Source organism: Trichosurus vulpecula, chromosome 3 (assembly GCF_011100635.1).
Source record: "Trichosurus vulpecula isolate mTriVul1 chromosome 3, mTriVul1.pri, whole genome shotgun sequence".
Lineage (NCBI taxonomy): Eukaryota > Metazoa > Chordata > Mammalia > Diprotodontia > Phalangeridae > Trichosurus > Trichosurus vulpecula.
Genome location: NC_050575.1, coordinates 376,866,181 through 376,988,076, shown reverse-complemented (window position 1 = coordinate 376,988,076; position 121,896 = coordinate 376,866,181). Strand labels below are relative to the sequence as shown.

General features: G+C 41.3%; 1 protein-coding gene across 3 annotated transcripts; it reads right to left on the bottom strand.

The window, feature by feature from the left end:
- Nucleotides 1–388: 388 nt before the first annotated feature.
- Nucleotides 389–80,570, bottom strand: CMTM3 (CKLF like MARVEL transmembrane domain containing 3). 3 transcript variants are annotated; one of them, XM_036751880.1, is made up of 8 exons: nt 80,505–80,570; nt 77,422–77,583; nt 71,749–71,853; nt 36,680–36,888; nt 12,735–12,890; nt 7,386–7,481; nt 4,097–4,217; nt 389–2,426 (listed from the first exon to the last, which is right to left on the bottom strand). In XM_036751880.1, the coding sequence occupies exons 4-8, from the start codon at nt 36,806–36,808 to the stop codon at nt 2,398–2,400; spliced, it is 531 nt and encodes a 176-aa protein (XP_036607775.1). In that variant the 5' UTR covers nt 36,809–36,888; nt 71,749–71,853; nt 77,422–77,583; nt 80,505–80,570; the 3' UTR covers nt 389–2,397. The 3 variants fall into 3 exon arrangements, with proteins under 3 accessions (XP_036607775.1, XP_036607773.1, XP_036607774.1); XM_036751878.1 differs by lacking the exon at nt 36,680–36,888 and having other exon boundaries at nt 80,505–80,564; XM_036751879.1 differs by lacking the exons at nt 36,680–36,888; nt 80,505–80,570 and adding an exon at nt 78,850–78,947.
- Nucleotides 80,571–121,896: the final 41,326 nt, after the last annotated feature.

The following is a 121,896-nucleotide window of genomic DNA, read 5'->3' as shown; positions in this document are numbered from 1 at the left end:
GAGCCATTGGCACTAGCCCAAGGGACCGAGGCAGGAAGCTATATATCACACAGAATAGAGCTTATGCTTCCTAGAACAGGACTGACCTGGATGACATTGTATGAAACATATTCTTCAGAAAGTATGAATTATGGACATTTTGTATGTAACTGGCTAAAATGTGTGTTGTCCAGAAACTCATAAAAGCTAAAAAACAAATTTGTTGTTACTCCAGAATCCACTACCAGTTTTTGTAGGATTTGCTCCCTGGGGAGCAAAGAGAATACACTTGATTTTTAGAGAAGGGCAGGGAACACACATATATCTACATATATGTAAACACAAACATATGTATACATTATGTGTGTGTGTGTGTATTTATGTGTGTACACACACAGGCACAACCAAGTAGTCACTATGGTTTAATCCATCTTGACTTTTCATGGATAGTCGATTGACATGCAGTATATTGACAAGTGAAAAACTTTACAAATCAAAGGCACTTAAACATTCATATTAGTTCTCAAGTCATAGCAAATGCCATTTACTTAGGTGACTGCTTTTGAATATTGAAAGCTTTTAGGCTTAAATTTTATATAAAAATGTTTTGAAAGATGATAACGTCTTGTTTGAGAGAGAGAAATACAGACAATATCACAGTTTCCTGAAATGATTAAAAATGGTCTTTCTCATCCCTGGAGAAAGTCATTGGCTATGTTGTCATTTCCACAGTACTTTGGTCTTCTATGCCCCCTGAGTGCCCCTAGCCTGCTAGCAGGCACCCATTCGGAACAAGGGTTTGGCTATCAACAGCCATCTCGTGATTCTGCTGCCGATTTTCTTTCCCCTGAGTTTGTTTCTTTACCTGTCAAATGGGGATAATATATACTTGTACCACCTCATTCACTGGGCTGTTGTGAAGAAGGCCTTAGAGTCCTGAAGTAATGCAAACTGCTGATATATCTATTCATCACCTCGTTTCTGAGGTCCCTCCCAGCTCTAATAAGTCTTTCATATTTGTACTGTCTCTTTTGAATAGGGCTGGGATGGTGTCCTTTCCTATTGAAGGATGACAGCTTACTTCCTTAGGCTAGTCTATTAGAACTATATTCCAGCAACCTTCACATCTGGAATTAGATGTGTTTGTACAGGTCCCGATGTAGTGATGAGCATCCGCTGTCTGAAGTGAAAGATTTCAGAATTGTCCCCGTGTAGCCAGAACATGGAGAAAAGAACTGTCTAATAATAGATTCTTAGACCACTATTACTCAAAATGTCAAATGCCTCAAGTGGGTACTGCCTCATGGCTGTGTGTGTGTGTGTGTGTGTGTGTGTGTGTATGCTTGTGTGTGTGCTCATGGAGAGAGAAAAAGAGACAGAGAAGGAGAAGAGGTCTATGTACATAGCACAGTCTGTGGTACATTGTAGGTGCTTCATAAATGGTTATTGATTGCTATGTCAGGATGAAGAACAAACCTGTGACTTAATTAGTATAGGCCCCTCACTCTGTGGAAACTGTCTACTGATGCAGGTCAACCGCACATCAGCAGCATGCAGGCTTAGAGTTGCTGGGAGGCATGGGAAGGCTAATAGTTTTGTTCATTGTCATTGACCAGGTATGTCTTAAAGGCGGGTGGCCACCTAAGACACAACAATAAACTTTTAAGAAATGTGACTCCCTGTGTGATCTGGGTCTCAGTTTTCCTCCTCTGTCTCATAAGGGGACAGTAGGAGGTAGAGTTTTTTAATGGAAGAAAATGGAACTCTCCTTGGCAGATATTAATCTTTTGATAAGCCTGGTTGCGTGTGTTGCAGTGAAAATTCCTGGGGACAGTCAATCCCCAAGGGGTACAAAGATTCCCCAACAGATACTCACTATCACATGTAATATAAAATGCTTGGTAAAAATCGAGGTAGGAAGACTTTACATGGCACTGTGGGACCTGAATGCAGGTATACACTAAGGCCCTCATTGATTGCATCATATTCATCTCTGACACAGAAGTCTAAATGGCTCAATGGTTGGGGAGAGACATTTGTGTTAAGTGAGTTCTCCATTATTTTAAGTCTAAAACTCAAGTTTTTGTAGAGTTAGCTCTGCTCAACAAAGACTGGTGAGGAAACCCAATACTGAAAAGACACTTCAACATGAGAAAGGCGTGCAGAGCACAGATGGCAACAACTTATCACAATCTGTGTGGAGGATAGAGTGGGGAGGGGGGAGAGTTGAGAGTTGCATTGTTCTCCACAGCCACAGGCCCTCAGGAAACTGACATAGGAGGGATGAGAGGCAATGTCCAATGCAGGAAGGAAAAGCCTCATTCCCAGCTGGCGCACACTTGGAGGCTGAAAAATGAGAGCGCCCACTAAGATTCCCTTGGTGGCTTGAACAGTAGTGCCGTCTAAGCTGGCCGGTTGTCAGTCGGAATCAGAGTTGGAGTCTTCCTCTGAAATGGAAGAGAAGAACTTTTCAAAAACAGACTTTTCTTTACATATTGACAGGGTTAGCAGCTTCGAAGCCCAGCAAGGCTGGGGAGGGCTCCTTAGAATAACCACAAACACCCTCCCCTGGTAGTTCTTCTGGAGTTGCTGGTGTCTGACCTGGTGCAACACTGACCATTTTTAGCCTCGAGTCTTTTCTAGCTCTGTTCATCCCATCAAATTCTCTGTACTTGCTGTTGGTAGACAGGATAAGAACTAAAGGTCTGCCTAGGGAGGGACAGTGTGTGATGTGGTTCCAGAAAGGCCTCTGAGCTGGATGTCAGAAGACATGGTTTCTAATACTAGCCCATCCCCACCCAGATGGCATTAGGAAGAAGAGGCATAATATAATAGCCAGCATTTACATAGCACTTTAAAGTTTCCAAAGTGCTTATGAATATGATCTCATTTTCTCCTAACTGAAACCTTGGAAGGTAGGTGCTATAATTATCTCCATCTTGCAAACATGTTAAGTGACTTGCCCAGGGTCACACAGCTAGTAAGGCCAGATTTGAACTCAGGTCTTCCAGACTCCAGGTCCGGTGTTCTATCCATTGTGCCACCTCTCTGATGGGTAAAAGTTTCATTGAGGCGTAGTTAAGCTTGATAAATGGAAAACCTTCCAAACAAGAGCAGACCAAAAGTGAAATGGACTGCTTCAGGTTCTCCCTCACTGGAGGTTTCAGGTAGAGACCAGATAAACACTTTTTGGCTTTCTTTTGGATGACCATTTTCACAAAAATTTTAGGAGGATTTCAAGTCAAGAATGGATTGGACTAGATCCCTTTGGAAAGTCTTCTTCCAAGTCTTAGATCCTATGCTTTTGTGACTCATTATCACCTTAGGTAAGATGTCTCCTGTCTCCAAGCCTTAGTGCCCTCATCTATAAAATGAGGGCGTTGGACCAGAAGATTCCTTAAATCCTTTCTCTCTTTAAGTTCCAACTTTCTATACTATATGCTTATATCCCCTCTGCTTAAGTGTTGTATTCTCTACTCTAACCTGTTCTAAGGCCACAGTTCTAGAATGTCAACATTGGAGAGGCCTTGGGAATCATCTGGTATAACTTGCATGTTTTCTAAGCAAAGAACTTGATGCCCTGAGAACCTGTGAATTGTTCAAGGTCATCCAGCTCACAGGAGACCAACTAGAGACTCAAACTGAACTCCTCTGTTGAAACCACGAGTCCCATACTCTTTCTACTTCACCGGATCTCCTGGCCTTTCAGAACAGATCCTTCTTTTGAAGCCATTTCTAATATACTCTGATTCTGTAAAATATCGAAAGATAGATCACAAAAGCAGGATGAAAGAAATACCAAGAGTCAGCTAATCCAGGGTGTTAGCTATATCTAATTTTTTTTAGCACAATTGCTTTAAAATTCTTGCATGTACACACACACACACACACACACACACACACACACACACACACACACACTTCAAATGGATCCTGTGAATATCCTGACTGGACTGACATATTTCACCTTTATTCCTCTTCCTTTGCTCCTAAGGTGAAGATGGTGGAGCATAGATTTACCCATCTCCAATGGAGGTGTGGGGTTTTAGTCAAACAACTCGCAAGTATTGTTCAACAATGTACATTAAGGTCATGAAACTGTGACGCATCTACCTACCTTCTGATTTTTCAGCTGCTGTGTCATTGGCAGCATTTCCTTGTTTGAGTAATTTGGCCAGATCATTAAAGATGATGTAGAGATCCAAGACATACACGATTGCGGCAATGAAGCCAAAGACCTATAGGATACAACAGGAGGGATTACAAAACCAGGCCCATGTCAGAGTTCTAGGCCCAAACACACTCAGGACCACAACTGCATTTAACAAGATCACCTGTGGCAAGGGTAAAGCAGCAACATAGGGTGGTATAGTCAGTCAGCATTTATTAAGTGCCTGCTATGTGCCAGGCATTATGCTGAGAGCTGGGGATACAAAGAAAGGTCAAAAAAACAAGAACCCCAAAACCAAGACAACCCAAACACAAGTCCTTGGTCTTGAGGAGCTTTGAGTCTAATGGAGGAGACAGCATGCAAACAAGTATGTACAAATCAGATACATACAAGATAAAGTGAAGATGTTCTCAGAGGGAAGGCACTAAGACTAAGGAAGGCTGGGAAAGGCTTCCTGCAGATGATGGGACTTTAGCTGGGACTTGAAGGAAGCCAGAGAAGCCAGAAAATGGAGATGAGGAGGGAAAGCAAGTGTTCCAGGCATGAGGACAGTGTATAAAACTGACCAGAGTCAGGAGATGGAGTGTCTTTTGAGAGACAGAAAAGACCCCAGTGTCTCTGGACTGCAGAGTATGTGGCATCAGAAGACTAGAAAAGTAGGAAGGGGCCAGTTTATGAAAGGCTTTGGATGCCAAATAAAAGATTTTATTTTTGACCCCGGAGGTGATAGGGAGAATTGCCCTTAAGAAAGATCATTTTGACAGCTAAGTGGAAGATGGTTTGGAGTGGGGAGAGACCTGTGGCAGGCAGACCAACTAGCAGGCTACTGCAACCTTACAGGTATGAGGCAATGAGGGCCTCTGCCAAGGTGGGGGCAGTGTCCGGAGACAAGAGATGTATAGAAGAGATGTTAGGAAGGTAGAAACAACGGGACTTGACAACTGATTGGAGATGAGGGTGACACCTATGTTGTGAGTCATACTGACTGGCAGCAGTAACAGGGAAAACTGCATACCCTCTGACCCAGCAATATCAGTATCTATTTCCAGATAGAGAACTGATGGACTCAGTATAGATTGAAACATATTTTTTTCCTCTCTATTTTTCCTTCCTTCCTTCCTACAACATGGCTAATGTAGAAATGTTTTGCATGACTTCGTATGTATAATGAGTATGAGTATCATATTTCTTGCCTTCTCAGTGGGTGGGGTAAGAAGTGGAGGAAGGAAGAGAATTTGGAACTGAAAATTAAAATTAAAAATAAAATTTAAAAAATAGTAACAGTGAAGTTAGGAAGAGGGGAGGGCTTTGAGAGAAAGATAGTGAATTCAATTTTGGGCATGTTGAGTTTGAGATGACTACAAGATAGCCCGTGAGAGATGTCCCATAGGCAGACTGGCAGTTGGGAGAGGGTAGGGCTGGATAAGTAATCTGAGAGTCATCTGCATAGAGATGATAACTGAAACCATGGGAGTTGATGAGATTACAAAGGAAGTAGTGTAGAGGCAGAAAAGGAGAGGGCCCAGGACAGAGTCTTGGGGGATGCACAGTATCACTGACTGACGTGGATGAAGATTGAGCAAAGCAGAGGTTGGACAGGGAGCAGTAAAGAGCTCTGGTTTCTTCACTGGACCACCCTTCCCCAGACCCAAATCCACCTTGCCCATTTGTGAGTCAGCCTGTGCTTCTGCTCACATCATTCTCTTGCCTTGGAATGCCTACCTTGCCTCTCTCCACTCAGCCTGACTAGATCTTATCCTTACTTAAAAACCCAGAACAAGTCTCTTATCATTCTCTTCACCCTTACCTGCTGTGTTCACTTCCTCATAGATAGCTATTGACTCTAAATTACTGGACAGATATAGAGATCATGAACTGCCCCATTAAATTCTTGCCTTATTCATCCAACTAGATTGTATTCCTCCAAGGTAAGGACCATGTCTTAATCATTTGTTAGCTGCATTACAATGGAGCCCTTTGTTAATTTTGAAATTTATATTTTACCCCACCCCATCTCCCATCAACACCTGTTAAATTCCCTAGGGCAAGGGTGGGGAACCTGTGGCCTCAAGGCCACATGTGGCCCTCTAGTCCTTAAGTCTGGCCCTTTGACTGAATCCAAATCCTTTTATTAAGGAGATTTATTCTGTAAAACTTGGACTCAGTCAAAAGGCCATACCCAAGGACCTCCCCGGAGGCTGCATGTGGCCTCAAAGCCGAAGGTTCCCCACCCCTGCCTTAGGGGGATAACAGCCCAAGTTTCTAGAGCCTATACTGCATTTTCTGTAACACACACTCATCTCAGAAATACTCTATAATACTGCCTCATTGTGGGAGATGGAGGTGACCCTAGGCTATGCCAGTAGACCACAAGTTCTCCAAGGTCCTATCATATTGGAAAGGCTTCAAGTAGAAACCTAGAGACAAATTGCTCTCCAAGGACCACCCTACATGATTGCAGAGAAGCTTATTACCAGGGGATGATGGGTTTTTTGACAGCTTTTATGCCAGCATAAAAGGATTTGATCTGTATTGGTGGAGGAAACACCTACAATAATGAAATCATGGGTCTTTGGAAGTATTGACAAATGTGGCTTCAGAAGAATGAATTTGGTGTTCAGTAAGTCAAACTGAACCTTGTGTGAAAGGCCCTCTATTAGAAGGCTAAGAGGACAGTCTTTCCTATGCTATAAGGCTAAGGGGACAATCCTTCCCCTCGGTATATCTATAATCTAACAGGCAGTGAGACACGCACATCTCTAAGGCACACACATACTGTTAGTGTAAGCACCTAGGATGTAGAAAGTAAATGGGAAAACAGGTTTCTATGCAGACTGTTACTGTAGCATACCAAGATTAAGAGGGTAACTGGGCAAACACAGATGTCTTTATGCCCCCTTGATTGGTTGAACAATCATAAAATGTTCCAACTGGAAGGGACCCTAAATAATGGTGATGATAAAAGCTCACCATTGTACACAAGGTTTAATCTGTGTCATTTCTTTTGATTCCCCCAACCCTGTGAGGTACAGTCTATGTATGGTTATGTTCCTATTCTACAGAGAAGGACCCAGAGTGAGGAAGTAGCTCACACAGGGTCACTCAGCTAGTGAGTGGCAGAGCCAAAACTCAAACCCTGGTCTTCTGACTCCTCGCTCGGTGCTGTAGGGGGATGGAGGCACGCAGATGGAACCTCACAGTTTCTCACCCCAAAGCCTGGCTATCAGCTACTTACTCCAGCTGTCTTGGCAGCCCCATCTGAATATTTGGAGATGGCAGTGATTGAGATGACCAAGTAGAGGATGATAGCCGTGACACAGCGAAGGACGTCCTGGAAGAAAGCACAATTGCAGAGAAGTAGATGAAGTGTTCTGAGAAGTAGGTGGCAGCTTCCTTTTCTAAATCCAATTTCAGGAGCTTGGATTCTAGCTGCGGGCTTGGGAAGGCCAGAGTTGGACCTGAGCTGGGAGCCAGTGAATGGACAGTCTTGTGCTGGAAGATCTCTGGTGGGTTGCTGAGGTTTTTCTTGGGAAGACCTCTACTCCGCATTTCATAGGATTAGAGGTGAAAGGAACCTTTGAGAATGTTCTATTAGAGCTTCAAAGGCCCTTAAGACATGGAATATTAGAGCTTAGAGACCTTAGGAGATGATCCAGTCCAGCCCCCTAATGTGGTAGATTGTTTTCCCAGTTAGGATTTCCTTAACTTTGGACTTTTCTCCCCCTACCTCCCATCAAAATGTACCTGCCTGTTCTCTATTTCCTCTAAGGGCCTGCTTACTGCTAGTGAACTCATAAATGCATTTCTGCTGATGTGCTAATGGGGTTTTCTTCCACCAGGTAATAATAAGAGTCCACTAAATGGTTACTAAGACCTTTTATGTACATTTACATTTGATAATGCATGTGACATACCTGAGGTCACAGGGTTACTCCCCCCGCAGAGCTGAAACTAGAACCCTGGTCCCAAGAACCTTTAAGGGCCAATGCATTTAACAACATAGGAGTGGTTAAGTGGGAATTTCAGAAACCAGCATAGGCTTGGTTGGAGATAGGCAGGTTAATTTTGGGACAGGGGGAGACATGTTGTGATTTAAAGGGCATGGAAAATAACCTTTCAGAATTTGTCTTGTTTCTCTTCCAAGGGAGCTTGAATTTGGTTTCTAATTCTTTTATTCTTAGTATGACTGGGTCTCACTGTCTTATAATGCCTTTTCTGTTGCTGGCCCTGCTCTAAGGTGTGGCCTTACCAACCATTCATTGTTGTTTGTTGTTAGTCTTTCATTTTTGAAGAGGACCAATGACATCAGGAGGGTGATGTCTTGACTTGCAAGTGAATTGGATTTAAGTGAGGTAGGGCTGTGCAAAGTCACCAGCCTCACTCTCTCCTCCAGAATCATTGGGATCCAGTGGCAAGACATAGGTCAGGACAACTGGCAATGGCCCTGGATGCAGTGTGAGACCCTTCCCTTTTAAGCTAAGGTCTTTCCCAAGTCTCAGTTTGTCTGCGGCAACACTCATTCAGTAGTTAAAGGCTAAGTAAGAATTGACGTAAAAGATGGCCTACTTTGCCATCACAAAAGAATTAATCATCGGGGGCCAGGGAGACCTTCAGAACAGAACAGAAAAAAATTGCTATTTACACTCACTCTGAGCCAGAGTAACTTGGGTTTAAGGCATGGCCAAGTAGCTCCATTTGAATCTCAATGGGCTTTATCAAAACCTGGTTTTCCAGAGCTATATTATTCTAGAAATCATGAATGAAAACTACATGAGACAAAAGAGTTAATCATCCCAGTGTATGGGGTAGGATTTTTAAATAATAGGAGAGACATCCTTAGGAGAAACAAAGTAAATTTATTTCACAAACCTTGCAAGATTTGGGCACACCTCCATAATAGAGGAGGCAAGGTAAAAGGGAACCTGCCTTAGTTTATACTGTTAATGAAAAAGATTCCCACCCACCTCTATCCCTTCTCATCATTGGCTGGGAGGTGGGCTTACAGGCTAGGCACGAAAATTACAGAGGACCAAGGTTGATCCGGTCCATTCAGGTTTTTTCCTATCAGAACTCAACTGCCAGGGTGGCATCTGAAAGTTTAGGAGAAGAAATGGGGGGGGGCGGGGCGGGGAGGAGAGACCTTCCTGGAGCAGAGAACAAATAACTCACAGGAAGTTCTTCTAACATCTGAGAGAGAGCGGGAAGGGCATGCCTACAGTTCCAGGGCTTGACCTTCCAAAATCACAAAGCCAAATCCCAAAACCTCTCCTACTCCATTAGACATACCCTGTGAAGTCTTCACAATTATCCATCCCATTCACCAGTTTAAAAAACAAACAATTGATAGAATAAATAAATAGGGAAGGAAAATATCTAGCCCCCCAAACCCCAAGATATCTTGCAAAGTATAAGCCAACCTTTCATCCTAAGGAGGGAAGGCAGGCTGAGACCAAGTTCAGATTTTAGCATATATCTCTCTCTTAGACAAAGGGGCAGGCAACACTGGGTTCTGGTATTGTTGGGCAGGTCCCCACCCCTGGGTCTCAGATTTTTTTTGTTCCTCATCTATTAAATGGATCAAACAATACTTATGCCACCTCAGAGAACTACAGAAATTTAGAGCTGAAAGAGATCTTGGTGGCCATCTTCCTTGGACCTGAAAAAGAAATCCCCACTATAGCATACTCCAGTGGTCTTCCAGATATTGCTTGAAGACCACCAGTGATAGGGAACTCACTATCTCCCATGGTTGCCCATTGCACTTTTAGACACCTTTAATAGTGAGGAAGTTTTTCCTGATATCAAGTCTAAATCTGACTTTTTGTAACTTCCTCCTATGACTCCTGGTTCTGCCTTTTGGAGCCAAAACAGAACAAATGTAATCCCTCTTAGCACATGAAAGCCTTTCAGATATATGTAGATAGATGTCATGTATCTTCTCTTCTGTAGGCTAGTTGCCCTCAGTTCCTTTAACTAGATGTTCCTTATGTGACATGGACTCAAGATTCTCCATCATCCTAGAAGCCCTCCTCCAGACACTCTCAAGGAGATCAGGAATCTAGTGCTTTGTACCCCTGAACAATGGGCTATAGAAATAGGAGTTATCTTCTTGCGCAGATCAGGATGCAGGGGAGGATCATGTGTGGAGTAAGTCAAAATCTGAGGCCAGTGTGGACTTAGGGACAAGTATCAGAGAAAGCAGATATGACATGTTAAGGTTTGGAACCCCTTTCCTATGAGTCATTATCGGCATTATGGTCATAATTCTCTCTTGCCTTCAGGAGGCAATGGGATACACACACACACACACACACACACATGCGCGCACACGTGTGCACACACACATACACGTGTGTGTGAATGTTAGTTATAAATTTATGTAGTTGTATATACACATGTGCATATACGTACACATACATATATATAACTACACATTTATAACTCATTAATGATAGTTACAAATATACATGCAACTATATAATACATGTAATATGTATTATACAATAATATATACATATAATACATACGTGTGTACACATGCATACATATATATCAACATAACTTCTTTGAAAATCTCAAATTCCTTTAACTACATAATTCTTTAATTAGCTGTGGATCTGTTTAGAACAGCAGTGACACCTGGTGGTCAATAAAGGAAACATGGTCTTGAAATTTTTTGGTTCAGTAACTAGGGAAAAAAGATCCACATTACACAAGCTCAATCAGCCCATACTTGGGATCGCTGGGCTCTGTTCTACCCCCAAATCATGTGTTCCATCTTAGATTGTTCTGGTGGTTGCTTTTTCCTTTAATTCACTTCTAAGGCAAGTGTTCAAACACAGAGGGGGAATGGAGACTCAAGGTAGAGTTAACAAAGACACACTTATATATGATTTATTATTATCAAGTATTTTGTATCTTATTTGACTTTTAAATAATAAATAAATTAAGATGGAAGGACAAGTACAATTAGAATAATTTTATTCCCTTCATAATCTGGCTCCAGTTTGCCTTTCTAGCCTTCTCATATATTGTTCCTTTTCACTCAATGTATTCTTAAAGTGTTCCTCACACCTGACTCTCTATCTCCCATCTCCATGCCTTTGAACGCTTGCTCAGCCAAACTCAGAACACATTTCCCCCTCACCTACACCTCCCAGAAACCCCAAGTTTCCTTCAAGCCTCAGATCAGGTACCATCACCTCCATGAGGTCTTTCCTGCTCACTCCAGCTTCTAGGGGAGTGGCTCTCAAAAGTTTTCTGTTCATGGCACAGGATTATTCCTGGATGCAAGGAATCCCAGAATGTTTGGGAGAGGCTCAGGCATGTGCATGTCATTACAAGTGTTAGATTCCCTATAATTCAGAGCATACTCAATTGAGAACCATTGTGCTACTGAGCTCTGCTCCCCCACTCCCACTACCTTGTATTTATTTTTTATCTACATATCTAGGTACATGTTGCCTCCCCTAGCTGGACCATAAACCCCTAGATGGCAGGAACGGTTTCATTTTTCTCTATATTTTCAGCACCAAGCATAGTACCTGGCATATAAGGCACATAAGATGTTTAATGTAATGCTCGTTGATTGATTTGTGCTTTTAAGGTTTATAAAAGGCTTTCTTTAAAGCTCTGGTATGTAGGTGGTGTCAGTATTATACTCATGAACTCAGCAGAAAAAGGTTTGGGTGATGCAAAGTCTAGATAAGAAATGGTCCTTGCCCTCAGAAAGCATACAATCCATTAAGACTGTGAGAGCGATTGTCCAACTGCCCAGTCATTTCCATGCTAGGTATTTGGACTTGATCTTCCAAACTTCTAGGAACATCTTCTCTGGGATGCCGTGTCGATGGGCTCAGCTAGGTAGGCACTCAGCGTGTCAGTGGGTACTCCCTCACACCCTACCCCTCCCATTCTTGTTAAGGAGTGAATAAAACTCCCAGAATTCCGTGTTTTCACTCTTATCAAACAGGACCCACTCCATTGGAGCAAGATCAGACATGCAGTCTCCTCAGAGGCTTCATGGTATAGTCAGCTCATCAATAGGCATTTATTAAGTGCCATACAAAGTGCTAAATCCCAAGAATACAAAGAAAGGCAAAAACAGACCCTGCCCTCAAGGAGCTCACATTTTAGTTGGGGAGATAGAATGTAAATAACTAGGTTCATAAAAAAAATATATGATAGTAACCTCAGATGGGAAGGCACTAGTGGCTGGGGGGACCAGGGAAGGCTTCCTACATAAGGTGGGATCTGAGGCTAGTCTTGAAAGAAGCTAAGAGGCAGCGTTGAGGAGGAACAGCATTAGGCGGGGGAGGGGGGATGACATGATCATACTGGATTTGGAGTCAGAAGACCTGAGCTTGAATTCTAACTCTACTACTTAGTGGTTTTAATGGCCTTGAGAAAGTTATCGCTCCTCAGTAGGCCTCAGTTTCCTTAGCTGTAAAATAAGGCATTTGGACTAGACTATCTTATAAGTTCCCTTCCAGGTCTATTCTTTAAGACCTCCAATGTCTCATTAAGCAAAGTCACCTTCATCTTTCCTCCCTCCCCACCCACCGTGATTTCACAGCTTGCTTACCGAGAGAGGCCAGCACATCCCTGGGAACTTCTCATTGATCTTCATGAAGTAGCCAAAGAGGAAACAGAGGGCCAGCAGGAGCATCAAGAGGGGCACGGTGAGGAAAGGAGCCGCCGCAGACACGATGTAGCAGATAAAGATGATGAAAGAGAGTGCCTGCCAGGGAGATGAGTCTCAGATTCCTCTGGGTGTGACACATGGCCTAGGGAAAAGCTGAATCTGCTTCTCTATCCCTGGCCTTGCAGCATCTCACACCTTTCCTTTCCTATTCCTGCCTCCTTCCCACTGCCCCTGGGCTGAGATGAGAAAGGGAAAAAATCCACAACAGTGTGATGGGGCTGTAACAGTTATCTGGTTCCCCTTCACCTGCATCAAAAATGCTTATGCCCCCAAAAATCAATCAATCGATAAACATTTATTAAGTACCGACTAAATGCCAGGTCCTCTACTAAGCACTAGGGATACAAAAAGAAATTCCCTGCCCTCAAGGAGCTTACAATCTAGATAGACAGAAAAGGGAAGGGACCCCCAATTGGAAACACTCCTCTGAAGTTCTGCCTAGTCTATCTGACTGTCGAAGATGACAAAAAAAGGGAAAATGACAAACGTGGCAGGATCTCTAGGAAAATGGGCCCATGGATATGTTGCTGGAGGAGCTATGAATTGGTCCAGCCATTCTGGAGAGCAATTTGGAACTATGACCCAAAAGTTACTCAACTGTGTAATAACACTTTAACCCAAAGATAATTATACTAGTAGGGTCTGGTAGTATCATTATTGTCGGGTCAAAGTGATATTAGTAACAAGGAACTAGGCTCATCTCCCAAAGAGATAAAAGGAAAAGGATCTGTTTGTACATTTGGACAGCTCTTTTTTTGTTGTTGGCAAAGAACTGGAAATGAATGGGGTGCCTATCAATTAGGAAATGGTTGAACAAATTATGGTGTACCAATGTAATGAAATACTGTTGTGCTGTAAGAAATGATGAAGGAGTGATTTCGGAGAAACCTGGGAAATCCTATGAGTGGATGGTAAAGTGAGCAGAATCAGAACAATTCACATAATAACAGCAACATTGTAAAAATGATCAGCTTTGAAAGATTGAAGAATTCTAATCAATGCAATGAACGACCAGCTGGGATTCCAGAGGACCAGTAAGCATTGTACCCAATTCATGGACGGTGGCAGACTAAATATACAGAATGAGACACATTTGGGGACATGACCAATGGGGACATTTGTTTTGAGGAGTGGTGTTAAATGTCGGGAAATTCCTTGAAGGCAAAGACCACATTTACTTTTGTAGTATCTCAGCAACATCTCTACGTAGTAGATGCAGAAGCAGGTTGTGTGTGTGTATATGTGTGTGTGTGTGTGTGTGTGTGTGTGTGTGTGTGTGTGTGTGTGTATGGATAGTGCCCTCTACCTGGAATCAAAAGACCTGGGTTCCAATCCAGCCTGTGGGACTCTGGGCAAGTCACTTAAAATTTCTTTAAGGCTCAGTTTCCTCAACTCTATAATGGGGATAATAACAGCACCCGCCTCACAGGGTTGTTGTGAGAATCAAACAAGCTATTTTTAAAGTGTTAGGCAAATCTCAAAGCACTATGTAAATGCTAGCTATTATTACCCAGAACTGCTTGCTGAATATGGATAAATTAACAGGTGCAAATCCTATGCTTCATACACACACACACACATGTCTACATGTATATATACATATGCATATGCATATACATATATGTTCATTTTTATGCATGTGACTTTCTTGGCAAATCCTCCAGCCCTCAACTCACACTTCCTTTGGTGCTTAACAAACCCAATGTTGGGTAATAATACTTTGTATGTGGATGATCCCAAAGCTCCCATTCTCTTAAGGGCAGCTGAACACAAGTTTGAACCTTCCCTTTTCAGCAGAGTACAATAGGTAGCACCTTGGTCTGCAACTCCTCTCAGCCTCAGTTTCTCCGCATGTAAAATCACATTTGTATGGCCTCCCTCACTGGGCAATTGGCAAGATCAGATGAGAAAATGCACCCAGGGTGCTTTGTAAGTCTTGAATATGTAAACACATAAAAATAAATGTGTTTTGGTGCTCCTTAGTGATTTCACATCGATGATTCTTCAACTTCCTTTGAGGGAGCAGAAATTGGCCTCTGTCGTTGTCTCTTGTTATGTCCAGGGAGTGAACAGTGCGGGGTGGGTGGGGGTGAGGGTTAAAAGACAGGAGTTTTATGACTTTGGACAAGTTCATTTCCTTCTCGGAGCTTCAGTTTCCTCCTCACCTGTAAAATAAGGCCGTTGGACTAGAGCATTTCTAATCGACCCCCTCAGACTCATCAGAATCTGGGGTTTAGGTCGATAAGAGACCTGAGAGATCATCTGAGTTTTCTGAAGAGGAACTGAGAGCAGAGAGGGGAAGCTTTGTTCGGTCATAGTGGGAGTAACCACTGAGAATCTAACCCAGGGCTTTGGACTTCCAGTTATGCTTTCTACTTGGTGCTGCAAACTCTGCCTGCTACCTGTGAGCAATATGCTGAAGGGCACAGAGCTCTTTCCCTGTATCCTCCTGGTTTAGGGGCTGCATTCCCCCTGCCTAGACAGACAATAGCAAAGAAGTGTCCCAGCTCAAGTCCTTCCTTCTCTGCCTAGGAGTCTTAAATTCTAGTCTAACTCCTTCCCAGAACTGTCCAACACATGTCATGAGGAAAGCACTTTGTTAATCTTCAAGTGCTATGGAAATGAGTTCTTTCTTCTCTATGTGTTTTGGGTGGGATTCCTGAAAGGCAGGGTCTATATAGGTGTCCTTTCTCCTGCTTCTGTCTCTGTTACTGTCCCCTCACATACTGACTGGCCCTGGCATAGAGCTGGCTAGCCAGGGGCTCCCTGGTTGGTTGGTTGAAATGAGCCATGGCATTTTCTGAAAGTTTGTCTTAAGTTGGGGAGGAGAAAGAAGGGAGCAAGAACCCTGCCCCCCGCTGATCCACCTACAGGGGCTATGGACATCACAGACCCAGGAATACCGGAGCTTTCCAGAGCATAGAGTGTGGGCAGTGTGGTGCTGAGGAAGGAACACCAAATTTCAATGAATTCATGAATATTTATTAAGCGCCTAGCAGCGTGCTAAGTACAGGGATACAAATATGAAGGACAGACAGATCTTGCCTTTGAAGAGCTTACATCCTAAGGGGGAAGACACAGTACATTCACAGATAAGTAAATGCAAGAGCTATACAAAATAATTACCCAGTGATGTGTTCAGGGTGGGCTGGGGGGAATAATAACTGAGGGAATAAAACGGGCACCCGGGCTGTGCATTCAAGGCAGCCTCCTAAGAGGCTGAGGTGAGGAGGGAGACCAATCCAGACACAGGGGACAGCTTGAGCAAAAGCAGATAGGCAGGAGATTAAAGTGTGTACTGCAGATGACAGCTGGCCTGGGGGAGATGGAGTGAGAGGGAATAATGAGTAATCTACCTGGAAAGAAAGATAAGCTGGAGCCAGATTGTAAATGCTTTGAGGTGCCAAACAAGAGTTTGCACTTTCTCCTAATGGCAGTGAGGAGCCAGTAAAGCTTCTTGAGCAGGAGTGACATGGTCAGACCCATGCTTTAGGAATACTGGTTTGGCTGTTGTGTAGAGGATGGAGGGCAAGGCAGTTAGGAAGCCACTGTAATAGTCTTTTTTAGTCTCAGGACCCCTTTACACTCTTAGAAATTATTGAGGATTCCCCTCTACCCAAGATCTTGTATTTATGTGGTAATATATATATATATATATTATCAATATATCTATTGATATTTCCCATATTAAAAATGAAAGCGTCTTAGTATTATTTTGAGCATAATTTTGACCTCACAGATCCATTCCTCCAAAGGATCTGGGTAGTCCCTTGCACCCCACTTTGAGAATTGCTGGTCTAGACAAGAGGTGTTAAGGGATAGTTCTGTGATTGATGCAAAAGATATTGAGGAGGTGGAATCAATAATATCTGGCAGCTGATTGGAAATGAGGGAAGGGGAGTGAAGAGGCCCCTAGGTTGTGAACCTGGGTAGACACAAGAATGGTTGTGCACTAAACAGAAATAGTGAGGATGGGAGAAGGACTGGATTTAAATGAAATCATAATGAATAGTTTTAGACTATATTGAACATGAGATGCCTCTGGGACATACAGATGGAGGTATAAAGTAGCCAGCTGGAGAGGTGGGACTGACGCTAAGGGTAGGGAAAAGGGCTAGATTTGTAAATTTGGGAGTCATCTGGATAGAAATGATAGTTGGATCCATGGAAGCTGATGAGTTTACTGAAAGCAAGTAGAGGGAAAAGGAGAGGCTGTGGTCTAGAGTGCTAAAAGCAAAATGCTCTCCCTCCTTATCTCTGCCTACTGGCTTTCCCTGGTCTTCTTTAAGTGCCAACAAAAATCCCATCTTCTACAGGAAGCCTTCCCTAATCCCCCTTAATTCCAATGCATTCCCTCTGTTAATTATGTCCTGCATATAGCTTGTTTGTACATGTTTATTTGTTGTCTCCCACATTTGACTGTAAGCTTCTTGAGGGCAGGAACAGTCTTTTGCCTGTTTTTGTAACCCTAGGGCTTAGCACAGTGCCTGGCACATAAGTGCTTACAAATGTTTCTAACTGATTGATAAAACCTGCAAAAGAGAACTAAACGATTGGTTTGACTGATAAAAAGAGAATCTGGGCAAAGCAGTGTCATAAAAACCCATGAAGAGACAGTAGGGGTGATCACTAGTGTCAAATGATGTAGAGTGGCCAAGTAAGGCCAGGACTGAAAAAAGACCATCACATTTAACAAGGCAAGAAGTAAGCCAGGCTGGGGCGGCGGGGGGGGGGGGGGTGGGGGGGGTGGGGTGGGGGTGGGGGGGGTGGGCCACAGGCGAGAAGGGAGAAAGTTGAGGCAGGGACTGCACACAGCTTTTTCTTAGAGTTTGGCTTGAAAGGAAGAGATATGGGGTGATATGCTGGGAGGATGGTCGGGCCAAGATTTTTGAAATAAGAGAATAACCGGGCATGTTTATAGGTAGCAAGAAGGAGTCAGGGGGTAAAGATTTTAAGGCAGAAGACACCTTTAAGTCCTAGCATTGGTATTTCCTTCTTGTATGATGCTGGGCAAGTTCCTTCTCCTGTCTGGACCTTAATTTCCTCTGAAAAAAATGATAGGGTTGAACCAGAGAATGTACTTTCCAGCTCTAGATACCATGATCCTCATCTGCTCTGGCTAACAGAGTCTATAATATAATGTTGTATATAATATTCTATGATATATTTACTACATTATCTATAATAATGTGTTTATAATACAGTGTTATTATATTTATTCTATCATATGTAATATATCATGATATGATTTATTATATTATAGATATATACTATATGATATTATAATGAATGATAATATTACATATAGTCTATAAGGATTACATATAGCCTATAAGACCATATTATATATAATCTATAATCAGTCTATAAGGACTATCTAGCCTATACATTCTTCCTAATGTGCACTTCCATAGTGGTAGGGCATCAGTTACTGGGGCAGACCCTGAGACTGACTTTTCTGCTTATTGTCCTTCTAGTCAACGATGGGGGGCAGAGGAAGAAGCTTCTCAGTAGCATTCTCTGGGAAAGATGCTGGCTCTGCTACTTTCTGTGTGATCTGGGTCTCAGTTTTCTCCTATGTAGAATGGGGAGGGAAATTTGAACTAAAATCCCTTCTCATTAGGTGGTATGGTGGATAGAGTGCTTGTAGTCTGGAAGATCTGAGTTTTAAAACTGCCTCAGACCAGACATTAGCCGTTCAATCTCGAGTAAGTCACTTTTCCTCTGTCTGCCTCAGTTTTCCTATCTGTCCAATGGGGATAATAATACCATAAGGTTGTTACAAGGATCAAATGAGATAATGTATGCAAAGCACTTTGCCAAAGTTAAATAGCTATTTAAAGGCTAATATATTATGATTATTAAATGGAATGATCTTACAAGTCAGCCCCATGGGTCCTGTTCTTGCCTGATCTAGTCAGAGGATGCTAGAAAGAATCCTAGAGATGATCCAGTCCAGGGGCAGCTAGGTGGCACAGTTAGTAGAGCACTGGCCCTGAAGTCAAGAGGACCTGAGTTTAAATCCAGCCTCAGACACTTGACACACTTACTAGCTGTGTGACCTTGGGCAAGTCACTTAACCCCAATTGCCCTGCCTTCCCCCTGCAAGAAAAAAAGAAAAAAAAAGAGATGACCCAGTCCAGCCCTCCCCATTTTGGAAAACTGAACCCCAGGTGGGAGAAGTCACTTGCCTATGGTTACCTACCTAGCAAGCAAAGCCAGGACTACAGCTTTGATCTCCTGATTTCTAGGCCGAGACTCATTGGCTTTCACCTCTAGATCAGAGTCAGGCCCACCCATCCTTAGGTGGGAGCATAAGTTTCTTGGGCAGTGCTAGGACCAACTCATACCAAAACTGTCTGCCTACCTGGAGAGAGTCTGGACACCAGCAAAAGGCATTTAAAACACTGTGTGACCAGGGGGAAGCTTTCACCTCTCTCTGCTTCCTTCTCTGTGAAATGAGGACTTGGACAAGATTATTTCAGTGATTTCTTTAGGCTCTAAGATTCTACGATCTGATATTCTGAATAAAAAGCCCTCTTCACCTTCCTGTCCCCAATTCCCCCAATAAATGACATCTTCCATTAGGTTTAGTGATAGCATCTCTTCTGACCAGTACAGACAGCCAGCTCTCCTCACACCTGTCTAGGGAGAAAACTCCCACTTCCATCCCATCTCCCCTTGCTCCCCAGCTGGAGGCCCATATTTGGGCGTGGTACTTAATAAATATGATAAGACCGATTTGCCAGCTCCTCCCCCAGAAAAAGTGAACATTTAGAAGTGGCTGCCTTCTGTTTTCCGGTAATTTAGGAAAGTGAAAAAGAGATGTAGAAGTGGGTGGGGTCAGAATAACAGAATGACCTTAGAGGTCAGCCCAGCCCGGCCCCCACATCTGAACACTTGGTAAACTCAATCATTTGCTCCAGGCTCTGGTCTTCTGACTCCTACACAAGTTACTGCTGAAGAGCTTGGAACCCTGGCATTCCACGTCAAAAGAACATGACTTTGGCAGACCTTAATGAAGAAGACTAGGAGTTGGGAAGGAGACCTAATGATAATTTAAAAAAAAGCTAGCATTTATATAGCACTTTTCATATGTTATTTCATTCCATCCTTAAAACAATCCTGGGAACTAGGTGCTGTAATTATCCCCATTTTACAGATGGGGAAACTGAAGCAGAGGTTAAGTGACTTACCCAGGGTCACACAGCTCATAAGGGTTTGAGGCTGAAGTTGAACTCAGCTCTTCCTGACTTCAGGTCAATACTCTATCCACTGGCCCACCCAGCAGCTCTCTCCCTGGACCTGTATTCCCAGCTGGAGGAGGTTGCCATTTGGGCACAGTCACTAACAAGATGGGGGTGAGGTGGGGTGGGGTAGACTACCTGCTTCTCTGTGAGACTGGCACAAAGTAACAGGATGTGTGTCATCAGCATCTGAGGCCCAAGGTATCAACTTTTTCTCTCACATCCTCTCCTTCACAGCTGCATGGGGGATGGAGGGCTGGGAGGTGTGGTGACAGGATGGGGGGAAGCTTATAGGAAGAGACTTTCAGATGCTTTCACTGTTGCTCTGAAGCTCCAATTGGCTTCTCTTGTTGTGGTTCTGTTTATTTCAATTAAATTTTATTTTTTCAATGAACAAAAAACTGCCTTCTCTCCCTCCCCCTTCCTTCAAGTGAAAAAGAAAAAAAGGAACCTATGTTCCAAATACGTGAGGCTGAGCAAAATAAATTCCTGCACTAGCCATGTCCAAAAACCTCCACGTGTTACTCTGTGCTTTCTGTTCATCACCTCTCTATCAGGAGGCAGATGGCATATTTCATTGTGAGTCCTCTGGAATTATGGCTGGCCCTTGTATTTCACAGTTCTTGGTCTTTACAATAACGTGGTTGTTGTATAAATTGTTCACCTGATTTCGCTCACTTCACTCTGTATTGGTTCGTACAAGTCTGCCCAGGTATCTCTGAAAGACTGCCCTTCATCATTTCTTAAAGCACAACAGTATTCCATCACATTCATATACCATAACTCCCCAATTTGATGGGCAGTTTATAGTTCTTTGCCGATGCAAGCAGAGCTGCTATAGATAGATAGATAGATAGATAGATACATAGATAGATAAGAGTCTTTCCCTCTTTATTTGATCTCTTTGAGGTATAGAGGTATTGCTGTGTCAAAGGGTATGCACAAATTACTAACTTTGTGAATGTTGTTCCAAATTGCTTTTCTGAAAGGCTGGACCATTTCACAGACTCATATGCTTGTTTTCCCACCACCCCTCCAGGCTTTGTCATCCCAATCCATGTCAGCTTGATGCCACCCCTTCCAAGGCCCAATCCCACCTATCAGAGGGGGCAGCACCTGTGATCTCTTAGTATGGTGGTGGTTCTTGGTGTCCTCTTTTCCTCTAGCCAGGTCAGGATGACTGAAGGGCCCAAAAGTAATGGTGGCACAGGAAAATGAACACTGGCCTTATAGTCAGAAGACCTGAGTTTGAGTCCTGGTTCCAATACATTCCACTGGTTATCCTCGACACATCACCTAAATTCTCTGAACTTCAGTTTCCTTATCTGTCATATGAGGACAATATTGACATTCTCTGCCTTACAGAAGAGCACTGTGTAAACTGTAACTTAAATGAAAGGCCCTTCCCCCCCTCCATTGGTCTAGGACACTATAACATATCTATGATTAAGTAGGTAAGTTTATGGGAATTATCTGGGACACACGCATAGATAATACATGACTTGCCTGGGGCCATATGGTAAATATCAGAGGTGGGGTTTGAACCCAGGTCTTCCTAAAGCCAGGCTACCCATCATAATACACTATAGTACTTATTACTTAAATACCACTGTAATAACGTAAGCCTAAAATAATCTTAATCAGAAATAACGTTCTGATTTGTCTTATGATAATCTGCGGACAGCTGTGTTGTCTCCAATTTAGATCTGCAAGCTTGGTCTGGTAGCTACTGGTACTGATCTTAGAGTCTAAAGACCTCTGAGACTTACTAGCTGTGAGATGCTAAGCATCAGTCAATAATACTTCAAACTCCCTACTTCCCTCACAGAGTTGCAGTGAGGAAAAAGTTTTGTTGACCTGAAAGCACTAATGGTGGGAGAAAAGAGTTATTGAATGAAAGGTGAGTTATTATTGTTGGTGGTGGTGTTGGTGGTATCTCACCCAATGTCTAACATAATATGGCCTTTAAGAATGGAAGGATCCAGGTTTCATCACTGAGAGCACTCATTACTTAATACTGACTAACATTTATCTAGTGCAAAGACAATGCATTTCACATATTGTTATTATTATTATCACATATTATCTACTACATGATTCTGTGGGAAAAGGAGGGGGGAAAGAGACAAGGCTGTGAGCAGAATAAGAAGATATCACATAGTGGACTTGGAGAGGTATGTACTAGGGAGTGTGGTGGATAGAGTACTGAACCTGGAGTCGGAAGACCCTAGTTCAAATCCTGCCCCAGACTCTTACTAGCTGTGTGACCCTGGGCAGGTCACTTAACTTGTTTGCCTCAGTTTCCTCATCTGTAAAATAAGGATAGCAACAGCATGACAAGCCAGGGTTGTTGTGAGGATCAAATGAGATAATATTGGTAAAGCATTTTCCAAACCTTGAAGCACTGGCTATGATGATGACGATGATGATGATGATGATGTAGGTCAGAAGTTGAATTTGGGGAAAAGAAATTTGACAAAATTTGTGATAAATTGAGGGTAATTTGAAGAACAGTTTCTAGGCCCAAATAATGGTTTTGATCCTCCTTCTGGGTTGTAAAAGAAGCAGGATCAAGGAGAATGAGGGAGGGCATAAAAAGATTATGGAGGATTTGGAATAGAACCCCGGGAGGTGGAAAAAGTAAGGTACATAAATAAGCGCTTAGCACAGTGACTGGCAAATAATATGCAATTAATAAATGTTTATTGACAGATCGAAGAATTAAAAGGATAAGCAGATTGATGGAGTATACTGGAGGGTAGGACAAATGAGTGGAAAGGATCTGGGCAAGGCCTAAGGGAAGGCAGATGTTGATGTGGCTGTCGGTTGTGGTGGAGACAAGGAAAGGCATTTGAAGTCAAGTTCTTCAGAAATGATCATTGATTATAAAAAGTCTTCAGTAGGGCCTGAGTGTTAAGGTGAAGACAAGCACCCACAAGTTCTTTCAAGAAACAAGACTGAAAATCTCAACCAAAGAAATTAAGGGAAATCATGCAGTGACTTACTCTGGAGATTCTGATTTTTGCATCTTTTCTGACAACAACAACAAAAACAACCATGTTGTCTTCTAACAGCCAAGTGGCTGTTGTCTATGTTCCAAGTGTTGGCCAATTTCCCTGGAGGAGAAGGGGAAGGGACTTAAGTAACACCCCTCTACACTCTAGGTTGTCAGGGGGATGGAGGGTTCCTACAGGTAGTAGAAGTAAGGCTTCAGCGGGGGGAATCGTGATCTAATGTGGAAGAGGGAAATGACCCTTTCTGGGATAATGGAGAATGGAGAAAGAGAAGGAAAAGCACATTTGTATAGTTAGAGCTTCAGTATAGATTTGAGACTGTTCACAAAAGAGGAGACAATTAGATGTTCTGAGGAGTAAGAAGCCACACCCCTTCCTAGAATGATAGAGGAGAACCTCATTGAGCAAGTGATCATCTGGTTGGAAGCATAGGAAGAAGAGATGAGTAGTAGTAATAACTGGTGATTCTCTGCTCAGGGGCACTGAGGCAGCTATTTGTTGTCCTAATGACAACAACTGACAGATCTGTTGTCTTCCTAGGGTACAACATATCCAAGACATAACAGAGAAACTTCCAAGACTTAACAAACCAGATGACAACTGCCCCTTACTGGAGATCCACATGGGCACAAATGGCACTTCCAGAAGGAAAATAAAAAAGTATTGCCAATGATAATTAATTAAGCCTTAGACAAGACCAGGGGGGCACAGCTTGTGTTTTCCTCACTATTGCCCATTGGGAGAAAGGGATAAAGCAGAGAAAAATCAGTTTGGGAAACGCACAGTTGGTTAAAAAAATGGCATCTGAGGACAGGTCTTGACAAATTCCCGGCCAGAGATGGTCTACTCAGACAAAGGCTGCTATGAATGGATTTCCCAGGTATCTTGCAACTCTAATAAAAAAAAAAGCTTTAAAGTAGTAAGTATGGGGGAGGGAACGAGCATTTATTATGTGCCTATTATGTGCCATGACTGCCTACATACATCCCCAAGTTAGCTACTATAAGTAGTAACTACAAAGAAGGAAGAAGAATAGTTGAGAAATTCACAGGAAACAAGAAAGCAGCCAGTAGCAAAACCCATGGCCTCAAGCGTCTATATATAAATGCTGAAAGTTTAGGCAACAGATGGGGAACACAAGAGAGCAAATCTGACCTTGTAGGTATCAATGAAACTTGGTGAGAAGAAACCCATGACCTGACTATGGCTATGGAAAGGCAAAAGGGGATCAGGTAGGCATTGAATAATAACAATAGCTAAAATTTATATAACATTTACTAGGTACCAGGGGCATTGTGCTAACATTAAAGAAATTTAAAGAATTAAAAGAATTTTAAAGAAATTATTTAAATTTAAGGAAATCCAGGAACTGGGAAGGAATGGTGGGAAGTATGTGGATGAAGGTCAATGGAGGACAAAACAGGAATGATTCTGTAACTGGAGTATAAAAAAGATCTCAAGCCTAGTAAGAGGCATGATACAGTAGGAATGGGAGACTTCAGTTATCTGGTTATCCCCACATTGGTTGGATGATATTCTCTTCTCTCTCTCTCTCTCTCTCTCTCTCTCACTCTCTCTCTCTCATATCTCATCTCATTTCATCTCTTCTCTCTCTCTTCCCCCCTGCCAAAAAAAAAAAAGCCAAAAAAAACCAGAGTAGCTAATTACTTCTTGACTTGCCTTAGGGATAATTTAATTCTTCCAAAGGTAAAGGAACCAACAAGAGGAAATTCAATTTCCTCTCCATCCTCACCTCTGCTTCCTGGCTTCCTTCAAGAGTCAGCTCAAATCCCAGCACCTGCAGGAGGTCTTTCCTGTCTCCTCCTCCTCCTCCTTCTTTCTACCCAGCTAGAGTCTCCCTTTGAGACTGCCTTCCATTTACATTGTATTTATCATGTAAATACAGTTATTTGCTGCTTGTCACCCCCATTAGAATGTGAACTTCTTGAGGGATGGTATTTTTGCCTTTCTTTGTAAAATGAATGGCACATAATATAAGTACTTAGTGGGTTGTTGAGTGACTGACCACAATTCTGGATCTAGTTCTCACTTGACAGAGAGGAAGTAATTTTTGGGGTATAAATGATAGGGGTTCTGGAGGAAGCCGATCACTTTATTTTTGTGATAGAGGAGAGGAGATCTAGATATAGCTGACATGCCCCCTAGGTTTTGGGAGATTTCAAAGGGTTCAGAGGGAGGATGAGTAGGATCCCATGCTTCAGGGAACGTCAGCCCAAGAGGAGTGAGAGATGACCAAAAATGAAATTCTGAAGAAAGGAAAATTTCAATGAGAAATAAAAATGAGATTTATCTGAAGAGACTGATATAAATAAATAAGGAACTCACCAAACAACCTAGATATTAAGTAAAGAAAATGGAAGCAAAGTCTGGTAACAGAATGACTGTAAGGGTGACATGGTCCTGTAAAAAGAGTGTGAGGCATGCTAAAGCTTAGAATGAACTGTACTTGCCAAAGTCACCAAGGATCTCTTAATCGCCAAATTTAATGGCCATCCTTCGAGGCCTCTGACTCTGTCAATCACCCTCTCCTCCTACTTCTTGGTCCTTCTCCTACCTCCTTGACTCCTCCTTTTCAGCCTCCTTATCCAAATCACAAGGTTCTATCCTGGCCCTCTTCTCTCTCTGCATTCTCCCTCTGGGTAACCTCATCCATTCCACCTCCTGGTAATAGGTTCAGTTAGCATCTCTATATACATGACTATGAGATCATATATCCACCCTCAATCTTTGTCCTGTGTTTCAGTCCCACAATGACAACTGTCTATTGGACATTTTGAATTGGATGTCCCCTAAGCATCTTAAACTCAACATGTTCAAAACAGAGCTCATTATCTACACCTCCCCCCACAAAAAAAAATCCACTCCTCTTCCGAACTTCCCTGTTACTATTAAGGGGATCACAATTCATCAAGTCATACAAGTTAGCCATCTTGGGGTCACTTTTGATTCCTCTCAACCCCATATATTCAATCAGTTACCAAATCTTGTCTTTCTGCCTACACAACATCTTTTGGATGTGCTCCTTTCCCCTCCACTCATACAGGTACTACCCTAATTCATGCCTTTATTACCTCTTGCCTAGATTTTGCAGTAGGCTCCCACTTGTTTTTTTTCTGCCACAAGTCTCCCCCCACTCCAATCTGTCCTCTTCACAGCCACCAAAGTGCTTTTCCTAAAATTCATTTCTCATCATGTCATTCCTCAATGCAATCGACTATTCCTTCTAAAATGAAAAAGGAACATGGACTGGCCCCTTCCTACTTTTCCTCTCTTCTTACACATTACTCCCTTCCTTGTTCTGTCACCTTGGTCTGCTTATCATTCCTCACACAATATGCACCATTGCTTTTGTATGGGATGTCCCCTGTATCTGGAATACACTCCCTCCTCACCACCTCCTGGGATGCCTATTTTCTTCTGAGATTCAGCTCAAGCACCATCTAGAGGTGGGAGGTATTTCCTCATCCTCCATCTTCCCTTTGTCTTCCACTTCATGGTTACTACGTATTTAATTTGTATATATCTTGTATAGATTAGGGATATGTCCCTCCCATTAGAGTTCCTTGGCCCACTTCTCCCTCTATAAAATCTCATTTCATGATCTTACCATCTCCCAAGGGTTCAATTATCTCTATGTAGATGATTCTCAGATCTATTTATTCATCTCTGACTTCTCTCCTGACCTCCAGTTTTGCTTTACCACCTGCTTGTTTCAGAAACATTTCAAAGTCATTGTGCCCCAAACAGAACTCATCATCTTTTCTCCCCAAACCTTTCCCTCTTCCCAATTTTCCTATTACCATTGGAGAGTAGCACAATCTTAGTTACTCAGGCTCAAAACATAGGGTGTCATCTTTGACTCCCCACTCACTCCTTCTCCAATGAGTTGCCAAGTCCTATCATTTTTATCTTTGTAGTATCTCTCATATGAGCTCCCCTTTCGCCTCCGACACAACCACCACCCAACTATAGGCCTTCATCGGCTCATACGTATTGCAGTGGCCTCCCATGCCTCAGGCTTCTCCCCACTCCAGTCCATCCTCTGCTCAGATGTCAAACTGATCTTCCCAAAGTTCACATCTGACCATATCACGCCCTTACTCAGTAAACTCCAGTGACCTCAGGATCACATATAAAGTCCTCTTTTTGACATGTAAAGCTCTTCACAAGCTGGCCCCCTCCTACCTTTCCTTTGCTTTACTACCTGCCATGTACCTGGCAATGCAGTGACTCTGGCCTTCTTGCTGGCCCTCACACAGGGCCCTCATCTCCTAACTTTGGGCCTCCATGTCTGGAATGCTCCTTCTCACCTCTGCCTCTTGACTTCCCTGACTTACTTCAAGGCTTGGCTCACATCCCACCTTCTGCAAAAGATCTTCTGCGAGGCCCTCCTGCTGCCCCTCTTCTTTCTGAGACTATGTCCCATTTACACTGGTATGTATTTTCTATGTTTGCATGTTGACTCCTCTCTAGGACATGAGCTCATGGAGTATGGGGGCTGTGTTTTTCTCTTTTTTTGTATTCCCAGTGCTCAGCACTGTCTTATCACATCACGAATGCTTAATAAATGCTTATCGATTGACTGAAAACAGACTTTCATTTTTTTTTTGGTCATCGTATTAGGAGGCAGCTGGTGGCACAGTGGGTAGGGCGCTGGACCTGGCATCAGGAAGACCTGAGTTCAAATCCTCAGACATTTCCCAGCTGTGTGGCCCTGGGCAAGTCACTTAACTGCCTTCTGCCTCAGTTTCTTCAACTGTAAAATAGGGATGATAACAGTATCTACCTCTCAGTGTTGTTGTGAGGATCAGAGGAGATTGTATTTGTAAAAACTGCTTAGCACAGTGCCTGGCACATAGTAGGTGCTTATTCCCTTCCCCTTCCTCCCTTGTATCTCCAGCATTTTGTATAGTATCTGTCACGTAGTAGGTGCAAAATAATGATTAACTACTGGGCCTATACATTAAGCCTTTCCAGTTTGGTAAGGCCTATCAGAAGTTGAGGGCAGCTTGATGGCACAGTGGATAGAGTGCTGGACCTGGAGTCAGGGAGATCTGAGCTCAAATCTGTCCTGAAATACTTGCTACCTGTGTGACCCTGGGCAAGTCACTTAACCCTGTTTGTGTCAGTTCCTCATCTACAAAATGAGCTGGAGAAGGAAATGACAAACCACACCAGTGTCTCTGCCAAGAAAATCCCATATGGGGTCACAAAGAATCACACACAAGTGAAATGACTGAATAAGAAGAGTGCGTAAATGAATTACAAAAGGGCTGGAACCAATTTATGAAGAGACGAGTGGCTAAGAGTAACTAGGCTTGATCTGCCCCATGATGGCATGGCCAAGGAGTGGCCTTCAGGATCCATCCCTGAGAGAGCTGAAGGGAAGACTCATCCAGCGGGGAGATCACATTTGGAAAAGAGCTTAGTGGCCTAACAAAGTCTGAGTCTGCGTTCCCCATATGCCAAGGTGGGGTAGTGGAGCACGTCCTCCCGAGGACTGGGGGGCAAGCATTATAGTTTTGTTCTTGCTATGTCTTTAAAGTAAACATCGATTTCTAAAAGCTAATTGATGTTAAATGGAACTGTAGCATTAGTCAGTTTCTAGTGGCTAACAGTGTGTGTGTGTGTGTGTGTGTGTGTGTGTGTGTGTGTGTGTGTAACAGTGTGGAACTGCTTTGATTTCCAGTCCCATATGCTGTTGCTCATCCTTCTGTTTTCAAAGAGAATCAATGACATCCCGAGTGCCCATATGAATGCTATCCTTAGATCACAAGATTTGGAGCCCAAAGGGACCTTTAGGATTATTTTGCCCTGCCCCTTTATTTTATTGATGAGAAAATTGGGGTCCAGAGTAGAGGCAATGCCTCACCCAGAGCAATGCAGAGACTGACAGAGATGTTGTTGAAACCAGGCCCACTTACTGCCCTATACCACGCTGCCTACACTCAGGTCCTCTGGGGGGCTATGCCCTGAAGAGTTTTCTAACTTGACCTGGTTAGGAGGGAGCAGTTTGCTGTCAGACATAGTCACTGTGTTGGTGGTGGGGAGGATAGGTGAGGAGGAGAGTGGTTATTGGTTGGTGACAGTGATATAAAAAACAAAATCCTCAGTACGTCTTTTTTAAAAGGAGAAAAAATGGCCTGTAGGAAGAAGGAAGCTAAACAATGGGAGATTGTGGTCTCCAGGCCAAGGAGAAGGACAAATTGAGGAAGAGGGGCTGTGGATGGGGAAGGGCTGTGACTGAGTTCCTTCACTGGAGGAAAGATGATGTCATTGATCTGGGGGTTGTTAGTAGCAGGCCTGAGTACCGGCTTTGTTTCTGAAGATGGATTTTATCAACCCCTTCGCTCCCCTCCCTTAAACTCCCTGTGGACAGAGTGGCGATTCCCATGCAGCCAGACTCAGGAAGAAATTGCACATTAGTACCGTAGCTTTCTCATTTTGATTTTACTGGAGGAGCTCGCATTGAGTGATTTAAGGTTGATCAGGTTTTCTCTGCCCCATAACTGAGCTCATGCAGGGGTTATTATTTCCATTTTCCAGATGAGGAAGATAAAGCTCAGTGTGAAATGACTTGCTTAAGATCACACAGTCAAGACTCTTTAATCCAGATTGCTGACCCCAAGACTGACAATCTTTCCATTCCATTGTGGTGAGACCAGAGGTCCTGCTAAAGACAAGTCTTATCCCTGGTTCTTTGGTATGAAGCCAACCCAGAACCTCACATGACCTTTCCTCCCCCTCTCAGCCAAGCACTATCATTTCCCACTAAGCCTGCCTGCAGGAAAACTGGAATATCCTCCATACTCCACACCTGCCCTATGCTCTCCCCCTTCCTTGCCTTTGCTCACACTCTTCCCGATGCCTGGCATGCCCTACCTTCCATTCCTCCTACGTTCAATTATTACCCATCTCTGATATTCCATACCTTTTCTTCTCTGCTCCCATGACACTCACTCCTCCATCACCCTCTCAAGTGGCCCTTCCCTCATATTTTCACCTAGAAAATCAAGGCTATTCACTTTCCCACATATTCTTCTTCTCCACATCTTATACATATTGATATTATTACACCCCTCCCCCACACTATCTACTCCTTTGCTCCAGTCTCTGATGGAGAAGTGGCTTTTTTCCTCACCAAGATAACATATAATGGTGTATAATCCTTATATATCAGGGGTTCTTAACGTTTTCTGTATCCTGGACCCTTCAGGCAGTCTGGTGAAGCCTCTGGACCTCTTCTTGAAACAATATTTTTAAATGCAAAAAAATATGGAATTGCAAAAGAAGCCAATTATGTTGAAATGCAGTGATTAAAATATTATTTATTTTTAGGAACACAAGTTCCCAGACCCCAGGTTAAGACCCCATACCAATTATGTATACCCTTGGTCCCATCCCTAACCACCTTCTCCAGCAGGTTGGCCTCCAGTCTTCTTCCCTCTCTCTAATCCATCTCTCTCCTACTCGAAGTCCTCTGATGCTCATAAATATGCCTGTGTCTCCCCTGTCCTTAAGAAACTCTTATTAGACCTTAATAACCCCTCATTCTATAGTTCTTCCTTTCTCAGCCAAGTTCTTAGAAAAAGCTGTCTACACCAGCTTGTAGACTAGCTGTATACAAATTTGTTTTGTGAAGTTTGGATTCAGTTAAAGGGCTGCACTTGAGGACCTAGAGGACCATATGTGGCTTTGAGGCTGCAGGTTCCCCACCCCTGGTCAACACTCATTGCATTCGTCTCTCCTCATTCTCTTCAGAACCCTCTGTCATCTGGCTTCAGTCATTCAATTAAAACAGCTCTTCAAAGATGCCAATAATCTGCCTCTCACTGCCAAAACTTTTCTCAACCTTCATCTTTCCTGTTCTCTCTGAAGCCTTCAACACTATTGACAGTCCTGGCTGTCTGGATACTCTTTTCTCTCCTGGATTTTCATGACACTGCTCTCTTTCTGGGCTCTTCTCCAACCTGTCTGAATGGTCCTTCTCAGTCTCCATTGCAGGATTGTCTTCAATATCACAGCCTCACCCATGGGTGTACCTTCCCCAAGCTCTGCCCGGGACTGTATCCCTTCCTATCTCTGTACCCCCAGTCTTGGTGACAGGTACATCAGCCAGCATGGGTTTCATTATCACTGTTTTGCAGATGACATGCAGATCTTGATATCCAGCCCTAGTTTCTCTCCTAAGCTCTAGTCCCGTGTCTACCAAACATTTTGAACTGGATGTCCCTTAGGCATCTCAAACTCAGCATGTCCAAAACAGAACAAATCAACACCTCTTCTGAACTTCCCTGTTTCTTTGAGGTCACCACTACCTTCTAATCAACTACATTCAAAACTTCCATGACTTTTGACTCTTCCCTCTCCCTCACCCCACATCTCTGAACAATGGCCACGTCTTGGTGATTTTCACCTCCACGAGATCTCTCAAGTTTATTACTTTCTCACATGTGACTTACATGTCCAGCCTCCTAGTTCAGGCTCTCATTACTTCTCACATGGACTATTATAATTGCCTCCTAATTGGTCTGCCTTTATCTAGGTTCTCCCTTGCTCCAATCCATCCTTCACAAAGCTGCCAAAGTAACATTCCTAAATTCTATCCAAGTCTCTCCACTACTCGATAAAGTCCAATGGCTCCCTCTTACCTGTAGGATCAGATACAAAGTCCTCTGTTAGGTATTTAAAACACTTCACAACCTGCTTCCAAACTAACTTTCTAGGCTTATTACATATTTCTCTCCTCCACAAACTCCATGGTCTTGCTGTAACCATCCATGACATTTCATCTTCTATCTCTACTTGCCTTTGCAGACTGTCCCTCATGCCTGGAACTTACTCTCTTCTCACATCTCCTTCTGGGAATTTTTGGTTTCCTTCAAGACTCAACTGGTGCCCCACCTTCCACCTTTCTTGCACATCTCTTCCTTCCCTGACCTCTCCCCTTTTAAGTTATTTTATATCTGGTTTTTAAAATATGTTTTATATTTATCTCTACATGTGTATTTTGTCTCCCCAGAAAGAAATATGGGTACACGGACTGTTTCATCATTTCTTTCTTTGTATCCCCAGGGTCCTGTATGTAGCATTGATTGAATGTTGATTGAATAATTGATGACCTTTTCCAGGAAGCCTACCTTGATACCTTCAGATACTATTGACATTTTTATTTTCAGAGCTCACATTTTAAATGTACTTATGTGTGACTGTAATTACAGATACCTTTTAGTGGCTTTCCCCCCATTAGACTGTTTTATCTAAATTTTACATGTACCTCAGCACCCAGCACACAGTAGATACTTTAAAAATGTTTTTTTAAATTAAATTCACTGTGGCTTCATATAGATTGTATTGGTGGAAGAAAAGAGTTTGGCTCCACTTTAGGAAAGTTTGATCATTGGTTCTTCAATATGAGCTGCAGCCAGATGTTGAAACCCACCCCACCCTTGTCCTTGCCAGCAATGGCAGCTGTGGAAAGAGCATTGAGTCTGGAGCCAGAAAGCCTGGACTGCATCCCAGCTCTGCCACTGCCTAGGCAGATGAGCTTAGGCCAATCATTTAGCCTCTTTACATCTCAGTTTCCTCATCTGTAAAGTGATAATGATAATACTTACACAGAATTGTTTTGGGGATTCAATAAGAAATGTTGACTTGGTGCTTTGTACCCTCGAATGGCTACCTAAATGTCAGCCTCTGCTACTATCATCTCCTTCCATGAGGTCCAGCCGCAGGAACAGGGAGCTTTCTTCGATTTCTCCTGAGAAAAGGACCAAAGCCAGGACCCAGGGCTCCCTAGGACTTCCCATGCTTCTTGATAACAAAGCTGTTCTCCTGATCTTATCTCATTTGCTCAGTGATCCTTTGAGAGATAGAGTTTTTCAAGGGATGCTGGAGATACTGTAATCCCTTGCTATCAGAGTCCCTCCTAGTCTTCAGGAAGGAGATTGGGGGAAGGGTGCTGAGCAGGATGAGCTGGAAGGACCCCCTCTGATACTTCTGTTGCTCTCGCTTTTCCTGTTCCCAGGATCCCTGCCTGTTAGTGTGAGCTGGAGGCCCTCTTTATAAGTTGCCTTTAGCCTTATTCCAGCCCTGGACATGAGCTGGGCTAGCACTTGGTCAAAGTTTAGATAGAAGATCTCGGTCTTAGGGCTCCAAAATGTATAAAGAATCACAGGCTGTTCATGTTGGAGAGAATCTTAGAATACCGGCAATCAGAGTTTGAAGGAATCTTGGGATGTAAAATGTTAGAACATGAAGTGTTGGAGCTGGGAGGGTATTAGGTGGACCTTCTGTGAAGAATTTGCCAGAAGATACGCATGAAAAGTACACAGGATGACGGGTTTGTTGTTGCTGTTCAGTCATTTAAAGACCCTATTTGGAGTTTTTATTTTTGACAAAGATATTGGAGTGGTTTGCCATTCCCTTCTCCAGTTCATTTTACAGATGAGGAAACTGAGGCAAACAGGGCTAAATGGCTTGCTCAGGGTCTTACAGCTAGTCAGAGTCTGAGGCCAGATTTGAGCTCAGGTCTTCCTGAGTCCAGGCTTGGTGCTCTATCCACTGTGCCACCTAGCTGCCCTTGAAGGGGTGGCTGTCTGTATGGATGGAAAAAACATTCATACTGAGGAGAACCCATCTGCATCAGCTTAAGAATACAGAGCTGGAAGGCCAGTTGTCTGCCCCCCCCAAACTCACAGAGGAAAAAAAAACTGAGCCCCAGTGATAGGAGGTGACCCCCTCAGGGCAGCCTAGCCCAGTTGAGTGACAGAGTGGAGACAGGAACCCAGGGCTTGGGATTTTCCACTCAAGCTCGTTGCTCCATACCATAATCCCTCTCTCTGATGGATGCAGAATGGCCAGCAGTTGTCCCATCAGGGAAACCCTTGCCCTTCCATTTCTACTTTTCCTCCACAGGGGCTGTGGGACTTGTGCTGCCTTCCAAAGGGGTGGGGGGAGGAGTGGCTCCAGCGGCCAGAGAACTGTAATGGCTTATGGTGACTTCACTGAACAAAAACCAGATGTGTTAAGGAGGAGAAATTTGGCTGCAGTTTCTCTTTCAAAGGCCGAGGGGAGGAGGGAGGGAGAAGGGATGTGAGTGAGCCACATTTCACCTTTATAGGACAAGAAAAAAGCTGTGTGGTGTGTCTGTGTGTGGAGGGGGGGCGGGGAGGGAAGAGTAAGCAAGGGGAAAAGGCTGGCAGGAGGGGACAGGGTGGCAAGCGGGGAGGGTGGCAAGGGGAGGAGAGGAAGAGCGCTCATTTGTCACCACTGGACAAGCAATCTTAAATGCCTGGAAGGGCTCAGATCTAGCCATTTCTGAAGTGTGAATGGACTGGATTTGGTGATGAGGTTAGAAACTGTGGACTCCAGCAAAGAAGCGCCCTGCCCTTTATCAATTACAAAAGACTTCTCTAGGTGCAGCTGGAATACCAAGAGAATGGAGCTAAGACTAGGAATTGGAAAAACAACATGACTGGAAGAACAGAAAGTGGTGGAGATCTGGGGAGCACCACAGCTTCAGGATGGCCCAGACAAAAGAGGGGTCCTCTCCTAAAGGGATTAGTTACCCTTTTGGAAAATTAGTCACAGACTTTCAGGAATGGAAAAGAGGTTTTTTTTGGCCTATGATGACCTCAGAGCGCCTTGTTTTACAGGCCCCAAATTACTCCACAAAGTGGGGGCAAGGAAGTGACTTGAACCCTAGTCATCCTGTCCAAGCTCTGTACTTCTTCTACTGCAGGTCCTCCTTCTCAGTCAGAGCTGTCCCAAAGTGGGATGGGCTGCCTTGGAAGATGGTTAATTTCTTAAGTAAGATCTTTAGCCAGAGCCCTTATTCCTAAGGGTGCCCTTCCATGGGATTGTTCAGGTAGAGGTTGAAGTAAATGCCCTCAGATCTCTGAAATTTTATGATTCTATGAAAACCTAAGGGATAGAAGTAGAGACTGGACCCATGATTTCATTGGTCTAAGGAACTCCTGGATGAGGTAACTCCCCCCACCAGTGCAGGTCAGCACCTTCTCAGAAACTTTGGAGTTTTAGAGAGTGCCTAGAGCCCTGAGAGTTCAAGTGAGAGTTGCCCAACAAGAATGTTTCAGAGGTGGTACTTGAACCCTGGTCTTCCTGGATTTGAGGCCAGCTCTCTATCCACTACTGCACAATACCTCTCATGGAAAAAAAAAAATAAGGATTTTCTGGAAGGATTGGGACAGAATTTTTTGGAGGGCAGGGTCATGGTCAATAGTCACCTTTTTTTTTTTTTTGAGGCAATTGGTGTTAAGTGACCTGCCCAGGGTCACACAGCTAGTAAGCATCTGAGGCCAGATTTGAGTTCAGATTCTCCTGCCTCCAGTGCCAGTGCTGTATCTACTATGCCACCTCAATGCCCCTAGAGTTATCTTTAAGGTTGAACAAAAAGAAGACAATCAAGTCCCTCCCAAGCACAGATTCTTTTGGCAAATGACTGGGTGACAGGTAGGTATAAGCTTCATTTAGTCATGAAACTCATGAAACAAGTCATGAAACGTTACGTCTGCCAGAGACCTCCTTCTTTGACCCCTCCTCTGATCCAACTCTGGGTCTCAAACTGAAGAGGCAGCTGTTGACTAAAGACTTTGCCTTCTCTCAGTCTACATTCCCCCCTCCCCTCCCAACCCCAAATCTGTCTCAAGGAGGAAGTAGATATCAGCCACCTCCCTTTCTGTCTTACCCAGGAAGACTTCAGTCTCCCTCAGGCAGCAGCTAGGGTCAGGGTGTGGGAGGAGGGTTACTTGCATCTTACATTTGGGAACACTACAATATTGTCTTCCTCCCCCATCTCAGCCCTAAACCCATTACATGTAGTTTTCTGATCCCTGTTTTGGGATACTACTGATATCTATGGGCAAAGAGGTAGGCTCAGCAGTTGATAGCTAATGGCTCATGACAAGCTCACTGCCTTAGAACTGTTCTAAGAGCTGAGACCTGAGTTCTAGCCCTACCTTGGCCACCAATTCCTATGCAATCTTTAACAAATTTCTTCTCTCTGGGCGTCAATATCTTCTCTCTAACGTGAAGGGGTCTCTATTCCCTATAGTATCTGCTAACTCTTATAGTTAATGTTCTAAGATCCCTAGGAGTTCTGAAGGTCTATGATGTACCAGGCCCGGTGGACCCAGCATTTTGGAACCCTGAGGAGAGGTTATATTGGCAAGACTTCGAGCAGAAGTCCGGGATCCCGCTGCCAGGCTGGATCAGCCCCTGGCTTAAAAGGTGGTCCGCAAGTAGTAGGGACGCATGCAGCCTCCACCACCCTCATCTTCTCGCTAGCCGCGTCTCTGCCCCTGGTCTCCGGACCCTATTGGCACCCTGGCTCCGGGGACGGGGTTCAGGTCATCCCTGCCGAGAGCAGGGTTCGAGATGGGCTGGGTGGGCGCGGCTGCTCTGGCGCTGTGCCAAACTCACCATAGATCACTCTGTTCAGGCCCCATCCGGTCTAGACCAGTCCCCGGGAGGCCCCCAGATCCCCTCTGGTGTGCGGGTCTGGGGGCGCCTCCTTACTTACCGATTCTCCTAGGAGGAGCCGGCCCTTGCGGGAGCACAAGAACTCCCGCGTGGGGAGCAGAGTTCTCAGGCTCTGGGTCTGGGGGCCATCTGGGGCCCCGGCGGGTTCGGGGTCGGCTGGGGGCCACATGGCAGCTGCAGGATTGGGAGCCCTCTCTCCCTCTCGTCCCCCTTACCCTCCTTTCTTTGAGGGAAACGGAAATCATGACACTGCGGAAACGCAAGGAGGAGGAAGGAGGGGGAGTAGAGAGAAGAGAGAGAGATCTAAGAGTTCAACAAGTGGGAGGAGAGCCCTCAGGGGCCCAAGGCTCCCGCCCCCTCCCCAAACCCCCTTCCCTGCTCGTCCCTCCCCTCTTCTCTCCGCTGCTCTGCCTCCTTGGTCCTGGGCCCATTTAATCTCAAGACACTCTTTCTCTGTCTCTCTTTCTCTCTCTGTCTCTCTCTCTCTCTTTGTCTGTCTCTCTCTCTCCTCCCCCACTTCTACCTCTGCTCACGTCTCCTACCTCTCATCCCTAGGATACGCTCCTCTTTATCTTTTTTTTTTTTACGCTCCCCTTTATCACCTAGCTCCTCTACTCTGCCTTCATCCTGTACCCTGCCACGCCCCTTCCCATCTCTCTTTCATACTGCTGTCAGACTAACTTTATGTGTCTATCTGGTCATGTCACTCCTTTGCTGAAAAAAACCTCAGTGGTTCCCTGTTACCTACCAAAGTTCGAACTCTTCCTCCTGATGTTCTGGACTCTCCACAGCATTACACTACCCTACTTGTAGGGACTCATAAAACATTGGATTTAAAGTCAATAGACAAAGTCTTGAATCCCAACTTTGCTATTTACTATGTGCATAGCCTGGGGCAAGTCCCTTCCCAGCTGTCAACCCCATTTTCCTCATCTGAAAAATATGTTAACGCCTGCAGCTCTAAATCCAACCAGCCTACGATCTTATGATTCCTTTGGCATATTCTCCACCCTCCCGTATTTTCTAGCTTGTCTTTGCTCGTGACCCTTCTCTACCTATTTACTGGCTAAATTCCTACCCATCCTTTAAAACTCATAGGCCACCCAAGCCTATAGAGCACCATATCCTCAGAGCTCTGTCCTATCCCCAGTTAGTCAAGTCATTTATTAAGCACCTACTATGTGCCAGCCACTGTTTTAAGTGCTGGGGGATACAAAGAAAGGCAAAAGATAATCTCTCCTCTCCAGGAGTTCACAGTCTCAGGGTGGAGGCATCATGAAAACAACTATGTATGAACAAGCTACAGAGAGTATGAATTGGAGGTAGTCAACTGAGGGAAAACACAGAGATTGGTAAAGGCTTCTTGTTGTTCAGTCGTGCCTGACTCTTCATGACCTCATTTGCGGTTTTCTTGGCAGAAATGCTGGAGTGGTTTGCATTTCTTTCTCCAGCTCATTTTACAGATGAGGAACTGGGGCAAACGGGGTTAAGTGATTTGCTCAGGGTCACACAGCTAGGAAGTGTCAGAGGTTGGATTTGAACTCAGGAAGAAGAGGCTTCCTGACTCCAGGTCTGGCACTCTATCCATGGTGCCATCTAGCTGCCCAAAGCCTTCTTATAGAGAGTAGGATTTTTACTGGAACTTGAATGAAGCCAGGGAAGCCAGGAGGCTGACATGAGGAAGAGAATGTTCAGGGAACAGCAAGGAAACCAGCATCCCTGGATCACATGGATGCACTCATCACATGATATTCTATATTATAGCTCTCTTTGTTTCTGTTTCCCTCTTGCTAGTCAGTAAAGTTTATAATGGCAGTGACCACATCCTAGCTAAACTTTGTGTTGCCCCTAGTACCCACAGTAATAAATGAATGAAGTACTACTGGGTTGGGGAGAGTCTTGGTGGCTTCTGGGAATGTCAGTATCCTTGTTGTATTAACAGGACCTAGGATAAGTCTACTTTGCTGGGATTATCACTCAAATCTTATCCTCTAACTGTGGATACCCCAAGGCTCTATCCTAGACCCTCCTCCTCTTTCCCTGTTCTTTCCCCTTTGGTGACCGCATTGGTTTCCAGAGCTTTAAATATCATATCTACATCAATAACATCTAGATCTGTATATACAGTCTCACAATCACATTTCCAAATATGGGCCCAAAACTCGACATATCCAAAATACAACTCATCATCTTTTCCCTTCAGACCCACTCCTCTTTCCAACTTCCCCATTTCTGTCAAGGATATTACTATCCTTCCTGTCTCCCAGGTTTGCAGCCAAAGGGTTATCCTTGACTTTTACCTCTTCCTCACCCCACACATTCATTTAATTGTTGTCTCTACTATTAGACACAGTATCTCTTACATTGATGATAGCCAATTTCAGGCTATCATCACTTCTCACCTGGACTATGGCAATAGCTTCCTAATTGATCTCCCTGCTGTCTTTTCCAAAGCATACTGCCAATGTGATTTTCTAGTAGAGGTGTGACCATGTCAACCCTCTACTCAGTGATGCCTAGGCACTCCTTATTACCCTTAGGGAGGTAACACAGATTGCTCTGTTTGGCATTCAAGGCCTTTCCCAACTGACCACTAAACTATCTTCCTAGCTTATGGTCCAATCAAATTGGCCTTGCTGTTCTTCACACATGACACTTCTATCTCTCTGCCTCTGAACAAGGGTGTCATCCCTGAGAGGCACTTCCAAGTCACCTCCACCTCTTCTAATCCTTCGTTCTCTCAAAATTTAGTTTGTGCCACTTTCTTCATTGAAGCCTTTCCTGATTCCCTCCTTTCCTAAGGAACTACTGGCCCTCTCAATTATCTTGCATTTATGTATTTCTTTTGTATTGTGGAAGCATAGTAAGACCTTCCCCTCAGTCCCTCTTTTAGAAATACTAAGAAATCACATTTTCTGCATCCTAATTTGAAGCCTTTGGATTCATCTGAATGAAATAAACCTTGTTAGCCCTTAATCAAAGCCCAAAGGACCATATTCTAGCTTGAAATGCTTTTGAAACATCACATTCAAAGATCTAACCCATTTCTGAAGGGAAACTCAGTCAAAATTCAGGGGGAAACTCTAATCTTGAATACAGAATTAGAACAGTGACTAGACAAGGGCAGAAGCCCCTTTGATTAAATCAGTTGAGCGTACTGGACTGGACTAAATGGTTTTAGGAAGGTGATTGATTCTCTAGAGTGCCAGAAAGGTAAATTATTATTCCCCTGTTAATGAATCAAAGACTATTCCCTAACTTTTGTACATTTACTTCCTCTTGACTGTGAAATTTTGTCTTTGTTTCTGACTTCTATAGAATGTATGATGACTTTGCTTGGGTAGGGAAAAATTCAATTGGCAGAGGAAATTCTCATTTGTCCCTCTGAGAAGCAAAGCTTGTAAATATACAGATATATGTAAACAAAAGATAGATATAATCATACATACAAACACATATATAAATACATATTCACACACATATATGTATATGTGTGGATGTCTACATGTAATGTCCCAAAGTCTTAATGCAGTTGTAAGTTATTAATTTTTAATACATATATGGTCCCTTAAAGACTTGAAATCCAAGTCACAGAGAATTAAATGTTTCTTCCATAGTATATACTTCGATAACACATGTAGATGTCGTCTCCTCAATAGAATGTAATTTTCTTGAAGGCAGAGAATCTTTCACTTAGGTCTTTGTATCCTTCATGCCTGATACATAATAGTTACTTAATTGCTTGTTAATTAGCAACAACAATCACTTCATTTAGCCTAGCTCTTTTAGCAGACTCATGATCTCCTTTGATTCTTCAAACCACCCTGGAAAATCAAAGGAATATGATTCCCATTTTAGAGATGAAGTGAAGTAACTTGCCCAGGTTTATAAGACTAGTAAATGTTGGAATGGTGGAATGGTGGAATCCAGTAGTCCAACCCAATAAACATGTATTAAGCCTACTATGTGCCAGGCATTGTGCTAAGCCAAGTAGAAGTGGCAGGGAGGCAAGCTTGGGCTTGATGTACATAATTCTTAGCTTCCTAACAAAGCTGTTCAAAAGTACAACATGCTATATTTGGAGGAAGAGCCCTCCCTGTCCTTAGAGGTCTTGAAATGGAGACTGGAGCCACTGATAGGAAAATTGTGGAGGGAATTCCTGCTAAGGTGCAGATTGGGTGAGAGGACCCTTAATCATTTTGTCCTTGTACTTAACCAATTCAAATGTGTGTGTGTATGTATACGTACGTATATGTGTATATATATGCAAGTGCGTGTGTGTGTGTGTGTGTGTGTGTGTGTGTGTGTGTGTGTGTGTGTGTAGTCTCCCACCTTTGAATCTCTTGCCAATAAAGTTGGATTCTCTTGTTTGGACAACCTGCCAACCCTCTTATGACTTCTATCCCCTACACCCAGAATGCTTTCCTTCTTTTTCTCTTTCTTCAAGGCTCAGCTTAATTGTCACATTCGATGTGAAGTCTTCCACCCCCCCATCCAGTCAGGTGCCAAGTCATCTCATAAACCTGTCCCTTTTTCGCTATGAGGGTGGCCACCATTTTAGTTCATTTCAACTCAAGCCCTCATTACTTCTTCACTATAATAACCATAACAATAAGAGCATTTATATATCACTTAAGGTTTGCAAAGTACTTTACAGATTTTATCTCATTTGCTCTTCACAACAACTCTAGGAGGTTAGGTGCAATTAACACCCCCATTTCACAAATAAATAAACTGAGGCAGACAATAATTAAGTGATTTGCTCAGAGTCACAGAGCTATTTAGTGTCTGAGGTGGATTTGAACTCAGGTCTTCCCAACTCCAGGTCCAAAGATCTATCCATTGAACCAGCTAGCTGGATGCCTACCTTCCAACCTTTCTCTTCTTCAATTCGCCCTTCGCATATAGTTGTAGATATAATCTTCCTAAAGTGACCACATCACTCCTCTGCTCCTAAAAAACCTTCAGTTGCTCCCTGTTGTCTCCAGAATAAAATGGCAACTTCTTAGCAAGGCCTTTAAAACCTCTTACAATCTGACTGTAGCCTACCTTTCCCTAAATTTTAAAAATATCTGTGTTTTTATGTAAGTAAACTTTTATTAATAAGAATATTCCATTTTCCAAACACAAAATATTTTCTGGAAAAAAATTATCTGTAATATCTGTGAAAGGTCTGCTAGGGCAAGCTGAGCTCATTTTCCCCCTAAAAGGCCAGGAAACTATCCCTAAGACTTGAGGCCACATGTGGCCCTCTTGGCCCTCAAGTGTGGCCCTTTGACTGAATCCAGACTTCACAGAAATCTGTGGCCTCAAAGCTGCAGGTTCCCCACACCTGGTAAGGCTTGAGACATTAACAGAGCTTCTTGCTATGGGCATAGAAGGACTGACCCATAAGGTCAGCGCCTTTCCAACTTAGTAAGTGTCCTCGTTTCTTTGCAAGTCAACACACTCTTCTAACTAGGCCTATTTTCACATGGAAATGAAAGGGGTAGAATCTCTCTGACTCAGCACTGTATCCTTACTGAATAGCCTTTCCATACCATGACTAAGTAAACTTCCTTTTATTAACTGTTTGTGAGTGTCTCACTTCATCCTATTTCAGAACCGGAACCTGGTACTAGTCTGGCCTGACTCAGGTCTGGCCTACAACAGCTTCTCTTTATGTACACCATTATCCACTCGACATTCAACAAGTATTTAATAAGCACCTGCTAGATCCCAGGCATTGACACACAATAGGTATTTAATAAATACTTGCTGATTAATTGATTAGATACCAACTGTGTGCTAAGTACTAGTGATATAAATATGAAACTGAACCATTCTCTGTCTTTAAGAAGCTCATATTTTATCAAGGGAGAAAGCAGGAGTGCAACAGACTTTAGAGCATGCGCACATATTCTCTGCCTGCCTGTGGGAAACCATGTAGAAATGTGATCATTCGCTAATTGACATAAGACACTGCTGCCGGATGTGCTTGGACTATTGGTGAGTTGAGTCCTCTTCCAATGGTTGCTGTGCCAGGGAAAAAATGCTAATGTGGGGTGCCACACTGAAAGAAACCTGGCTTGCCTTCTGCTCTCCAGAAAGGAAAATGGGATTTTAGCCCAGAGTGGAAAAGGAGGCCCTTCTCTACCCCAACCTGGTGGTAATGGGAACTCAAGTAGCCAGGCTTGTGCTTGGACCCCTGCCTGCCTTTGCTGATCATATTTGGTTCTGTCCCATAGCACTGATCTCCTGAGCCCTGAAAAGTCCTTGGAGAAGCAGGAAGTCACAGGGGCGATGGCGGCAACCTGGGGAGACTGTTGTCTACATCAGAGAGAAGTGGAGACACTGGAGAGAAAATCCTGCTTGGTGTTTGATGGTTCTAGGCAGCTAATTAGTGATTTTATAAAGAAACTGTTTCCCAAGGGAGCTCCCAACTGATTGGAAGAGTGAGAAGGTTCTGGATTCTGTTCAAGTCGTTCTGCGATTCTTTATTACTTTGCATTCTGTTTCTGCATGGAAGTGAACTGTTGTGTTCTATAAATGATTCATACACTGGGTACCTTTTTATTTTCCTCTCTTGCTGGTGAAAACTCTAGACTTTGAGTCCTTAGTTATTTGTTTTCTACGTAGCACTTTTCCTTTGAAATCTGAGGCAGGGAGTGAAATGAAGCCTGAGAGGTTAATTCTCTTATTTGGAGGACAGGAAACTCTAGACCATTGCAATACTCCAGCTAAAGGGTAATAAAAGTCTGAACCAGGGCAGCAGATCTGGGCAAACCCCGATAGATTGGCTGAGAGTAAACCGCAATGGCAGGCAAAGTACAGAGTGGAGCACAAGTCACAAGACTAGTGGCCTCAGCCAAGTGGATGCCTCTGGTCACTGTGCTACATACGAATATACAAAATCAATACCATTTTGGCGGCGGAGGAGGAGGGGCAAATAACCTGAAGAGCTCAGAAAAACTTTCCTAGAGACAGTGTTTGCACTGAACTCTGAAGGAATCTGGGGATTCTTGGAGGTGACAAATTGAACAGCTCAGGCAAAGGCGTAGAGATGAGAGACAGGATATCACATGTAAAGAATGGCAAGACGGACAGTTCATCTGAACCATATAGCATGCTGAAGGGGAATAATTTATAATAAAGGGGAATGATTTGTAATAAATATAATAATAAATGTTTAATATAATAAATAAAATGATAGGTTAGAGCCAGGTTGTGAAGGGCTTTAAATGTCAAATACTGCACTTTATATTTAATTCTGTGGATAATAGGGAGCCAGAGGAGTTTAATGGGTAGTAGAGTGACACAATCAGGCCTGTGATTTTATTTTTTTTTAGCATGAATTTTTTAAAAATTTATTTAATATATTTAGTTTTCAGCATTGATTTTCACAAAAGTTTGAATTACAAATTTTTTCCGCATTTCTACCCTCCCCCCACTCCAAGATGGCCTATATTCTGGTTGCCCCGTTCCCCAGTCAGCCCTCCCATCTGTCACCCCACTCCCCTCCCATTCCCCTTTCCCTTCTTCTCTTGTAGGACAAGATAAATTTCTATGCCCCATTGCCTGTGTATCTTATTTCCTAGTTGCATGAAAAAACTTTTTTTTGTTGTTGTTGTTTTTGAACGTCTGTTTTTAAAACTTTGAGTTCCAAATTCTCTCCCCTCTTCCCTCCCCACCCACCCTCCCTAAGAAGGCAAGCAATTCAACATAGGCCACATGCGTATCATTATGTAAAACCCTTCCACAATACTCATGTTGTGAAAGATTGACTATGTTTTGCTCCTTCCTAACCTATCCCCCTTTATTGAATTTTCTCCCTTGACCCTGTCCCTTTTTGAAAGTGTTTGTTTTTGATTACCTCCTCCCCCTATCTGCCCTCCCTTCTATCATCCCCCCTTTTTTATCTTCTTCCTCCTTCTTTCCTGTGGGGTAAGATACCCAATTGAGTGTGTATGGTATTCCCTCCTCAGGTCAAATCCAATGAGAGCAAGATTTACTCATTCCCCCTCACCTGCCCCCTCTTCCCTTCCTACAGAACCACTTTTTCTTGCCACTTTTATGCAAGATAATTTACCCCATTCTATCTCTCCCTTTCTCCCTCTCTCAATATATTCCTCTCTCATCCCTTAAGTTGATTTTATTTTTTTAGATATCATCCCTTCATATTCAACTTACCCTGTGCCCTTTGTGTGTGTGTGTATGTGTGTATATATATATGTATATATATATATACCTACAAATATACATACATAGACACACACATATGTATATATATGCATACACATATATATATGCATATTCCTTTCAGCTACTATGATATTGAGGTCTCATGAATCATACACATCATCTTTCTATGTAGGAATGTAAACAAAACAGTTCAACTTTAGTTAGTCCCTTATGATTTCTCTTTCTTGTTTACCTTTTCATGCTTCTCTTGATTGTTGTGTTTGAGAGTCAAATTTTCTATTCAACTCTGGTCTTTTCACTGAGAAAACTTGAAAGTCCTCTATTTTATTGAAAATCCATATTTTGCCTTGGAGCATGATACTCAGTTTTGCTGGGTAGGTGATTCTTGGTTTTAATCCTAGCTCCATTGACCTCTGGAATATCATATTCCAAGCCCTTCGGTCCCTTAATGTAGAAGCTGCCAGATCCTGTGTTATCCTGATTGTTTTTCCACAGTATTCAAATTGTTTCTTTCTGGCTGCTTGCAGTATTTTCTCCTTGACCTGGGAGCTCTGGAATTTGGTGACAATGTTCCTAGGAGTTTTCTTTTTGGGATCTATTTGAGGAGGTGATCTGTGGATTCTTTCAATTTCTATTTTACCCTCTGGCTCTAGAATATCAGGGCAGTTCTCCTTGATAATTTCTTGAAAGATGATATCTAGGCTCTTTTTTTGATCATGGCTTTCAGGTAGTCCAATCATTTTTAAATTATCTCTCCTGGATCTATTTTCCAGTTCAGTGGTTTTTCCAATGAGATATTTGACATTGTCTTCCATTTTTTCATTCCTTTGGTTCTGTTTTATAATATCTTGATTTCTCATCAAGTCACTAGCTTCCACTTGCTCCAATCTCATTTTTAAAGTAGTATTTTCTTCAGTGGTCTCTTGGACCTCCTTTTCCATTTGGCTAATTCTGCCTTTCAAGGCATTCTTCTCATTGCCTTTTTGGAGCTCTTTTGCCATTTGAGTTAGTCAATTTTTTAAAGTGTTGTTTTCTTCAATATTTTTTTCAGTATTTTTTGGGGTCTCCTTTAGCAAGTCATTGACTTGTTTTTCATGGTTTTCTTGCATCATTCTCATTTCTCATCCCAATTTTTCCTCTACTTCTCTAACTTGCTTTTCCAACTCCTTTTTGAGCTCTTCCATGGCCTGAGACCAGTTCATGTTTTTCTTGGAGGCTTTTGGTGTAGGCTCTTGGACTTTGTTGACTTCTTCAGGCCATATGTTTTGATCTTCTTCGTCACCAAAGAAAGATTCCAAAGTCTGAGACTAGATCTGGGTGTGTTTTCACTGCCTGGCCATGTTGCCAGCCAATTTACTTGACCCTTGAGTTTTTCGTCGGGGTATGACTACTTGTAGAGCAAAGAGTACTTTGTTCCAAGCTTGAGGGGATGCGCCGTTGATTTCAGAGCTATTTCTATACAGCCAGCTCTGCCACCCCAGCACTCCTCCTTCCTCAAGAACCACCAACCCGGACCTGCGGCAAATCTTCAGCAGGCTCTTCACTCCTGCTCTGATCTGCCACTTAATTCCTCCCACCATGTGGGCCTGGGGGGGGAAGTAACTGCAGCTGTAGTTCTGTAGCTGCACCTCCCCCGCTGCCCCTGGGGTGGTGGCCGAAAGGTGAACTCTGTCCCCCGAAGCTTTTCCCACTAACCTTCTCTGTTGTCTTTGGTGTTTGTGGGTTGAGAAGTCTGGTAACTGCCACAGCTCACTGGTTCAGGGTGCTAGGGCCTGTTCTGCCTGGCTCCTGGTTTAGCTGGTCCTGCTGCCTCCCATGCTGAGCTCTGCTCCCCTCCAGTCCATGTGTGATAGACCTCATCCAGTGACCATCCAGGCTGTCATCCATCATCCAGGCTGTCCTGGGCTGGATCCCTGCTTCCCTCTGCTATTTTGTGGGTTCTGCAGTTCTAGAATTTGTTCAGAGCCATTTTTTATAGGTTTTTGGAGGGACGTGGTGGGGAGCTCACACAAGTCCCCGCTTTCCAGCTGCCATCTTGGCTCAGGCCTGTGATTTTAGAATATCACTTTAGCAGTTATGTGGAAGAAGGATGGGAGAGGAGAGAGACTGGAGGCAGGGAGACAAATTAGGAGGTTATTGCTGTAGTCTAGGTGAGAAGTGACGAGGGTCTGAACTAATGTGGTGCCCATGAGTAGAGAGATGTTATGGGGGTAAAATCAATGAGACTTGGCAAATATATGGAATAAAGTTGAATTGCTGCATCAGGAGTGCCTTTGAGGTTGCTAATCTGGGTGACTGGAAGGACAATGGTGCCCTCAACAAAAATAGGAAAGTTCAGAAAGGTAGATTGAAAGATTAGATGAGGTCTGTGTTGGCCATGCTGATTTGAGATGTTCATTGGAATAATTAGTTGGAAATGACTACTAGACAAATGGTGAATACGTAGATTTGGCATCCATAGACATAGAAATGATAATTAAACCTATGCTAGTTGATGAGGTCAACAACTGCAGAGAGAGAAGAGGATCCAGAACAGAGAGTTGGGGGTACATCCGCAGTTAGGGGGTACAATGGAGATGTTGATTCAGCAAAGAAGACTGAAAAGAAATCGGGCATGGTAGGTGGGAAATCAAGAGACAGCACCATAATGAGAATTCAGAGAGAAGAGAATTTCCAGTTGGAGGGAAGGTCAATAGTCTCAAATAATGCAGGGAGGTCAAGGATGAAGACCGAAAGATAACATCATTCCTGTCCTTCTGGAGCTTATATTCTATTGGAGGGAATCATTTGTAAATAGATAAGTAAATGTAAAATATATGGGAAATAAATCCAAGGTAACTTCTGATGTATATGTGGGGAGAGAGGAGGACATTATTGACAGGAACAAATCAGTATAGGCCTTGTTTGGGTGAAAGAAACTAGGATTTCTATAAGGCAGAGGTGAGGAGGGAGTGTGTTCCAGGTCTGGGGAGCAGGCAGGGAAAAAGCAGGGAGATAGGACATGGAATAGTTTGTAGGTGAATGACATGGGTTATCAAAGTAATAGCAGTCCAAACCATCTCCTGTGCCTGGGATGACAGTGAGGGAGTGAATTGTCGACAAAGAAGGGAAGAAACAAGTATATATTACACGCCTAGTATGTGTCAGATACCAAGCAATTTGCAGATATCTCATTTGATCCTCACAACTCTGTTGTGCTATATTTATTTCCATTTTATAGTTAAGAAAACTGAGGCAGAGAGAGGTTAAATGACTTGTCCAGGGTCACACAGCTAGGAAAAGTCTGAGGCTAGATTTGAACTCAGGCCTTCCTGAATCCAGCCCAGTGATCTGTCCACTGAACCACCTCTTCTCAAGCTCCCAGCTTAATAACTGCCTTGGTTTTTCTGTTGCATGCATGGCACAACCCTTCTAAAATCTCAAGGTTCCCCACTGGTCACCAAGGGGGGAATAGGAGATGCCTAGAGTAGAAGGCTCCTTGTAGGAATAATTAACCCTTTCCTTTTCTTTTCACTGTGTGCAATCACTTTTGTGGTCTCAGTTTGTTCACAGAGAGTAGATTTTAAGCTGGAAGGTACCTTTTGAGGCCACTGAATCCAACTGTCTCATTTTGCAGATGGGAAACTAAACTTCCCCAAAACCTTAGGTGACTCGCTTAGGATCCCACAGAAAGTATAGAGGGCAGGATTTAAACCTGGGTCTTCCTAACTCCACTTTCTGAGCATCTGAGTCTTGTGAATAAGAGGGATTGTGACCAGAGGGAGGAGCGGGGCTCTCAGGTTATTTGCAGATGATAGATTATATATATGGAACATTTTGAGTAACATTCCATTTCATCCTGGTTATTGATTGATTAATCCTCTTCATGAGTTTGTAACTGGGGTGAGGATCTTAACCTTAGATTTTTTTTTCTTTTTTGGTTGGGGGTTCAGAGTGGGAGGAAACTCCTGAATCACCCACGCCCACAGCTCTTTGGAAAAGGATGAAGGGAGATGGGTGTGCTTGGAATACCAGATTTGGATCATGGACCATGAGAAGAGAAAGCAGGGAAAAAGAAGTGGAGAAAAATGAATCTTCCCCTCTTTGTTCCCCCATCAATAGGACTGTTGCTAGACACCAGCCTTGGGACTAGAGCACAGGATCTGGCCCCATCTCTGATACAGTCTTTGGGTCTTCTCTCTCATGCTGGTCTTTGGCAGTTTCTTTTTCTGGCCTGTCAAACAGTTTTGACCACAGCAGCCATTTTAGCCATTCAGGTTTACCTCGTGGATGAGGGAGCAGAGAGAAAGAAACAAGCAGTAAGCACCCACTATGTGCTAAACCCTTTACAAATATTATCTCATCTGATCCTCACAAAAATCTGGGTGGGGGGGAGGGAAGGTGTTATTTCCTTCATTTTATAGTTGAAGAAACTGAAGCAGACAGTGGTTAAATGCTTTGTCTTGGGTCACATAGCCAATAAGTGTCTGAGGCCAGATTTGAACTCAGGACTTCCCGATTCCAGGCCCAGCACTCTCTCCACCGTACCACCTAGCTTCCCCTGAAAGCTCAGGGGTACCTCATGGAAGCCTAGAAGTTTCAATTCCAAAGTCAGCTTTCAATTCTCCGCGCAGTGGTCAAGTCCTGCTAGAATGACAATCTCTTCCCATACCCCCAAACCTCTCCCCAATCTCCAACATCGTAATCAGGAAATTGGAATCTCTTGTGTGGCAGAAGGCCAATACATAAGTCTCATATCTCCCCCTATCCTATAGATAAGGGAAGGGAGTCAATATTTCTATCTCAATGTATCATTCTATAGACATGATTACGGTTTAAAAATGTGTAAACAAGATTGTCTACACCCGGAGTTCTAAAACTCTTTTGTGTCATAGACATCTTTGACAATCCGGAGAAGCCTTGCTCAGAATCATGTTTTTAATATGTAGGATTACAAAAGAAACCTAATTTTAAAAAATTACAGTTAAAGAAACTAAAGCTTAGAGAGTATAAGTGACTTGCTTAGGGTCGCTCAGTTTGTAAATGTATAAGGCTAGATTCAAAACCCAGGTATTCTTGACTCTAAGTCCTACACACTATCAAACTGCCTGTTATTGTTATATGGAGTATATGGAGTCAGGGAGGCAGATGGAAAATGTGGCAGAAAGGAAGACCTTGGGGAGACCCAGGACATTCATAAGTTTACTAGATTGTAAACTCAGAGATCATGTCTTATTTACATCTCTCACACAGCACCTAGTATGGTGTTAATGCACATTAGTTGCAACCGGAGGAGTATTTGTATAGTGAATGAATGAATGAATGATATTCAGTTATCAGAATGTCTGGGAAACACTTCAAAGGATGTGCTTGATTCACAACTTCAAAGTCTTTGCTTAGATTGTTGTGAGGAAGGAACTTTGTCAACTAAATTGAGAAAACAATTTTACCACGGTTACTTGCACATAGACTGCAGTTTATTGAATGGAATGGCGACTTCTCGAGAGTCAGATCTGAAATTTGCTCTTGGTTCTGTCGGTGGAACTTTACACTAAATTCCTTCCTCTGGGCCTCAGTTTGCTTTTCTGTAAAACATGTGGCATTGGATGAAATGATTTCTCAGTTTCTTTTCATAACATTTGAAGAGTAGTCTTAGGCCCTTTCTATTTCTGACTTTCCATGTTCGATATTCAATAATATATTCTAAGATATCTTTTTGGCTCTAACGTTTGTTGTTTGGCTGAATGGTTTTTAATATTCTTTCTGTCCCTAATATTCTATACTTTACCATTCTGTGTTTTAACGTTTTATGTTCTATGGTCTAATATTCTATGTTCTAAGGTCCATTCCCACTTTGAGAGTCTATTGGCCCACCATTCTATGTTTAACCATTCTGTGTTCTATGTTTGAACATTTCGTGTTGTTCCAAAGTCCCTTCAAATTCTACTATTCTATACTCTTTGTGTGGTCTACTGTTCTTATATTCTGCCACTCTGTACTGTTCCAAAATTCCTTCTAGTTCTACCAATCTATGTTCTATGGACTGGTATTCAATGTTCTAAAGGTTTTTTTTTCCAGCTCTAATATTATTTTAGATATCATAGTAACAAGCATACCTAGGATGGCCTCCTAGCACAGGTTCTTTAATCTGCTTTATTAGGAAAGATAGATTTTTAGGGGTCAACAATCTTCTTTAATTACATTTATTAGTTCAGGGGAAAAGTCATCACCCTGAATGTCAGAGGAAACATTTGCAGAGAAATTAGACCAGCAGATGGGGCTCTGACTGCCTGTAACAAAACAATATTGCTATGTACTTTACATACACCACTGGATCAAGAGAGCCTTTACGTCTGAGCAGTCAGGGGTCTGAACATACAGCTGTTCAGAGTCTTGACCAGGGAATCAAAAGATTCTTTTCATAAGTGAACCTCCAAAGCAAAATACCAACTCAGAGTAAATATACACTTTTGGCTAATAGGCTCAGAGCCAGAAGGCATCACAGCCCTCATGACTTAATGCCTAATTAGCTTTAGTACCAAAAGGTGTGGAAGCCGTCCTACCAGCAAGCCTCCTCTAAGCAATCTTCCCTCAATAGGCTCCATGTCAATAGGCCTATTAATGGGCAAGGAAGATCTTCACATCCTGTTAATATTACAGATATTCCAACCTTCTGCAGACTAAAGTCCTTCCAATTTCTTTTTTTTAATTTTTAAAAAAATTTTTGGAGGGGGGAAAGCAGGGCAATTGGGGTTAAATGACTTGCCCAAGGTCACACAGCTAGTAAGTGTGTTGAGTGTCTGAGGCTGGGTTTGAACTCAGGTCCTCCTGACTCCAGGGCCAGTGCTCTACTCACTGTGCCACCTAGCTGCCCCTAACTTCTAATATTCTATGTTCTATATTCTTTTTTAATAGTACTTTGTTTTTTTCTAATATATGTAAAGATGATTTTTAACATTCATTTTTTGTAACAATTTTGAGTTCCAAACTTTCTTCCTCCCTTCCTCACCACCCCTTCTCTAAGATGGTAAGCAACTTGATATAGGGTATGTATGTGCAATCATGCAAAACATATTTCCATATTAGTCATGTTGTGAAAGAAGAGGTAGGTTAAAAGAAAAGAACCAGGAAAAAACAAAGTGAAAATAGCATGCTTTGATCTGCATTCAGGCTCCATCAGATCTCTCTTGGATGTGGATAGCATTTTTCACAATGGGTCCTTTGGAATTGTCTTGGATCACTGTATTGCTGAGAAGAGCTAGGTCTTTCACAGCTGATTCTCACACGATGTTGCTGATCCTGTGTAAAATGTTCTCCTTGTTCTGCTCATTTCACTTTGCATCAGTTCATATAAACTTTTCCAGATTTTTCTGAAATCTGCCTGTTCTTCATTTCTTATAGCACAATAGTATTCCATTACATCCGTATCCTACAACTTTAGTCATTCTCCAATTGATGGGCATCCCCTCAATTTCCAATTTTTTGCCACAGAGGCTATAAATATTTTTGTGCATTTAGGTCCTTTTCCCTTTTTTATGATATCTTTGAGATACAGACCTAGTAGTGGTAGTGCTGGATCAAAGGGTATGTACAGTTTGATTGTCCTTTGGGCATAGTTCCAAATTGCTCTTCAGAATAGTTGGATCAGTTCATAACTCAACCAATAATGGATTAGTGTCCCAATTGTCCCTCATCTCCTCCAACGTTTATCATTTTCCTTTTCTGGCGTATTAGCCAATCTGATATGTGTGAGGTAGTACCTCAGAATTGTTTTAATTTGCATTTCTCTAATCAATAATGATTTAGAGCATTCTTTCATATGTCTATAGATAGTTTTGATTTCATCTGAAAACTTCCTGTTCATATCCCTTGACCATTTATCAATTGCAAAATGACTTGAATTCTTATAAATTTGACCCAGTTCTCCATATATTTGAGAAATGAGACCTTTATCAGAGAGACTTGCTGTAAAGATTGTTTCCCAGCTTTCTGCTTTCCTTCTAATCTTTGTTGCATTGGTTTTGTTTGTGCAAAACCTTTTAAATTTAATAATCAAAATTATCCATTTTACATTTTGTAATGTTCTCTTGTTTGGTCACAAATTCCTCTCTTTCCCATTGATCTAACAGTTTAACTATTCTGTTGTCTCCTAATTTGCTTATGGTATCACCCTTTATGTCTCAATCATGTACACATTTTGGCCTTATCTTGGCATATGGTATAAAATGTTGGCCTGTGCCTACTTTCTGCCATATGATACTCCAGTTTTCCCAGTAATTTTTGCCAAATAGTGAGTTCTTATTCAAAATGCTAGGGTCTTTGGGTTTGTCAAACACTAGGTTACTATGATTATTTACTACTGTGTCTTGTATACCTAATTTATTTCACTGATCCACCAGTCTTTTTGTTAAATTAAGATTTTTTGTTTTTAGTTTACAACACTAGGTTCTGCATGTTTCTGAGTTCCAGATTTCCTTCCTCTCACTCCCCTTCCCCCTCCCCTGCAAGATGGCATGGAATCTGATATATCTTATACATATACCTTCACATTAAACTTATTTACACAATAGTCAAGTTGTAAAGAAGAATTATGACCAATGGAATGAATCATGAGAAAGAAGAAACAAAACCAAGACAAAAAGAGAGCAAATAGTTTGCCTCAATCTGCATTCAGACTCCATAGTTCTTTCTCTGGATGTAGATAGCTCTCTCCATCATGAGTCCTTTGGAGTTGTCTTTGAACCTTGTATTGCTGAGAAGAACCAAGTCTATCAAGGTTAGTCATCACAGAATCAATATATCTGTGGGTGTGTACAATGTTCTCCTGGTTCTGCTCTGCTCATTCAGCATCATATCCTGTAGGTTTTTCCAGGTTATTATGAAGTCCGTTTCTTCCCCATTTCTTATAGCACAATAATATTCCATTACATTGATATACCACAACTTATTTAGCCATTCCCCAATTGATGGGCATCCCCTTGATTTCCAATTCTTTGCTACCACAAAAAGAGCTGCTAGAAATTTTTTTTTACATATGGGTTCCTTTCCCACTTGAGTGATCTCTTTGGGATACAGCCCTAGAAGTGGTATTGCTGGGTCAAAGAGTATGCAAATTTTCCAAATTGCTCTCCAGAATGGCTGGATCATTCACAGCTCCACCAAGAATGTAATAGTATTCCAATTTTCCCACATCCTCTCCAGCATTTATCATTTTCCTGTTTTGTCATGTTGGCCAATCTGACAGGAGAGATGTGGTACCTAAGAGTTATTTTGATTTGCATTTCTCTAATCAATAGTGATTTAGAGCATTTTTTCATATGCCTATAGATATCTTTAATTTCTTCCTCTGAAAACTGCCTGTTCATATCCTTTGACCATTTCTCAATTGGGGAATGATTTGTATCCCTATAAATTTAGCTCAGTTCCTTTTATATTTTAGAGATGAGACCTTTATCAGAGACACTGGTTATAAAGGTTTTTTCCCAATTTTCTGCTTCCCTCCTAATTTTTGTTGCATTGGCTTTTTTTATACAAAACTTTTCAATTTAACATAATCAAAATTATCTATTCTGCATTTTGTAATGCTCTCTATCTCTTGTTGTGTCATGAATTCTTTCCTTTCCCATAAATCTGATAGGTAAACTATTCCTTGCTCTCCCAAATTGCTTATAGTATCAGCCTTTATTCCTAAATCATGAACCCATTTTGACTTTATTTTGGTATATGGTGCAATTTCTCTATCTCTTGCTGTTGGGCTTTGTTAGTAATGTATAGGAATGCTGAGGATTTATGTGGGTTTATTTAATATCCTGCAACTTTGTTAAAGTTGTTTATTATTTCAAGTAGTTTTTTACTTGATTCTCTAGGATTCTCTAAGTAAATCATCATATTGTCTGCAAAAAGTGATAATTTAGTTTCTTCTTTGCCTATTCTAATTCCTTCAATTTCTTTTTCTTCTCTTATTGCTACCTGGTACCAAATTGAATAATAGGGGTGATAATGGACATCCTTGTTTCACCACTGATCTTATTGGGAATGCATCTAGCTTCTCTCCAGTACGTATAATGCTTGCTGATGGTTTTAGGTAGATGCTGTTTATAATTTTAAGGAAGGCTCCGTTTATTTCTATGCTTTCTAGTGTTTTTAACAGGAATGGGTGTTGCATTTTGTCAAAGGCTTTTTCTGGATCTATTGAGATGATCATATGGTTTCTGCTAGTTTTGTTGTTGATATAATCGATTATGCTGATAGTTTTCCTGATATTGAACCAGCCTTGCATTCCTGGAATAAATCCTACCTGGTCATAGTGTATTATTCTCCTAATATGTTGCTGCAATCTTTTTGCTAATATTTTATTTAAAATTTTTGTATCAATATTCATTAGGGAAATTGGTTTATAATTTTCTTTCTCTGTTTTGACTCTTCCTGGTTTGGGCATTAGTACCGTATTTGTGTCATAAAAAGAATCTGGTAGGATTCCTTCTTCACCTATTTTCCCAAATAGTCCATAAAGTATAGGAATTAATTGTTCTTTAAATGTTTGATAAAATTCTCATGTAAAATGATCTGGCCCTGGAGATTTTTTCTTAGGGAGTTCATTGATGGTTTGCTCAATTTCTTTTTCTGAGATGGGATTATTTAGGTATTTTACTTCCTTTTCTGTTAAGCTGGGCAATTTATAGCTTTGTAAATATTCACCCACTTCCCTAAGGTTGTCAAATTTATGGGCATACAGTTGGTCAAAATAATTCCTTATTGTTTTAATTTCCTCTTCATTGGAGTTGAACTCCCCCTTTTCATTTTTGATACTGATAATTTGGTTTTCTTCTTTTTTTAATCAAAGTGACCAAAGGTTTATCAATTTGCTTTTTTTCATAAAACCAGCTCTTAGTTTTTTTTATTAATTTAATAGTTTTCTCAATTTCAATTTTATTAATCTCTCCTTTGATTTTCAGTATTTCTAATTTGGTATCTAATTGGGGATTTTCAATTTATTCTTTTTCTAGCTTTTTCAGTTGCATGCCCAATTCATTGATCTCCTTTTTTTCTATTTTATTCATGTAAGCATTTAGATATATAAAACTTCCCCTAAGAACTACTTTTGCTGCGTCCCATAAGTTTTGGTATGTTGTCTCATTATTGTCATTCTCTTGAATGAAGTTATTGTTTCTATGATTTGTTCTTTGGCCCACTCATTCTTTAGGATTAGATTTGGTTTCCAATTAATTTTTAGTTTATTTTTCCATGGTCCTTTATTACAAATAATTTTTATTGCATCATGATCTGAAAAGGATGCTTTGACTACTTCTGCCTTTCTTCACTGGATTGTGAGGTTTTTATGCCCTAGTACATGGTCAGTTTTTGAGTATGTGCCATGTACTGCTGAGAAAAAAGTATATTCCTTTTTATCCCCATTCACTTTTCTCCAGAGGTCTATCATATTTGCCTTTTCTAAAATTCTATTCACCTCCTTAACTTCTTTCTTGTTTATTTTGAGGTTAGATTTATCGAGTTCAGAGAGGGGGAGGTTGAGGTCCCCCACTGGTATAGTTTTGCAGTCTATTTCTTCCTGTAATAACTCCCTTAACTTCTCCTCTAAGAATTTGCATGCTATACCACTTGATTCATATGTGTTAAATAATGATATTGCTTCATTGTCAATGGTGCCTTTTAGCAGGATATAGTGTCCCTCCTTATCTCTTTTAATTAGATCTATCTTTGCTTTTGCTTTGTCTGAGATTAGGATTGCTACCCCTGCTTTTTTTAATTTAGCTGAAGCACAGTATATTCTACTCCAGCCTTTTACCTTTACCCTGCGTGTATCCCCATTTCAAATGTGTTTCTTGTAAACAACATATTGTAGGAGTATTTTTTAATCCATTCTGCTATCCACTTTCATTTTATAGGAGAGTTCATTCCATTCACATTCACAGTTACGATTAATGTCTGTGTCTTTTTTTCCATCCTATTTCTCCCAATCCCCATTTAAGCGTTTATTTCTCCCTTCTCCCTTCCACTCCTCAAAAGAGTTTTGCTTTTGACCACTACCTTCCTCAGTTTACTCCCCGTCTTGATTCCCCTCCCTTATCTTACCTTTTTCCGCTTGCTACTTACTCCTTCCCTCCTGACCACCCCCTCCCTTTTCTTTCCCCTTTCCCCTCCTACTGCCTGTAGGACAAGTGTGCTTTCTATACTTATCAGAATATGTTATTCCCTTCTTGAACCAAATCTGATGAGAGTAAAGCTCAAATACTGCTCTTCTCCCTCCCTTCTTTCCCTCTACTATAATATGTTTTTGTGCCTCTTCATGTGATGTATTTTAGCCTTTTCTATTACCTCCTTACTTCTTCTCCCAGAACAATCCCTTTATATCTCTTAATTATGATTTTTACCATTATATCAATTATTTTATACTGATACCTACAGTCTATGTATATCCCTTTCAATTGTCATAATAACTGTACAGTTCTCAAGATTGACATATACATATAATAATATAATCCTATATAAGGATGTAAATAATTTGCCTTGTTGATTAACAAGGGTTTTTTCCTCCCTGTTTACCTTTTTATGTCTCTCTTGAGTTTTGTATTTGAAGATCAAATTTTCCATTGAGCTCTGGCCTTTTCATCAAGAAGGTCTGAAATTCCCTTATTTCATTGAATGTCCATCTCCTTGCCTGGAGAATTATGCTCAGTTTTGCTCAGTAGTTGATCCTTGGTTGTAGTCCAAGCTCCTTGGCCTTTTGGAATATCATATTTCAATTTCTCCTGTCATTTAATGTAGAAGCCAAATGATCCTGCGTGATTCTGACTGTAGTTCCATGATATTTGAATTGTTTTTTTCTGGCTATTTGCAATATTTTCTCCTTGACCTGATAATTCTGGAATTTGGCTATAATATTCCTTGGAGTTTTTAATTTGGTATCTCTTTCAGGGGGTGATTGGTGGATTCTTTCAATGACTATTTTACCCCCTGGTTCTAGGACTTTGGGGAAGTTGTCCTTGATGATTTCTTGGAAGATACTGTCCAGGCTCTCTTTTTCATTGTGGCTTTCCAGTAGACCAATGATTCTTAGATTGTCTCTCCTGGATCTATTTTCCAGATCAGTTGTTTTTTCCAATCAGATATTTTACATTTTCTTCTATTTTTTCATTCTTTAGATTTTATTTGACTGATTCTTGATGTCTCTTCTAATTTTTAATGTATTGTTTTCTTCCTTTAGCTTCTCTATCTCCTTTTCCATTTGGATGGTTTTACTTTTCAGTGGGACATTTTCTCCACTTATATTCTAAATCTCCTTAACCATTTTGCTGATTTTACTTTTTAAAGATTTATTTTCATTGGTGAATTTGTTTTCCATTTTTTCTTTTACCTCTCTAATTTGGCTTTTAAAGTTCTCCTTGAGTTCTTCCAGGAATGCTTTTTGGGCTGGAGACCAGTTCACATTCTCTTTTGAGCTTTCAGATGTGCGTATAATGTCCATGCTGTCCTCTTCTGAATTGGTATTTTGATCTTCCCCGTCTCCATAATAGGAATCAATGGTCTTTGGCTTTTTAGTGTGCTTTTTCATGGTGTTTTTTTCCTCCTGGCTTCTAAAGTGGATCTCTGCTTCTGGGGCTCAGGGGGCTCTGTCCCAAGCGTCTTGTGTTGGGACCTGTGGGCCTGCTCACTGGCTTTGTGTGCTATGGCCTCTGGTTTAGTGAGGCATGGGGGAGGGGTGGTCTGGCTGCTGGAAGTCTCCTCTTCCCTGGGGACTGCTCTACAGCATGGTGGTCTCAGCTGTGGTCTGTGCTGGTGTCTGCCACTTCCTCTTGCTGTGCAAAGGCATGTCTAGGGTCCTGGTGTTGACATTTCCTAGCTCCACCCTCCTGGGGCTCAGTAACTCCTTGTTCTGCTGAGGTGGAGCCTGCTGGGACACCTGTCTTCCCACACTAATCTCCTCCCACCACTACAAGAAGGGCCCTCTCCCCAACTTCTCTTGCTAAAAGGCTATTGAAGCCCCACTTCTGGCTCCTCTATTTCTCCCGAGGGAGTATTCTCTGGGTGAGGAAGGGAGGGAGAGACAATTTACCTGGCCATCATGGCTCCTGGAAATTCAAGAAAGTGAGTTTCAAACCTTTAGGCTGTGGACTGGAGGCGTCTGGGCTAGTTGCTCTCACACCTGCAGGCTCTGTGTTGGTGTCTCCTGTAGCTCTGACAGACTCCCATCCTGGGCTGAGAGGCCTAAGGCTTGATCGCTGCTGTAGCTAGTACTTCCGCCCTGGGCCTGCCCCTGTTCCTGTGCTTTGCTCACCCAGCTGTTCCTGGTTGGTGTGGTCTGGTGCCATTCTGCATGCCCAGTGCTCCTGCCCCTCTTAGTTTACTAGCGGCTTCTCTCTCAAATCTGCTTTGATTCACTTTTTTAGGTGTGTCAGGCAGAATTTGTGAGAGAGCTCCAGTAGTTCCCTCCTTTCACAGTGTCATCTTGGCTCTGTGTCCCCACCAATTGTTTTTTAGCCAGATGGTTTTGATGATTATCACTTTGTAATATAGTTTGAGATCTAGAATAGCCAGGCTACCTTCCTTTGCATTTTTTTCCCATTCCCATGATATTCTTAACCTTTTGATCTTCCAGATGAATTATTTTTTTCTAGCTCTATAAAATATTTTTTGGTAGTTTGATTGGTATGGCACTGAATAAGCAAATTAGTTTAGGCAGAATTGTCATTTTTATTATACTGGCTTGGCCTACCCATGAGCAATTGTTTCAACAATCTGGCTACCAGCTGCTATGGGGGTGTAAAACCAACAACAACCAGGTCACAGAACTCTGCAAGCCCAGGTTCTTTTGATCTGCTTTACTAAGGAAAGCAATGTTAAGGTGCTAACAATCTTACTTTAATCCAGCATACAAATATCATTCACTTAGTTCAGGGGAAAAAGCCAGCACCCTGAACTTCAGAGCAAATTAGCAAACAAATTACAAACATACATTTATAAACAGACCAAATATAATTCATAGTTACCAACATCTGGGTTCAGCTGGGAGCTCAATAATGGCTGGCCCAGAGTGACGCATCACTACTGCTATAGCTCAGAGCTCCAAAAAAGAGAAAGTCAACCTCTGGTTTTATATCTTTTTCAGGGTCACGGGTGAGTTACACAGGCGACTCACTCACATGACCTAAAATCGTCACAAAAATGTGACTTAAACCCACGTGGTCTAAGAGCCTCTGATGTCACAAACATATCACTCAAACCCATGTAAACTAGGCTTTCTCTTGAGGCAAGGAGGTCATCAAGGACTCCTAATTTAATCAAGGAAATGAAGGCCAAACTCTTCAAGGGCACTTGGTTGAATAAGTGCTAAGAGCCCATTTTGATTGCCAAGATAGCAATTTATATTTTTCTAATTGTTTAGATTTGACTTTCTGTGAAAAATGTTTTGCAGTTATGTTCATATAGTTCCTACATTTGTCTTGGCAGGAAGACTCCCAATTTATTTTATATTGTCTGCAGTTTTTTAAATGGAATTTCTCTATCTCTTGCTGTTGGGCTTTGTTAATATATAGAAATGCTAATGATTCATATTGGTTTATTTTATACCCTGCAACTTTGTTAAAGTTCTTATTTCAAGCAGTTTTTTGATTGATTCTCTAGGATTCTCTAAGCATACCATCATATCATCTGCAAAGAATGAAGTTTTGTTTTTTCATTGCTTATTCTAATTCTTTTAATTTCTTTTTCTTCTCATTGCTATAGCTAACATTTCTAGTACTATATTGAATAATAGTGGTGATAATGGGCATGCTTGCTTCATGCCTGATCTTATTGAGAAGGCCTCTAGCTCATCCCCATTACAGATAATGCCTGCTGATGGTTTTTGATAGACACTTATCATTTTAAGGAAAGCTCCCTTTATTCCTATTCTCTCTAGGGTTTTTCAATAGGAATGGGTGCTGTATTTTTCAAAAGCCATTTCTGCATCTATTGACATAATAATACGATTTCTGTTGGTTTTGTTATTGATATAGTCAATTATGCTGGTGATTTTCCTAATATTGAACCAGCCTTGCATTCCTGGTATAAATCACACCCAGTCATAGTGTATGATCCTTGTGATATGTTGCTCTAGTTTCCTTGCTAGTATTTTATCTAAAATTTTTACATCAATATTCATTAGGCAACTTGGTATATAGTCTTCTTTCTCTGTTTCAGCTTTTCCTGGTTAGGCATCAGAATCACATTTGTGTCCTGAAAGGAATTTGGTAGGACTCATTCACCTGTTTTTGCAAATAGTTTATATGATATTGGAATTAATTGTTCTTGAAATGTTTGGTAGAATTCACTTGTGAACCCATCTGGCCTGGTGATTTTTTCTTAGAGAGTTCATTGATGGATTGTTAAATTTCTTTTTCTAAGATGGGGTTATTAAGGTATTTTATTTCCTCTTCTGTTAATCTGGGCAATTTGTATTTTTGTAAGTATTTGTTGATTTTGCTTAGATTGTCAGATTTATTGGTAAATGATAGGGCAAAATATTTCCTAATGATTGCTTTATTTTCCTCTTCATTGGTAGTGAATTCACCCTTTTCATTTTTGACACTGGAAATTTGGTTTTCTTTTTTTTTGTAAATCAAGTTAACTAATGGTTTATCTATCTTACTGGTTTATGTTCTATACTCTAAGGTCCCTTTCTAGGTCTGACACTTTATTAATCTAACAATTGAGTACAAAATCTATCATATAAGAAAACAAAGGATTCCTCCAGTTAAAGAAATTTTAAAATTTGATATTTCAGTGAGCTTAGGCCCTCCCTACACTGACACAGGTCACGACATTTTGGACTCAGTAAATGCTCCTGAAGAGCTACTCTGAACCAAAAACCTGTTATCCTGAAGCTAACCTGGTGTTAAGCCCTTCTGAGCAGCAAGACTTGTGTTTTGATGACAGATATGGTCTGTTACCAGGCCCATATTCAAGACCTTCCCAATCTGGTAGGACCTGCAAGAGGCAGGCAGGCAGTCAAGAATCATTTATTAAGCACTTAAAATGAACTCTGTTGCCTTGGCCTCTAGGAATCCAGGGCTACTTCCATCTGTGCCAAGATGAGGTGTCAGAAGAGGACTATGTTTGGTAAAGTCAAAATTGATATTCTCTGGAAAAAAAAAGACTTCCATACATTCTTTATTTTTGGGAAAAGCACTTTGCCATGAAAATGTAAAAGTGGGAATTTTAGTGGAGAAGAGAATCATCTTAGTAAAAGAGAAGAATACATGCTTGTGCTTTCCATGAGATTTTAAGTGTGCAGAATCTTCTGTCTGGATGGTGGGCCACTATTAGATAGACTACTTCAATATACCTTTTATCTTCCCATACTTAAGCTGCAAGCTTTGCATAACAATATCTACTAGACATAAGAAGGCAACAGAAAGTACGAGTCCCTGCAAAGAAAAGTACTGCTGTTATTTTGGCCATTCACAGTGGCACTGATGTGCTTCCCCTCCCATTTCTTGACATTCAGAAGCAGCGAAGCCTACCAGTCCCTCCCCTCCCCCAAACTGATGTAGTTCCTTAAGTCTTGATACTGCCGTGTTCCTCTTCTCTTTCACTCCTTTAACCCAGGGGTGAGGAACCTGTGGTCCCAAGGCCACATGTGGCCTTCTAGGTCCTCAAGTACAGCCCTTTGGACTGAATCCAAACTTCATAGAACAAATCAAGGGATTAGTCCTATGTTAAAAGGATTTGCTCTGTAAAACCTGGACGCAGTTAAAAGGCTGCACCTGAGGACCTAGAAAGCCACATGTGACCTTGAGGCTGCAGGTCCCCCACCCCTGCCAAGAACACCCCAAAAATAAGGTCATGAAGAATTGGACATAACTGAAACGACTAAACAACAACAACAAATGCGAGTTATTCTAAGTGGTCATCTAGCCTGTTTGAATAGTACCAAGCATGGGGAGTTCACTCCCTCAGGAGGCAACTATTATTAATAAATGTAAACTGTTCCTTCTTCTCTCCAAACATAGCCTCAATGGATCTAATTCAAAGAGTACAGGGTTTGGAGATAGAACTTAGTTTCAAATCCTGGCTCTGCTATTTATTAGCTGTGTGACCACTAAGTTTCTTGGGCCTCAGTTTCCTCATTTGTAAAATGAGGGAGTTGGACTAGATTACTCTGACATCATTTCTATCTGTAAACCCAATGACCCCTACCCATCTACCACTTCTCCCATAATGAAGACAGCACAGGAGTTTAAACTAGATACAGAAAGGCTAGATGATTTGAGCATGGTAATAGAGATCTCATGACTTCAGCCCTACTGTGTAATTTTGGGCAAGTCACCTAAACTCCTCTGTACCTCTCTCTACCTGAATGAAATGGAGATGATCATATGTGCCCTACCTAAGTTCAGAGTGTCATAAGGACCAAGTGGAAGAGGGAAAGGTTGAGTGCTGGGCAAACTCTAAGGTAGAAAAAGAAAGGGAATTATGCTGAAGCTTTCACATGCCTGGAGGAGAAGGGAAGGTCACAAGTTGCCAGGAAGTGTTACAGTAATATTGGGCTCCTCAGCATAGATTGGGAGGTTTGAAATACACTCACTAGCATTCAGGTGACCCCATCTGAGATGCATTTCTTTACCTAATCAGAGTGTATTTCTTCACTTATCAATGGAAAGAACATTGGACTGTGACATGGGTTGGGGTAGGTTACTTCGCTTTTCTGAGCCTCCTCTTTAGTAAAAAAGAGGATAATAATAAGTAACCTGTAATCCCATGCTATTTGCATAAGATTCTCCTTATTGGAAATTACTTATCTGATGCCAAAATTTCCCACATTGGCCAGGTCCATAAAAGAAATGCCTCAATCTGCATTTGGAAACCATCACCTCTCTATTAGGAGGTGGGTAGTATGTTTCATGGTGAGTTCTCTGGTTGACATGATTGGTCATTGGGTTAATTAGCATCACAAAGTCTTTCAAAGTATTTTGTCTTTATGATGATGTTGTATAAATTGTTTTCCTAGTTCTTCTCATTTCACTTTTCATTAGTTCAAATAAGCCTTCCCAGGTTTCTGATACCTTCCTCTTCAAAATTTCTTATAGCATAATTGCATTCTACTATATTCATACACCATAACTTGCTCAGGTGTACCCCCTCAGTTTTCATTTTTGGAGGAGAGAAGGCAGGGCAATTGGGGTTAAGTGACTTGCCCAAGGTCACACAGCTAGTAGGTGTGTCAAGTGTCTGAGGCCAGATTTGAACTCAGGTCTTCCTAACTCCAGGGCTGGTGCTCTACTCACTGCACCACCTAGCTACCTCTCAGTTTTCATTTTCAATTCTTTGCCAAAATAAAAAGAGTTGCTATATGTATTTTTATATATCTTTAAAGTTTGGTTTTTTGTTTTGTTTTTTAACATAGGACTAATCCCTTGATTTTCCCTCCCTCTTAACACCTCTTTCTCCTTTCCCCCCTTTATTCCTGTTTCCTTGTTCAGCGAAGTGTATTTCTATACCCAGCTCTGTACATATGTATTCCTTCATTTTTTAAAATTCAATTTTATTTTATTTTCAATTCCAGATTCTTTCCCTACCCACACCCTCTTCTCCACCCATTGAGAAGACAAGAAATACAAAACCCATTACAAATATGAAGTCATGCAAAACAAATTTCCACAATAGCTATGTTCCAAAAAATAAGAAGAAAGAAAAATATGTGTCGATCTGCACTTTGAGTCCATTGGTTCTCTGTCTGAAGGGGGATAGCATGTTTCATCATGAGTCTTTTGGAATTGTGGTGGTTATTTTGTTGAGCAGAGTTACTGTTTCACAGTTGATTTTTTTAAATAATCCTGTTATTGTGTGTAAATTATTCTCCTGGTTCTGCTCATTTCACTTATGGCTCTGGAGGAGAAAGTGAGGCCGGTGACCTTGCACAGCCCTCCCTCACTCAAATCAAAGCCAACTGCAAGTTCTGTCATTGTTTCCCTGATGTCATGGTCCTCTTGGAGAATAAAGGACAAACACAACAACCATCAGTCCATATAAGCCTTCCCAAATCTTTTCTGAAGCCACCCCCTGCATCCTTTCTTACAGCAAAATGGTATTCCATCACATTCCTTACTCAGTCATTCCCAAATTGAGGGGCACTCCCTTGGTTTCCAATTCTTTGCCACCCCAAGAGCTACTATAAGTATTTTTATATTTTTATACATCTTTAATTTTTTTGCTTTGTTTTGCTTAGGACTAATCCTTCCTTTAATTTTCCCTCCTTATTATCCCCTTGTCTTTTTTCCCCCCTTCACACCTATTTCCTTGTTTAGTGAAATGTGTTTTTGTACCCCGCTATGTGCATATGTATTCTTCCGTCCTCTGACCAATTCAGATGAGGGTAAAGTTCAAGAGTTAACTGTTCCTCCTACTTCCTCTCTCTTGTTTGTGTAGAAATCTACTTTTGGAGAGGGGCGAAGCCAAGATGGCGGCTGGAAAGCAGGGACCAACATCAGCTCCCTGCCGAGTCCCTCCAAAAACCTATAAAAAATGGCTCTGAATCAATTCTAGAACTGCAGAACCCACAAAACAGCAGAGGGAAGCAGGGCTCCAGCCCAGGACAGCCTGGATGGTCTCTGGGTGAGGTCTATCCCACACGGAGCTGGGAGCTGGGAGCTGGGAACGGAGTGCAGGAGAGCCCAGCCTGAGCGGCGTGGACCAACCAGACCAGGAGCTGGGCGGAGGGGGCCCTAGTACCCTGAATCAGTGAGCTGCTGCAGTTACCAGACTTCTCAATCCACAAACACCAAAGACTGCTGAGAAGGTTAGTGGGAAAAGCTGCAGCAGTGGAAGGAGTTTGCGGTTTGGCTTCCAGCCCCGGGGGCAGCGGAGGTGGGGCAGCTACAGCTGCTGCTGCTTCTGGCCCCAGGCCCACCTGGTGGGAGGAATTAAGTAGTGGATCAGAGCAGGAGTGCACAGCCTGCTGAAGATCTAAGCCCAGTCTGGGTTGGGGGTTCTTGGGGAAGGAGTAGTGATGGTGTGACAGAGCTGGCACCTCCCTCCCAAACGTGGAACACAGAACTCTTTAGTCTACAAGCAGTCATACCCCACTGAAAAACTCAAGGGTCAAGTTAGTTGGTTGGGAATATGGCCAGGCAGCGAAAACGCACCCAGATTCAGTCTCAGACTTTGCATTCTTTCTTTGGTGACAAAGAAGACCAAAACATACAGACAGAAGAAGTTAACAAAGTCAAAGAGCCTACAACAGAAGCCTCCAAGAAAAACATGAACTGGTCCCAGGCCATGGAAGACCTCAAAAAGGATTTGGAAAAGCAAGTTAGAGAAGTAGAGGAAAAATTGGGAAGAGAAATGAGAAGGATGCAAGAAAACCATGAAAAACAAGTCAATGACTTGCTAAAGGAGACCCAAAAAAATACTGAAAAATACACTGAAGAAAACAACACTTTAAAAAATAGACTAATTCAAATGGCAAAAGAGCTCCAAAAAGCCAATGAGGAGAAGAATGCCTTGAAAGGCAGAATTAGCCAAATGGAAAAGGAGGTCCAAAAGACCACTGAAGAAAATACTACTTTAAAAATTAGATTGGAACAAGTGGAAGCTAGTGACTTGATGAGAAATCAAGATATTATAAAACAGAACCAAAGGAATGAAAAAATGGAAGACAATGTCAAATATCTCCTTGGAAAAACCACTGACCTGGAAAATAGATCCAGGAGAGATAATTTAAAAATTATTGGACTACCTGAAAGCCATGATCAAAAAAAGAGCCTAGATATCATCTTTCAAGAAATTATCAAGGAGAACTGCCCTGATATTCTAGAGCCAGAGGGAAAAATAGAAATTGAAAGAATCCATCGATCGCCTCCTCAAATAGATCCCAAAAAGAAATCTCCCAGGAATATTGTCGCCAAATTCCAGAGCTCCCAGGTCAAGGAGAAACTACTGCAAGCAGCCAGAAAAAAGCAATTTGAGTATTGTGGAAACCCAATCAGAATAACCCAAGATCTGGCAGCTTCTACATTAAGGGACCGAAGGGCTTGGAATATGATATTCCAGAGGTCAATGGAGCTAGGATTAAAACCTAGAATCACGTACCCAGCAAAACTGAGTATCATGCTCCAAGGCAAAATATGGATTTTCAATAAAATAGAGGACTTTCAAGCTTTCTCAGTGAAAAGACCAGAACTGAATAGAAAATTTGACTTTCAAACACAAGAATCAAGAGAAGCATGAAAAGGTAATCAAGAAACAGAAATTGCAAGGGACTTACTAAAGTTGAACTGTTTTGTTTACATTCCTACATGGAAAGATGACATGTATGATTCATGAGACCTCAGTATTAGCGTAGCTGAAGGGAATATGCATATATATATGTTTATGTATATATATATGAGTGAATGTGTATGTATGTATATATCTGTGTGTATATGTGTATATATATGTGTATATGTGTCTATATATATGTGTGTGTATATATATATATATAAAAGAGAGAGAGAGAGAGCAGACACAAGGTGAGTTGAAGATGAAGGGAAGATATCTAAAAGAAATAAAATCAAATTAAGGGATGAGAGAGGAACATACTGAGAGAGGGAGATAGGGAGAGATAAAATGGGGTGGATTATCTCGCATAAAGGTGGCAAGAGAAAGCAATTCTGTGGGAGGAGGGGAGAGGGCAGGTGAGGGGGGAATGAGTGAACCTTGCTCTCATCAGATTTGGCCTGAGGAGGGAATACCATACATACCCAATTGGGTATCTTACCCCATAGGAAAGAAGAGGAAGGAAGATAAAAAGGGGGGGATGATGGAGCGGAGGGCAGATGGGGGTGGAGGTAATCCAAAACAAACACTTTGGAAAGGGGACAGGGTCAAGGGAGAAAATTCAATAAAGGGGGATGGGTTGGGAAGGAGAAAAATATAGTTAGTCTTTCACAACATGAGTATTGTGGAAGGGTTATACATAATGTTACACATGTGGCCTATGTTGAACTGCTTGACTTCTTAGGGAGGGTGGGTGAGAAGGGAAGAGGGGAGAGAATTTGGAACTCAAAGTTTTAAAAACAGATGTTCAAAAACAAAAAAAAAGTTTTTGCATGCAACTAGCAAATAAGATACACAGGCAATGGGGCATAGAAATTTATCTTTCCCTACAAGAAAGGAAGGGAAAAGGGGATGGGAGGGAAGTGGGATAATAGAGGGGAGGGCTGACTGGGGAACAGGGCAACCAGAATATATGCCATCTTGGAGTGGGGGGGAGGGTAGAAATGGGGAGAAAATTTGTAATTCAAACTCTTGTGAAAATCAATGCTGAAAACTAAATATGTTAAATAAATAAATAAATTTAAATATAAGATTAAAAAAAAAAGAAATCTACTTTTGCACCCTAATTGTGAGATAATTTTCTCCATTTTTCCTTCCCTTCCCCCAATGATATGTTCATCTTCCCTTTCTCTTTGCATTCTTTTAAGACAATCAAAACATAACAGAACTACTCCTTGGATCACCAATTAGAGTTGGACTCTCTCTATGACACTGAAGATAGGATTCTGAGGAGACATATGTATTTTCTCCCTATATTAGAACGTAATAATAACTAGCTCTTAAATGGAGTTTTTGTTTGTTCAGTCTATTATGATTTTATGCTCATGTTTACCTTTTTATATTCTTGTGACTCCTGTGCTTGCCCTTCAAAATTTCCATGTAGCTCTGGTCTTTTCTTTAGGAACACTTAGAAATTCTCTATTTCATTAAAGATCCATTTTCTTCCCTGCAGGATTATATTTAGTTTTCTTCTTGGTTGTAAACCTATTTCCTTTGCCTTCTGGAATATCATATTCCAAGCTAACTGCTCCTTCATAGTGGTGATTGCTAAATCTTTCATCATCCTGATCACGGCTCCTCAGTATTTGAATTCTCTCTTTCTGGTTCTTGGCGGGATTTTTTCCCACTTTAACCTAGAAGTTCTGGAATTGGCATTGATGTTCCTGAGAAACTTTAATTGGGGTTTCTTTTGCAAGGTGACTGGTAGATATTTTCTGTTTCTCCTCTGCCTTTTGGCATTCTAAGAGATGTGGGCAGTTTTTTGATTTTATGATTTCTTGGTTATTGGTTATTGGTCTGGATTCTTCTTTTGGTCATGGCTTTCAGGTAGTCCAATGTTTCTTAAATTAGGTAGTATGGAAATAAATATAAAGCACCTACTATGTGTCAGGCATTATGCTAAGCACTTTAAAAATATTATCTCATTTGATCCTCACAACAGCCCTGGGAAGTAGATGCTATCATTATCCCCACCGTACAGATGAGGAAACTGAAGCAACAAGGGGCTAAGTAACTTGCCCAGGGTCACATAGCTAGTAAATATCTGAGGTTGGATTTGAACTCAGGTCTTCCTGACTTCAGGCCCAGCACTCTATCCACTGAGTACCTAGCTGCCTATTATATCTCCTTAATCTGTTTTCCAGGTCAGTTGTTTATGCTGTGAGATACCTTACATTTTTCTTCTATTTTTCTTGTTTTCAACTTTGTTTTAAAATTTCTTGCTGTTTCAGGGAGTCATTATCTTCTATTATATCCTTTCTAATTTTCAAGGAGTTTGTTGCTTGGGCAAGGTTTTGAACCTATTGTGCCAAGCTGTTAATTCTGTTTCCAATTCTTTCATCCATAGCTCTCATTTCCTTTCCCATTATTTCTTCTACAACCCTCATTTCATTTATAAAAGTATTTCAAATTCCTAAAAATTTTTTTAAATTATTATTTTATCACATTTAGGAATTCTAGTTGGATTTGTGCCTAAGCTGTGGTTTTACTTTGAAGCTTTTCTTGTAGATGTTTGGGAGTCATTCTCTTTTGGTTTTTGTTGTTGTTGAGTGTCCTTCTTACCATAATAGCTCTTTATCATGGAATTATTTTTCTGTTTGCTCATTCTTCTAGTGTTCTTCCTAACCTAGGAGTTTATGTTAGGGCCAGTCAATGCTCACTTCCAGATGGAATATCTGGGTCAAGCTTGTGTCTTCTAAAGTCTTGCTTCTACTTTCTTGGGTTGACTGTTGTGCTATGCCAGGATCTCAGGCTGTCCTTGCAGGACCTGTAGGCTTTCAGTGCTCCTGAAGTGGCCTGATCCAGGGCAAAATCTGACTGCTGTTCCCCTTGGTTTGAGCTGTGAAAGTGCTTGACCTGGAATTTGAGCAACATATCTGTGGGCTTGCCTATTTGATGTTTCAGTAGACTGCTGCTTGACTCAGCCACTTTTAGACATCTAGGAAGCTCTGCTTGTTTAGAGTGACAGAATTGTAGGCTTCCCTTTGGTCTGGGATTTCTGCCCTGGTTATTCCACTGCAGACTTCAGAGTGACCAGGAGGCTAGAAATGAGATGCTGCTCTACTCCTAGGGTCAGAGCCATGTAGCTGCTGCTTGCTTCCAAACTTGTTCCTTGATCAGTACACAATCTAGGGCACTAGGGAATTAAGGATCTAGGGATCACTTCTCACCCTGGGATGCCACCCTTAGGTGCAAGTCTCCTCATTCTGGATCTGTGACCCAGAACTTCGCAGCAAATGACAGAGCTGCCAGTTGGCATCTATCTATTCCTATATACTGTACAAGGTCAAGTCCTTATGGGTTACAACATCTGAGACTCCTTGTGGCTCTGTACATAGCCTCTCCTTGTGCTTGAAGAGACCCTGTCCCCAGAGTCTACAGACTTCTCGGTCTCCCTTTATTGACACAGGCCAGAAAAATGATTTGCTATAATTTTCTTTTTTTGGATTTCCTGGTCACAATGTGGTCTGATGAATTTTATCTGTGTGGAGCAGTTATGGATAGAGTTTGGCTGGTACTACTCTATGGTCTTGGCCCTACCCCACACTAAACCCCTAATATATAGATAGCTATATTAATAATTAAGGCCTTTCTCCTCATGTAGGGTCCTTGTGTATTAGAAGTATACTCTTCTTATCCTATAAAATATGAGTTATCCTTTATAATGTAGGATCTCAAGGGGAAAAGTTCTAAGCACCTCTCTTTGAAGGTCTTTGATTGTCATTTGAGAAAATGGTCCAAGGACATACCCCTGATACTTTGAGAACTCTTTAGGAAGATTCAGGGCTGTATTAATTGTTTACTCTTCTGCCTACGTACTTTTAATGGCTTTCTACTTTATTTTGCTTTCACCCTGAAAACCAGTTGAGGTTTATTCCTGAGTCCCCAATCATAATTTTATAGATAAGAGTCCACCTGGGCCCAAATGCCCTATAGCATTTAAGATCATAGATAAATTCTTCTATATTCCCTAGATTGCCAACTGGAGTAAATTGGCCAACATTCTAATCCCATATTCTTATTTCAATCAACCAATTACTGTAGTCAAAGATCCCAAAGGGTAGGTCTAGAATCAGAGGTAATAGATAATACTTTGCTCCCCACCAGTCAGGATCCTGGTTTCTGGATTCTGAGGGAGGGAGCATCTCTAACACACATCAGAGACAAGACTTTTCTGTACCAAAAGCTATGAAGCCATCTTTGGAGCTGCCACCCACCACTCCTGTGTGGATGTAGCTTTGGAGGCCCATGGCATCACTCCCATCTCCAGTTGGTTATCAATACTATCCTTTAATAAATCTCTTTGGGACCTATGCATCATGTGCATCAATTTCTTCTTTTTTTTCCCCTCTCTAGCATGGATCCTGAGTTATCACCTAAACATTCATTTGGAGAGGCCAATTATCAGATCTGAAATGGGCAGGAGAAACTGGTCTAATTTACTCATTTTAAAACTCAGCCTGGCACAGAGACCCCTCATTCACATTGCTGAAATAAGTGGCACTAATTTAGCATCATGCTGCCCATTGGAAAACAGACACTTCTCCTACAAGAGGACAGAATATAGATATTTCCCCAAAGGACCTGAATACAGATTTAACATGTAGAAATGAAGCTTAAAAATAATTTACTTACAGCTGTTTGCCAGTATAGTTTGTCCATAGTGCTTGGTGGGTAAATTATTGAATAGAAGCCTGCATAGGCAAGGTATATAAATGCAAAAAAGTCATTGAGCATATCCTGAAAATGAAAAATAGAAAAATAGTCAACCTTGAATGCTGATGGAGCATCATAAAAATACTACAATCGCCTAAGGATTTAGTGCAATTCAACTCAATAACTCTGTGTTAGGCACCAAACTACGTAACAAGCATACAAAGACAAAATTGGAAATGGTCTAGCCTTCAAGCTGCTAACATTCTACTGAGGAGCCCTGCTGCAGCCGGATGCAAGCCCACCACCTCTGGCTTCCTTGCTCCAGGGCCCCATAGTGTTCTGGAGGCCTTTCCTGGACCCTGGCCTCTAACTGAAGCTCCTGACTAGACTACACCAATACATACTTTTATTGTTCCTGCTTGCTGTCAGGTGAGCCTCTTGGGACTCACAGGATACATCCATCACCACCCACTCTGAGGTTGGGCATCAAGGGAAGGCCTTCAACAGTTGAATCACCTGCCTCCCTCAACAGACCTCTCTCCAGGCACTGTTGTCTGAACTCATTCCTCAATAATTATGCTCAATGGAATATACTTCTTCTGCATCAACCTCCCCAATTCCAGTGGTTCTGAACTCCTTGGCTGCTGAAGTACAAACTCCATTCCCCATCCCCAACTGCCTGGTCCCTCACTCCCATCTCTCTTAACCTTACCCCCTAGAAGGCCCACTCTAGGTCTACTTACCCCTTCCACTGGATTCTCTTGAATGCCTACTCAGTAATTAAGACACTTGATTGGGGCAGCTAGGTAGCACAGTGAGTACAGCACCAGCCCTGGAGTCAAATCCAGCCTCAGACACTTGACACTAACTAGCTGTGTGACCTTGGGCAAATCACTTAACTCCAATTGCCTTGTCTTTCCCCTCCAAAAAAAAAAAAAGAAACTTGATTTCATCTTAAACTTTTTTTCTTTCTTTCTCCCTGCATCTCTTTGTATTCACTGATACCTGACTCCCTCCAAATAATGCTACATTCCTAGCTACTCTTTTATGAACTCTCTGTACTTCCCATTATACCCTGCCTTTCTCCCCAACACTCTTTGCTCCCCAAGACTCTCCCTCCCCCAGTACTACATCAACCTCTCCTCCTTTGAGGTCCACTCTATTAAAATTTGTCACTCAATCCAGATCCTGGTGGCTATCGTCTGTTGAAAAAAAAGAGACTACTTGTAGAGAATTCTCTTTTCTTCACTCCTCATCTCACACCACTTAGATGTTTTTCCTCACTATCTTCTTGTTCACCCATATCTTCCCTGAAGAGATGGTCCTTCTTGCCGAGTCAGAGCCCTCTATCTACATGAGTCATCTTGGTCTAATCTGTCTTCTCCAGCAGATTGCCCCTTTATCATCCCAACTCTATATTCATCAGTCTCTCCCTCCTACTTCCTCCTTCCTTATGTCCACAAACACTGGCGTCTCTCTCATCCTTAACAAAAGGTCACCTGATCCTATAATCCTGGCTTATCATCTCTCTATCTTCTCCTCAGGTAAGCTACTTGAGAAAGCTGACTACAACTGTGCTTCACTTCCTCTTCTCACACTCCAACCTCAACATCTAGCTGAAAAGGCTCTCTCCAAAGTCCCCAGTGATCTCTTTTTTAACATTTAATTTTTATTTTTTTCTCAATTACATGTAAACAAAATTTTTTTACATTCATTTTTAAAAATTTTGAGTTCCAAATTCTCTCCCTCCTTTCTCCCCTCCTTGAGAAGGCAAGAAATTTGACATAGATTATACATGTGCAGTCACGCAAAACATTTCCATATTACCCATGTTACCAAAAAAACCCCCAAGAATAACAAAGTAAAAAAATCTGCTTTAATCTGCATTCAGGCTCCATCAGGTCTTTCTCAGGAGATGGATAGCATTTTTTTATCATAAGTTCTTTGGAATTGTCTTCGATCACTGTATTGCTGAGAATGCCTAAGTCATTCACAGTAGATCACTGTTATTGTAATATAATATTGTCATAATAATATAATGTAGTAATTGATATAATAATAAAATATAATATTGCTGTTACTGTGTATGATGTTCTTCTGGCTCTGCCCATTTCACTTTCCATCAGTTCATGTTCCAATGACCTCTTAATTGCCATATCCAATGGTCCTTTCTTAATCCTCAACTTTTTTCCTGCTTCTCTGCAGCCTTTGACAATGTCAATCACCCTTTTCTGCTGGATATTTTCCCCTCTTTAGGTGCCTATGACACTACTCTTTCCTAGTCTTCCTACCTGTCTGACCACTTCTCCTCAGTGTCTTTTGTTCTTCATCCAGGTGACACTTACAAATCATGGATATCCCCCAAAAGTTTACCCTGGGCCCTCTTTTCTTCTCCACCATACTATCTAATTTGGGTTCAATTATCATCTCTCTGCAGATGATTCCCATAATAAATCCATAGTAAATGTTCTTTAAACTGGATGTTCATTAGCCATCTTGAACTTGACATGTCCAAAACTGAACTCATTGTCTTTTCCCAAACTCTACCTCTCTTTCCAGTTTCCCAGTTTGCTTTTTGAGGCCATGGTTCTCCCAATCATTTCGGCTCACAGCTTGGGGTCATCCTTGATTACTCTCTTGCAGTCACCTCACATTTCTAATCAGCATCCCCTCCTCTCCACTCATTCAGCCATCACTATAGTGTAGGCTCTGTGAATCTCATACCTGGAACTCAAGTGTCTCTGCTCCAGTCTATCTTCTGCTCAGCTGCCAAAGTGTTTTTCCTAAAGGGTAGGTCTGCCGCTGTCATCTACCTACTCCATAATATCTAGTTGCCCCCTATTACCTCCAGGATCAAATACAGAATGCTTGGCATGGCATTTAAAGCCCTTCACAACCTTCACAGCTCCTCCTTATCTCTCCAGTCTTCGTACAATTCATTCCCCTCCAACTACTGTCCTAATCTAGCTACACTGGCCTGTTTGCAGTTTCTTGAATGGGACAGTCCATGTCCTAGCTCATGCTTGGAATGTTTTCCCTCTTCACCTCCACCTTCTGGCTTTCCTCAAGACGCAGCTCAAATGTCACCTTCTGTAAGAGACCTCCTCCCCATCCCCCACCCAGTGCCTTTCCTCTGAGATTACCTCAAATTTATCCCGTATGGATCATGTATGTACAAAGTTATTTGCACAGGCACATGGTTGAGAGATGGAACACTAAATGGAAAGCATCAAAGTGCAAGCAAATAAAATTTTCATTTGCTTTTGAAAAAAATGGATTTTATTAAGAAAAGTTTTTATGAATAATCATAGTTCACCTTTCTATAGTGCTTTAGAGTTGACAAAATGCTTTCCTCACAATATTCTTATGAGATAGATAACAAGGATTATTATCCCCATTTTACTGATCAGGAAACTGCCTAGTGGATTGTAGAGATCACTTAATTGAACCCCTAGTTGACCAATGAGGAAACTGAGGTGCACAGAAATTAAGAAGCTTGTTCCATGTCACACAGCTGGTTCTTATTAGAGCCAGGAATTGCACCTATAGCCTATTAAATCAAAGTCAGTGCTTCTTCCATCATACCAGTCATTCAGTCAACAAGCATTGATTAAAGTGCCTACTAAGTTCCAGGCACTGGGCTTAGCGCTGTGGGTACAAAGAAAGGCAAAAGACAGTTCCTGCTCTCCAGAAGCCTAATGGGAGAGACAATAAGCAAACAGAGATATACAAACAAGTCATAAATGGGACAAGTCAGAGGTAATCCACAAATGGATGCCATCAGAATTAGGGAAGGTCTAGAAAGGAGTCCTGTAGAAAGTGGGATTTGAGCTGGGACCTGAAGGAAGCCAGAGAAGCCAGGAAGCAGAGGTAAGGAGAGAGAGAGCTCTTGGCATGGGGCACAGCCAGTGAAAATTCCCAGACTCTGGAGATGAAATTTTTGTTCTAGGAACATGTGCATGCATGTGTGTGTGTGTGTGTGTGTGTGTGTGTGTGTGTGAGTGAGAGAGAGAGAGAGAGAGAGAGAGAGGGAGAGGAGAGAGAGGGAGAGAGGGAGAGAGAGAGAGAGAGAGAGAGAGAGAGAGAGAGAGAGAGAGAGAGAGAGAGAGAGAGATGGTCAGATCTGCTTTAAGATCATATGATGGCTGAATCAAGGATGTGAGTGGAGTGAGGAAATACTTGAAGAAACAGACCCACCAGCAGACTATTGCAATAGTTCAGGTGTGAAGTGATAAGGGCTTGTACCAGGGTGGAGGCAGTGTCAGAGGAGACAAATGTAACTAAGTTAGAATGGCCAATTCTTGGCGGCAGCTTGGATGTGGGGGGTAGAGATAGTGATAGGGCAAGGATGACACTTGGATTTTAAGCCAGGGTAACTGGGTGGATGGTGGTGCCCTCAGTAGTAATAGGGAAGTTCAGAATGGGGGAATAGAAGGAGCCAGGTTAAGACCCTCATGGCTTCCGATTTGCACGAAGTCACATAGCCAGTTAGGGGTGGGACTGGAACAAAGCATGGTTGAGTTGTAAGAAAGAGTGAATGGTCTTGGTTGAAATAATGGCTCTGCTGCTTCTTCTTCGGGGGCAGGTAGGTATCACAGTGCATAGTGCTTGACTTGGAATCAGGAAGACTTGGGTTCAAATCCTGACTTAGGCACTTACTAGCCATGTGACTCTGGGCAAGTCACTCAATTTCTTTGTGCCTCAGTTTCTCCATCTACAAAATGGAGATAATAATACCACCTACTTCCCACAGTTGTGAGGATCAAATGAAATCTTTTTCAAGCGCTTTGCAAACCTTCAGGAGCTAGATGAAGGCTAGACATGGTCATTATTAGTATTACTTCCCTGATTCTTGGTTTCATTTCCTGTAAAGCGAGGTTAGACTAGTCCCTCCCAACTATAAACCTATGATTTCATGAAGCATTCATTCTATGGCTCTTTCCTCTGAGATTTTTCCATTTGGTATAAATCTAAAAACATGGCCTCACAAACAGTCAGTGACCCTGGCACAAGTGAGAGGTGTATATGGATGCAAATAGCTATAGCATATAGAGTTCAACTCTCCCATTATATAAAAGAGCAAAGAGAGCCAAGGAGGTTGGGTACAGGCCACATGGATAGAGCAGCAGAGAATCTAATTTAATCCACGGTGTAGTCGAAAGAACACCAAATTTGGAGTCAGAGGATCTGGATTTCATCCCATCCTGCTTTTTAACTACCTGTTTGATCTTTGGCAACTCACTTAACCTGGGGAACTGGAAAAAACTGGAACTCCGTTTCCCCACCTGTTGAATGAGGGTGCTTGACTAAATCAGGGGTTCTTAACATGGCTCTCTGAACTTGTTTTTTTTAATACTGTTTTGAGAACTATTGTTCAATATAATTGGTTTTCTTCATACTTCTACGTACTTTATTTTATGCATTTAAAAATATTATTCTGAGAAGGGGTCCATAGACTTCCCCAGACTGCCAAATGGACCCAGGACACACAAAAAAGGTTAAGAACCTTGGGACTATATAATCTTTTAAAGGTCCCCTAAATTCCATTAACCTCTGGATTCAATTCAACGAGCATTTTTCTGAAACATACATGTCTTCCGTGTGTATGTACGTACAAAGACTTAAATTGAAATTATGAAAAGGAACACTTACAAAAACAGGCCAGATCAGCTTTGTTAAATATCTTGGGAATGCCAGCATATTCGCAAAAATGAAGAAAAAAAAGATGAAGGATTCTATCATTAAGATCACTGGAATGAACACAGTGGCTGTTTTGGTTTTATTCATCAAGATATACGACACTATCAATAATACCTGGAATACAAAATAAAGAGTTTCATAGGTCATCATTTAGGTACCAGTTTGCCAAGATTTGAACCTGTCATCAAGGGATCTGGAGCATGCTGGACAATAACAGTCCTAATCTAAATTGGAATGAAATTTACTTCAATATTCCAAGCAACTGGAAATTCATTGCTGTGGTCCTCTCCTTTCCTGATACAGCCCCACCTCACCTTTTCCATAGTTGGAGTGTTTCTTCCACCCCACGCCCCCCAATTCATCATCCTGGGGCTAACATGGCAATAAGTACTAGGCTGGTCCTCAAAGGTCTGACTGTCATTCTATCCCCATTCGTGTGTGTGTGTGTGTGTGTGTGTGTGTGTGTGTGTGTGTATTCATAGAATTTCTAGCTTAGTGGATCCTTTCAGAGCTTATACTTCCTTTGGCACCCTTTGGGATCCCAAGGTTGCCCTCACTCCACAATGAGACTTTGCAGGAGGATTTTAGTGAAGAAAGATCAAATTCAATTAATTTCAACAACAAAAATCTATTAGGAATAAATTGCATATTCTTATATAGATATATTTTTAAAATCAGCTTCTCAAGGACACAATGAGAGAGGCTTGCTAGATAACAATTTATGTGAAAAAAGAGCTAAGGTTTTTAGTGGACTGCAAGCTGAGAATGGGCCAACAGAATGACATCCAATTCAATCTAATAAACATTTATTAATCACCTACCATGTGTGGGGCACGGTGCCAGGGGCTAAGGATACAAATATTAAAAAAAAAATTAGTTCTCGCCCTCAAGGAGCTTACATTCTTCTGGGGATACAGCATGGGTAAATAAATGCAAAATAATTTCCAGAGGGAGAGAACACTAGCAACTTGGAAGGCCAAGGAAGCTCTTGTACACTTTGTAAGGTAGGATGTGGCACCTTAGTTGAGTCTTAAAAGAAACTAGAGATTCTAAGAGGTGGAGGTAAGGAAAGAATGCATTCCAGGCATATGGGCAGCCTGGGCAAAGGTATACAGAAACGAGTTGGGCCACTGAGAACATGGAACAATTAGTGCGCCAGAAAATAAAGTACAGAAAGGGAGGAGAATCAGAATCAGTCTGGCAAGGTTAGTGGGACCCACCTTATGGAGGGCTTTAAATGACAGACTGGGGTGGGGGTAGGTTGTAGTTTATCCTAGTGTCCCCTGGGCTTCTCTGGCCATTTCTAACATGGAGCTGTTCTTGAGGAGCCTTTTTGAGCGTACCCATTTTGCTTGACTTGGAGCCCACTGAGCCCCTTACCACGTGTTAGGTAGCCACTGAAGATTTTCCAACAATAAGCATTTATTGCAGGGCAGCTAGGTAGCGCAGTGGGTAAAGCATCCGCCCTGGAGTCAGGAAGGACTTGAGTTCAAATTCTACCCCAGAAACCCTGAGCAAGTCACTTAACACCGACTGCCTTGCCAAAACAAACAAACAAAAAAAAGGCATTAAGCACACATTGTGTTAAGTACTAAATAAAATAGTCCTTGAGCTCACAGTCTAATAGAGGAGTTCATGTGTAAACAACTTTGTTCCAGCAAGATAAATATAGGATGAATTGGAGAAAATCAACCGAGGGATCTCACAAAGGTTTCCTGTAGAAGGTGCGATTTTAGCTGGGACTTGAAGGAAGCCAGGAAGGTGCAGATAAGGAGCGTGAGGGGATGGTGAGAAGGTGGCCTCCACACAAGGCTCGAAAGCTGATTGGACACGGGAGAGGACGAGGAAAAAATCAAGGCCGGCTCCTAGGTGGTGAACCTAGGTGACTGGAAGGATAGAAAGAGGGATCTTTGGTGGAGATGTTTGCCTGGGCAGTTAAGGTTGCGGGGGCGGGAATGGAGCAAATGCGCTTTGAGGCATTGAGAGGGTCCAGGACGAGGGACCCTCATGTTCTCTTGCAAAGCCAGGCCGCACCTGGCGGCCGGAGTCCAGTTCTGGGGCCACGATTGTTAAGAGCAGCACAGATCATTTGCATTTATCTCAACTAGGCCCAACATCAGCAGGCAGCGGAAAGGAACCAGATCCTTAAAGGATTCCCAGAAGGGCGTGGCCCGGAGCTGGAGCCGTCCTTTCTGTCTCTTGCATCAGGACCAGCCACCCCAGCCTCGCCTGGACTCTCAGGAGCCGTGGGCCGGGCCTCCCTCTTACCACCCCAGCTGCATAGACTCCTAAGGGTGTGATGCCGATCTGGTAGCATCCACAGACTCCCCAGGCTGAGCAGACCCGCCCTCAGGCCAGAGGCCCCGCCCCTAGGCCTATCCACAGACTCCTCAGGTTTCTAGGACCCGCCCCCAGCCTCTCCAAGCCGAGAGGCTCCTAGGTCCCTCCCTCTTGCTCTTCACCATGGCTCTCCCAGGCCCGGGTTCCCTTCCCCTCTGCTCCCCGCGGACCGCAGTGGGCCGGGCCTCACCACAGAGATGACTTTTAACTCTCCAGAAACGTTTCTGAAGAAGTAGGAGCGGATGCTGTGCATGCACTCCTCCCTGTATTTGGCAAACCCGACCTTAACCGCAGACACCGGTGGCGCACTGGGGGTCGTCTCAGTGGTCGACATGGCGAGCGGCGGACGGGGACGGACTCCGGGCCTGCCGCAACCCCGGCCCCCTCTCAAGAAGCCTTCTCTGGGGAGTCGACTCCCAACGGCTGTTGCCCCCGCGCCCACCCTCTTTCCCCTCCCCACTCCCTTCTGCGGTTGTGGAGCGAGCCCGCGTGCAATCACGCACTCCCCGGGACCCCCTGCGCGCCCCCGCAGAGTCCCCTCCCCCAGGGGCCCCTTGCAGGCCTCTGTGGAACTAGTGCCCCCCAACCCTAGGACCCCTGTACGCCCCTGTGCAACGCCCCGACCGAATCCTGGCACCCTTGAACGCCTCTGTGCAACGCCCTCCCTCCCCCCAGTCCTGGGACCTCTTGTGTACCTCCGTGAAAGCTGCCTGCCCTGGGATCCTCTGAGTGCCCACTAGCACCCTCCTTCCTGGGATCCCCTGCGTTTCCGTGCATTCCACACCCCACCCCCACCCTTGAGATTCCCTGCGCGGCCTCAGGCCAACCCCACCCTCCGCGTCCAGGGGATAATCTGCTGGAGAAGGGAAGATGGAATGGGATCAACTTGTTCCCGTAGAAGGATTTGATTTGTGAGACAGCCTGGGGATCTTGGTTGTAGTCCAGTCTTGGCCTTTGCTCCTGGTATGGTGTGTGACCTTGGGAAAATCACCCCTCCCGGCCTTCTCTCCCTCCACCCCCGCCAGTTCCCTCAGGCACCTTGCTGTCCCACTTTCACCATATTCTACCTTCTGACCCCTAGCCTTTACTAAGGCTGTCCCTTATGCCTGGAACCCTGCCTTCCTCACTTCTGCTTCTTGGAACCCTTAGCTGCACCAGCAAGCTTCCCCTGCTTAAAGGAGTCCTCTTCTAATCCCCAGAGTTGTTAGTGGACCTCTGTATTTATTTTGCAGTTAGGTGACACAGTAGAGCTACAGTCGAGAAGATCTGCTTTAAAATCCAGCCCCTTTGCCCTTCTCTTTTGTGACCCTTGGTACATCACTTAACCTCTCACTGTTCCTCTTCAGTAAAATAGGAATGCTGCTAACACCTACCTCACAGAGTTGTCAAAACCAAAAGTTTGTAAATCACTTTGAAAACTCTAAAGCCTATATAAATGCTATCATCATTATTATATCCTCTTTTTACTTAAGCCTGTATGTGATATCGTCTGCTAGGTGGCATGAAGTCAGAAAGACTCGGGTTCAAATCGAGCCTCAGATACTTATTGGCTGTGTGACCCTGGGCAAGTCACTTAACCCTGTTTGCCTCAGTTTCTTAATCTGTCAAATGAGCTGGAGAAGGAAATGGCAAACCACTCCAGTATCTTTGCCAAGAAAACCCCCAAATGGGATCAGGAAGAGTCAGACATGACTGAACAACTACAAGGATATGTTATATCCCCTAATAGAAGCAGCTGTGTCACTTTTGTATTTGTTCCCCCAGTACCTAGTACAATGTTTGGCACATAGCGGATGCTTATTCAATATTTTATCTGTAAAATGTGGGCGGGGGAACAATGGGACATAAGTAGCTGCAAGCAAGCTGCCAGCTTAGCAATTGTGTTTCCTCATCTGCAAAATGAAGGGACTGAAATGGGTCCCTTTCAGCTTTCAAACCTCTGGGTCTCATCCTTCTGTTTTGAGGCAGGTTTGCCCCCACATAAATGAGGCTTTACCCCCCTATCCCTTATGCCCCTCATCCAATACCAGCTCATACGATGGGAGACAGAGATGCAGAACCCCGGGGAATAGTCTCACTTCACTTTTAAACCAAATACCCTTCTTCCTGCATTACCGAAGGTCCTTTCCCCTTGTTTGCTCACCTTAACTTCCCCCAGGGCTGGGCCCTGCAGAGAAGTATCAACTACCAATAATGGCCGGAGGGCAGCAGCTACTACTACTCAGTACTGGTGGACTCTGTTCAGATCTGCCCTAGATCAGAGGATGCTCCAAAAAACCCACATAGGTTTTTCAGGGGGAAGTTTCCTGAACCCTGTCTGCCTTATCTGGAAGGAGCTGAGTCAAGAGGATGAGTAGTGGATCTTTGTTTCCCTGGAATTCTTTTTAGTCCACTGTTGGTCTCCCTGCCTCCTTTCCCCATTCTGATTCCTTCTCCACTCAACTGTCTGATTGCTTTTCCTAAAGCATAGTCTGACCTTGTCTCCCTCCTCATCTCCACATTCTGGCTTTCCTGACTTCCTTCAGATTCCTGCTAAAATCTTACCCTCTGTAAAAAAACGTTTCCTGATCCCCCTTAATGTGAGTGCCCCCTGTATATATCTTGTTTGTACATATGGTTGTTTGCATGTTGTCTCCATTGCGTGAGCTCCTTGAAAGCAAGGATTGTTCTTTTCCTCTGTATCCCCAGTGCTTAGCAAAGTGCCTGGTAATAAAAGCTTATTTCACTAGATTTTATTGCTTGGAAGTAAGATCTTAAGAGCCCAGCCTAGATGGTATTTGAGCCTTGATGAGGTGTGTATGGTGGGAGCCAGAGGGTCAGAGTGTTAACCTATGACGCCATAGTTAATTCGAGTTGAATTAAAGCAAAAGAAACTCCAACTATCATGTAACCCTGGGCCATCCCTGGCACTATGCATTCTTTGTTCTGTTTCTATACTTGGCATAAGAGTAGGTACAGGGATCCACTATTCAGTCCTCCTGACAAGGGGTAAACTCGTGAGTAAACTGCCAATTATTAACCCAGTAAACCCTCATCTACACATACGTACCCATGTGTTGGCACTGACAACCCTTTCTTTAATATCTCAGTATTCTCTCAGATAGTCTGCCATCCTATAATTGGTATACTCAGAGCCAGTGTCCTTCAGATTTAGCTTTAGAGCTTCATAGTTGATTTTTCACAATTTAGCTCAATCCCAGGGATGTGACTATGGTACTATATTTTTTTATTTGCAGGGGGGAAGGCAGGGCAATTGGAGTTAAGTGACTTGCCCAAGGTCACACAGCTAGTATGTCGAGTGTCTGAGGCTGGATTTGAACTTAGGTTCTCCTGATTCCAGGGCCAGTGCTCTACTCACTGCACCACCTAGCTGCCCCATGATACTGTATTGTTAAGAGTTCTGGATTTGGACTCAAAGGAGACCTGAATTCAAATTCTGATTTGGATACTAAACAGCTGTATGACTATGGGGAAGTTACTTTATTTCTCTGGGTCTGTGTAAAATAATAGGTGAAGTCATTCCCTGCTGAGGTTACTATAAGGACTGGATAAACTGTTTGTAAGAAGCTTTGCAAAAGCTTAAAACAGGATATCAGTATTATCTAGTGTTCTTCTTATTCATACTACCCTTCCGCTCTGTACTCAGAGAACAATAATCTTCAGGGTTTCATAGAATCCCTTGTGGTGCAGTGGCAAGTTCCCTGTACTTGGGGTGAGAGGATCTGGGTTCAAAACCTATCTCTGTTAGTTTTCTCTCAGACTCTCAGTTTTTTCATCAATAAAATCAACAGATTAGAGTAGATCACGGGTGGGGAACTTGGGGCCCTGAGGCCACGTGTGGCCCTCTAGGTCCTCAAGTACAACCCTTTGACTGAATCCAAACTTCGCAGAACAAATCCCCTTCATAAAAGGATTTGTTCTGTAAAACTTGGACTCAGTCAAAAGGCCAAACTCAAGTACCTAGAAGGCCACATGTGGCCTCATGGCTGAAGGTTCCCCACCCCTGGACTAGATATTCCTTGAGGTTTCTTCCAGCTCTTTATGGCTGTGGATAGGAGACAGCTGCTTTTTAGCTAAACAGCCCTCCCCATCTTGCCATTTTGCTAATGAGGAAACTGAGGCCCAGAAAAAGTAAGGTCACACAGTTAAATCCAAGAGCCACAACTTGACCCCCAGTCTTCTGATTCCTAAAACCAATGCAATCTATTTACTACTCCACAAGTACCTAGTTTACCTCACTTCTTTCAACACTGAAAACTCTTCCCTAACCAGAACCTATTCCTTCTAAAATTAAGTGGAAATTTTTCTCGAAAGAAAGAAAGAATCGAGGACAGAAGTGTTCATATGTTTTGCAAGCACTGATTGTTAAGCGTATTGAACCACAGTTCTGAAAATTGGCAACCTCGGAGGGGCTGCACTGTTCACTTTGCTGGTGTCGGTTATGTTGCTGCTGACGTCTCTTGCTTTACTGTTGCTGCTGACGTCTCTTGCTTTAATGTTGCTGCTGACGTCTCTTGCTTTACTGTTGCTGCTGACGTCTCTTGCTTTACTGTTGCTGCTGACGTCTCTTGCTTTACTGTTGCTGCTGACGTCTCTTGCTTTACTGTTGCTGCTGACGTCTCTTGCTTTACTGTTGCTGCTGACGTCTCTTGCTTTACTGTTGCTGCTGACGTCTCTTGCTTTACTGTTGCTGCTGACGTCTCTTGCTTTACTGTTGCTGCTGGCGTCTCTCGCCTTACTAGCGATGCTGCGGCCTGCACAGCCTGCGCCACTTCTGCATCTGCAATGGCCTCCTCTGTGGCTGTGTTTTCTGCTATTTTCATTTCTCTTGCTAATAGTAGCTTCTCTTTTACCTCTTTCTTCCATTTATTATACCATAATATGCCTCCTTGGCAAGACGCTTCAAGGAGACACAGACCCGCAGAGGAAAAGCAACAAGCCTGGAAAAAGAAAAAAACAAAAAGAAGGTTCTGCTGTAGCCATCCCTAAGTGGCACAGGTGACATTTGGGATTCTGTGGAATGTCAGCCTTGATGGAAGCTATGCTTCTGAGGTGAAGACTTTAATGTAGGGAGGAGGGAAGATCACTGGATTTGGCATTTCATAGATTCAAGAATTTGGTAATTGGCAGAGACTGTAGAATTTTCTATTTTAACTCCATTTTTATTTATGTTATTAATTTTGTTGTTGTTGTAAGGGTGAGAGTTGATTGACTCAATAACCCTACCCCATCCCCACTTAAAGTAAATCGAAAGATATTTTATACCCTAACACTTTTGTCAGGTGAGAGCACCTCTGTTAAACTAGGTAAGAAAACAATCAGTTTGAAAGGAGCAAAATGCTACTGGTCATTGGAAGAAATGATATAATAGTAGGAAGTATATTGGAATTGACTGACAAGTGTTGGTATTTACATATGCAAAGCAGAACATAAGAAAATGGAATAATGAGAATGTGTGATTAAAGAACCCCAATAATGCAAATGATTGTCCTTTTTTTTTCTAGAAACTAGTTACCAAATAACCCCATCCCAAAAGATTTGCATATTAGCTTTAACATAGATTGCCCACTTTGAATTTATTTCCTGATGCTTTTGGACTTTCTCAACAGTTGTAGAACCTGTATTTGTTGTGGTTATATTGTTGTTTTTGTTTTGATTCTGCTTTCTTCACTTAGCATTACTTCAGGTTAGTCTTCTCCTATTTGAGCATCATCTTTTTATATATGAGGAAACTCAAATTCAGAAAAATGATTTGCGTGCCCGTGGTTACACAGCTAATTAAGTGCCAGAGGCAGACTTTGAACTCAGTTCTTTCTGACTTCAAGTCTAATCTGCTGCCTCTCACAAATGTGTTCATGTATTGTACATGTGTATATTTATATACAACATAATATATACGGACATGCGTATATGTGTATGTATACATACATACATACACACATATATTATATATTTGTAATAATCCCAAAATGGAAACAAATTGGTTATCATTGGAAATGGCTGCATAATAATAGCGTGTGTTGTATGAGTATGTGCATATACATATACACATAATCCATACACATATGTACATATGCACACAATACATACACACATGCTATTATCATGGAGCCATTCTCAATGACCACTTATACACATACGCATACAATACACACACACATCATTGGACCATTCCCAATGACAACTTATACACACATATATACAATGCACGCATGCACACACACACACACACACACACACAATCATTGGGCCACTTCCAATGACAACTAGTTTATTTCCAGTTTAGAATTATAACAAATAGTGTTGTTAAGAATGTTTTTGTGTGAGTAGGTCTGTTTTCCTAGGCAATAACCTCCTCAGGGTATGGGAGTACTGGAATCACTAGGTCAAAAGGTATATGTATTTTTGTAACTCTTATTCTTTCACATCCACATTACTTTTCAAAAAGGAGGATCTAATTTATACCACCAGCAGTGGTATGACTGTTCAGCCACAGATACGTAAGCACTGAATTATGTCATGTCAGGCTCCTAGGAGATTTAGAGGTAGAAGAGACTTTAGAGACCATCTAAATTAGCTCCATCATTTTACACATAAGAAAATTGAGACTAAAAGAAAAAGAAGTTAAATGACTTTCCCAAAGTCATTGCTAGTAAGTGATAGAACTGGGATGATCTTTGCCAATTCAATGAGTGTTAGGTGGAATCTCAGAATCATTTCAACCTGCTTTTTTCTTATTATTAGAGAGATTGAACAACTTTTCAGGGGGTAGTTGATAATATGTACTTCTTTGACCACTGAAGAATAGCTTTTGCATTCTGTTAATTCCCTATATACACTGGATATCAGACTTTTTATTACAGTAGTATGAGGCAGTGTTTTTCACCTGTTTCTTTTGCTTATTCTGGATGCATTGGTTTATGTTGTACAAAAGCTTACACACATGTGTATATGCACGTATGTGTATGTGTATACAAACATACATTTGGGGCTGCAAGTGTCCCCTGAAGGAAAGTGGCAAGGGGCCTAGCTAATTTCTATCTGCATCAACACAACTTCCCCCTGTACCAGAGAATCCCTCTTGCTGCTGCTACCTCACTTCTGCTGGTTTGCTTCAAAATTCAGCTCATGCCTTATGTAGGAATGTAAGTTCACTGCCAGTACATATTGTTTCACTCTTTGTACTTGTATCCCCAGCCCCTGGTATAGTGCCTGCCATACAATAGGCATTTATTAAATGCTAGTTGATGGATTGAGGCCTTTCATGGTCTTCCCCACTGCTAGAGCCTTCCTTCTGAGATTACCTTCTGTTTACACTATGTACATATGTACTTGTTTCCATTACCTTCCATTTACAATATGTACCTAATGTACTTGTTTCCATATAGTCTCTTATTAGACTATAAGTTCCTTGAGGGCAGGAACCATGGTTTTACTTTCTTTGTGTAGCATAGATATGTGTGTGTGTGTGTGTGTGTGTGTGTGTGCCCATGTAGGTTATGTGTATCAACACTAGTCTCTCTAAATATGGCTCTGAGAGAGGCAAGAATAGATATCACTAGAGTCTTCTTCATTCACCCCTATCCAAGTGAGACATGATTCCTGCTAGGAGGGGAGCAGGACATTGGCCCCATGAGGCTGGCCAATCTGTTTTCCTCTGGCTAGAATTATATCGAGCCACTTCTCTAAATATTGGTAGTTTAGGGAAAACAATTTTTAAGTCCAAGCCACTCTTCTGATCATATCCCTTGAATAGGGGAAAAAGGCTCTAAGCAATAAATCCAAAAGCATGACTTCCACTAAATTCCAGTTCCACAAAGACCATCACACAAAGCCATTTATTCAATAAAATAAACCGATTTATTCAAGCTGATCGTAAACAGAAATCAGAGAAAATGACTTGGTAATCTTTTTGTGTTGCTTTCTATGTCCTTTTTGGCTATCTTTATGATTGATTATATGGATCACCAGTTACGTGTGCATGAGTTGTCCATTTTGACAGGCTTTGGGAAGTTTTCTATTATTTCTTGGATTCAATCCTCCCAGCATGGAACAGGCCTCTTTAATGTTACCCTTTAATGTTTACAGCTGCCTTGGTACTCCTCAACAGTCTCTAACCTCCACTATTCTTCTGACCTTTATGGGATGATTACATGCTCTTTCTTTGACAGCTTGGACTATTTTACTCTTCTGTCTATATCCCCAATGCTTAGCACAGTGCCTTGTATATAGTAAGTGCTTAATGCTTCATTTATTCATTCATTCTTCCAATTAACTGCAGTTTCTTCCTTTCTACTGGTTTCATTTATAGTAAGTCAAGATAAGACATGATTGAGCTCTTCCAGTGGAATGTCTATTCATGGTCATTGGACAAGGCTCTCACATTTACAGTACCAGCAGACAAATGAAGGTTTATAGATGGGTATGATTCTTAGCACCCTCTCCTCCTTTCTCGGGATATCATGGCAGCCCACTCTTGGCTAATTACCAAGTGGCCAGCCCTCTATAGATGAAACTCTCCGTACTTAGCTGGGCTGGTTTTTGGAAAATAGACAATTTGCTTCTGGGGCAACATACCTACACATGTGCTTGATCTCATCCCTTTCTGTGTTCTCCAGCAGATCGCCTCCTCACTGCAATCTTCTTATTTTCTAATCTATAATTTCTCCTTAGCTACTGATTTGCTTCCCTACTGTATCCAGACATCTCCAGGTGTCCCCCATCCTTTTAAAAATTGTATCATCCCTTCAAATGGGGCATCCCTGAGGGAGGCAGAGAAATGGCAGGAAGCAGTATATCCACAAAACTGCTCCAGGCTCCAAAACTCCTCCCCATCTAGAAAAGGCACCAGACTGAATCCTAAGGGGGAAATCCAGAAAAAGTCACTGTGAATCATTTGTCCAGTTCACTTCAGCATAGGAACACAGACAGGGAGGTCTGTGGACCCTGGGAACTGGGTCAGGCCAGAAACACAATACCTGTAAACACTCCAGCACCTAAGGATGGATGTGCACCAGGGCAAGAAGAGCCAAACTGGGACATTGCAATGGGGACATGTGCAAACTAGAAGCTTTGTCACCCATTACCCAGTTCTGGTCACAGATCCATGGTAGTGGTGTGGCTCAGACTCCAGGCACAGATCAGGGACTCATTTCCAGCATCAAACCCAGACCACAGAGGGCAGGAATCCCAGGCCAAAGGGGAGCTTACAATTCTGCCACTCAGAACCAACAGAGATTACCAGCTGGCTGATAGAGGTTGTCTGCTTTTTCTCAGACTTAAAGCCACATCAGGAATTTGCAGAGTTAAGACCAGAGGGGAAGCAATTAGACTTTGCCATGGAACAGATCACTTTGAGAGCACTGAAAGCTCATGGGTACCCAGCCTGTTAGTGAGATTCTGGAATAACAGTACACTTGATACCCCATGAAAGCAGCAACAGGACTATCCCAGACTTTGCCAACAGAAGTGAGGCAAAGTCTCACCCTAACATCAAGTCTAAAGTCAAGAAGTAGATTGGAAGAATAAGCAAATAAAGAAAAATAACCACACTATAATGATATATGCATATATATAATGTGTGTGTGTGTGTGTGTGTGTGTATGTGTCTGGCAGAGACACTCAAGAAACAAGCCCAAGAGAAGAGAATGACTCTAAAATATCTGCAAGATGAGCCTCAGAGAAAAACAGAGCTTGGGCAAAAATTCATCTAGAATTCCTGGAAGAGATAAAATGAAATTTAAAAGTAAGTTTAAAAAGGAATTAAGAAACATTTTTGTAAATGAAGTGAGAGTGCCTGAAGGGAAAGAAATTGGAAAAGAAATGAGAACTATGGGAGAAAGACTTGTAAAGGGAATCAACAGCTTGGCACAAGGAATACAAAACTTTGCCCAAGCAACAAACTTCCTGAAAATCAGGATGAAGCAAAAAAGAAGTTAAGGATTCTGTGAACCAATAAGAAATATTAGGGCAGTGTCAAAAGACTGAAAATATAGAAGAAAATGGGCCATTACTGTGGCAAGGCAATCCTTTTATAATGTCCCTAATTGATGCACAGTCTCACTCACCACAATGACTTTTTCCAAACAATTATATTTCTGTACATAGAAATATACCAATATCCAGTCCCAGTCTCTCCCTTCAGCTCTAAGACATTTCAGACCAGATGTCCCAGCGGCATCTCAAATTCAACAGGTCCAAAACTGAACTCATTATCTTTCCCTCAAAACCCTCCCCTCTTCCAAACTTTCCTATTGAAGGGGGAAAGGAAGAGGAAGAGAATGAGCATTTATTAAGTACTTGCCACATGCCAGTCGCTGTGCTAAGCACTTTACAAATATTATCTCATTTCATTCTTGCAACAATCCCTATTTTTATTATCTATTATTATCCCTATTTTATAGTTGGAGAAACTGAGACAGAAAGAGGTGAAGGATCAAACAGCTAGTAAGTGTTTTGAGGTCAGATTTGAACTCAATCTCACCATCTTTCCAATCTCCTAAATTCCTAACTTTGGCATTATCTTCAGCTCCTCACTCCCCACTGTAGATATTCAATCAGTTACCAAATGTTGCCATTCATGATTCCTCTTGCATTTGACCCCTTTTCTCCACTCATACAGCCACCATCTACGTACAGGCTCTCATCTCCTCTGGCCTAGAGCATCACGACAGCCTCCTGAGTGATCTTTCTGTCCCAAGTCTCTCACCAGTCTAGTTCCTCCCACACACCGCTGCCAAAGTAATTTTCCTTTAGGGCAGATCTGGTCGTTATTGTTATTGTAGTTCACTTGTGTCTAATCCTTTGTGATCTCACTTGGGTTTTTCTTGGCAAAGATACTGGAGTGGTTTGTCATTTCCTTCTCCAGCCCATTTTGTAGGTGAGGAACTGAGGCGGATGAACTATCCGGCTGGTAAATCCTGTGGAGTTCTCAGTTTTTGTTTAGCGGCTTCTGAATTTCTCCATCTTTTCATCAAACTAATCTTGATGTTTGCAAGTATTCTGGCCCAGAGGAGTAAATGCAGTGCTGTACACCAAATCTCTGAAAGCTGCCCACTCCTTTTCTGCTCCACTGCTGCCGACCACGTGTTGGCTCAACTTTCCCTCCAAGTCAGCAACAAAACTGTTCCAGCTCAATGAAGTGCTCTAATTTGCTGACATTAAGTCTTCTGGTAGTTGTCTTGCCTGGGTGCTGCTGCTTTTGTTGAATGCAGATATTTAGCTTGGAGAGGATAAGTCTATGATCAGTCTAGCACTCTGCACCATACATTGCCTTCATCACTCTCACATCCTGTTTCTTCTCTTTACAATGGTGTAGTCCATTAAATGCCAATGTCTGCTGTGAGGGTGCATCCACAAAGTTATATTGTGTTTAGGCAAGTGAAAGACAGTGTTGGTGATGAGAAGGTCATGAGATGCACAAGTCTTCAGTAATAAGTGACCCTTGCTGTTACTATTTCCAACTCCGTTCCTCCCAAAGATTCCTTGCCATGTCTGGTAGTCTGTGCCCACACTTGCCTTAAAGTCACCCAGAATTATAAGCTTGTCCTCCTTTGGCACATTGATGATGAGTATCTCCAGGTCTTCATAAATTTTTTTTGGAACTCATCACGATTTGTCATGGTGGGAGCATAGGCGCTGATGATGGTGGCGTGGTGCCTTCCTACAAACGACAATCACATTGTCTTGAGTCTGTCATTTACTACTTTTAGGAGGCCTATAAGTTTCTTGATTAGATTAGTTTAGATTGCAAAACCTATATCAGCTTCAAGGCACTCCCCTTCACTGCAGCCATTCCAGAAAAACATGTATCCAGCTCCGATTTCAGCAAGATGGTCTTCATTTGCCAGCCTTGTTTCATTCAGGGGTGTTATTTTCATGTGATACTTGCTGAGTTCTCTTGCAACAAGAATTGGATTTCATGTTGTCTATAACTATGTGCACAATCCATGTTCTGATGTGAGTAGAATTTTTGCAAAAATTTTCATACTTTTTTTGTGTATTTTGACTACAGGGTGGGATCCCTACCTGCTGCAGTAAGCAGGCCAAGGTTGGGTGAAGCAGACAATTTTTAGGGCATTTTTTCTAACCCCTTCTTCACACCAGGAAGTTAGCAGTACAATCCTTAAAAAAGGCTGCTCAGATACCTAGGGGGCTGCCTAATTCCACTGCTTTTTCTAGTGAGAAGACAACCCTATGCTGCAGCTTCATAGGTGAGAGTTGAGTTGAGTCAAAGTGGACACCAAAAGTGGAAAACAACACTGAAAGGGGCTCAGCAGCCCTCACTCCAGAGGTACTAGTCTTTCCTGAACACATCCTATACCCCTGCTCCCAAACCATGTTATTTTTAACAACTTTGTATGTATTTGTATCACTTACCTATTTATTATACTTTCTCTCCCATTAGAACCCAAGCTCCTTGTGAGCGGAGATTATTTCTTTCTTTGTATCTGCATCCCCAGCCTGTAGGGCTTCATAAATTCCTGTTACAAGATTGATTGAGGCTACATCTCCATTCAATACACCTTGCAACCACTCAGAACTTAGCTTATTTAGAAAAAGTAACAAAGAATTTTACACATGATAGGAAATTAGTATTAGCTTTCTATTTCAAAATGATTTGAATTCTGATCTAATATCAGAAGACCTCTACTTACCGCTCCACTTAAGATGTACTCATCTGTTCCCTCTTCCCAGAAAACCAGGATGCCAATAATTATAAGGAAAACCGCAGTGAGTAAACAGTTCGAAATATCCTATAATGCAGAGAAAATAACAGAGTCTTGTAAATGATAGACACTGATCTATTACCTGGATACTACCATCCTTCCAGTCATCCAGATTCACTACCTGAGAGTCAGCTTGATGGTTTTTCCTACAATTATTTATTATTTATTTTTAAAATATTTTTTTCTTTTCAAATTTTGATTTCTAAATTCTCTCCCTCCCTCTCATTGTCTCCCCCACACACTGGGAAGGCAAGCAATGCAATATTAATTATACATTTGAAATCATGCAAAACATTTTCATATTAGCCACATACTTCAAAAAAAGCAAGAAAAATAGAGAAAATCATACTTCAGTTTGCACCCAGTGTTCATCAGTTCTTTCTCTAGAGGTGGATAGTATTTTTTCATCATGAGTCTTTTGGAATTGTCTTGGGTCATTATGTTGATCAGAGTAGCCAAGTCTTTCGTAGTCGATCATCATTAAAATATTGCTGTTACTATGCACAATGATCTCCTGGTTCTTCTAACTTCACTTTGTATAGTTCATAGAAGTCTTGCCGTGTTTTTCTGAAACCACCCCCTTCATCATTTGTTATAGCACAGTAATATTCCATTATAATCAGATGCTACAACGTGTCCAACCATTCCTCAATTGATGAGCTTTCCCTCAGTTTCCAATTCTTTGCTACTACAAAAAGAACTACTATATTTTTGTACATATAAGCCCTTTTCCTTTTCCTTTTATCTATTTGGGATACAGACCTATTTGTGGTATTTCTGAGTCAAGGGGTATGCACAAATTTTTCTCCAGAATGGCTGGACCAGTTCACTACTCCACCAATAGTTCATTAGTGTACTTACTTTCCCTTATCCCCTCCAACGTTTATTATTTCTGATAGGTATGGAGTGGCATCTCTAAGTTTTTTAAATTTACATTTCTCTAATAAATAATAATTCAGAACATTTTATATGATTATAGATAGCTTTGATTTCTTCTTCTGAAAATTGTCTGTTTATATTCTTTGACCATTTATCAGTTGGGGAATGGCTATTCTTATAAATTTGACTCAGTTCCCCACATAGTTGAGAAGTTAAACATCTGAGAAAACTGCTATAAAATTTTTTTCTATTACTTCATTGCCTGCAGTACTTTTTATCAAAATGTGATTTCCCTTTTCTCTTTTAAATATGGTCTATTTTTGCTTTTGCTTTATCTGAGATCACGATTGCTACCCCTTCCTTTTTTACTTCAGCTGAAACATATTAGATTCTGCTCCAGTCCTTTTATGTTAACTCTGCATGTGTCCGTCTATTTCGAATGTCTCTTGTAAACAACTTATTGTTGGATTCTGGATTCTAATCCATTTTGCTATCTGCTTCTGTTTTGTGGATGAGTTCATCCCATTTACACTCACAGTTTTGATTACTATTTCCCTCCACACCATTTTATTCTTCTCTTTTTTTTATCCTGTCCTTCCTTAAAAGTCTGTTTTGCTTCTAACTACCACCTCCCTTAATCTGTCCTCCCTTTTATCATTCCCTTCCCTCTTTTCCTTCTCTCCTTGCCATCCTATTTTCTAATTGGACAAGTTGCATTTCTATACCCAACTGATTGCGTATGTATATTCTGTCTTTGAACCAATTCTGATGAGAGGAATGTTCGAGCATTGCCCACTCCTACTTCCCCCTTTATTGTAAAAGCTTTTCCTTTTATATGACAAAATTTCCCCATTCTATCTCTCCCTTTCCCCTTCTCTCAGTGCATCCCTCTTTCTCCTTCACTTTTTTGAAGATCATTCCAACATAATGGATTCACACCTATGCTCTCTGCCTATGTAACCCTCTTTTAACTGCCCTAATAACAATAAAGTTCTTATGAGTTACATGTATCTTCTTCCCATATAGAGATGTAAATAGTTTACCTTTATTGAGTCCCTTATGATTACTCTTTCATGTTTACCTTTTTGTGCTTCTCTTGAGTCTTCTATTTCAATGTCAAATTTTCTATTTAGCTCTGGTCTTTTTTATTGGAAATGCTTGAAAGTGCTCTAATTAGATGTCCATTTTTCTGTCTAAAGGATTACACTCTGTTTTGCTGGGTAGGTTATTCTTGGTTGCAATCCCAGCTCCTTTGCCTTCCAGGAGATCATATTCTAAGCCTTCCACTCAGATAACTTAGAAGCCACTAAATCTTGTACGATCCTATGATTTCATGATGATTGAATTGCTTCTATCTGGCTGCTTGCAATATTTTCTCTTTGACCTGGGAGCTCTGGAATTTGGCTATAATATTCCTAGGAGTTTTTGTTTTGGGAATCTCTTTGAGGAGGTGATTAGTGGATTCTTTCAATGTCTATATAACCCTTTGGTTCTAGGATATCATGGCAGTTTTCCTGGATAATTTTTTGAAATATTATATCTAGGCTCTTTCTTTGATCATGACTTTAAGGTAGTCCAATAATTCTTAAATTATCTTTCCTTGATTATTTTCCAAGTCAGTTATTTTTCTGATGAGCATTTTTTGACTTTGTTTTATTGTTTCTAGTTTTCTCATGGAGTCATTAGCTTCCACTTGCCAATTCTAATTTTTAAGGAATTATTTTCTTCAGTGAGATTTTGTGTTTCTTTTTCCATTTGGCCAATTTTTTTTAGGAGGGGGGAAAGCAGGGCAATTGGGGTTAAGTGACTTACCCAAGGTCACACAGCCAGTAAGTGTGTCAAGTGTCTGAGGCCACATTTGAACTCAGGTCCTCCTGACTCCAGGACTGATGCTCTACTCACTGTACCACCAAGCTGCCTCAATTTGGCCAATTTTTTAAGGTATTATTTCCCTCAGTATTTTTTTGTGTGCCTCTTTTACTAAGCTGTTAGTTCTCTTTTCATTATTTTCTTGCATCATTCTAATTTATTTTCCCAGTTTTTACTCTACCACTCTTATCTCTTTAGCTCTTTCAGGAATTCTTTTTGGGTTTGGGTCCAATTAGCATTATTCTCTGAGGCTTTGTTTGTAACTGTTTTCACATTGTTGTCTTCTTCTGAGTGTCGTGGTCTTCCTTGCCACTCTGGTAGCTTTTTATGGTCATATTCTCTTTTGTTGTTGTTTGTTCATTTTTCTAGCCTACTTTTGACTTTGAACTTTTTGTTAAAGTTGGGATCTGCTTACCTTGGGTTGGGGAGGCACTACCCTAAGCTTCAGGATTTTTTGTGCTTCTGTTTTCAGAGCTAGTTCTGGGGGGTCTGCAAGTTTTTGATGCTTTCAAGGTGGTATGATCCTGGGAGAGGTATGGTCACTGCTCTCTTGGTCTATACTTTGGTCTTTACCCAGGAAGGGCCCCTGATTCCATATGGCTGCAAGAGCTAGCTTTCCTCTTTGCTTTGATACAGTGACTAGGGCCCCTGTTTCCTAGTGAATGACCACCAGTGCTCCTCTTCTCCCTGGAACTGTGACCAAGAGCTACATATGGGAAATAGAGTTGTCAATAAGCATTGGCTACACCTAGTGCCAGCAAAAGGTGCCCTATAATCTCTTTCTGACCCCCTTACTATCTCTGGACTGAGAGCTCTTGAAGCTGCTGCTTCTGCAGAGGTGGTGGCACCTGCATTTTCTGCTGAAGGGTGTGTTGGTTATAGGCAGGCCTCCACCTTGAAGCCAGACTTCTGTTGACCTCTTAAGTTTTCTTAGGCCAGAAAAATGTCTCACCCCATCCTTTTGTTCTCTTTGCTGCTCCACAATTTGATTTGAGGCATTATTTTAAAGTTGTTTGGAGGGGACTGTTGGGAGAGTTCAGCTGGGTGGCTGGTCGTAATTTGCTCTCTTCTCTAATCAGTCACCTTGATTCTTTCCCCTTCCTCTCCAATATTCCACCAGGTAATAAGGCTTCTTAAGGCTACCTTCATACCATCCCTAATGTTAGGTACGTGGGTGGTGTAGTGGATAGAGTTCTGGGGCTAGAGTTAGGATGACTTGTTTTCAAATCCAGTCTTATATATTTATTAGCTGTGTGATCCTGGGTAAGTTAATTAACCACTACCTGCTTCAGTTTCCTCATCTGTAAAATTGGGACAATAATAGCACCTACCTCACAGAGTTGTGAGGATCCAATGAGATAGTATTTATAAAGCACTTAGTACAGTGTCTGGAACATGGTAGACACTAAATAAATACTTGTTCCCTCCCCTCACTCCTGGACTATTGCAGTGCTGCTTGGTCTGCCTCAAGTCTCTGCACACTCCAGTCCATCTAGCCTCCATTCACTTACCCAAGTGGTCTTCCTGAACCTCTGGTCTGACCATGTCACCCACCACAAACTCCCTTACCCCCATTCATTCAACTCCAGTGGATCCTTATTACTTCCAAAATAAAATTTTACATCCTCTGTTTGGCTTTTAAAGCCTTTCATAGCCTGATCCTGTCATACTTTTTCAGTTTTCTTCTATCTTATACCCCTCTACCTACTCTATGATCAGGGACACTGGTCTTTCTGTTTCTTGCATCAGACACCCCATCTCCTGACTCTGGGTGTTTTCTCTGGCTATCCCTCATGCCTGGAATGCTTTCCCTCCTCATCTTCACATTTTGGCTTCTCTAGTTTCCTTCAAATCTCAGCTAAAATCCCACCTTCTACAGGAAGCATTTCCTAATATCTATTCTTAAAAGAATTTTTACTTTTTAAAAAATTAATTTTATTTTCAGTTCTGGATTCTCTCCTTACTCCTTTCCTTTCCCCACACATTGAGAAGGCAAGAAAAACAAAATCCACTACAAGTGTGTATAGTCATGCAAAATCCCACATTAGCCATGTCCAAAGAAAGAAGGAAAGAGAAAAAGAAGAAGAAAGAGAAGAAAATATGCTTCAAGCTACACTCTGTGTCCCTTAGCTCTCTATCTGGAGGTGGATAGCACATTTCATCATGAATCCTTTTGGAATTGTGGGTGGTTATTTTGTTGATCAGAGTTAAGAAGTCTTTCAAAGTTGATAATTTTTACAATATTCTTGTCACTATGTAGATTATTCTCCTGGTTCGGCTCATTTCACTTTGCATCATATCATACAAGGTTTCCGAGGTTTTTCTGAAACTATCCCCTTTATCGTTTCTTACACAATAGCATAATAGTATTTCATTATTCATATACAATAACTCATTCAGCCATTCTCCAGTTGATAGACACCCTCTGTTTCCAATTCTTTGCTGACACAAAAAGAGCTATTATAAATATTTTTGTACATATGGGTCCTTTTCTGCTTTCTTTGATCTCTTTGGGGCATAGACCTAGTAGAGATATCGTTAGGTCAAAGGGTATGCACAATTTAATAGATTTTAAAGCATAGTTCCAAATTGCTTTCCAGAATGAATGGACTAGTTCACAGCTCCACCAACAGTGCTTTAGTGTACCTGCTTTCTGATAGCCCCTCCAGCATTTGTCACTTTCCTTTTTTGTCATCTTAGTCAATTTGATGTATCTAATTTGCATTTCTCTAATTATTAGTAGCTTAGAACAATTTTTCCCACATGGCTATTAATAGTTTGGATTTCTTCCTCTGGAAACTGTCTATTCATATCCTTTGACCATTAATCAATGGGGGAAATGGCTTTTATTCTTGTAAATTTGACTCAGTTCCTATTGTATTTTAGAAATGAAATCTTTATCAGAGAAACTTAACTGCAACAATTTCCTTCCCCACCTGCTTTCCTTCTAATTTTAATTGCATTGTGTTTGTGCAAAACTTTTAAAATTTGTTGCTTTTCTAGTTTTACTTTCAGTTGCATACCTAATTCATCAATCTGTTCTTTCTCTCTTTTATTAATGAAAGAGTTCAGAGATATAAAAATATCCTCCCCAAATACTGCTTTGGCTGCATCCCACAAATTTGAGTAAGTTGTCATTTTCTTTAATAAAATTATTTCTCCCAATTATTCTTAATGTTTAGTGCTTTCTCTCTGAGATCACTTCCAATTTATCCTCTCTTGTACAGAGAGTTGTTTGCATGTCATCTCCCCCATTATACAGAGAGCTCCTTGAGGTGAGGGACTGTCTCTTACCTTTCTTTGTATGTCTAGTGCTTAGGGCAATGCCTGGCACACAGGAGACACTTAATAAATTAAGTTTCTTGACCTAACTGGAATCACATGAGATGAGAGTGCTTGTATGATTTGCAATTTGCACCCCATGGAAGGGAGTACCTTAGTGAGATCACTGTTCTCACTGATAGGATATTGACATGATATATTGAAGGATGACTATCCTGCACTGAGAACAGGGCCTTGCTCATTGTACGTTTACTAAATATTTGTTGAATTGAATCAAGCCCAGTATGATAAACAGGGCAAGTACAATTATTCCCACTTTACATATCAGGAAGCTAAGGCTTAGGGCAAACAATTTTCCTGGGGTCACAAAACCAATTAAACAACTGAGTCAATATTTGAATCCATAAATTCTAACTCCCACTCTACTGCTCTTCCCCCTATAATACCTGATTTCCCCCACTTCCTCCATGTCCTAAGTGAGTTTAAGCATGTTCACTTGAATGTGTACGGGAGGTGGGAACCTTGCTGTGTATCCTGTTATATTATCTCCTCTGGTTAGGGTTATGTTATGTATGAGTTAGTAGCTTCCAGAGGAGACCCACTTAGAGGCTACAGCTGAGCTTTGCATCTTTGAGGGAGAGAGAAAAGGATAGGCAAAGCCCAGAGAGAAAGAGAAAGAGAGGGAGAGACAGAGAGGGGGGAGGGATAGAGAAGGAGAGACAGACAGACAGAGACAGAGAGACAGAGAGTTAGGATCTCCTGAGAACAGGATCAAAGCCTTATTGAATCATAACATTTTAACTTAATTTTAACTATAGGTAAGGGACACTTACAAATGCCGGCCACAATACGCACACTAACAAGTGGTTTAGACCTAACACATATATTATAATGAATGATAGAACTATGCAACATTCCAATAGCAGGATGGCTATGTAGGATTCATGGGCTGGTGCGATGATAAAGCTGACAGCTGCTCCCAGGACAAAACACTGTAAGAGAAGAGAGAGATTGCATTTAAACTTTTTGTTAACCAACTGTCCCAAAGTGACACGTGGGATTGAATCAAGACCCAAATACAGTTAGTAGCTTGGGCACCATTGGGAAGTAGGTGGAATATGGGACCAAATAAAGGACCTTGGATTGAACCTAAGGGTCCTAACTCACCAGCTTAGGCCCTCCCTTCACCTCTTTGTGTTGTCCTCATCTGGAAAATGGGAATCATAATACTTGTACTGTTTTCCTCCCAGGGTTTAGTTTAATTTAAAGCCAATTTAATCATAATAACACCTTGAGGTAACACCTCGGGGTAAAACCTTGAGCAAGTCTCTTCCCCTCTGGGATCCTTAGTTTCTTCACTGGCAAAATGAGAAGGTAGGATTACATAACAACAGTTGACCTTTAGGTTGTACTTGAGGGTTTGAGAAGCACTTGACTATATGACCTCATTTGATTCCCGTAGTCCCATGAGACTGTTCTTTAAGGGCTGTTCTTTAGCCCAGATGAGGAAACTGAGATGGAGAAGAAATGAAATGACTCTCTAGGGTCACACAGCTTGTATAGATCTGAACTCAGACTTGGGTATGCCTATTTTTAGGTCCAAAGCTCTTCCTACTCTACCATGTGGCCTGCAATGCTCATTAAGGTCCCTTTCTATTAGAGCATTTTATGGTCTGTGTTTCAAGGCCATTTTTCTAACTGAAAGAGCCTGTGGTTACATGGTTCTATGGTTACTGTGCATATAATCGTGTATTTATGGTGGCTGGAAGTCTGTTGTTCCCTTCAAGTACGCTCAGTGAACTCATACTCTCTTCAAAGTGGGCACAAAATAAGAATTCATCATTTTTAACCCTAGAAAAATTTAAAATAAACTGGTTTTCTTCCATCTTCCTTTTTTTCCTCAAGAATTTCATGCAACTTTACTCTCATTGGGAATGGGTTAAAGAGGGAACAACACACACACACACACACACACACACACACACAAAAACATATGTATGTATTAAAGTCTTCTAAATTCAGAAAGAAATAAGAGGGCAAGGGGATAGGGCAGTGGGGGTGGGGAGGGAGGAGGAGAGAGAGGATAAGGGAGGGCTCCTAGAAGGTTGGATAGTTTAAGGAATTGGAGGTCAAAGTAGTTGGTAGAAGTAAAGTAGAGGAGTGAGGAGGGATAGGGTAAATAGGGTGAGAATGATAGTGAAAAAAAGTAAGAAAGAGGAAAGTATAAAACAAGCAATCATAGCTTAGAATGTGAATGGGATGAATTTACTCATAAAACAGAAATGGATAGCAGACTAAAAATTTGAATTTGACAATATGTTGCTTTCAGAAAATACAATAAAAATGAGAGGTACATACAAAGATAAAATAAAGGGCAGGAGTAGAATTTATTATGTTAAAAAAAGCAGGGGAGGGGCAGAGCCAAGATGGTGGTATGAAAACGGGGACTCACTTGAGCTCTCCCCAAAATCCCTCCAAACACCTGTAAAACATGACTCTAAACAAATTCTAGATCTATAGAACCCATGAAATGTCACAGTGAAAAAAATCTCCAGCCCAAGATGGCCTGGATGGTTGCTGGGAAGGGTCTATTGCACCATGCTGGGAGAGTAGCGCAGCCCAGAGTGGACCACGCCAGGGTAGATCAGGCTGGAGTAGACCTAGTGGAGCAGGCCTCAGGGAACTGAATCACTGGCAGCTGTGGCATTTCCAGACTTCTCAACCAACAAATGCCAAAGACAACATAGTAGGTCAGGGGAAAACTGTTGGACCAGGGTGAGAGAAGTGCCCAGTTTGGCCACAGCCATGGGGTGGCAGAGGTGGCTGCAGGAGCAGCAGCAGCAGCAGTAGCGGCTGCTTCCAGAGCTCCAGGCTCACAGAGGGTGGGGGGAATGAAGCAGCTGATCAGAGTGGGAGTGCAGGGATGGCTTTGCTGGAGCTAAGGCAGGGTTCTTTTGCCCTGCTTGGATCTGGGTCATAGTCCTGGTTGATGGTCCTGGGGGGAAGAGGAGGGCTGGTGTGACACAGCTTGTGGTGGCTGTGGAGAGGAAGTCCTCCTGGTAGTTACATGGCAGAAAGTAGTGCTTGCACTCACAGATCAGAGCACAGGCCAGGAGAGGAGTATCATACCACCTCAGAATAGAAGTAGCTCTGAAAACAGCAGCGCAAAACCCCTGAAGCTTGGGCCAGAGCACTGTCCACCCTAAAAGCAGTCATACCATGACAAAGAGCTCAAAAGTCAAGTAATTGGCTGGGAAAATGAGCAGCCAGTGTAAAAGGACTGGGACTATAGAATCTTACTTTGGTGACAAAGAAGATCAAAATATACAGCCAGAAGAAGTCAACAAAGTCAAAGATCCTACATCAAAAGCTTCCAAGAAAAATATGAATTTGTCTCAGGTCATGGAAGAGCTCAAAAAGAATTTGGAAAATCAAGTAAGAGAAGTAGAAGAAAAATTGGGAATAGAAATGAGAGTGATGCAAGAAAATCAAGAAACCCAAGGCAAAATATGGATTTTCAATAAAATAGAGGACTTTCAAGCTTTCTCAGTGAAAAGACCAGAGCTGAATAGAAAATTTGACTTTCAAACACAAGAATCAAGACAAACATGAAAAGGTAATCAAGAAAAATAAATCGCAAAGGACTTACTAAAGTTGAAATGTTTTGTTTACATTCCTACATGGAAAGATGATGTGTATGATTCATGAGACCTCAGTATTAGGGTAGCTGAAGGGAATATGCATATGTGTATGTATGTATATATATGTATATATATATGTGTGTGTGTATGTATATATGTATGTGTGTGTGTGTGTGTGTGTGTGTATATATATATAGAGAGGGGGGGGACAGGGTGAGTTGAATATGAAGGGATGATATCTAAAAGAAATAAAATCAAATTAAGGGATGAGAGAGGAATATATTGAGAGAGAGAGAAAGGTAGAGATAGAATGGGGTAAATTATCTCGCATAAAAGTGGCAAGAAAAAGTGGTTCTGTAGGAAGGGAAGAGAAGGCAGATGAGGGGGAATAAGTGAATCTTGCTCTCATCAGATTTGACCTGAGGAGGGAATACCATACACGCTCAATTGGGTATCTTACCCCACAGGAAAGAAGGAGGAAGGAGATAAAAAGGGGGGGATGATAGAAGGGAGGGCAGATGGGGGAGGAAGTAATCAAAAACAAACACTTTCGAAAAGGGACAGGGTCAAGGGAGAAAATTCAATAAAGGGGGATAGGTTAGGAAGGAGCAAAATATAGTTAGTCTTTCACAACATGAGTATTGTGGAAGGGTTTTACATAATGATAGATGTGTGGCCTATGTTGAATTGCTTGACTTCTTAGGGAGGGTGGGTGGGAAGGGAAGAGGGGAGAGAATTTGGAACTCAAAGTTTTAAAAACAAATGCTCAAAAACAAAAAAAAAGTTTTTTGCATGCAACCAAAAATAAGATACACAGGCAATGGGGCGTAGAAATTTATCTTGCCCTACAAGAAAGGAAGGGAAAAGGGGATGGGAGGGGAGTGGGGTGACAGATGGGAGGGCTGACTGGGGAACGGGGCAACCAGAATATATGCCATCTTGGAGTGGGCAGGAGTGTAGAAATGGGGAGAGAATTCGTAATTCAAACTCTTGTGAAAATCAGTGCTGAAAACTAAACATAATAAATAAATTAAATAAAAAATGAAAAAAATGGAAAGAAAAAAAAAGAAAATCATGAAAAACTAGTCAATAGCTTGCTAAAGGAGACCCCAAAATACTGAAGAAAATAACACCTTAAAAAATAGACTAACTCAAATGGCAAAAGAGGTCCAAAAAGCCAGTGAGGAGAGGAATGCCTTAAAAGGCAAAATTAGCCAAATGGAAAAGGAGGTCCATAAGATCACTGAAGAAAATAATGCCTTAAAAATTAGAATAGAACAAGTGGAAGCTAGTGACTTTATGAGAAATCAAGAAATTATAAAACAGAACCAAAAGAAAGAAAAAATAGAAGACAATGTGAAATATCTCATTGGAAAAACCACTGACCTGGAGAATAGATCCAGGTGAGATAATTTAAAAATTATTGAACTACCTGAAAGCCATTATAAAAAAAGAGCCAATACATCATCTTTCAAAAAAATTACCAAGGAAAACTGCCCTGATATTCTAGAACCAGAGGGTAAAATAGAGATGGAAAGAATCCACTGATCTCCTCTTGCAAAAGATCCCAAAAAGAAAACTCCTAGGAATATTGTAGCCAAATTCCAGAGTTCCCAGGTCAAAGAGAAAATATTGTAAGCAGCCAGAAAGAAACAATTTGAGTATTGTGGAAACACAATCAGGATAATACAAGATCTAGCAGTTTCTACATTAAGGGATCGAAGGGCTCTCTCACTCCTTAATTTTAATTTTTGGATATCATCCTTTCATATTCAACTCACCCTGTGCTCTCTGTCTATATATATATATGTGTGTGTGTGTGTGTGTGTGTGTGTGTGTGTATGTGTGTGTGTGTATTCCCTTCAACTACCCTAATACTGACAAAGGTCTCATGAGTTACAAATATCATCTTTCCATTTAGGAATGTAAACAAATATATATATATATATATATATACATATATATGTGTATACATGTATATGTATATATATCTCTAACCCTAACATATGAAGGGATGATATCTAAAAAAATAAAATTAAGGGGCGAGAGAGGAATAAGTTGGGAGAAAGAGAAAGGGAGAGATAGAATGGGGTAAATTATCTCACATAAAAGTGGCAAGAAAAAGCTGTTATGATGGAAGGGAAGAGGGGGTAGGTGAAAGGGAATGAGTAAACCTTGCTCTCATTGGATTTGGTTTAAGAAGGGAATAACACACAAATTAAACTGTGTATCTTACCCTACAGGAAAGTGCGGGGAAGGGGATAAGGGGTGGGGATAATAGAAGGGAGGGGAGATTGGGGGAAGAGGTAGTCAAAAGCCACCACTTTTGAAAAGGGACAGGGTCAAAGGAGAAAATTGAATAAAGGGGGACAGAATAGGATGGAGGGAAATATAGTTAGTCTTTCAGAACATGACTATTATGGAAGTGTTTTGCATACATAATGATACATGTATAACTTATATCAAATTGCTTGCCTTCTCAAGGAGGGTGGGTGGGGAGGGAAGAAGGGACAGAATTTGGAACTCAAAGTTCTAAAAACTAATGTTAAAAATTGTTTTTACATGCAACTGGATAATAAGATATACAGGCATTGGGGTATAGAAATCTATCTTGCCCTATAAGAAAGTAAGGGGAAAGGGAATGAAGGGGAATGGGGTGATAAAAGGGAGGGCAGATTGAGGAAAGGGACAATCAGAATACATGCCATCTTGGAGTCGGGGGGGAGGGTAGAGATGGGGAGAAAATTTATAACTCAAAATCTTGTAGAAATGAATGTTGAAAACTAAAAATAAAAAAGAATATAGTTATGCAGGTTAATAAGGAATATGTTAATTGTTATTATTTTAATAAATTAATAAACATATTTTAAAAATATTAAAAAAAACAGGGGATAGTAATCATGATCTCAAACAAAGTTAGAGCTAAAACAGATTCAACCAAAAGAGAAAAATAGGGAAACTACAATACGGGTCGGCAACATCATTCAATATTGTTTTAGACCACTTAAAATAACTAGGCAGTATAAAGTATCTGAGAGTATACCTACCAGAACAGACACAGGAATTATATGAACATAAACATAAGAAAACTTTTTAATACAAATAAAATCAGATCTAAATAACTGAAGTAATAGTATTGTTCATGGGTTGGTAAAGCCACTATAATTTTAAAAATGGACAATTTTATCTAATTTATTTACTCAATTCAGTCCCAAATAAATTACTAAAAAATTATCTTACTGAGAAAAAATAATAACAAAGGTCATTTGGAAGAACAAAAGGTCAGGAATTTCAAAGAAACCAGGGGAAAAAAGATGTAAAGGAAGGAGATTCAGCAGTATGAGACCTTAAACTATATTATAAGGTGAGAGCATTGTTGAAATGTAAAATGGATAATTTCAATTATTTTAAATTAAAAATTTCTTGTATAAACAAAACCAATGTAGCCAAGAAAAGAAGGAATGCAGAAAATTGGGGAAAAAATTTCATGGACAATCTCTCAGATGGGATGTGATTGTGTTGGAATACTGTTGGGGTATAAGAAATGATGAGCTGGTTAATTTAGAAAAACGTATCTAGATTTGGACCTATGAAAGAAGATGCCATGCACCTTCAGAGGAAGAGAGGACAAGTGGAAATATGCATAGTATGGTCTTATATATATGGGTATGAGTACATGTGTGTTTATAAATATCTGTGTATATGTGTATATATATATACATGTATATATATATGTTTAATTGTAGCCTTCTTTAGGGTGGTTTGGGGGGAGGGAGGGGAAAAATAAAATAAAAAGTGCACAGCAGAAAAATAAAGAAAATCTCCAAGGAAGCAAAGAAAAGCAGGGTAGCCAGACCTACCAACAGGCTATTGCAACAGTCCAGTTATGGGGTGATGAGAACTTGTAGCAGAGTGGTAGCAATATCAGAGGAGAGAAGGGGACATATTGGAGAAATGTTGCAAAGTAGAAATCAACAAGCTTTAGCAACAGATTGAATATGGGTTAGGGAGTGAGAGTTAGTGAGGAATCAAGGATGATTCCTAGCTTTCAGGCCTGAGGAACTGGGAGGATGGTGTTGCCCTCTATAGTAAAAGGTAAGGTAGAAGGACAGAAGGGTTTAGGGGAAAAGACAGAGATTCATTTTGGACATGTTTAGTTTGAAATGTCTACTGAACATCCAGTTCAGGAATCTGAAAGTCAGTTAGAGATGTAAGAGTGGAAGGTCAGCAGAAAAGTTGGAGCAGGATAGGTAGATGTGATACTCATCATCATGGAGAGGTTAAGTGAATCCAGGGAAGATGATGAGATCGCCAAGCGAGGTAAGTAGAGGGAGAAGAAAATGAGCCTCGGAGAAAACCCTGAGGGACACCTATGTTTGGAGGGTGTATTCTGGAGGAAGATCCAGCAAAAGAGATTGAGAAAGAGTAGTCTGATAGGTAGGAGGAGAACTAGGAGAGAGTGGTGTCCTGGAAAAGAATGTAATTTTCTTGAAGGTTAAGGATTGCATCATTTTTCAACTTTATACCTAATACAGGGCCTTGCATCTAATAAGCTGGATTGAATTGTTGGCTGGATCGAATTGAAATTGACTGATTTTTGACCAGTCATTTTAGTTAAGCAACTGGCAAGTGACTGATCAATTGCTCAAAATAACCCACCCAATGTGGATTTGCAAAGTCACAAAGTCAATTATGAAAAAAAGATCATTTCTCAAGGACTGTTGATCTTGGCCTTGGCATGGAGGGAAAGAACCTTGGACTTGACATCATAGTGCCTAGATTTCAACCTGGGAGGACTGCCACTTGCAATCTGTAAAGTGAAGAGGCTGGGCTTAGCACCTTTCCTCACCTTCAGTCTCTCCCTATCTCCTGGCTGCTTCCTTGCTACCTACAAACATGCCTTATTTCAACCATTTCCTCAAGCCACTAGTGCGTGTGTGTGTGTGTGTATATATATATGTGTGTGTGTATGTGTGTGTGTGTGTGTGCGTATACACACATATACATATACATATACATATACATACATATACATATATATATATATATACATACACCTACACACACACACACACACACATATGTATTTGTCTTCATGGTTAAATTTCTAGAAAGAATTGTCTGCTTACCACCTATTGACATCTCAGTCCAAGCAATCTGGCTTCCAGATTCCCATGGTAATAAAACCACACTTCTAAAGGCTGCTGATAACCTCTTAATTGTTAAGTCTGAAAGCCTTTCCTGGGTTTTCATCCTCCTTGACTTCAATGCACCTTTCAACATTGTTGACCATCTGCTTGCTCCTCCTGGATACACTCTCTCTTCCATGGGCTTCCAAGTCATTGCCTTATTCTGGTTCTCTTCCTATGTAAATGACTACTCCTCAATCTTTTTGGCTAGATCAACATTTACCTCTTATCATCCTACTGTTCCACAATACTTTATCCTTGTCCCATTTTCCATCTCTTCTTATACTCCTTTCTTTGATGGGCAACTAGGTGGTGCAGTGGGTAAGGGAGCTAGACATGGAATCAAAAAGTCCCGAGGTCAAATCCTAGTTCAGACACTTAACAGCTCTATGACGCTGGCCAAGGCGTTCAACCTCTCTGTGATGCAGCCTTCCCAATTGTAAAGTTGGGATAACAATAGCACCTACCTCACAGGGTTATTGTGAGACTCAACTGTGATAACCTTTGTGCATCACTTTGCAAACCTTAAGGTGCTATGTAAATGCTAACTTTTATTGTCTCATTTGCTCCAGTGAGTTCAGTTATTAACTCTATGCAGATTACTCTCAAATATACCTCTCTAGCCTCTCTGTCTCTTTCCTGAGATCCAGCCCTGCATTTCCAGCTGCCTGATGGATAGCTCCACCTATGTGTCCCATGTGCTTCTCAAACTCAACTGCCCAGAACTGAACTTATCAGCTTTCCTTATAAGCTAGTCTTTCTATCTTCCCAAATTCCCCATTTCTGTTAATGGTACTGCCAACCAAAGAAAGTCATCTTTGACTCTTCCCACCCCACATATAAAGTATTGTATCTGGTTTGGGGGTGACCCAGGGAGGATAATCACCCCCCCATCCAAACAATGATGAAGGCCTAAAAATGTTCTCTGTGGAAAGTATCATATTCATTCCTTCTCTCCACTACACTGCAGCCAGCGTCCAATTTTAGTGGCCTTCGAACTCATAGACACAGAACTTCATGGCCAGAAAAGATCTTTGAGACCAAATCCTTCATTTTCTGGATGACCAAAATGAGGCTAAGGTGACCCAGTTGGTTAATGAAGAAGGCTTTTTCTACCACATCATGTTGTCTCCCCCCTCTGTGAATACCTGACACGGTCTTGCTCTACTTCTTGCTTCATTAAAGGGAGAAAGACGGAGATGGAAAAGTAAAAGGTCCTATAAAAATACTAACTTTTATTGTCTCATTTGCCACCTGAGTTCAGTTTTTAACTCTATGCAGATTACTCTCAAAGGTACACATCTGACTTTAGTCTCTCCCCAGAGATCAGCCCTGGATTTCCAACTTCCTGCTGGACAGCTCCATCTGGATGTCCCTTAAGCATCTCAGAAATCAGGTTTTTTGGTCAAGACTCATCCACCGGCTCACTAGCTATGAAATCTCAAGCCAGTCCTTTCCTTCTGGGGGTCTTGTTTTCCCCATTTACAAAAGGAGGCGATTGGATGAGACGATCTATGATATCCCTTCTAGCTCTTACTTCAAAATTGATCAAGGACAATCCCTTTCCCCAGATCGTCTAGTCTCTAGTCCTTGTCTGGTCCACTCTCCTCTTTCTTTCCTCGTCCCGCCCCACGCTCCCCCAAGTCCCATGTCCAGCGTGGGAGCCCCAGGGCGGAGCGGAGCGGGGCAGGGTGGACTTTATGGGCTCCCAGAGGGCGCTCACCAGTCTGACAATTTTCAACAAGCCAGGTCCCGAAATTAGGTAAGAGAGAGCGGCTATGGTCACTTTGGGGTGCACTTTCAGTCGCCCCTCGGCCCGCAGTCTCATCTTGAGTCCCTTGGGCCATTTGAGTTTGTCCATGGTGGTGGTGGGAGTGGAGCTGGGCCCAGCTTGGGGCCACGAGTCCGGGAGCCGTAATGAGTGAGAGGCACTGGGTCCCCCCAGCAGCAGCACTCTTCCCCGCGCCCCACCAACGGCTACATCCTGGCGCTAACCACGTCACCCCTCCCTCGCTCTCCCCACTCTGCTTTCGGACTGTTTCCTCCCTCTGCCCCTAATTAGACCCCTAGCTTCGCCCGCGGTTCCATAGAAACCAGAACTGGACCCGTGATTTGTATTTGGCGCAATGTGTATGTAGCATTACAGATATGCCTAGACTCAAAGGCACTGAGATATTATGATTAACCCAGGGTTACACCGCCAGTAAGTATGTGTCAGAGGTGAGACTCTAACTCAGAAGTTCTAACCACTTGGCATACTGCCTTTTCTTCCATTAAAGTTTTTTTAAGGGTTTTTCCACGGATTTTTTTTTTTTTTTGAGATTTATATAATATCGTGAGACCTGAGGTTCAAGAGCTGCAAGGGATCTTAGAGGTCATGAAATTCAACCCCTTGAATTCACAGGGTAGGAAACAGGCTCAGAGAGGTTAAGTGATTGTTCAGTCATAGTAGTGTCTAAATCAGGATTTGAACTCTGGTCTTCCTGACTCCAGGTCCAGTGCTCTATCAACTACACCCAGCTCTTCTTACCCGCAATTTCTTTTCCTTTTTATGCAAAGGACTGTTTTTGTTAGTATAGGAAACTCTCACATGAGGAAACTTTCTTTACTAAAGCAGGTTGACACCTCTGTAAGGGTCTCTTTTAGGCTTACCCAGGTGTCTAGAACACTGAGAGATTGTTACCTGACCAGGTGCACACAGCCAGTATTATATTTCAGTTGGTCACTCGACAAGAATTTATTAAGCAACTTCTATGGGCCAGTCAGGGCAGCTAGGAGGGTGCAGTGGATAGAGCACCCAGTTTGGAGTCAGGAAGATATGAGTTCAAATTTGGCCTCAGAGGCTTACTAGCTGTGTGATCATGGGCAAGCCACTTAACTCCTAATCACCTCAGTTCCTCCTCTGTAAAATGGAGACACGCTGGAGAAAGAAATGGCAAACCACTCCAGCATCTTTGCCAAGAATGACCCCATGGACTTGAGGTCACATAAAGTTGGACAGGACTGATTAACTGAACAACAAATGCACCAGGCATTGTGCTTAGCCTAGGAATACAAAGAAAGCTCTCCCCCTCCAAATAGAAGCAAAATGAAAAACAGTCTCTATTCTCAAGGACTTCTCATTCCAACAGGGGAGATGCTTTGTAAAGATCTAAGTGTGCAAGATACAGGTAGAGCATCTCAGGGTAATATGAAGGGGAAAGGCCTTAACAGCTGTGGGGAGGGGAGCAGGAAAGGCCTCCTGTAAAAGTGGGGTTTGAGCTGAATCTCAGAGGAAGCCAGAGAAGCTCAGAGGTAGAGTTGAGGAGGCTGAGCATTTCAGGATAGGTGACAGCCAGAGCAAAGGCACAACAATGGAAGACCCAAGTGTCATGTTTGAGAAACTCTAAGTAGGACAGCATGGCTTGATCATAGAGTTCATAGAAGGGAGTAGAGTGTAAGAAGGCTGAAAGAATTGGAAGGTGTTAGGTTAGGAAGGGCTTTAAATGCCTAATAAAGGAGTTTATATTTGATCCTGGTGGTAATAGTTAGCCATTGTTGTTCCTTGAGCAGGGCAGTGACCTACGTGTTAGAAAAATCTCATTGGCAGCTGAGTGGAGGATGGACTGGCGTAAGGAGAGACTTGAGTCAAGGAGATCAGTTATTGCAGGCTGTTGCAGTGGTCCATACAAGAAGTGATCAGGGTCTGAACTAGGGTGGTAGTTGTATGATTAGAGACAAGGTGACATTGCAAGAGACGTGAAGAGAGAAACAACAAAGTTTGGCAATGGATTGGATATATGGGGTGAAGGGAGTCAAGAATGATATGAAGCTGTAAACTTGGGTGACTAGTGATTTTTAGTCTTTGATACTCTTGACCACCTTCTACTCCTGGAGACTTTCTCTTTCCTAGGTTTTTGTGATTTCCCACTTAGTTATCCTGGTACTTCTCTGCTCACTCTTTCTCAGGTATCTTTGCTGGATTTTTATCCATGCTACTTCCACTAACTATGGGTTTCCTCAAGCTTCTGTTCTGGGCCGTTTTCTCTTCCCCCTGCTCCCCACCCCAATACCATCATCTTTGCAGGTAGTTCCCAGATCTATATATCTAATCTTAGTTTCTCTCCTGAGCTAGAGTTCCTTGTCATGGACTTCCTGTTAGACACTTTTACCTAAATGTCCCATGAGAAAACTCAGCATGTCCAAAATGGACTCATTCTCTTTCTCCCCTTAAATCTTCCCCTCTCTGGAATTCCTTATTATTATTATTATTATATTATATATAATATATGATATATATTATTACATTATATATTATTATTATTATTATTCCTATTATTATGGAGGGCACCGCCATCCAGTCACCACAACCTTGGTATCACCCTTGACTTCTCACACTCATTCACCCCCCATATCCATTCAGTTGCCAAATCTCATTTTTTCTATTTTTAAGATACCTCTCGTATGTGTCTCATCCTGGAGACTAATAGGTGTCACCCCAGTATAGGTCCTCATCATATCTTACCTGGAATATTGCAATAGTCTCTTTTTAAAAATAGTATTTTATTTTTTTCCCCAATGATATGTCCAGACAATTTTTATCATTCATTTTTACAATATTTTTGAGTTCCAAATTTTTCTTCCTCCCTCCTTCCCTTCCCCACTTCGAGAATGTAGGCAACTTGATATAGGTTATACATGTGCTATCATGTAAAACATATTTCCAGTAGTCACAGTTGTAAAAGAAGAAACAGATCAAAAGGAAAAGCCATGAAAAATAATAATGTAAGTGAAAATATTCAGAGTCCATCAGTTCTTTATCTGGATGTAGTCCTTTGTCTTGGATCATTGTGTTGCTGAGAAGAGCTGAGTCATTCATAGTTGGTCATCACACAGTGTTGCTGATACCGTGTACAATGTTTTCCTGGTTCTTCTCATTTCCTTTGCATCAGTTTATACAAGTCTTCCTAGGTTTTTCTGAAATCTGCCTGTTCATCATTTCTTAATGCACAATAGTATTCCATTATGTTCAAATGTCACAGTTTGTTCAACCATTCCTCAGGTGACAGGCATCCCCTCAGTTTCCAATATTTTGCCACCATGAAAAGGGCTGCGATAAATATTTTTGCATGTGTAGGTCCTTTTCCTTTTTTTTTTGATATCTTTGGGATATTGACCTAGTAGTAGTGGTAGTGCTGGATCAAAGGGTATGCACAGTTTGATTGCCCTTTGGGCATAGTTCCAAAATGATCTTCAGAATGGTTGGATCAGTTCATAGCTCCACCAACAGTGCATTAGTGTCCCAATTTTCCCACATCCTCTCCAACATTGGTCATTTTCTTTTTTTCTTATATTAGCCAATCTGATTGGTGTAAGAGGTGGTACCTCAGAGTTGTTTTAATTTACATTTCTCTAATAGTGATTTAGAGCACTTCTTGATATGCCTGTAGATAGCTTTGATTTCTTCATCTGAAAACTGCCTGTTCATATCCTTTGACCATTTATCAATTGGGGAATAGCTTGTATTCTTATAAATTTGACTCAGTTCTCTATATATTTGAGAAATGAGGCCTTTATCAGAGACACTTGCTATAAAGATTGTTTCCCAGCTTTCTGTTTTCCTTCTATTCTAATTTTGGTTACATTGGTTTTGTTTGTACAAAAGCTTTTTATTTTAATATGATCAAAACTATCTCTTTTATACTTCATAATGCTCTCTATCTCTTATTTAGTCATGAATTCTTCCCTTCCCCATAGATCTGACAGGTAGACTATTCGTTGCTTTTCCAATTTGCTTATGATGTCACCCTTTATGTCTAAATCATGCACCCATTTTGACCTTATCTTGGTATATAGTGTGAGATGTTCGTCTATACTTAGTTTATTTCCTGTTGTTTTCCAGTTTTCCCACTAGCTTTTGTCCAATAATGAGTTCTTATCCCAAAGGTTTATCAAACACTAGGTTACTAGGGTCATTTACTACTGTGTCTTATGTATCTAATCTATTCCATTCATCCACCATTCTATTTTTTAGCTAGTACCAGACTGTTTTGATGATCACCGCTTTATAATATAGTTTGAGGTCTGGTATTGCTAGGCTACCTTCCTTTGTATTTTTTTTCCATTAATTCCTTTGAAATTCTTGACCTTTTATTCTTCCAGATGAATTTTGTTGTAATTTTTTCTAGCTTTATCAAATAATTTTTTGGTAGTTCGATTGGTATGGCACTGAATAAGTAAATTACTTTAGGCAGAATTGTCATTTTTATTATATTGGCTTGGCCTAGCCATGAGCAATTGATATTTTCCCAGTTGTTTAGATTTGAGTTTATTTGTATGAAAAGCATTTTGCAATGTGTCAAATAGTTACTGAGTTTGTGTTGGCAGGTAGACTCCCAAGTATTTTATATTGTTTACAGTTATTTTAAATGGGATTTCTCTTTCTATGTCTTGCTGCTGGGCTTTGTTGATCATATAAAAATGCTGATGATTTATGTGGGTTTATCTTACATCCTACAACTTTGCTAAAGTTGTTTAATATTTTAACTAGTTTTAAGAGTGACAGTTGTGTTTCCGCATTGCCTATTCTAATTCCTTCAATTTCTTTTTTCTTCTCTTATTGCTATAGCTTACATTTCTAGTATTATATTGAATAATAGACCTTGCTTCACCCCTGATCTTATTGGGAAGGCTTCTAACTTATCCCATTACAGATAATGCTTGCTGATGGTTTAAGTTAGATACTGCTTATCACTTTAAGGAGTGCTCCCTTTATTCCTATGTTCTCTAGTGTTTTTTAACAGGAATGGGTGTTGTACTTTGTCAAAAGCTTTTTCAGTATCTATTGAGATAATCATATGATTTCTGTTGGTTTTGTTATTGATATGATCAATTATGTTGATAGTTTTCCTAATATTGAACCAACCGTGCATTCCTGGCATAAATCCCACCAGGTCATAGTATATATAGTAACTGTTTCTCTTTTGGGCAGGAACCCTGAAGGTCTTCCCCTCCCAGTTTGATTTTTTTTTGAGTTTTGGATTAAAAGGGCCATCCCTTAATTAACTTCTTAAAGAGACTTATTCACTGAATGACCATTACCTAACTCTAAGTGAGAACCAGAAAAGACCTTAGCCTGAAAGGGTCAGGGTCTCCTAATACATCCTGGGCCATCTCCAGTCATCCTGGTGAATATCAAGCCACTGGACCCAGATGGCTCTGGAGGAGAAAGTGAGGCTGATGACCTTACACAGCCCTCCCTAACTCAAATCAAAGTCAACTGCAAGTCATGTCATCATTTCCCTGATATCATCATCTTCTTCGAGAACAAAGGACAAACACAACCTGCTGTCATCATTTTGCTAGTATTTTGTTCAAAATTTTTGCATTGATATTCTTTGAGGAAATTGGTCTATAATTTTCTTTCTCTGTTTTGGCTCTTCCTGGTTTAGGTATTAGTACCACATCTGTGTCATAAAAGGAGTTTGGTAGGACTCCTTCTTTGCTTATTTTACCAAATAGTTCATATAGTATTGGAATTAATTGTTTTTTAAATGTTTGGTAGAATTCACTTGTCAACCTATCTGGCCCAGGGGATTTTTTCTTAGGGAGTTGATTACTGGTTTGTTCAATTTCTCTTTCTAAAATGGGGTTATGTAGGCATTCTATTTCCTAATCTGTTAATCTTGGTAATTTATATTTTTGTAAATATTCATCAGTTTATCTCCGATTGTCAGATTTATTGGCATACAATCGAGAAAAATATTTCCTAATGATTGCTTTAATTTCTTCTTCATTGGTAGTAATTTCACCCTTTTCATTTTTGATACTGGATGTTTGGTTTTCTTCTTTCTTTTTTTTAAAATCAAATTAACCAATGGCTTATCTATCTTATTGGGGTTTCCCCCCATAAAACCAGATCCTAGATTTATTTATCAGCTAAGTATTTTTTTAACTTTCAATCCTATTAATCTCACCTTTGATTTTCAGGATCTCCAATTTGGTGCTCAATTGGGGATTTTTAATTTATTTTTTTTCTAGTTCTTTTTAATTGCACGCCCAATTCATTGATCTTTTCTTTTTCCATTTTGTTGATGTAGGAATTTAGAGAAATAAATTTTCCCCTAAGTACTGCTTTGGCTGCATCTCATAAATTTTGGTATGGTATCTCATCGTTGTCATTCTCTTTAATAAAACTACTGATTGTTTCTATGATTTGTTCTTTGACCCACTTATTGTTTATGATTAGATTGCTTAGCTTCCAATTAATTTTTAATCTATCTTTCCACTGCCCTTTGATGAATGTAATTTTTATCGCATTATGATCTGAAAAGGATAATAAATAATATACATATAATATATTTATTTTTTAAATTAATTCATTAATTTAATATTTTTAGTTTTCAGCATTGATTTTCACAAGAGTTTGAATTACAAATTTTCTCCCCATTTCGACCCTACCCCCCACTCCAAGATGGCATATATGCTGATTACCCTGTTCCCCAGTCAGCCCTCCCTTCTGTCACCCCACTCCCCCCATCCCCTTTTCCCTTAATTTCTTGTAGGGCAAGATAGATTTCTATGCCCCATTGCCTGTATATCTTACTTCCTAGTTGCATGCAAAAACTTTTTTTTTGAACATCTGCTCTTAAAACTTCGAGTTCCAAATTCTCTCCCCTCTTCCCTTCCCACCCACCCTCCCTAAGAAGGCAAGCAATTCAACATAGGCCACATTTGTATCATTATGTAAAACCCTTCCACAATACTCATGTTGTAAAAGACTAACTATATTTTGCTCCTTCCTATCCTATCCCCCTTTGTTCAGTTTTCTCCCTTGATCCTGTCCCTTTTCGAAAGTGTTTGCTTTTGATTACCTCCTCCTCCTATCTGCCCTCCCTTCCATTGTCCCCCCTTTTTATCTCCTTCCTCCTTCTTTCCTGTGGGGTAAGATACCCAATTGAGTGTGTATGGTATTCCCTCCTCAGGTCAAATCTGATGAGAGCAAGATTCACTCATTCCCCCTCACCTGCCCCCTCTTCCCTTCCTACAGAACTGCTTTTTCTTGCCACTTTTATGCGAGATAATTTACCCCATTCTATCTCTCCCTTTTTCCTTCTCTCAATATATTCCTCTCTTGTCCCTTAATTTGATTTTATGTTTTTAGATATCATCCCTTCATATTCAACTCACCCTATGCCCTCTGTCTACATATATAATATATGTATATATATATGTATACACATATATATGTGTGTGTGTATATATATACATGTGTGTGTGTGTGTATATATATATATATATATATATATATATATGTATATTCCCTTCAGCTACCCTAATCCTGAGGTCTCATGAATTATACACATCATCTTTCCATGTTTTGTAAACAAAACAGTTCAACTTTAGTAAGTCCCTTATGATTTCTTTTTCTTGATTACCTTTTCATGGTTCTCTTGATTGTTGTGTTTGAAAGTCAAATTTTCTATTCAGCTCCGGTCTTTTCACTGAGAATGCTTGAAAGTCCTCTATTTTATTGAAAATCCATATTTTACCTTGGAGCATGATACTCAGTTTTGCTGGGTAGGTGATTCTTGGTTTTAATCCTAGCTCCGTTTACCTCCAGAATATCATATTGCAAGGCCTTCGATTCCTTAATGTAGAAGCTGCTAGATCTTGTATTATCCTGATTGTGTTTCCACAATACTCAAATTGTTTCTTTCTGGCTGCTTGCAGTATTTTCTCCTTGATCTTGGAGCTCTGAAATTTGGCAACAATGTTCCTAGGAGTCTTCTTTTTGGGATCTTTTTTCAGGAGGTGATCATTGGATTCTTTCAATTTCTATTTTATCCTCTGGCTCTAGAATATCAGGGCAGTTCTCCTTGATAATTTCTTGAAAGATGATATCTAGGCTCTTTTTTTGATCATGGCTTTCAGGTAGTCCAATCATTTTAAAATTATCTCTCCTGGATCTATTTTCTAGGTCAATGGTTTTTCCAATGAGATATTTCAGATTGTCTTCCATTTTTTCATTCCTTTGGTTCTGTTTTATAATATCTTGGTTTCTCATCAAGTCACTAGCTTCCACTTGCTCCAATCTAATTTTTAAGATAGTATTTTCTTCAGTGGTCTTTTGGACCTCCTTTTCCATTTGGGTAATTCTGCCTTTCAAGGCATTCTTCTCCTCATTGGCTTTTTGGAGCTCTTTTGCCATTTGAGTTAGTCTATTTTTTAAGGTGTTATTTTCTTCAGTACTTTTTGGGGTCTCCTTTAGTCATTGACTTGTTTTTCATGGTTTTCCCATATCTCTCTCATTTCTCTTCCCAATATTTCCTGTACTTCTCTTACTTGCTTTTCCAAATCCTTTTTGAGCTCTTCCATGGCCTGAGACCAGTTTATGTTTTTCTTGGAGGCTTTTGCTTTAGGCTCTTTGACTTTGTTGACTTCTTCTGTCTGTATGTTTTGGTCTTCTTTGTCACCAAAGAAAGATTCCAAAGTCTGAGTCTGAATCTGAGTCTCTTTTCACTGCCTGGCCATATTCCCAGCCAACTACTTGACTCTTGAGTTTTTTGTCAGGGTATGACTGCTTATAGAGTACAGAGTACTTTGTTCCAAGCTTGAGGGGCTGTGCTGTTGTTTTCAGAGCTTTTTCTACACAGCAAGCTCTGCCGCACCAGTGCTCCTCCCTGCCCCCAAGAACTGCCAACCCAGACCTCGACTCAGATCTGAGCAGGCTCTGCACTCCTGCTCTGATCTGCCACTTAATTCCTACTAGCAGGTGGGCCTGGGGCTGGAGGCAACTGCAACTGTAGTTCTGTAGCTGCACCACCTTTGCTGCCCATGGGGCGGTGGCTGAACCATGAACTCCTTTCACTCTGTTCCCGCAGTTTGTCTTTGGTGTTTGTGGGTTGAGATGTCTGGTAACTGCCACAGCTCACTGATTCAGGGCGCTAGGGCCTGTTCTGCCTGGCTCCTGGTCTGGTTGGTTCAGGAGCAGCCCATGCTGGGCTCAGCTCCACTCCACTCCCAGTTCCATGCAATAGACCTTACCCAGTGACCATTCAGGCTGTCCTGGCCTGGAGCCCTGATTCCCTCTGCTATTTTGTGGGTTCTGCAGTTCTAGAATTTGTTCAGAGCCATTTTTATAGGTGCTTGGAGGGTCCTGGGGGAGAGCTTTAGGCATGTCCCTGCTTTCTAGCCACCATCTTGGCTCTGCCTCCCTACAATATATATTTATAATATATAACATATTATAATATAAAATTTCTGCTTTTCTACATTTAATTTTGAGGGTTTTATGCCCTAATTCATAGTCAATTTTTGTGTAGGTAACATGTGCTACTGAGAAAAAGATATATTCCTTTATGTCCTCATGTAGTTTTCTCTAAAGGTCTGTCATGTCTAACTTTTTTTTTTAGACAAATAATATTTAATTTGAAAAAATATCATTTACTGTTCTTGGACATATATGAAACTACGGAGTGGTCCATCCATTAACCAATTGTGGAAAAACTGCATTTGTCCACTACAAAAATTATCCCTCTAAGTTTTTTTTAATTAATATTTTTTATTTTTAGTTTACAACACTCAGTTCTGCATGTTTCTGAGCTCCAGATTTTCTTCCCTTCCCTCCCCTCCCCGCTTCCCCCCAAGCCGCATGGAATCCAATATATCTTCTACATATACCTTCACATTAAACTTATTTACACAGTAGTCAAGTTGTAAAGAAAAATTATGACCAATGCAATGAATCATGAGAAAGAAGAAACAAAACCAAAAAAATAGAGAAAAAAAAGAAAAAGAAAAAAAGAGCAAATAATTTGCCTCAATCTGCATTCAGATTCCATAGTTCTTTCTCTGGATGTAGATAGCTCTTTCCATCCTGAGTCCTTTGGAGTTGTCTTTGAACAATGTATTGCTGAGAAGAGCCAAGTCTATTGAAATTAGTCATCACAGAGTCAATATGTCTGGTTGTGTACAATGTTCTCCTGGTTCTGCTTCTCTCACTCAGCATCATATGGTGTAAGTCTTTCCAGGTTATTATGAAGTCCATATCTTCCCCATTTCTTATAGCACAATAGTATTCCATTACATTCATGTACCACAACTTGTTTAGCCATTCCCCAATTGATGGGCATGGCCTTGATTTCTAGTTGTTTGCTACCACAAAAAGAGCTACTATATATATTTATGTACATATGGGTCCTTTTCCCACTTGTGTGATCTCTTTGGGATACAGCCCTAGAAGTGGTATTGCTGGTCAAAGGGTATGCACATTTTTATAGCCCTTTGGGCATAGTTCCAAATTTCTCTCCAGAGTGGCTGGATCAGTTCACAGCTCCACCAACAATGTAACAGTGTTCCAGTTTTCCCACATCCTCTGCAGCATTTATCATTTTCCTGTTTTGTCATGTTAGCCAGTCTGACAGGAGAGATGTGGTACCTAAGAGTTGTTTTGATTTGCATTTCTCTAATCAATAGTGATTTAGAGCATTTTTTCACATGTCTATAGATATCTTTAATTTCTTCCTCTGAAAACTGCCTGTTCATATCCTTTGACTATTTCTCAATTGGGGAATGACTTGTATTCCTATAAATTTGGCTCAGTTCCCTGTATATTTTAGAGATGAGGCCTTTATCAGAGACAGTGGTTTTAAAGATTTTTTTCCCCAATTTTCTGCTTCCCTCCTAATCTTTGTTGCATTGGCTTTTTTATACAAAATCTTTTCAATTTAACATAATCAAAATTATCCGTTTTGCATTTTATAATGCTTTGTATTTCTTGTTGTGTCATGAATTCTTTCCTTTCCCATAAATCTGATAGGTAAACTATTCCTTGCCCTCCCAAATTGCTTATATGTATAACTTTTCTAATATTCTATTTACCGCCTTAGTTTCTTTCTTATTTATTTTTTGGTTAGATTTATCAAATTTTGAGAGGGGATAGTTGAGGTACTCCACTAATATAAATATATAAATATATATTATATTTATATAAATATATATTATATTTATATAAATATATAAATATATATATAAATATATATTTCTTCCCACAACTCACTTTTTTGTGTTTGTGTTTGTGTTTTCTCTGAAGTTCAAGGTGCTACCTTTTCCCCCTGAACTAAGTGAATGACATATGTATGTTTAAGTAAAGTAAGATTGTTAACCCCTTAAAGTTCCTTTCCTTAGAAAAGCAGATCAAAGAACCTGTGCTGGCAGCTTTCCTGTGTGCTGGTGTTATTGCCCTTACACCTACCTCCACAGCAGCTGCAAGCAGCATTGTTGTTACACTACCCCTACATTTTTTACTTCAGCCGAAGCATAATAGATTCTGTTCTAGCCCTTTACCTTTACTCTGTGTGTATCTCTCTGCTTCAAGTGTGCTTCTTATAAACAACATATTGCAGGATTCTGGGTTTTGATCCACTTTACTATCTGCTTCTGTTTTGTGGGAGAGTTCATCCCATTCACATTCATTCACAGTTATGATTAGCAACTGTATTTTCCTCTATCATATCTTTCCTCCTGTTTGTCCTCTGTCTCCTTTCACCCTTTCCCTCCTCACCAGTATTTTGCTTCTGTCTATCACCTTCCCTGATCTACCCTCCCTTATGTCCACCCCTGGCCCTTAATCTCCTCCCCTCCTACTTCCCTGCTGAGTAAGATGAATGTCTATATTCAACTGATTGTATATATTATTCCTTCTTTGAGTCACTACTGATGAGAGTAAGGTTCAAGTGATGCCCATCACCCACCCTTCCATCTTCCCCTCCACTGTAATAGGTCTTTTGCAACTCTTCATGGAAAATAATTTTTCTCATTCTACCTCTCCCTTCCTTCTGCGTCCAGTGTGCTCCTCTTTCTCATCCCTTAATTATTTTTATGTCATTCCCTACAATTCACCTCATACATGTCTATGTAGATTCCTTATAGCTATATTATTAGTGATACAATTTTTAGGAATCATAGGCATCATCTTTCCATGTAGGGACATAAATTGTTTAGTTTTATTGAATCCCTTATGTTTTCTTTTCCCTTTTTACCTGTTTATGCTTCTCTTGACTCTCGATATCGGAGGTCGGATTTTTGGTTCATTTCTAGTCATCTTATGAAACCTTGAAATCCTTCTATTTCATTGAATAACCATTTTTCCTCTTGATGTATTATGCTTAATTTTGCCGAGTATGTGAGTCTTGGTTGTAGAATCTCCTTTGCCTTCTGGAATATCATGTTCCATGACCCCTAGTCTTTCAATGTTGCAGCTGCTAAATCCTGTGTAATCCTGATTGTGGCTCCCCAATATTTGAATTCTTTCTGGCCATTTGCAGTATTTTTTTTTTTTGTTGACTTCACAGTTCTGAAATTTGAAATAATGTTCCTTGGAGTTTTTGTTTTGGGATCTCTTTCCTGAGGTGATCAGTGGATTCTTTTAATGCCTGTTTTGCCCTCTGGTTCCAGGATATCCGAGCAGTTTTCCTTGATAGTTTCTTGAAAGATACTGTCCAGGTCCTCCTTTTGATT

Excerpts from the sequence above, each read along its gene's own strand:
- CMTM3 (XM_036751878.1), bottom strand. The coding sequence starts at position 77,556 with ATGAATAAAACCAAAACAGCCACTGTGTTCATTCCAGTGATCTTAATG. Across the intron at positions 7,482-12,734 it reads GGATGTGCTGGCCTCTCTCG|GACGTCCTTCGCTGTGTCAC; the intron begins GTAAGCAAGCTG and ends GCTTTCTTCCAG. Across the intron at positions 2,427-4,096 it reads AGCAGCTGAAAAATCAGAAG|AGGAAGACTCCAACTCTGAT; the intron begins GTAGGTAGATGC and ends CTTCCATTTCAG.